The sequence below is a fragment of the Haliotis rubra genome, unplaced genomic scaffold (genome assembly GCF_003918875.1).
Source record: "Haliotis rubra isolate DU_JTF1 unplaced genomic scaffold, ASM391887v1 Scf134, whole genome shotgun sequence".
Lineage (NCBI taxonomy): Eukaryota > Metazoa > Mollusca > Gastropoda > Lepetellida > Haliotidae > Haliotis > Haliotis rubra.
This window is the reverse complement of record NW_025765270.1, coordinates 649850-794028: the sequence shown is the minus strand read 5'-3', so window position 1 is coordinate 794028 and position 144179 is coordinate 649850. Positions and strand designations below refer to the sequence as shown.

At 41.0% G+C, this 144179-nt stretch overlaps 4 protein-coding genes across 4 annotated transcripts; 2 read left to right on the top strand and 2 right to left on the bottom strand.

The window, feature by feature from the left end:
- The first annotated feature begins 66442 nt into the window (after positions 1-66442).
- On the top strand, positions 66443-72647 carry LOC124267846 (G-protein coupled receptor 161-like). Its single transcript, XM_046702837.1, is given in 3 exon segments — positions 66443-66679; positions 71192-71388; positions 71391-72647. Coding segments are annotated over 3 exon segments (1677 nt in total). The 5' UTR covers positions 66443-66456.
- Positions 72648-81520: 8873 nt separating this feature from the next.
- Positions 81521-87482, bottom strand: LOC124267810 (transcription initiation factor TFIID subunit 10-like). The gene is made up of 4 exons (XM_046702799.1): positions 87219-87482; positions 84551-84615; positions 83180-83291; positions 81521-82786 (listed from the first exon to the last, which is right to left on the bottom strand). The coding sequence occupies exons 1-4, from the start codon at positions 87348-87350 to the stop codon at positions 82697-82699; spliced, it is 399 nt and encodes a 132-aa protein (XP_046558755.1). The 5' UTR covers positions 87351-87482; the 3' UTR covers positions 81521-82696.
- A 4033-nt stretch (positions 87483-91515) lies between these two features.
- On the top strand, positions 91516-115441 carry LOC124267845 (zinc finger RNA-binding protein-like). The gene is made up of 6 exons (XM_046702836.1): positions 91516-91626; positions 102107-103509; positions 108780-108969; positions 111299-111468; positions 112693-112913; positions 113375-115441. The coding sequence occupies exons 2-6, from the start codon at positions 102740-102742 to the stop codon at positions 113629-113631; spliced, it is 1608 nt and encodes a 535-aa protein (XP_046558792.1). The 5' UTR covers positions 91516-91626; positions 102107-102739; the 3' UTR covers positions 113632-115441.
- An 18581-nt stretch (positions 115442-134022) lies between these two features.
- LOC124267844 lies at positions 134023-142988 on the bottom strand. The gene is made up of 6 exons (XM_046702834.1): positions 142949-142988; positions 141858-142086; positions 139813-141766; positions 136684-136856; positions 135031-135562; positions 134023-134322 (listed from the first exon to the last, which is right to left on the bottom strand). The coding sequence occupies exons 1-5, from the start codon at positions 142986-142988 to the stop codon at positions 135067-135069; spliced, it is 2892 nt and encodes a 963-aa protein (XP_046558790.1). The 3' UTR covers positions 134023-134322; positions 135031-135066.
- Between the last annotated feature and the right edge of the window lie 1191 nt (positions 142989-144179).

The following is a 144179-nucleotide window of genomic DNA, read 5'->3' as shown; positions in this document are numbered from 1 at the left end:
GTACGACAATGAGATAAATTAACAAGTAACAACGTTAAGTACCCAGTGAGTGACCCGTGTGTCAGGTGAGATACCCTGTAGGTATCGTTCGGTCAACACGTGGAAGGTTTAGGGCTACAAATTAATTATTCACCCCAATCTAAGGCTATTTGTTGACGCGTGATTGATTCAGCATTTTATCGCGTGAAACACCTGGATTAGTGAAGCGCACTTCTCACCTGTGCCAAGATTACAAGTGTCCTTGGCTGGTTCAGTATGTACTGGATGTTGTCAGATCGCGGACTGTCGAATAGTGGTCAGGGTTCACGGGCATGTACAGATACAATAGTGGTCAGGGTTCACGGGCATGTACAGATACAATAGTGGTCAGGGTTCACGGGCATGTACAGATACAATAGTGGTCAGGGTTCACGGGCATGTACAGATACAATAGTGGTCAGGGTTCACGGGCATGTACAGATACAATAGTGGTCAGGGTTCACGGGCATGTACAGATACAATAGTGGTCAGGGTTCACGGGCATGTACAGATACAATAGTGGTCAGGGTTCACGGGCATGTACAGATACAATAGTGGTCAGGGTTCACGGGCATGTACAGATACAATAGTGGTCAGGGTTCACGGGCATGTACAGATACAATGTCGAATAGTGGTCAGGGTTCACGGGCATGTACAGATACAATAGTGGTCCTTTTGTCTCTGTGTTCTCTGATCCAGATCCTTGTGGATATTCTTGGTCAGAGGAGGTCCGGCACCAAGTAGGTATTGGCCTAGCTTGTTCCTTTCTCTGGATTCTTTATCACGTGCAGGAGCACATCTCCGCCAATGAGCTCCGTCGGTGACTTGAACCCTGTGGACAACTGGTTCTTTTGTCTCTGGATTCTCTTATCCAGTTCCTTGTGGACCTACTCGTACCTTGGAGGTAGGGTACCTAGTACATATTGGGCTAGCTTGTTCATTTCTCTTGATTCTCTGGTGGACAGCATGTGTTTCTGTCAAGGAAGTCCATCGGTGACTTGAACCCTGCGGACAACTGGTCTTTCAGTCACTGGATTCTGTTCCATTTCCTTGTGGACCTTCTCGCGATGTGGAGGTCGAGCATAGTACATATGTGGCTAGCTTGTTCCTTTCTGATTACTGTAGATTCTGTTGGACCCGGACCAGTGCTAGGAGAGGGTGAGATATCTGGATACTGGGTTGTCTGGTGATTCTGGTTGACGTGGCTAGGTGACTAGTGTTGGAACTCCACGGGTTGTCCCCTCAACACAACACGTATATACAGAGAAACACAATTAAAGGGTCACAGGAAAATTCAAGCGTTCCTTTATTATTTTCCAGTTTTCCTCACCACAGTGCTATTCAAAGCTGGTGATGAAAACTGGAAATATTAAAGGAACACTTGAATTTTCCTGTGACCCTTTATTTGTTTCTCCCAGTATATATCAGTACCAACACAGTACTTAAAATTATATATCTGAAAAAGTGTATTTATTTTCATTTATGGAGTGTATAATCAATCTGATTGTTGCTATGAATATACGCGCGTGGACGAACGCGCACGCGCGCACACACACACACACACACACACACACACACCATACCCCCCCTGGCCCACCCCTTCTCCAAAATCTTAGATCCGACCCTGCCTCCCACACTGCACATGCTTTGGAAATAACAAATGCGCGAATAAAATATACATTTGTAAAGCCATTGCTATTCCTTTAATATCGTTGATAACCTGAGTTGATATTACATAATGTGATTCTGTACACTTACTCTGTCAACTGCACACGACCACGGGGAGCCCTGGGTAGTCTGACACACCGTGATAAAGATACATATTCCCCTCGTGGAGATACTCAACCTTATACAACACTGAGGCCGCTCACTGTCAGATACAGAGCGAAAGGTTACGTGCATCGATGTCGGCTAAACAGAGTGTATGATACAAACAGACGGCTAACCGAATATTCTTCGCATTCTTCACGATGTTTACTACTGTAGCTGTTTGAAGTGACGAGCTACTATGCTCCACTGATGTAGCGTTAACGTGGTACACTTATCAACCGAGGTAAACATCACCACCAGATTTATGACATAGGTCGGAGTTAAGTCCTGTCTAAACATCCCGTTATTATCTCAGCAAGTTTGTTTGTTCGTTCCCGGGATATGTACATCACATTTGAACACATGTAATTTTCTCCAAAACACACAGACCTTTCGTTTGTCGCAGTGCTAAGAGCTGTCATGCGGGTGTCGATGAAATACGCCAGTAAATGGCAGCTAATTAAGACAACAACGGATGTGACAATTCAGTGCTTTCCTCAGACGTTTTAGCTAATGCTCTTTAGTGCGGAGCGACATATGTATTGTTGACGTGTGATTGCTATTGTTTCACTGACATTCCTCCTCTAAAAAGCAGTTTTAATGCATGTGGAACTCTTTGAAAGTAGAATAAACGATTGATCGAGTCTCTATGTTGACCACCGCCATGAACTTATGGTATTATGTAACTTGGAGGTTTTAAATCTAGACGGTAGACCGAAAATAATATGGCTCAGGGACTTTGTGACAGATTATGGTACACAAATACACGCGAGTGAATGAGTGAGGGAGTTGATTGTAATAACACTTTATATGGTGGGTGAGCTGTGTTTTACGTTAACCACGTTGGATTCGAACCCATTTGGATCCTGGCTCGCCTTGTCCATCGACCTGAGGAGACTGGGCCACCCGTACATTCCCTTAAGAAGAACCGAGAGAGGATCAGAGGGAGGTAAGGCGATATTATTGTTAAAGGAACTTAATGACGATTACCACCAGCCTTTTCATGAGTGAGTGAGTGTGTTTAGTTTTACGCCGCACTCAGCAATATTCCAGCTATATGGCGGCGGTCTGTAAATAATCGAGTCTGGACCAGACAATCCAGTGATCAACAGCAATTGGGACCCGATGACCTGTGTCAACCAAGCCAGCGAGCCTGACGACAAGCATGGGTTACTGAAGATCAATTCTAACCCGGACCTTCACGGGTGCCTTTTCACGAACACCTGGTGTCTTCACTGTATGGTGGTGATTCATAATCACATGCTCATGATGGTCGTACAATCCACTCTGCTTTCAGGAGACGTTTCTTGTGAATGTGGAAAGGCTTTTATTTCATAACATAGGTTAACCCACTGTTGTGACGACCACCATTTCTCCACTCGACGCCGTCAGATTGAAGTCCGGTGTATTGAGAGCGAACCTTCAGACGACGTCGGCGGGCGGAACTTGACATTTGTACAGGTGTTGACGACTGTAATCAGGGTTGCGGCTGATGCAGGTGACAATGTGGTACATTATATAAGGACAGTTACGTGTAGTCAGGCCACATTCAGTCACGGCGCGTTACGTGATGCTTGGCTGCATCCCGCGTGTGGAAGATATGTTCGCCGGATCTCAGTTTCGGGTTTACTGGGTTTGAATGAATGTAGATATTTGGAGTGAGTTTGGTTTTACGCCGCTTTTGGCAATATTCTAGCAATATCACGTCGGGGGTCACCAGAAACTCTCTTCACACATTGTGCCCATGTGGGGAATCGAACCCGGATCTTTGGCGAGACGAGCGAACGCTTTAACCACTAGGCTACCCCACCGCCCCGCAGATATTTGGAGAACTTTTAGGCAAACAGAATGAAAATACAACTGCCGTCTAAAATAGCGACACTTTTGTAAATGTAAATAGTAATATTCCAGATATATGAAAATATTTTTTCAATTCTAATTCCAGCTAGTGATTGATATCATGAACAACGGTACACCGCCATGCAATCAACAAAGTCGCCGAGTCTGTCTGCCCGGTTCATATAGGACAGCTTGGTTGACACATGTCATCGTATCCCAATTGTGCAGATCGTTGATAATGCTGATGATCCAGACTCGATTATGTACAGACCATCTAAATATAGCTGGAATATTGCTGAGTGCGGAGTTAAACAGCAACCAACCAACCAACCAATCATATAAGACAGGTACAGGATCACCTGTACATACTGGGGACACAGGATCTCTTTTGGGTAATTACCACTTTAATCAAGCCACCCCCAACCATTCCCTGACACCGGCCCTCGCCTCCCATTACACGGACGGACAGTATGCGTACTCATGTCACTGGGAGTAGGTATCCCAGTTTACACAGCTTGACCCTATGACACATCTGGTCCGGCGGTCGACGTGCGCCCATCACACAGGCGGACGCCGAGTTATACTGCGGCGGTATGTACCGAAACCAGTTTAACGACATATCGGAAATCCTCGAGGAAATAGCAGGTAATTACTCAACGGCGCTACTGTGAAATAATGTCACCCAAGTGAAGTGCATCCTCTCTATTCGAGTGGACTTGACATTCTTATGGTAATGTTGCATTCAATAACTATTGCCTGTAAGACCGGAGCTACAGAAACGCCTCCTTTGATATTTCTGTGGAGGCTCTGGGAAGTAATCAAAGACTTGTTGATGGACAAGCTGGATGTTCTGTAAAATAATGCTGTGATTTTCCTAGGTTCGTCTCCACATTTCAGAAAAGAACAAATCTTTTGTCTTGAAGCGGGGTCGGAAATGTAATCTGCTTCTTACTGGTCCGTTGGTTTTGGAAATGTGCAATTGTTGAGTGAAAATAATGGGATTCCGCGTTTTTAGAAATATTCAAGTAATATCATTGCTCTGGACACCAGAAACGAGCTTCATGACGTTCCATGTGGAGAATCGAACCTGAGTTTCGGTGTAAGAAGCGAACGCTCTAACCACTTGTCTACCCGAGTGAAATCGCCATGATCACATTTCAAGTGTTTTTCCGTCGGTGCATTTTCACAGTTATTGCTGAAAAAAAGGTCAAAATGAAAATGCTTCTAAACATTCAACAATTCCCCGGTATAACTTTAACATTCTAAACACCGCAAATTTGGAATTCGAAGCCCTTACCGGAACGACCTTCCTTGAGGAGGGATCAGAAAGCTACATAAGGTAATGCCAAATGTTGGTTTCTGACCTGGATATACGTGGTATATAAGTCAGCATTGCATGTGTTACACGAACCGAGACGCGGTCCATGTGTCAGAGGCAGTTGTGGACATATGGTGATATCGGGCACTTCATGATATCATCACCACGTGGCTTTCTGGCAGCATCACGATATCGATACCACGTGTTTTCCGTGGTCAGCACCAACATAAATATTGACAGTGTTATACTGAACTATGACGCACCCTGTGGTATACGTCTGTAGGGATAGTTACCATACGAACACTCTTGGTTTCTTCTTGAAGACGTAGTGTGGTGGGTTAACGAACACTCTTGGTTTCTTCTTGAAGACGTAGTGTGGTGGGTTAACGAACACTCTTGGTTTCTTCTTGAAGACGTAGTGTGGTGGGTTAACGAACACTCTTGGTTTCTTCTTGAAGACGTAGTGTGGTGGGTTAACGAACACTCTTGGTTTCTTCTTGAAGACGTAGTGTGGTGGGTTAACGAAACGAACACTCTTTGGTTTCTTCTTGAAGACGTAGTGTGGTGGGATGGGTTAACGAACACTCTTGGTTTCTTCTTGAAGACGTAGTGTGGTGGGTTAACGAACACTCTTGGTTTCTTCTTGAAGACGTAGTGTGGTGGGTTAACGAACACTCTTGGTTTCTTCTTGAAGACGTAGTGTGGTGGGATAACGAACACTCTTGGTTTCTTCTTGAAGACGTAGTGTGGTGGGTTAACGAACACTCTTGGTTTCTTCTTGAAGACGTAGTGTGGTTTCTTCTTGAAGGTAGTTAATTCTTGGAACACTCTTGGTTTCTTCTTTGAAGTGTGTGTGGGTTAACGAACACTCTTGGTTTCTTCTTGAAGACGTAGTGTGGTGGGTTAACGAACACTCTTGGTTTCTTCTTGAAGACGTAGTGTGTTGGGTTAACGAACACTCTTGGTTTCTTCTTGAAGACGTAGTGTGGTGGGTTAACGAACACTCTTGGTTTCTTCTTGAAGACGTAGTGTGGTTAAGGGTTAACGAAAGACGTAGTTGGGTTTCTTGGTTTCTTCTTGAAGACGTGTGGTGGGTTAGTGTGTGTGGTGGGTTAACGAACACTCTTGGTTTCTTCTTGAAGACGTAGTGTGGTGGGTTAACGAACACTCTTGGTTTCTTCTTGAAGACGTAGTGTGTTGGGTTAACGAACACTCTTGGTTTCTTCTTGAACACAACGAACACTCTTGGTTTCTTCTTGAAGACGTTCTTCTTGAAGACGTAGTGTGGTGGGTTAACGAACACTCTTGGTTTCTTCTTGAAGACGTAGTGTGTGTGGGGTTAACGAACACTCTTGGTTTCTTCTTGAAGACGTTTCTTCTTGAAGTGTGTGTGGTGGGTTAACGAACACTCTTGGTTTCTTCTTGAAGACGTAGTGTGTTGGGTTAACGAACACTCTTGGTTTCTTCTTGAAGACGTAGTGTGGTTGGTGTGGTAACGAACACTCTTGGTTTCTTCTTGAAGACGTAGTGTGGTGGGTTGGTCTTGGTTTTTCTTCTTGAAGACGTAGTGTGGTGGGTTAACGAACACTCTTGGTTTCTTCTTGAAGACGTAGTGTGGTGGGTTAACGAACACTCTTGGTTTCTTCTTGAAGACGTAGTGTGGTGGGTTAACGAACACTCTTGGTTTCTTCTTGAAGACGTAGTGTGTTGGGTTAACGAACACTCTTGGTTTCTTCTTGAAGACGTAGTGTGGTGGTTTCTTTTGGACGTTAACGAACACTCTTGGTTTCTTCTTGAAGACGTAGTGTGGGTTAACGGGTTTAACGAACACTCTTGGTTTCTTCTTGAAGACGTTTCTTCTTAACGAACACTCTTGGTTTGTTCTTGAAGACGTAGTGCTGGAACAACTCTTGGTTTCTTCTTGAAGACGTAGTGTGGTGGGGGTCTACGAACACTCTTGGTTTCTTCTTGAAGACGTAGTGTGGTGGGTTAATGAACACACTGGTTTCTTCTTGAAGACGTAGTGTGAAGGGTTAACGAACACTCTTGTGGTGGGTTAAGACGAACACACTTAACGAACACTCTTGGTTTCTTTGAAGACGTAGTGGTGGGATGGGAAGGTTAAGACGTGTGATGGGTGAACGAACACTCTTGGTTTCTTCTTGAAGACGTAGTGTGGTGGGTTAACGAACACTCTTGGTTTCTTCTTGAAGACGTAGTGTGGTGGGTTAACGAACACACTGGTTTCTTGGTTTCTTTTGAAGACGTAGTGTGTTGGGTTAACGAACACTCTTGGTTTCTCTTGGTTTCTTTTGAAGACGATAGTTTTTGAAGACGTAGTGGTGGGTTAACAAACACTATGGTGGTGAAGGTTTCTTCTTGAAGACGTAGTGTGGTGGGTTAACAAACACTCCTGTGTGAAGGTTTCTTCTTGAAGACGTAGTGTGGTGGGTTAACAAACACTCCAGTGTGATGGTTTCTTCTTGAAGACGTAGTGTGGTGGGTTAACGAACACTCCTGTGTGAAGGTTTCTTCTTGAAGACATAGTGTAGTGGGATAACAAACACTCCTGTGTGAAGGTTTTTTCTTGAAGACATAGTTTGGTGGGTTAACGAACGCTCCCTGTGTGACGGTTTCTTGTATAAGACACAGTATGGTGGGTTATGGCTTTGAGCTTTGTGGATGAATTGTTCGCAGACTGCCCTGGCGTCTCTCCCACTAACGGACGCTCCGTGGTGTAACTGGAACAACGCTCTCAGTAGGGTTTAACTCACTCACGCGCTCACACACAGCACGCACCCTTTGCACTTAATATACTTTAGCGTTTCATATCATCAAAGTAACTACAAAAGTTTAAGTTAAAAGACGTTTTCAAAAGGATGAATAATTCAATTTTTGGCATTATTTTTTAGCAAATGGCGAAGAGTGTATGAAAATGAAAAATACTGAACGAGGTAGCTGAATAAATAGAAGTCTACTGCGATATCCTTTCATCTATAGCACATGGGTACTTGTTTGAAGTTATGTGATCTGAATGAATTTATTTGAATTGGACCTAACACTGATCTCTACTGTCAGTATCGGACCTCATGTTTGAGTAAATACAAGTATTCTGTTTATTCTTTCATCTTCAAATATTACTTATTAAACTTATTATAGACCCAGAGAGGGTCGGGTCACTATCTATGGAAGAGGTAATTTGATTTAACCAGATGTCGTTGTTTCTCGCAATTTCGTGTACGATCTCTGTGTATGGTAATGATATCTGCACGTCCTAATGACGAGGCCTTTATCCTATTATCACGACCTGTGCCTCGATTAGGAGAGTAGCTCTTATTTCCAAATTATATGCATTACAGAAAAAATGGTCTCACGGGTGACACAAAACAGTTCCCTAGTTCCTTGTTTAAGGCGAAGACATTTTTGACTCAGCAGGATCAGCAAAATTAATAAAGGAGCAAATAATAAATTGTTATAAAAGCTACCCCATTGAGGAGACTTAAACGTCACTTAAACATTCATGCCTGGACTTGGAACATGGACGATGAGCGAAATCACGGTGCTTTTAGAACACGACCAGCCACTAGGTTTTAGCGGTAATTAATGACAGTATCAACATGTGGTAAATCTTTGGTCAGGGACTTATGGATAGATTTTCTCAAGAAATTGAAAATAAGTGTATGTTTCGGACATTTAAAGCATCATTATGTATCGATCGTTTTCAAATTTCCTTATTTCCAAGGTTTCCGTTACTTTGAATTTGACATTTCGAGGAGGCTAATATCATGGTCTTTCATTGTCACGGGTCGTGGGTAACATGTTACCTGAACCATGCGAACGCCACATAATTGCTAATACAGGTGTATCTATCTCCTCACAATAAACGTGGGGCGGTGGGACCACACAGGTATGATGGGGTCACCAGGTAACCCATTTTGCTCACATGGGAAGACAGGTTTACAGCGTGGGGGTGGAGGGGAGGCGTTCAACAAGTTGAGGGCATCAGTTCCCCCTTGTATGAACGAAAATATTTTCAAAGAAGAGTGCCCCTTTAAGTAACTACCAAACACAACTCCAAACCACAAGAACGCATGTCCCCAGACTATTAACATAGCAAACAGGTCCCCGTCTGTGTCAATACTACAATCTAGCTCACAGACAGGCTGTTATAGCAGATATCACACACAGGATTATAACCTGGTCACGTGATACTTGAGATGTGGAACAGGGTATCATCAGACGAGTGCAGCTGATCTCTTTTCATTTTCAGTGAGTGAGTGAGTGAGTGAATAGAGCACTAATGTAGCCCGAAGTGATGCAGTTCCTGGACATTTGCCATTCTGGTACAAAACCACGAACAGTATGAAGATGACCATCCTTGGAACAGAAGCAGAGCGCCGTGATCCGAACCCACTCAGTCACTCACTCACACAGTCACGTACGCAATCACGTACTCATAACCATTCGATTATCAAGAAAACACAGATGCTCTAATAACATATTGCGTGTACACAGCCCCTTGAGTTAGGTCCACACCGAGGACACGCACCCAGCCATGGAGACATGTCAGAACAACCTCCTCGCAACCGGAACAATAAAACAAACAATATTAGACAGGCTACGAGAACTAAGTAGTACGACCCGGGGTTTACAATGACAATATACTCGTCACTTTATGACGCCTTTGCAAGCACTGCGACGGCTGTGAGTGTGCGACAGTGATCGTTTAATGTAACATGGCGCTTTGATCGCGTCATTCCCGCACAATGACAAATATGCCCTTATACTCCTAATACAGTGCAGTCGACTCGAATTCCCTACACGTGGGCGGTTTAAATATGTCGCCGATCGTCCTTAATTTGAAAAAAAGTTATGGGTGGCCCTGACATCTTTCTCATGAGAGGGTGTTCACCTTGTTAAAGGGGCCGTGCCGGGTGAATTAAAGGGTGTAGGGTTTGTGAACACGTGTAAGTCAGTCGTTGAGACGGGGGAGGGAGGGACGGGGAAGGGGGGATTAAACGATATCGCAACAAACAATGGACTGTATTTTAACTTTGATTGTTGGGAATAAAACCTGGTGTTCGGCCTGAACGGTGCCCACTATAACTACTGTGCTACCCATACTTTCATTCTTGTAGGGGCGAAGGGGCAGCCTATTGATTAAAGCGTCCGCTTGTCACGCTGAAGACCCGGGTTCGATTCCCCACAAGGGTACAATGTGGGAAGCCCATTTCTGGTGTCCCCCAAGGTGATATTGCTGGAATATTGCTAAAAGCGGCGTAAAACCATACTCACTCACTCACTTCATCCTTGCCTCTAAGAATCATGAAACAACCTGTGCCTGAAATTTGAACACTGCTGCTTGGGAGTAATGAGGGTAGCTCCGCTAGAATGACTGACGCGGAATGCTGAGATTATGTAGACACCGTGGTCCCAGATTGGACCTTCCTGACATCTGGCGAAATGTCATTATACATTTTGGGACATATGTAGTATGTCTAACTCTGGAAGTAAATTGCATACAAACCGGCGCCATATAGCTAGAATATTGCTGAGTGAGGCGTAAAACGTAATTCACTCACTCATCCTACCTATCCTTACAATATGAAATGGCTACACTAAATGATGGTTTTTACGCCGTAGTAGAAATACCCTACTCAACTTTTGACAAGGATATATATTTTCCTTGATTCCCCTCCAACAATCTAGATGTCATAGTTAGAGGTATGTCCGAATCCTCATCAAACGTTCAGTATTATATGTTCTGTTCATCACGGCCCCCCGATTTCACGAACAGTTTCGATTACACGAACACGTAGGGGTATGGCATGAAAAGGGCGAGTACGTGAGTTTCATGGCGCCTTAAACAGTGTCCGTAATATCAGTGCGTGTCAGCTGGAAGTGGTCGGTGGACGTGACGTCATCACGCTCAGTGGATCCTTCTAATCACAATACAAGGTGAAGTGGTTTCCGGCAGGAATTCCCAGACTACGGAGTCATTTCCCACGTTTAACGCATCCCAACCTAGACAGCATCCCCTCACAGACAGCCGGGCCCTGCCTCAGACATAATTCCCACAGCAGGGTGCAGACAGAGCATATCTTCAGGGTAAAGAAGTGCCAAGCATACCATGTTGGTCGTATGAGCGGATGAAATGGGATCGGTCGGTCTGATGCGGCTGTCGACGTCACTTGCCAGGCACACGTGGTTACTGCACGACACTGGCTGGTCAGACTGGTTATAGCGTGATATCGTTGACACCGGGTGTCGTTTGACGGCCACATACTATCGACATACTATCCGGAATGTGTATCTTCAGCCTTGCGATTAAGCCTGGAACACTACCTTGGGAGACCAGAAGCATACACGGACAGTGTCTACAATGACACAAACCCAGGTTATTAATAGATAGTGTGTCATAGTTCACTTGTATTTTGGGCCTGAAGCTTGCAGTGTTTCCGGCGACTGTTTTCAGCCTAGTAATGATATCATAACATTTGTCTATTGTTGGTCAGCTTGATGTGTTTGGCCCGGCAGCATGTTAATCCAGGTTGAGCAGCGGGGCAACTGTCTTTAATGACAGCCAGGTCCTCTGACATACACATGTCACAACTGCGGAATACAATTAGAATGTAAAGAACAATTTCAGTGTAATCATCTCCACTAAGTCTACTTCCGAAACTCTCTAAAGGTCGATCGAAATAAATGTTGATGTGGGAGTAAGTGATGGAGGACTGAGACGTCTACCGCGTCGTGACACCCACGATGGCGATACGTCCGTGCCAAACTTAGACAATATAATCAGGGTGAATCCGACTTCGAACCAGTGATCTTAGTTTTCTGGAACACCCAAGGGACGTCACTCTACTCTGTGATTAGCTGTACTGATGACGTGATCTCAACCCTCTAAATCAGACATATTTGTCCAGACATCACCCCTGTACAACTATGGGCAATCAGAGCTGATTCAGAAGCTACAAACTGACCCATGGATGTTACTTATGAAAACAAGAAGGGATTTCAGGGCAGGGTAGCCTAGTGCTTAAAGTGTTCGCTCGTCACGCCTAAGACCTGGGTTCAATTCCCCATATGGGTACAATGTGTGAAGCCCATTTCTGGTGTCAACCGTCGTGATATTGCTGGAATATTGCTAAAAACGGCGTTAAAATCAATGTTACTCACTCACTGAAGTACACGGAGGAGTCTACCTTTAAATGATTTGCAATCAGGTATTTGACAAACCCGATTCACACCTCGTGGAGTAAAGCGCTCCAGGTAAACTTCTGAAGACCGCGAACGAGAACACAAAACAACAGGTCTTATCAATTGCCCTCAAAATAGGAAACCAGAATATTTTCAATTGCAATTTGCAATTTGTTATTCATACAAAGAACACTTTCTTTATTCACCGATATAATAAATGCGTGTCAGTTAAAAAACAACAACAGCCAGGCCAGAGTGTCAAGTGGCTACCTGTTTTCTGGTATCTATCACGGAGTTGACGGGACAGTAGTTTGTTGTTCCAGGTAAATCTTTCTAAAGCCCCTGCTTGGCCTGAACATGATATCCAATGTTACAAGTGAGATTTACCTGGAACAAGACGCGATGCACGCATTAACGGTAAGGCCGTCTTCTAGAACTGACCTTGTCTTTCGCACGAGACATGAAATCCCTTATGGGAACGTTATACGTCACACCAGTTTTTACTGACTACAGTAATCAAGATCGCTTCTGTATCATATCCTATACACATCCCTGCTTTACAGGTACAACATCACCTGTAGCTTGAAGCCAGAGAACACACAACATTGTGGACAGTATTTCAATACATGATGTTTAAACAGTCAGTAGATATTCCATTTGGAGGTGATATTATCTTGGATTTAAGTTGTATGTTTGTTAGTCTGTCGTACAGACCCTGAAGCAAATATATCCAAGAAAGGCCACGCAAGTCTAGAAAATGTGGCAAGTCTAGATTTACTCAGCTTCAGGTCTGAAAATGAAGAAAGTCTCAGGGCTCCTTTTCATTATATTTATTTGTTTTTTACTATGAACTTTTTTCAGTAAAATATGTTCATTTCAGAGACTAGTTGTTAGTCTATATGTTTGTGTACGTATTTAGAAAATGATTATTCCATCAAAGGCGGATCCAGAAGGGGTCCGCCCCTCTCCCCCTCCCCCTTTTGTCCTGAAAGTTTATTAAATAGCCATTGAACTCTCGTGAAAACAGGTGAAAATGAACTGTGCACCACCACACACACCTCCCCTCACCCCCACACCCTTTCTCAAAAAGCTGTATCCGAAATCTGTCCATCCTCAATGTAGAAACACGCCTGCGTTTTTTATGATGTGCACATGAACATGGTCGAGGTAAATTCTAACTTTACAGTGAAACGTGTCAGTGTGTTGTTGTACATGTCAGTGATAAAACCAGATTGAAACTTGTTGTGATATTGTTTTAACGAGGTTTTACAGGCAACGTCTGTCACGTCAGGAACGGTTACCAGCATATGGCATGCTGGAAGTTGAAACAAAACGAAGTACAGTGGCACGAGCTCTTAATGTTTCAGAGACAGTAATTAGTAGATTACAATTACGACATCGACAGGCAAATAACATTGATGACAGACTTCGAGCTGGTCGACCCAGGGCGACAACTGACGCACACGAACATCTCATCAGTACGACTGTGTTACGAAACCGTGGTCAATATGCCTCTGAACATTGGAACTGAGTAAGCTTCACAGAGCTACAGGCGTTAACGTAAGTGGACAGACAATTTGAATCCGGCTACCCAGATGGAACCTGCAGCCCGACGTCCACGTGTAATCCCACTATTGACAAACCGTCATATTACTGCAGCATATCGTTGGTGTCGAGGTCGGCAGCAATGGACCAATCGTCGTTGGGCACACATGTTTTCGGAGGAATCAGGGTTTACTTTGAACTTCCTTGACAGGAGAAACAGAGTGTGGGTTACACGGTATTCCTGAACCTGTCACTGAGCAGTACTACCATGACAACACCCTGGAGGCACACGGGTTGGCATCGACATCGTTTGAGGTTTCAGGATGGCGAGAGCACACAGTGTTCGTGCTGTTACTGAGTACCTCCAACAGGAGAACGGAGCCACCTCATCATGGCCAGCACTCAGTCCAGACTTGTCACCTATCGAACATGTATGGAGTATCCTTGGGTGGCGCGCACGTGTATCACTGTCTACAACCACCGACCTCTTGGCTCTGCCCTGTAAGAAGAATGGTGTAAAATGACATTGGATCAGGAGCGTGCCTCATCGAATGCGGGATTGTTTTGAGAATATAGGCAGATTCATTCCATTCTATGAGTTTTCACGGTAAATGACGTGTTAGACAGTAGGAAGCTTCGGACAGTTAAGTAAGAAAATCTATGGTCATCTGACGTTCAAGGACAAATGCAAATCCCTGTCGGATGTCCGTGTTACTCTGTTACACTATTTATCTCATTATCGGTATGTATAGTGAATATACGCTACATTGTAATAGTATATTTCAGTTTATTCCCAGCGTGTCGGCTCTATATTGGACTGAAAGTGATGACGGTCCTAGGTGTTTACCACACCATGGGTATGACTGTCTGACTGAGTTTGGTTTTACGCCGCTTTTAGCAATATTCCAGCAATATCACGGCGGGGGACACCAGAAATGGGCTTCACTGATTGTACCCATGTGGGGATTCGAACCCGGGTCTTCGGCGTGACTAGCGAACGCTTCCATGGGTATGATGCTGACAAAGGAAACTTCAATACAAATCTGGGATTCGAACTCACAATTAGCGGATCCTGAAATCTATGTAAGGGACGCAACTCTGTATAAAAGATCAGCACATTTCACGGCTGGGCCACCCGTGTTACATTCTCTAATAACTAATCATTGAATGAATAAGTAAGCGCATGAGTGAGTGAGTTTAGTTTTACGCCCCTTTAAACAATAGTCCAGCAATATTACGGCGGGAGACACCAGAAATGGGCTTCACACATTGTACCCATGTGGGGAATCGAACCCGGGTCTTTGGTGTGACGAGCCGACGCTTTAACCACTAGGCTACTCCACCGCTCTGAATAAGTAAACTAAAAGTGATTAAACTAAATAGAATGCAGCATTGCGACAGCGATGTCAGGCCATGCAGGTCGATGTATGGGGTGGACGTGGTGTACATCACGACTCTATTGAAATATGAACGCTCTGACATGCAGGTTTTAATGTAGATATATTGAGTTTACCTTTCTAACCACTTGATAGGTTGAGAGCGGTACACACATCAGACTATACCTTCTCCTTTTATAACCATGATAGTGTTTACACATTGGGCGGTTTTAGCTGCCTTCAGACGGGATCGAGTTGGTACTGCCCCGGCTTACTATACGGGCATGCAAGGGGGATGTGTGCCGTACTAGATAACTGCCGGGCAAAAGCGTATACACTTGTACGTTGGATTTGACCAAAACGTTACTAGACTGGAAACAGTCACAAGACACTGCATATTTAAGGTCAAAACGCAACTAAGATACAAGTCAAATTTATCATTGAAGAAACATATTTCTTGTTCGCTTCATTTATAGCCAACATCAAACACTGGTGTATACTTTGTTCAATGGTTTGTATGAGTATAAGAACTGAACATGTGTGCCTGTGTAAGGAAAGATTATATGTCCTAGAGAGTATTTGTGTGATGTCAAAAATAGTATTTTGAGGGGAAATAACGTTCTATAATACAGCGTTGATTTTACGGTTTAGGCAGAGGGGGGACTTGCAGAAATGCCGGTTTGGGCCGAAGGCGGACTTGCAGAGATACCGGTCTAGACAGAAGACCGACTTGCAGAGATACCGGTCTAGATAGAAGGCCGACTTGTAGAGATACCGGTCTAGACAGAAGGCCGACTTGCAGAGATACCGGTCTAGACAGACAGCCGACTTGCTGAGATCCTGGTTTCGACAGAAGGCCGACTTGTAGAGATACCGGACTAGACAGACAGCCGACATGCAGAGATACCGGTATAGACAGACAGCCGACTTGTAGAGATACCGGTCTAGACAGACAGCCGACTTGCAGAGATACCGGTCTAGACAGACAGCCGACTTGTAGAGATACCGGTCTAGACAGAAGGCTGATTTGCAGAGATACCGGTGTAGACAGACAGCCGACTTGCTGAGAACCTGGTTTCGACAGAAGGCCGACTTGTAGAGATACCGGACTAGACAGACAGCCGACATGCAGAGATACCGGACTAGACAAAAGGCCGATTTGTAGAGATACCTGTCTAGACAGACAGCCGACATGCAGAGATACCGGTCTAGATAGAAGGCCGACTTGTAGAGATACCGGTCTAGACAGACAGCCGACATGCAGAGATACCGGACTAGACAAAAGGCCGACTTGTAGAGATACCTGTCTAGACAGACAGCCGACATGCAGAGATACCGGTCTAGACAGAAGGCCGACTTGCAGAGATACCGGTCTAGACAGAAGGCCGACTTGTAGAGATACCGGACTAGACAAAAGGCCGACTTGTAGAGATACCGGTCTAGACAGACAGCAGCCTTGCAGAGATACCGGTCTAGACAGAAGGCCATCTTGTTGATATCCAGCTTTACACAGAAGGCCGACAGAGATCCCGGTTTCGACAGAAGACTTAAGGAGAATCCGTTTAAAGCACAACGCCGACCTCAGACAATCTATGTATTATAGTCCTTTGCAGTGCACACATCTAGAGGAGCCTAACGTAAGCAAGGAAAGTTTTTTGAACGCTTGTCCTCAAACATTGACAGGACTCTTCGTATGGGAGCTCCAAGAATGTGTGTGACGTTCAGAATTAATATATCAGTCGTATTTATCATCTTATTTGTTGGATGAGCGTTGCAGATGTGGCCACATAAACTCATACATGTAGTAACAATTGGTCCAAGGGAGATAACTCTCATAGCTACAAAGCAGCATAAACAAGCGGACGTAAAATCTAACAAACTGGCCACCGCGCCAGGACTGAAACTGTATGTGTCGTGTTTAATAATGTCTTGTGTAACAGGTGTGAGTGCGTGGGTGAGTATGGTTTTACGCCGCTTTTAGCAATATTCCAGCAATATGACGGCGGGGAACACCAGAAACTGGCTTCACACATTGTACCCATGTGGGTAATCGAACCCGGGTCTTCTAAAAAGTTTGTCTTGATGTTATGTGAGATGATCGAGGCATACCCTTGCCATCTTATGTAGTCTTGGAATCACAGAACTATTTGTGACTGTCTGTCGTAAGTGTTTTATACATATTCCAGCTATCACAGATAATCGCATTTACTGATTAAACTGACGATGAAGTTACTGTTAACATACGATTATATCATTTAGATTGACAGAAGGATCGGTGATAAATGCGTCTAATCGATGAGTGCGTGAATAAGTATTGTTTTACGACGCTTTTAGCAATATTCCAGCAATATCACGGCGGGGGACACCAGAAATGGGCTTCACACATTATACCCATGTGGGGAATTGAACCCGGGTCTTCGGCATGACGAACGAACGCTTTAACCACTAGGCTACCTCACCGCCAGTGTGTAACAGGAAAAGGTATGTTTGAACAATACTTTTCGTTGACAGCACCACTCGTAATGCAGGTGATTCCATAACGGTATCTGGTAAGTGTGTCACTGTGATCATTCCAGGGTAAGCCAGGCTTGCCTTCACAGGGGTGATAACAGGGCACAATAGACTTTCTGTACCCTTACTTGTCCCCCCGGGCAGTGGGGTAGCTGAAGCGTCAAGCTAAAGGCCCTGGTTCGATTCCTCTCATGGGTACAATGTGTGAAGCATATTTCTGCTGGAATATTGCTAAAAGCGGCGTAAAACTAAACTCACTCACTCACTCACCCTCAATCAATCAATCAATCATACTTGCAGGACAAAAGTATTTCCCTGTATCCATGTTTGTCTCCCAGTGAACATCCTCCTGTTCTGATTCCGCACACCGGACAACCGATTTGCTAACAAAACGCCTTAATTAAAAGTCACATGTAGTTCACTATCTCAGTCCCACTTAGTTGACAGTCAATGAGGTTTATAGATCACGGAGAGTGACAGCTAATGATTATGTTTCTGGGAAAAATGGGTTAGTTAATTAACGCTGCGCTCTGGAATATTCAAGCTATAATTGAATGTCTGTAAATAATCAAGTCTGAATATCCAGTGACTGACATCATGAGCATCATCCCATACAATTAGGTTACGATGGCACTGTATCAACTAAATTAGCAATCCTGACGACCAGGACCCCGTTCCGCAGAACGATCGTAGCGCTAAGGTGATCGTAAGTCCCATACTTTAACATAGGCTTACGACAGTCATAGCGCTACGATCGCTTTGTGAAACAGGTCCCAGGGCCCCGTCCCTCAAAGCGATCGTAACCCTAAGGTGATCGTAGCTCCCATACTTTAAGAAACAGGTCCCTGATCCATGGAGTCGCCTACAGGTTCCTGTGACCTATATGTTTTATATCCATAGGTCCTGGAAGACGCTAGATTATAACAATTACACTGCATTACCTAGAGATAGCGTTGGAGCGGGCCGGTAGGGTAGCCCAGTGGTTAAAGCCTCCGCTCGTCACGGGATTGATTCCCCACATGGGTACAATGTGTGAAGCCAATTTCTGGTGCCCCCCGACGTGATATTGCTGGAATATTGCTAAAAGCGGCATAAAACCATGCTCACTCACTCACTCCAACGTTAGACTGAACCGGTGGCACCTATAATGGTGAGTGAGACGCCGCTTTCAGGGCAATTGCCACACTACCCGAATACGACAGACTTCAGGACACCACATTACATTCAAATGTCTCGGTGTCCATACCTAAAGACTGACATCCCTACCAAGCTCTAATCTGTGTCATAACGAATAAGTCACAATTGACGAGATTAGGTCGCATTTGGCTTAAAAATCAATCAACCTCGAGAAGGATTATGTCTTTTTTTTAAAATCCCCAGAGACACATTAAATCTACATGCGTATACACAGCGTGTTCGTACCTAATTCTCATTAAGTAAAGTCCGGCGACTAATCCCTGGCGTTAACAGAGCCGTATCACGCAGAGCCAGATCGATGGAGAGAGTTTGTCCCAGGGCATCTCCAAGACTGGATCCCAACTGGCCCTGCCACATCAATTTCCTCGCAGACGACTCTCAATTGTTGGAAGCTGGCTCACAGTTATGTGTCGGGCAGACGATACCGTTTTCTATAATGTAGACTAAATTCATCACTCCACAATATATCAGTCATTGTGCAGACAGACCAGGGCAGACAGCCTTCAAATGTCGCGAACAATGAACAGCAGTCAATATGAGATTACATTAATAATTATTCTAGTAAACGATACAATGGTCTGCAAAACCTTTTACGGGTAACATGGGATTCTACTGGACATTGCTGTTGCTGCCGCCAAAAGTGGTCACGTGTTGAACTGTATATTACAGATACAAATCAAGTCCGTCAGAGCAGACGATATCTGTTACATGGTAAATACATCACCGAGGTGAAAGCTGGATGATCGGGAGTGCGTCAACTCAACAGAGTACCATACCAGGACTTATCTTAAACTTTCAACAACAGCAGACGACATGTGAGATGACTCGTGTGTTTTATCGCGAGAGCGGAAATTGTGGGAACGAAAATATCGTTTCAACTCTTTTGAAGAATTGTCTTTTCTGATTAGACAACATTGATACAGCAGACGAACGAATTCAACTTGAACATCGTGTGAGCTGCACTCAGATGGCAGCAGATGACTGAAGACACACTGCATTAGGTAAGATCCGTTTGTTTTATCGCTTTGAATGTCAGACGTGAACCATGTGAAGGTGACGAAGCCCGATTAGAGGAAATGTCAAGATATGACACCATGTATCTCAAAGTCTTTCGTTATCTTTTACTCAAGGTGAAGCAGACGAACAATTAGTTGTATTTTCCTTGTATGTCACTTCAAAGTTTAACCCTCGAACATTTTCTGAGAGGTCCCAAGTGCATGTTTGTTGCAGGCAACCAAGGTCAAACTCGGTGACTTGGTTGAATGATTCACGGGTTTATCTGGACCTGACTTGATTATTTACAGGCCGCCGCAAATAGTATTAAACAGCGAGCAGCAGCGGTAAGACGGTTTGTACAATAGTTCAGTCATATCCAGGACCCCGTTCCACCCAGCGATCTTAGCGCTACGACCTTTTAAAGTCTGTGTTACAGTTAAGGAGTTACTATCGTCTTAGAGTTCAGATCCTGGGCTTAGATTTTCGAAACGTTCGTAGCCCTGACAATTCTTATCTTTGATCGTAGCCAACGTGTTAAGAATGGGCTTAAGATGTTCGTAGGGCTACGAACGTTTTGAAAATCTTGGCCAAGGACTCCATTCCACAAAGTGATCTTAGCGCTACGACTTTATTAAGTCTATGATAAACTACAGAGTTGCGACATGTCGTAACGTTACGAACGCTTTGTGGATCGGGACTCAGATGTCTTTACTGCTGTGCATTAGATCACTGCTTCAGGCTGGCTGAAGCAAAAGTCACCTGGCTCAATAAAACATAATCATCATGATCATGTAATTTGAAATGTAACGTGAGGTGTGTGAGACAAGAGTTGTTCCGACTGTCTTCTGGAACATTCCGTTGTGCACTAAGCTGGATGATTCCGGTATCTGTACGTGGTTGCCCTCACTTGAATAAACTCAAACTTCAGTCTTGAAAGAGAAATATGAAAGACGAAGAAAAATATTCACGAAACCATACTGAAACATTCCCTGTATAAAGTATCCATCTTCATAGATAGATTTGATAGGGTTACAGATACAACGACTTAAACTGAGACAATATAGAAGCTTGCTAAAATATTTGCACGAAAACGTTATCCAAAACTTATCAACGTAATTTCCTGTTTGAACATAAATTGTGTCGATAAATGAATAAAAAAGGCACTGAAGCTTACCTTGGTTAAAGTTATTAGTATTTACGAATGACTGAATATTAAAACACAAGATATTATGGATGTCAGCTTCTTCTTTATTGTATACACAACGTTTCTGGGCTATTGGGGGGCGGTGGGGTAGCCTAATGGTTAAAGCGTTGGCTGTTCACGCCGAAGACCCGGGTTCGAGTCCCCACATGGGCACAATGTGTGAAGCCCATTTCTGGTGTCCCCTACCGTGATGTTGCTGGAATATTGCTGAAAGCGGCGTAAAACCAAACTCAGTCAGTCAGTTGACGTCATTCACCTGACGAAGGGGAATGGAATAGCCTATAAGTTGACAGCCATAATATCTTGTGTTATACTTGAATACCAACTTCTATAAGCCTCTTAAGGACTGAGTATTACTTGTATAAACACTCTTCCAGAAACATATATCAAACGTCATGCTGATGGATATTTATTCATTTATACATATCATGGTCACACACTCACAATAACTCATATTAGTTATGCAATATAATATTCAGTATTAAAATCAGCAAAATTTCTCTCTTTCTACACAGCTGCACAGGCAATGTCACGACGAATCCACTGGTTTGTTTTTATATTAAATTTGGCTAAAGCTTTACAGTGAGTCCTTCGATTTAACCTCAATATTTAACCTCCTCGAGATACTTGGTCAAATGCTGGAAAACATTTTCAAATTTCACGCATCAGACACAAATATTATATCTTCCTTACTGCTCCAACTTCTATATGCCTCTCAAAGAAGTTAACACTATATCTGATGCGATTCCATATTTTTTTGTACCATTGGTTCCCGTGCTTTTTAAGGTGAACAATTGGCTAGCCTTTACATTTGTTTATGATGGGGTGCCACCTTTTGCGAACATATTGGATAGTGATTCATGAACACATGCTCATGATGGATGTAATCGGAACTGATTAAGATGAGCATTCTTATGGATGTGGAAAGAGTCATGTCGCTATATTTGGTCTATATGTCCTTGCTAACAAACCGCCAGCATGCGTATCAGGACTGTTTCCTAGCAAAGACTGCCATCACAGATAGAGCGACAAAGGAGTATATCAGGACTAAACACAAGTCAAGGCTTCCAGCACTTGCTAGAGGAAGGAATCTTGACGTCCCGTCTGCAAACCATGCTCTTGTTACCTACGACGACATGGCTGTTTTCACTACTTGAAGAACATACCCAGTAACTTCCCCAGATTTGCCATAAAAGCTTCGATATATTTTGGTGTGCAGTTCAAAAAACATGCTAACTCTGGTGAAGTAGTCATAGTCATGAGAAGACAAGGGAAGCCATGTTGGGAGAAACTTAGTCTCTGAATATATATAATTTTGATAGTAACAAACAAGCCCATTTATATTGAAAAGGAGCCCTAGGGAGACCAGAGATTCAGAACCTGAGGAAATCTAGACTTGCTTTATTTAGGGCTTTAGCACTACAGAGAGGGCTTGGCAGTAGGGAAATTGATGTGGTTCAGGGACTGTGAGACAGACTAAGAGAAACTCAGTGTCGAGGGAGAAATTTCAAAGAAACCTGGTGACTGAACAGTATTGTTATGAACAAGCAGCAGTTTGTTGTTTTACGTACTCGACACTATAGCCAAGGTACATATGGCTACAACTCCAAGACAAGAGATAGTCATGGATGATGGTCTGATGGTGATCTGCCAGCACAGAGTACAGAAGTACCAATCCTCCCCGTAGGGCACAGATTCCAGGATAATGAGAGTACACCAGGGACCTGGGCTACATGTAGGACAGGGTGATAACACAGATACTGACATTTATGCACTCAAATTTGAGAACATCAACATTCTCACTTACAGTGCTACTGGTAACAGGAAATGGTTGATAGATGTCCCCAGAGACCCATACTCGGTAACACTGCTGCGTTGATGGCAATACATGTATACACGGGTTGCGATGCTTAGAGTGCGTTCAAGGGGCAATTGAAGGTCAAATCATTGAAAGATCGTGTCATGGATGCCCACATTCGTGTCAGTTCTTGTCAGGTTGGGGAATAGATGACATATCAACTCATGGATGAACTTGATGAGTTCGCATTTGTTTTGTTTTGGAGACCAGGATGAATGAGCTGTGTGGAATGGAAATTCTACCTCTCTGCCGAAAGTGTTTTGATCACTACTTCAAGAGCATCACTTATAAGGCTTGCATGAGGACTGACTGACTGACTGACTGAGTTTGGTTTTACGCCGCTTTTAGCAATATTCCAGCAACATCACGGTGGGGGACACCAGAAATGGGCTTCACACATTGTACCTATGAGGGGGCTTGCATGAGGAAGAGGGCACACTCTGCCCAGCATGATGTCACAGCTTCTATTGACGGCCACAGTGGTTGATAGGTTATAGTCTTCTTATTATATACATCTTTTTTTATTGTTGTCATGAATTGCTTAACTCTGTAAAATATTTTATCAGAGGATTCTCTCCACTGCCGTGGCTGAAAAAGGAAATACATGTTAATGTGGACATGTACAACATTACAGCAGGTATTGTCATGCATGATACTATGGGCAGTTTAAAATCCTATCACCCCATTAATTGAAATATTCTTAATTGTTGTGGCAAAGCAAAGTTAAATAGAACTATACTCTCCCAAAAAAGAAACGCATATAGGAATTCCAACTGTATTTGTATGATGCGTTTCGTTTTTTGGGAGAGTATAGATTGTTGCCGTAATTGTTTGTGTGAATATCTCCCATTTGTATTTGCATTAAATGAAAATTATAGGAAATTAGAATGATCCGCGGGGAGCGAATATTGAAAATTATGTTACCTTACTAAACGTTTAATAATTTCAAACGGGAATAGTAAACATGTAGTGCGTCCGTATATGTAACGTTGGTAACATTCGGTTTCATGTTTAAAGCATGCATGGACTTCGGGACATGTCGGTTTTGTTTGGAGATATAGTGGACTTCAGTAGTCTGTGGACGCCTATTGCTTTGAACACCATCTATAATTCCTCATTAATCGACACTTTGTAATGAGCATACCCGTGAATAAATAAATAACAACGCCTTCATCAGTCCTACCAAGTAAAGTACATAATGATCTCTGTATATTTATATCCCTCGTCTCTTAGCCATGGTTTCCGTTGGTGCAAGTGTATCCAGAAAGGCTAAAGGGATTGGGCACCACCGATTGTCGTCTTCTCCCTATATACAAGGAAGAATTAATACAAAATGGCATCTTGTAATCATAACATTATGTTGCGTTACAGACCGGGACTGAATAATGGAAGCATTTGGAAATATATATGATAAGGAAGTGTTGATGTAAAGGTAAATGGAAGGTAAAGATTGATCACCTCTTCATGTAGACTAATGACATGTGCCAATTTCTACTGGTGTGTTTAAGCCACATGGAACAAGAAACAAGATGGAGTGGTTATACAATGTAAATGTATATTCTAATAGGTTATGGTTAATGTTCCAGTGGGTGATGAACCACTAGCTTTGTCTAATACTAGTATAATGATTTTACAGTTGCGGATCCAGAGGGGGTAGCGGGGGTGCCCCTCCCTCCCCCCACCCCCGTCTCCTCCGAGGAGCAATTCCCCTTAACCTTTATGTGCACATCCCCTTCTCCAAAATCCTGTATGGAGTGCTTCAGAGTTGTCCGAATCGGTTTACCTATATGTGTTGCAGTACCAGAATCCTTCCAAATATACCTAAATAATAGTTTGAATTATTTTCTTTAGATACGGTTGATAAAATGGGTTCAATAGAAGTCTTCATTTCGTTGCTTTAGGAGATGGTTAACAGTATTCCATTGGTGTTTGTATTTTATACTAAAGTCGTTTGGATTCTTGGATAATTTGGCCCTGTGACAGTGAACAAGTTGCATATGAATACAAATACAAGGCGTATACATCTGTGCATCTCGGAGTCATGGTATATAGTAACCGCCGAGAACACTGTCCGAGCATGTTTGGTGTTCACTTGTTGACGAGGTTCACGAGTCCGTTTCCACTCGTTCTCAGTTAACTGGGACCATTGGAGTCTACAACTGTGAAAAAATAAAGTCAATAAAATCCTCTACGCGGTCTTATTTTCAGTTAGTACCATATCTGAATTAATTGTCTGCAAAATATTCACACTCAGGCACGACCAGATTTCTCACTGTGTGTCCACAAATATATGACCAACAATTGCGGGTTGTATTTTACGTTACAGAATCCCTATATGTTTACCATCTGTTTATTCCAATTGAATTGCGTGATATGCTCAGGAGTTCGTAATTCAAAATTGTACATAAATCCATCGAACTATGGAAGAGAATTAATTTGCTTCAAATCTAATATATAAATAGAGTAATTAACATTGTGAACTGCTTATTTAGCTGTGTAATGATATCAGTAAAAGATTTAACCAACAACACGAATGAAAAATGGAAATATCAGTTGATAGTTTTCTGCCCGAGAGCGAAACTGCAAAGCTTGTTGATGACAAACGATCGACAACAGTACAAATATTTCTGTTGGTTGTTCAGGAAAATGATTTTATTGGTCTGTAACGTAAATTACTACTGTTAATATATTTCAATGATGACAATCACTTTTGATAACAATTAAACTTTATTTCAGCAAGAAAACTTATAATCAGTCTGTAACAATTTCATTTAATGAAAACGACACAAAATCGTCAACCATCACAACTATATCTCCATTTTGAGATACAAATGTATGCTACTCTCAGTTTTGCTTTATTATCTCTTTGCAATCATGTTACTTTTGGGCAGCAGTTTTAGCCATCGTATCTGAAATGAAATCCACTTGACATTGTTACATCAATGGTATGACAACGTTTTTACCATTGTAATTCAACCATTCTGGAAACGCCTGAATATCTCGGGGGTAATGAAGTACTTTACGTTATTTACCATTTACAAACACTCGTGAATGCACACAATTGAATTAATTAATAATTACGATGGATTATTTCAGCTACAAACGCCTTCACACAAGAATTTCAAATAAACCTCAAACATATTGATACTGTCTGAAACTGATTCATACTTTTGTTTATTTACATCTCATCAATTAGAAGTTTGTTTCAACATTCATTAATATAATCCTATCACAATCCATTCAATAAATGGAATATTTAGATGCCTAATTACATTTCCTAACACTAAAAGAATTGAAAATATCGTGCACAGAAAACTAACATCGTTAAGCATTCATCGACGTAATTTACGTTACCGCAGTGTAATTTACGTTACTTATACATAAAGGGCGATAACTACCTAAACCTACATTCACTTGTCAAAGTTTGATTCACATTGTTGATATTTCGGCCATACCAGACAACCAAACACAATAGTTTCGCGAAACTTTCCAAATTTCCAAATATGGCGGTAACTTAAATTACAGTACCATAAATTAGTTCTGGTAATGAATGCTATGGCAAGATGAATAAATGCAGAATGCTTAGTTGGGGCACATGTATAACAGACCACCGGGCCCCAAATGTACAGTGAAGAAGACTATTACTGGGATGCTAGATTTTGAGTTATAACGGTAACGTATGATTACTTGCTTAAAAAATCTGTACTGATGTCGAGCATATATTTCCATATTGTAAGAAAAATCAATGTCCACGAAACTATATGTTTCTACATATCGAGAATCGATGAACAGGCCAATCAAGAAAAGTTATCGTGTGGGTCTGTGTGATGATTTACCACAAGAAAAGCTGTAAACAAACACAAAGTAAACTCAATTACTCTACCGACATAATCTAAACGTGAGTTTTGTGTTTTGCTTGGTGAACTATTGACATGCTAACATGGGCAAATTAACCCGTATGTATGTTGGTTCATCCATGACACTAAATATAACAAAACTTCCGTTGGATAACATTTTGCAGCAAGCTAAAATGCAAAGAATACGCACTACCGACATAGCAAATATGCCGACATAGAACCAGATGTTTGCTTCGGACGCTGCAATATGACTTAGTGCAATCATTTTGAAGGTTGATACTTATTGTAAACAGTATTATTTCGAATATCTGCACAGATACACCTCGATTTGATATCAAATTTGAAAAGCCGACAGCCAAAAAGTCGGCGACAGCAATGGTCCCAGTTAACTGAGAACGAGTGTTCGTGTTTGAAGTCAAAACAATGTGCACTGTTGTTACAAACATCTTTCCATCTAGAGTCCAGTATGGATGTATCTTGGTAGATAGGCTTCCCATTTGATGTTGTGATCCTTGTTCTTGAGGATATGTTCCGATATGGCAGACTGGTCGAGCTTGTTGACGGAGGCTTGGTGTTCCTTGAGTCTTGTGTTGATGGGTCGCAGGCTTTACCCGTGTACAGTTGTCCACAACTACACGGAATCTGATAGATGCATTAACTTGGGGCTTGGAGGGCTGGATCCTCTGCCGTTGGCTCTGAGAAGATTCTTGAGGGTCTTGCCACTAGAAAATGTAACGTCAATGCTGGCTTTATTCTTGATGAGGCGGGAGATCTTGTGGCCTATACGTCCCGGATGTTCTGTCCGGATTGGACTGTAACTTTCTAGTTTCCATGAATACGTGTGACTGGGTATTGTGAGATACAAACTGAACGATTATTTGTGCTCTGCATCTTCTATGTCGCCAAAGGGATAACTCCTGTTGATATCACACTTACTGATAGACACTCCGGATGTCGACGACTTTCCATCAGTGGGCGTCTTGTTTTCGGGCATTTTAACATTCATTAACATTAGGGGGGTTCCTCTTGCGTTCAGGTGATTCATAGTCAGTCATTTATCAAGTATATTTTTACACAGGGGCTTGTATTGCTGAAAATAATACGTCCTAGGTCCAACAGTCATTCACTGATAGCCATCTACATATAAAATGTTGACAAACACCCCTCTCTCATTTCTGGGCGAATTCCGGGTGGAGAATTATAGAATACACAGCCCGGATTCGTACAGAATTAATGCGAAAGAATTACCTTTCGATTAAATCCAAAATTATCAGAATCGGTTCATTATTTACCCAGTAACTTTGCTTGGAACTCGGGAAAAGACAACATTTTCATTTGAACGCCAAAAACCTGCCTCATTGCCTCTCGGCGAAGAAATACTAAATATTTCAATTGAAAACACGCAATCGGCGAAAAATACATAACCGTTTCGTAATCGCTCGATCTTCTGCTTTCGTATTTTAACTTCTCATATGAAATACGTTATTGATTTTACCTGCCACACACGACTTTATTAGAAAAATAGCAGTATCGAGTGATCAATTCTGCAATGTTTGTCCTTCACCTTAAATAGGCTCGCACCAATGACGAGCTGTTCTCTGATTGGCTAAAAATAAAATACCTGTATTTTGTATACACAGGTATTTTATGAGTTTGTCACAGTTTCGTTTGTTAAGATCTGAGTAGGTTCTTCAGAGGCCTCCTCTTCGAGTAGAGAGTCAACATCACTGGATAATAGTCGGTCCTTTAGGGCTATGTTTAAGTATTATGTCCCCATTGGTGCAGTCCTCCAAGGTACCCTTTGATGAATTGTTGGTGTCTGATGCATGCAGTGAAACACTGAACGTAATGGCCACTGAGCTGTCGTCTGCCACTTTCCAGCATGACACTAGCCCGTCGTACATAAACGCTCGTTAACAAACATTGAATAAAATAAATCAAAACTGTATGAGAAGCAAAATCAACAGGATTGACAAAAATAATAGTCCACAAAGATAAATCGAGCTTTCCTGAACGTGAAATCAGCTTTCCAGAAATCAGAAATGACGCCTTACATCGCTAGTGCGTGGGGCACGTGTAAACTATTGGATGTGGTTCTGTGTTACGTTTTATAATGTTCTTGCAAGGAACGTTTGTCCTGAAAACTTATCTTTGTTCTGTTGTTCAGTGTTAACACTCAGGTTCATGTTTAGCCCAGTGTTTACAGCGTTCATTCTTCATTCGGAAGGCCCTGGTAGATTCCCCACATTGATACAATGTGTGAGACCCATTCTTGGTGTCCCTGGCCGTGACATTGATTGAATATTGCTGAAAGCGGCGTAAAACCATACTTCCTAGCTCAATACAGTGATCACGTTCCGTAGAAACAATCTCTCGTTAGATGATTGTGAAACCCTTTAAGTTAATTGTTCTAAGCAATTTCTTCTTGTTATTCGCCACCGCCAGTCCGTGCCGACTGGACACAGACGACAGACCAGGAGTCGAGCCAGGAGCCAAGTCAACACGTTACACCACCACAGCCTTCAAGATCGTGGTCACGGAAAATACAAACAACTGTTGTGTCGATCATACGGTTGTTTCCAAGTGAAAGCTTGGTCGCTGTTTATTCCTTATTAATCATCACTTTGCGGTTGACTCGAGATAACTCGAAGTATTTACGTAGGTGCTTTCAACTTCGACTCAACCGTGTTTGACTGTAATAAACCGAGGAGCAGGCGACCTCTCTACTGGCCAATGTGACATCGTCCTCTGCTGGTTGCCGGGTCACGTCGGCATAGCAGGTAACACAAAAGCCGATGCTGCAGCAAAAGCAGCTCTTGACAAGCCCTTATCTCCACTGCTGATCCCGTACTGTGATTTCAAACCCACTATCAAAAGCTATACTCGGGACCTCATGCAAAAACAGTGGGCCACTCAAGTAGGAAGAAATAAACTGTATGAATTGAAGCCAACAATTGGTTATACCTACTTGGGTTGTCAGTCAAGACGCGATGAGGTAATTTTACGACGATGTCGTATTGGCCACAGTCGGTTTACTCATGACTATCTGCTGAAAACGGATGGGGATGAACCCCCCATGTGTGTCTCTGGCGATGAGGTTTTCACCATCAAGCATATTCTGCTTGACTGTGTGGACTTATCGTCTGCAAGGGACTCACATGATGAAGCAACAAATCCGAAAAATCTGTTCTCCCGCGTGAGCGCTCATCTGATAGTGAACTACCAGAGGGAAGTTGATCTGTATCATAAATTGTAACTGTGTAATGTAACTAACAAATTGCCTGCCTTTAATTTTAGTGCTATGACTTTTTCTGTTTATAAATGACAATGTAATGAATATATGTTTTTCGAATAAAACTCATTTTGACTCTGTACTTACAATGTTTATTAATGCAGACATGTTTTCGTCACTATATGGCTGGAATAATGCCATGTGACGTAAAGCCAAACTCAACTCAAGTAAGTAGCTTTACCTCTCAGCCGGTTTAATCACGGTTGATTTTAGCTTGACAATGTCTTGTGTCACTGATATCCCAAAAATGATGTACTGGCGCTTAGTCAGCACTCAAAGAGTATTTACAATTATTGCTCTTTTTGAAAATATAAATTTGTTTAAACCTTTTTTTAAAAACACTTTAAAAACCGCATAATACCCAAATGCTGAAGCATATTTCAGATTCCTTATCTTACTTTTTGCCACACATTTACACCCATCCAAACGTGGTTGGGGTCACGTGGTTGCAAATTCATTTCGTAACCCATTCCCCATTCAAACAATTTCTGTTAACACTAAATTACTTCGTAAAATTAATTTCGGAGGTGTCAATCAATAGCTGGTGTGTCCACTTTGTTGGGTGCACCTGTACGACACCTTGAGGGCATACTGTTGAGTACTGGCGTATGGTTGCACTTGGTACTCCCCGCCATTCCTCCCGATGTGCTACCCGAGGCTGGGCCATGTTGGCGTCTCTCCGCGCCAGAACATCCAACAAATGAAATTCGTCAAAGGCATTTGGAACTTCGTGTAATAATACAAGACATATCTTAGGAATAACAACTTCCTTATGGGCATCACTTTTTTATGTGTTTCACGTAGCCACCAAATTCTGAACATGGGTCGGTCGGTCGGGGAAAACTAAAAAACAAATTAATAAAGACAAAAAAAATTGAATAGTGCTCTTGATACTCATTTGTTGTACTTGTTATTACAATTCCTCGCGTTCTCTGGACTTCAAACTTGTGGCTAAGAGGAAGGAAAACAGTTTGTTAATGATAAACCCACCGGAAATATCTCAGATAACGCCTATTAATCTATTACTAAAATAATAAATAATGAAATCTGTAGAGAGAGAGAGAGAGAGAGAGGGAGAGATCAATCGAGAGAGAGAGAGAGAGAGAGAGAGAGAGAGAGAGAGAGAGAGAGAGAGAGAGAGAGAGAGAGAGAGAGAGAGAGAGGAGAGAGAGAGAGAGAGAGAGAGAGAGAGAGAGAGAGAGAGAGAGAGAGAGAGAGAGAGAGAGAGAGAGAGAGAGAGAGAGAGAGAGAGAGAGAGAGAGAGAGAGAGAGAGAGAGAGAGAGAGAGAGAGAGAGAGAGAGAGAGAGAGAGAGAGAGAGAGAGAGAGAGAGAGAGAGAGAGAGAGAGAGAGAGAGAGAGAGAGAGAGAGAGAGAGAGAGAGAGAGATCGAGAGAGAGAGAGATCGAGAGAGAGAGAGAGAGAGAGAGAGAGAGAGAGAGAGAGAGAGAGAGAGAGAGAGAGAGAGAGACAGAGAGAGAGAGAGAGAGAGAGAGAGAGAGGAGAGAGAGAGAGAGAGAGAGAGAGAGAGAGAGAGAGAGAGAGAGAGAGAGAGATGTATGCACCATGTATAGAGGGTGCCATTCATATTCTTCTTTACAATTGCAACTGATTATTTCATTTTTTTTTCATGGCAAAAAATACATACTTTGCTTGACAATTAATAACATCTGGGGTTTAGGATGATAATAGCTGATAAAATGTAGGATATGTTGGATTTACATATAAGACTCGGTGACAATTTTATCAAATCTGACAAAAGGGCATATTAAGCAGAAATGGTACTGTTTAGATACAGGGAACAATGCTCAGATGACAAAATCATTGATCTTTAGCAACATGAAGGTTTCTATCTTCTTCAATCATTAATCTGTGATTTGTACACCTAAATTTAGTAAGGGCTATTCTATATGAAGTACAATCCACAACAGACAAATATTCTTCACAACATTATTCCTTCTTTAGAGACTGATATACAATACGTTTGGGAAACGAACATATTAATTCACACGATGTCTGTTGATCTATTGACATATATCTTTGTTTAAAATCACTAAACTAAAACCATATTTATTTAACAATTGTTTTACATTATGGGCTCAACATTGTCTACCAACTTCTGCTAATTCATATTGATAACGGTATGTGGTATAACATTCCATTATCCTTTTGATATAAAGTTCGGTGCATTTCTACCAAGAAAAAGAATTTGCTTTAAGAAATTACTGTACACTCTGTCTGCATCCAGTGAGCGATGAAATCCCCATATTTCTGAGCCGCAAACTAAAGTTGGGAATACTTTGTGGTCAAAGATATTAAGAAGAACAGATAATGTAAATTTTCTGAAAATTGATAGCTGGGAACGAAATATATTTAACACTTTCTGGATATGACAAATATTCTGCCCTATTTGTTTCTCACGACGTTTCTGGGCTAGTTCTTGTCCCTTCTTCATGAACTCCTTACATAGTTACAGTCATATTATTAGTTCCCTTATGTGAGTGAGTGAGTGAGTGAGTGAATGAGTGAGTGAGTGAGTGAGTGAGTGAGTGAGTGAGTGAGTGAGTGAGTGAGTGAGTGAGTGAGTGAGTGAGTGAGTGAGTGAGTGAGTGAGTGAGTGAGTGAGTTTAGTTTTACGTCGCCCTCAGCAATATACCCTCTAAACAGACCCCGAATCCCACGTAACTTGCGGCGTCTCGGAAACCTTGTAGGCTTTATGAATGAGACCTGACTATAATGTGTCCACACAAAAGACAGACTAGTTTACGCTGCTGAACAAACGGATTGTTTATGGAAGGTGGTGTCTAAACATACACACTGATTACAAAATCACAGGTTACGGATTAGGCAGAATTCAGTGTTGTAACCTTGACATTCATCTGGTGTCCCTCGTAAATATATCGGGATTTTCTATATTGGTTTCAAGGGTGGTCATCTTGTAATCTTCAGTGATGCTACAGTTTCGATTTCAGGACAGAATATGAGGATGGTAAATCATTGAGATCGATATGTCAGCCATCGTAATAACATGTGTTACTGCTGGGTATACCTTCTGTGGGATGTATATGGATTTAAAAACAGATTTGGTTTTGTAATTACAAATGTTGACTGAATAATGCTTTTAAAAGAAGCCATTGAAACTGTTTATGACAGACACCTTTCATAAAGTTTTGTAGCTTCTCTTATTTTTTATTTGTATCAACTGGCCACGAAACAAAACCAAGATAAATTGTTGATATCCATGATTGTTATTATTCAGAGATAACTTGTTATAACCACTATAAATATCTACAACATTATGCACAAATGTGAACCTTCACATGTATTATGGAGCGGCATTAATATAAGCCATTTAGGCTTGTTTGCCAATCCTTTTCTTTCTTCTTGAATAGAATAAAATATGTTTAAACCAAACACCTTTTTAACAATCTGAAGCATATTTTTAAAGTATTTTCTGTTCAATATATTATTGTCAATCTAATTCCAGTAAACACCCAGTGAAACGATATATAGTCTGTGATCACATGGTATTGGAGTATTTCCTCCCCGCAGTAAGCTGGTCTTGTATGTCTAGCAGGTAAAGGATACTTTTCCTTTCATTTCCTATTTTTGTGTTTTGTTCTATGACTGAGTATCAGTCAAGGTCGCGTTCACCCCAGGGCAATCCCACAGACAAAACAGCTGACAATAACAAGACGCTATTAGGTCTACGTTTTGTTAACGAGGTGCCCAGCGTAATTAGCATCTACTGACAATCACGAACAGAGTCGCTCAAACTGTTCCTTTGATCATTGTCATTTCAGGAAGAAGGGTTACTCTATTTATATTAGGGCATAAAATCAATTGATAAATAAAACATTTATAAACTGGGTAGGTGCCTTGATGTCAATAATGGTAATGTGTAAATCCATTTGCTTCCTACGTTGCCAGAGCAACATGTTTGTGTTTGAAAAGTTTTTTGTGTCTACAATTTCCTGGGTAATAATAACATTAATATAAGGAAAAGAGACATGTTGTAAAAGGAAATGGTTGTAATACAACACATGCAGCTACCGACATGCTATTTATTTGGGACGTTTTTGTAGGGGCCGCGGGGTAGCCTAGTGGTTAAAGCGTTCGCTTGTCACTCTGATGACCCGGGTTCGATTTCCCCACATGGGTACAATGTGTGAAGCCCATTTCTGGTGACCCTGCCGTGATATTGCTGGAATATTGCTGAAAGCTCACTAACTGACTATGGGACGTTTTGTCTCTATGGAAAGAGTGATGACATTATGTAAGTTTAGGTTATTGCTTTGTCTGAATAGGCAGAGACAGTACATATGTTAGAACTATGTATAGGTACGACTGATTGCTACTCCAACAGGTTGATAGAAACATGCATGACAGTAGCACTACAGTGTTAGACATAAGTATGATTACGACTAGAAGCTTCTCCCACAGACTGATAATGATGATCAGTGGAATTTCAAACTTATTGACAGTGCAAAACGAAAGTCCACGCAGACAGGTACGACTAATGGCGTTCAGGGAGAGATCCGGATCCTGCTCAAGCATGGATACCGTATCCATGGCAACCAGTCAGGTCAGTGAAGGCCACTGCTTATGTGAATAGCCTAGTGGTTAAGACGTTCGCTCGTCACGCCGAAGACCCGGCTTCGATTCCCGACATGCGCACAATGTGTGGCGCTCATTTCTGGTGTCCCCCGACGTGAAATTACTGGAATATGGCTAAAGCGGCCTAAAATCTGACTCACTCACTCACTCTTGCATCACCCACAGCTTGTATTTCTTGTCGACTCGATGTCGTGGTAAGTACTGAATCCACATATCCAAGATAGGATAGACTGTCCCTGTCATACAAGTACTGAATAGCATGTCTACATATCCAAGAAAGACAGAGTGTCAATTCCAAATCCACAGTACCGCCAGTGCATTAATGACAACATCCGCCATATGAAGGTTACCTTGCACAGAGCGACTAGCAACGACGACCCCAACTCCCCTTACTTTAGCCCAGGCTTATAATCGTCGTAGCTGAGATCGCCGTGTGCAAGTGGATCCACCAAATCGTCGATGTCAACCCCAAACAACATCACTATCACCGTCGTGGACGTCGTATGTAACGTTGTCATGTCGTGGCGGTGACCAAAGCAAAGTTAACACCTGTGGTTTCCCATTACCGACATAATGGATACCAATTATCCAGTTTCCCCTGGCATTTTGAGCCAGGAAAACCATGTGAATGCATTGCATAAGATCGTGTTTCTACCAAGGCAGCGGTGTTTGTATTGATCAACGTTTGGAAATACGAGGAAGGAAACACATTAAAGGGATTCCTTAATTTCGGAGAAGTAGCTGAAACCCCATACGATTCTCTTAATTAAAACTTAATTGGGTCCTTGGACTTCAAGCATGATCGTAATTGGCTATCAAATCCCCCAGAAACCTATACCCAGTAGTTGAGGATGTCGTACGTCTGGAACTACACAGGGACGTTACTGATGGAAATAACCAACTCAACAGGCCCTGTCGTGCTGCGTACTACTTAGACTGTATGTAGAAACCCCCAACTGGGCCGCGCTTGTAAACGAAACTATTTAACAAACATTAGGACTTCCATCAGTTCGGAGGGATCCATTAACAAGAGAATGAAAGCAAAGCTCCGGTCTCATTATCCGCATCCAGTTTACGTTCTGTTGCTGGTAGCTGTTAATGTTAGTACAGACCTCCGTTCTCCAACATATTACCGTTAATGGTAAAGTAATGTATTACGTACGGGAAAGCCAGCAGTTGATTGGAATGGACTTCATCAGGGCTCTGATTCCTTTGGGTAATGGGGAAAGTATACTTCATTGATGACAGTTGTAATATACTGGACATTGCCAACGGGATTATTTTCATATTGTCAAATTGCAGTTTTCACTGAAAAAAGCAAGACATATCGTCAGAAGTTATGTCTCAGCAAAACCCTGAATATTATGCCATACTTGTCATACTTGACTCCTAAGTTCCGACTCTATCGTGTGTTCATGAATCACTATCAAATACTGACGACACCGGGTGTTAGAGTATCCTGTCTATTGCTAACTAAGGGCGGTGGGGTAGCCTAGTGGTTAAAGTGTTCGGTCGCCACGCCAAAGACCCGGGTTCGATTCCCCACATGGGTACAATGTGTGAAGCCCATTCGGGTGTCCCCCGCTGTGATATTGCTGGAACATTGCTAAAAGCGGCGTAAAAACATACTCAATCACTCATTATTCGACATTTCACACAGATTGTATCAATTAGAATTTCAACACTGTTTTTACAAATAAAATCTGACTGAATTTTTGACACATTGTTTGAATCTCTGAAGATAGATATGTAACTGCATCTATGGTCGGGATAATATGTAGCCCCACTATCAAGGAATGGAGTTCCCTCTCGTCGGTCGTGTTGGACAAAGTTGAAAAATCACATGTTTTGACATAACTGAACTTTGTACCTTTCGAGACTAAAAAAATCAGTCACATATTTTTAGTTTGTTGTAATCCACGTGGTATTAATTCCGCTTGCCTCAAATACTTTCAGTGAATAAAAAAGGCCTTCCTTGATAATGGATTATACTCAGTCTTTGAGACAGGGTTTTGTTGGTACATATCCACAGGTTGTATAATCAATGCGTTGTTAGTAGTCATACAGACTCTGAAACAAATACATTGAAGTCCCCGGGCTCATTTCATTATCTTTTATTTTTTTCTAAAATGTGTACATTTCAGAGACTAGTTGTTAGTCTATGAAATGTGGACTAGGTTGATTTGTTCCTCATAATTGGCTCCTAGGTGGCAGTATCCGGTATGTTATTTCTACCAAGCTATGCCTTCACCCAAGTACTGCAATGGCCGTTACAAGCACTGGTTATGTTACTTGAGGCTTGGTCAGTGGGAACGACTGTAATGCAGCCAGACTTTGGATGTCAAGCAGCTTGGACATAACGGATTTATTCCACTCCTATCACAAGATCACGCACTGACTTCAAGTCAGCACACATTCAAAAAGTCCGTCTTCTGTTTTGGTCCGTTTGGGGCATATTATTTGACAGCACCGACAATGTGACCACAATATGTAAGCTGCTCTTATTGGGGCCATATTTGAATAACTGACGAAGCATCAATAGAGAAACGACGTGTAATGATCTGACGTACAGGTTGGTAGTGTGAGTCGTGTCAGCCACACCTAGTGGAACTGACGTCATAAACTTCCATGTCCGCGTGCTGCAACACTATTCGGACACCTTGACGTTTGTGTAGGAAAATGAAGTTATTTTTTTTAATACAGTGCAACCTTAAAGAAACTGGGACTTTATAAGTGAGAATGTTACTATTAAGCATCAGTATCCGTGCTTGCAAATTTAAATTTTAGGAACATGCGGTCTTATTTTATTTAGTGGAGTCTTTTTTCTAGTTTTGCTAAACTTTTCAAACCGTTTCAAAGAAATATCAAGTACGGTATTGTCTGGTATACCAGGGTTGTAACCGCAGATATGACAAAAGGTAATCCATTGAAAACGGAGTTGGAGTTGGACATTAGACAACATAGGGTTAAGGTCATTTCGGAAAGTGATAATAGAATTATTTGCGGGCAATCAACCCGTACGTCGAACACCGTCCAATCTGATCGTTATTTAGCGACTGTCTATTGTTATGTTTAGATCTTCTGTTGTTCCTGTCGCAGGTTTTCGTTTATGCTCCTTCCAATAATCCGCCAATTGACCATTACTTCCGTACTGTGTAAACAGACACGTGTGTCACATACTGTAAACGCTATAACCAATGACAGGTCTAGTGTCAACTGTAGAAAAGCGCTGACCACACGATAGCAGCGGGACATTGACTCAAGTAAAACATTACTCACAGAAACATAATTATTACAAATACCTTTTAGGCAGAACCCGTTTTTCGAGGCCTACTTTATAATGAGTGTGTTTATGAATCAATATATGATGATACGTGATGTTCACGAAGAAGGTAGAGTAATTAAACAGTTCATAAACCCTTTAAATGATGCAATAGATATTATACAGTGGACTTTGTATAATCCGACATCTGAATTATCCGACAATTTGTGAATTACTTCTTTGATTGGCATTCTAGAAGTTGGATAGATGAAGAATGAGGACTATTTTATGGATATACACTTCTTTATTCTATATAGGCGACGTTTCGACATAGATTCTAATGTCGTTGTCAAGCGACTAACTAACATCCTGTTACTGGTAATCTCTTTGGTCCCAGCACTTGCTAATTGGGAGGTAATTGGGAGCTAATTGGTGTCCTCCCATTACGCAGACAGCCAGTTCGCAGACACCTCAAAACAACAACATTTACGGTTCAGTGAACAGATTATCTATTACCTGTTACCTACACATTATTATGGAATAGTCCAAATAAAACCACAGGAACAAACTGAAGCTAAATTCTTCAAAGTCATTTAGAAGTTGGTGAAGTAATACAAGACAAATCTTATGGATAACATAAATCAAGACGTTGTTATCCATAAAATTTGTCTTGTATTAAAACTGAAGCTATATTATTTATTTTGAAAGATGGACGAAAAGACAGTAATTTAAATTTTTATTGCTGCAATATGAAAACAGTTTTTCACAAACATTTCGGTTTAACCTTCTAGTCTAACGGGAGTCGACATCATTATATTGAAAACATTAGCTTATCTATTAGAAATTGCGACACTGATGCATCATATAAATCAAATAAAGACAAATGTGAACCTAAATATTATTCATAACGCATCATGTCAACGTGGCCATGGATGTGAGAATGTTTTTCATTACTTCCTTGAATGTCCATTGTATACTACTGAAAGACATAAACTGTTACAATCTTTAGAAAGTATTGTTGAAATTAGAACACTGATTTGTATTAATCGTATCTTACATGGCAATGCATGTGTCTCATTTACTGCAAATCAGAATGTTTTCAAATATGTACATATCTATATCTCTCCAACAAAACGTTTTCTCAGTTAACTTCTGTTGTACATATGCTATTATTGGTAGGGGTCTTTTCTGTCAATAAACACAATCAAACCTCTCAGTGACAAACCTGTTTTTATATTCGATAGTAATTGATAGTAAAAACAATTTTGAGAAGAGAAATCATTTATCATTTAAACACAACAAAGTTCTATTTACCTACAATCAAACTTCTCAGTAACGAACCTGTTTCAGGCTCACCCTACTCTACTCACTGGACAGTGGACTGTTCCATTATACCCTAATTAACCTTCTAGTTCAGTGTCTGTCAAATGTGTGTCTGCCAAATGGGAGATAACCTATCCCACCGCCCCTGTCAACAATAACATGGAGGTGTTCGAAATATTATTCCTCAGAACAAACCAGAAACTGTACGACAATCGTCAGGTCCACTACATTGCCTACCATCAAAGGAAACACCCAATCTGATTGGTTTTTAAAAGTTGTTAAATATTGGTGTAAAATATACAAAATGCCCGATTCCAGATATGTAAAGAAATGTTATAGCATGTTAGTTTTAGACTCTGTAAATGGTACAACAAACTGGGCATCAACAATTAAGAATATTCTTTACTCTTTTGGATTTGGCTTTATGTGGGAACAGCAGCCAAAGTTCGTCGATAAATTCATATCACAATTTGTTTTTAGATTAGGAGCAAGTTATGAGCAAGAATGGCACACATCGCTTGTAAAAAGTCCTAAATTTTCACTTTATTCTTGTTTTAAAATCTCATTTAATGTTGAATTTTACATAAAAGATTTATCAATTTCAAAATTCCGATCGGCCCTTGCTAAATTCAGATGTTCTTCACACCGTCTCCAAATTGAAACCGGCCGATATATTAATCAACCCATATCAAATAGATTATGTTTTGTATGTAAAGATAACTTTATTGAAAATTAATTTCATTTTATTTTGGTATGTAAATGTTATCAAAATCTGAGATGTTTGTATTTACCACATAACTTTTATTCGAATCCCACTATTCATAAGTTTAATATGCTCATGTCAACTGGCAATCCATATATTGTAAAAAACCTAGCTATTTATATACACAATGCAATGAAACTTAGAGATTCACTTCTATGCCAATAATATCATATTTCCTTTTGTATACTTTGTAAATGAACTAATTGTCTTCTAAACTATATATGCACATATGTACCGCTCTGAAATCCTGAAGTGTAGCCTGGGCCTATGGCCTCCACTACAAAGAAAATAAAGATTGATTGATTGACTTGGGACGTCGACTCATTGTCGCTGTGTATTGGACAATGCTTAACCCCTATTGTGTGTGTTGCAAGTCTGGTAAACTGTGCATGTTCTGTGATGACCTTGTGTTGTATGTGAGCCAAACTATGCATTCATATATCATGAATGGAACATGAAGTGTTTCTTGTATATTTGATAAATAATTAGTTGTTTCATGACCACCAGTTAGGTCAACAGGCATCGGCTTGACCGTCTGTCCAAATCTACATGTATATACAGACATAAGACCATTGGGATGGGACCATAAAGTTTGAACCGTAAGGTTGGGACCACGAGGTTGGGGCCATAAGGTTTGGATCATAAGGCTAGGGCAGTGAGGATCGGATCGTAAGGTTGGTATCATAGGGCTGGGACCGTAAGGTTGGGACCATGAGGTTGGGATCGTACAGTTTGAACCGTCAGGGTTGGATCATGCGGTTGGGACCATGAGGTTTGGGCCGTAAGTTTTGGATCATAAGGCTAGGGCAGTGAGGATCGGATCGTAAGGTTGGTATCATAGGGCTGGGACTGTAAGGTTGGGACCATGAGGTTGGGATCGTACAGTTTGAACCGTCAGGGTTGGATCATGCGGTTGGGACCATGAGGTTTGGACCACAAGGTTTTGACCATGAGGTTGGGACCACACGGTTTTGACCATGAGGTTGGGACCACAAGGTTTTGACCATGAGGTTGGGACCATGCGGTATTGGCCATTAGATTGGGACCATAAGGTGTGGACCTTGAGTATGGGACCATAAGGTTGGGACCATGATGTTTGGACCACTTGGTTTTGACCATGAGGTTGTGACCATGAGGCTGAGATAGTAAGGTTGGGACCATGAGGGTGCAGATAGTGGGGTCGATGACGTGTCCGAATGTGGAAACTGTGGAATGATCACAGTGCCGCTTACCAGCAGGATCAGGAAGAGACTGTTGAGAGACTCCGAGCTGATACGGAAGCCACTCGCATTGTCAAGTTCACACAAACTGCGCGCTCCTGCCTTGCGCTGGGTGTCGATATCAAAATTGAATCAATTAGTTCACCGAGAAATTTATACGCAAAGGAATTCAGTGTGAAACCTACAAAGTCAAAGCAATGTAATACAATTAACAGTTGTGTTATGAACAAGGTTTACAAATCAATACAGTGCCATGTCATTACAATGGCTGTATACAATAGGGTTATAGTACAATGGCTGTAAACAATAGAGTTATAGTACAATGGCTGTAAACAATAGAGTTATGGTACAATGGCTGTGAACAATAGAGTTATAGTAAAATTGCTGTAAACAATAGAGTTATAGTACAATGGCTGTAAACAATAGAGCTATGGTACAATGGCTGTACACAATATAGTTATAGTACAATGACTGTAAACAATAGAGTTATGGTACAATGGCTGTAAACAATAGAGTTATAGTACAACGTCTGTAAACAATAGGTTATAGTACAATGTAAACAATAGAGTTATAGTACAATGGCTGTAAACAATAGAGTTATAGTTATAGAGTTACAATGGCTGTAAACAATAGAGTTATGGTACAATGGCTGTAAACAATAGAGTTATAGTACAATGGCTGTAAACAATAGAGTTATGGTACAATGGCTGTAAACAATAGAGTTATAGTACAATGGCTGTAAACAATAGAGTTATAGTACAATGGCTGTAAACAATAGAGTTATAGTACAATGGCTGTAAACAATAGAGTTATAGTACAATGGCTGTAAACAATAGAGTTATAGTACAATGGCTGTAAACAATAGAGTTATAGTACAATGGCTGTAAACAATAGAGTTATAGTACAATGGTTGTAAACAATAGAGTTATAGTACAATGACCGTGCAACATAAGAGAAGCAGTGGCATATGAAGACAGGGATAATTACGCTCACTTAGCGATGACAGTGGTGAAGCTTCCATTGAAAATGTTATCTTCACCAACCTGGTCCTAGGAAGCTGACCATTGTGTACAGCGAGGTGAGTATTAACATCGCTGTCTTTATTGCTATAATCACGGCTTTATGTTGTACCATCTTCGTAGTGATGTGTATTCATCGGTAAACTTAGTAATTTGAGAATACATTTGTTAATTACATCCAATTTCTTCGTCTTTTGTTGGTTTCACATATAATTCATTTACAGTCTGATTTCCGGTTAACTTATATTTTTTTTAAACTTGGGACTCAATAATAATTAGTGTACAGTTGTTCGAGAAGATTCCAGATTACAACGACTCCAAGCATCTAAAAATAGATGGTTTGCTTACATTGAATAGTTATATTTTCCCGAAAACTAATTCTCTTTAAACACAGTACTAAAAACTTCTAACGAATATTAAGTAACCAATTTAAGGCAATTACATTACAACAGACCAACAAATTGTCGTTAGACCCAGTATCCTTGTTAGTCTCTCTGTTTAACAAACGGGACAGAGTTTCGAAGGTTCAAATATCTATATTTACAAGGAAAAGGTTTCAAATAATTTTGTGTAATTTCACAAGTCGAAAGAGGCGTAAAGTAGTTGACTGAATGTTGTCTGGGACGTAAACAACATTCTACCATAAATTTGGAAAATAGTCGAATTCTGATTGGTCAATCAGATGGTTCTAAGATGACAAAACCTCTTTTTATTGAAACAGGTTAGGACCGCTTCACCGCGAGAGCTAATGTTTATAGAAAAGAACTTCTTTCTCAAGCATTATCGGTTAATGCAATGCATCGTTTCGGTTTTAGCAGCATCAGATGTATGTATGGCAGTGGATTAAACCCTAGAAATCCAGCATTCAGGACAACAGTGAGACTGAACTTTGGTGCATTTCTATCCCAGACTGTATACCCTATGTATGAACGGTGGGCCTGCAAGTTTCTTTACTGGAGCCACCCTTCTTTACTGGAGCCACCCTTTGTATGAACGGTGGGCCTGCAAGTTTCTTTACTGGAGCCACCCTTTGTATGAACGGTGGGCCTGCAAGTTTCTTTACTGGAGCCACCTTTCTTTACTGGAGCCACCCTTTGTATGAACGGTGGGCCTGCAAGTTTCTTTACTGGAGCCACCCTTCTTTACTGGAGCCACCCTTTGTATGAACGGTGGGCCTGCAAGTTTCTTTACTGGAGCCACCCTTCTTTACTGGAGCCACCCTTTGTATGAACGGTGGGCCTGCAAGTTTCTTTACTGGAGCCACCCTTTGTATGAACGGTGGGCCTGCAAGTTTCTTTACTGGAGCCACCCTTTGTATGAACGGTGGGCCTGCAAGTTTCTTTACTGGAGCCACCCTTTGTATGAACGGTGGGCCTGCAAGTTTCTTTACTGGAGCCACCCTTTGTATGAACGGTGGGCCTGCAAGTTTCTTTACTGGAGCCACCCTTTGTATGAACGGTGGGCCTGCAAGTTTCTTTACTGGAGCCACCCTTTGTATGAACGGTGGGCCTGCAAGTTTCTTTACTGGAGCCACCCTTTGAATGAACGGTGGGCCTGCAAGTTTCTTTACTGGAGCCACCCTTTGTATGAACGGTGGGCCTGCAAGTTTCTTTACTGGAGCCACCCTTTGTATGAACGGTGGGCCTGCAAGTTTCTTTACTGGAGCCACCCTTTGTATGAACGGTGGGCCTGCAAGTTTCTTTACTGGAGCCACCCTTCTTTACTGGAGCCACCCTTTGTATGAACGGTGGGCCTGCAAGTTTCTTTACTGGAACCACCCTTTGAATGAACGGTGGGCCTGCAAGTTTCTTTACTGGAGCCAACCAGATGTTAGCTTAAGTGAGTGAGTAAGTATATTTTTACACCGCTTTAAGCAATATTGCAGCAATATCACCTTGGGGGACACCAGAAATGGGCTTCACACATTGCATCCATGCTTGTGGGGAATTGAACCCGGGTCTTCAGCGTGACGAGCGGACGCTTTAACCATTAGGCTACCCCACCACCCCTGTTACCTTAAGAAACACATATGCTACACACGGTTAATGCATGAAATGTAAACGAGTCAAGTATGATGATGTAAAGGAAGAGTGTTTGAGCGAGTAGAGCGCCTTACTTTGTTAATAGAATCAGTGTTTCCTGACTTCAGATGGACTAAGGTATCGAACTAAGGTCTGTTTAATTCAAGGTTAATGTGCAGTAGATAATATCCTTTACCACTGCGTATTGAACAGTGGGCATCGCTTTACTTTTGATGACGTAGGTGATCGTATTTTCAGTTGTAGGTACTATTTTGAGACGACTAATAGTTTGTATTTTAGACAGATATATTTTGGTCTTAAACATTGGGCGACAGAAATGTCACCCTGATTTATACATTACATGTGGATCTCTAACCATCTGATTGAGCGACAGCTGGGCCGGATTATGGCCTCTATTGCTAGTGGCAGCATCTGATCGCCTTAATGCTTGCCATAGTTTCCGTCTCGTTTAAGCTATCGAGATTGGACCTTCCTGTAATTACACGGGAGACTATTGTATAACTGACTCGATAACTGAACCATAGGTAATAAACATGATATAATGCTCTGATGTGTAGCTTTGGTCTATTAACAATTCAATTTATACTCTCCTCAGCACATTAACATATTACTGACAAACACTCTTTAGTCAGCTGTTCGACAATTCTAGTGATCAAGTGAAAAGCCAATGTCATTTCCGTGAAGACAATAATCAGATTTCCTTTGGCTTCTGTTTGTGACCATAATTAGAAAGAACGTGCCATGTCATGATGGTTCACTCACAGACTAAACAGGTCATACAGCAGTGGTTAGGCGAAACGGTACTGTCGTCACAGACGGCCGTGGATCATCGCAAAGTCATGTCACACAGCAATGTCAGAGTGTCATGGCACACAGCATTGTCACAGTGTCATGTCACACAACAATGTCATAGTGTCATGACACAGGAATGTCACAGTGTCATGTCACACATCAATGTCACAGTGTTATGTCACACAACAATGCCACAGTGTCACGGCACAGAGCAGTGTCATATGGCACAGCAGTGTCACGGTGTCACGGCACACAAACATATCTCAGTGTCATATCACAGCGTCATATCATAGTGTCACGTCACAGACCCCATGGCAAAGTTTGCTGCCACAGTGTCATCTCACGAGGTTATATCACATCGTCATATCACAAGGAATAAGGTCCATTTAGCCCTTTCCAGATCATGCTATTATATTCTGAGTCTAGAAGTCTAAATATATCCCACCTCTGTCCCTGGCTGACTCTACAGGTACAATGTACAACAATAGGAACATCCCAGAAAAAGTCACGAAAATTCCATAATATTCTCTGAATCAGAAGAGGGTTCTACCAAAGAAACCTTTCCCACTGTGCAGAAAAACGCAGTAAAGCCCACATTAATCGTGGAAATACCAACATAAACATATTACCTCACTACTGAAACTGAAAAAACGGCAACGAAAGACTATGAAATTGCAACATTTTTATATCAGTGAACTTTGATCTCTACTGCGCGTGTGCATTACAACCCGCGCTTCATTCAAATTTCCGAGCAACCGTGAATCGTCTCGCATAGAAAAAGTATTAAATATGTCGAAATAATTGCTGTCAATCATTTCATACGAATGGAAAGTAACCTAAACAAGTGTGCACACAAATAACAAAACAGAAATACTTTAAAGAGGGAATGTAACATTTGTCCTCGCTAGAAAATATCAACACGGTGTCGAGACTTCCTCTTTGGAAGCTCTTCGTTTTTTAATTCAGTTTTAGCGATTTAAAGGCGATTTACTAGGCTGTAGGGAAAATAATGTGGTTCAGGAACTGTGAGACAGTCTAGGGGGATCACTTGTGTTATTTTCTCACAGGTGTTCGCATCACGAAGTCCGCATTGTTGGCACGTTTGTAGGAAAAAAAGTTATCGGCAAAAAAAGTCCACTGTAATGTTTGAATCAGGATGGTGTTTCAGAAGCTGATAATGAATATCATCAGCTCCTGCTGTAGTGTCGTAAGCCTGCCCCAGGGCAGTACGTAGTTCATGGAGAGAAAACGTTTCATTGTAATCCTCACCATTATCAGTGTAAATAGTGTAAACCCTATGTTCAGAGTCATGCGGAAAGCAACAGTTTGTAGGTTGGTGTTAAGTGGAAACCCATGTAAGATATTACATCATATTGCTCTAGATCTTGCACAGCTGGATACCTTAAATATCGTACAATATGACAGTCAATTTATATCTAAGTCAACAGGTCCAGTTACAAGTAGCTTACCATTATTAAAGATGACGTTGACATAAAAAAGAAAGGTAATTCAGAGAGACGAACGTGGTTATTTGAACATCATTTCAGAAGCTAATTGAACCCATTTTTAGTTTCATTCTCCACAGTCACGAAACAAAATCACGCCTGGATGTCAAGTGAAGAAATATCAATTTGTTATCTGCCGACAACCATTTAGAAAAATGTCGATTTCACACCACTGTAAGACGAATGTCTCTGATGGTCTATGCTTTCAGGGGTGGTTTCTTTTAATGGAGGTATCCCTTGAGATACAGGTGCATATCGGAAAGAAAACAATGTAATAGCTGTTACATACATTACATGTATATATTTAGTCCAACAAATGTAACAAAAGGGACTTTGCAAGTATGTTATTTACACGTGTTAATCTGAAATAATATATTTTATGCATGAACATAGAATGCAACTTGGTACGTACTCTTTGACATCGTATCAGTTCAATATACCCGGACACTCATAGTGATGGTAAATAAGGGCCTATACCGATATGAATTATATATCACCCTGGAGATCCGAAGTCGATCAACATTAGCGTATATCACCTCATCATATACACTAATGTCACCCGCATTAATGTGGCAACAACGCTACCCATATGGGTTGTGGAAGGGTGGTTCGTGAGGGTAGAAGTGGGGTTGTTGATAGGGGGGGGGTGGGTAGTGATGGATAGGAGTTGTGGAAGGGTGGCCTGGGAGTGAATTCCGTGGGGTAGGGTGGGGAATATGATAGGTGGGGTACAACTGGTGATGGGTGGTGGTAGAGGTGGTGATTGGTTCGTCATTTAGTCAGTCCAGGCCACATTATCCACAAACCAGAAGTCATCTAGCCCAAGCCAAGGGCGTGGCACAAAGAAGTAATATTCCTGATTTCTTACGCAAAGCCTAAGTACCAGTTAATACAGGCTCATCCAATATTCACTTACGGCTATTTCTGTAGCTCGCAATTTTACCTCTGTGGCAGTGATCCGCATATATGACTATCGATCGCATCTAGGTGTGGCCAGTTTATAAGAGTGGCATGAAAGTTTCATAAAACAAACAGCTCTTTTAATCAGAACAAAATTTATGTTACTGCAGGAGCATGTAAAGATCCTGAATGATGTTCAAGTTAAGATCGTTGACTGACCACTTCCTCACTATGTTACTTAAAGGGGCACTATGTTACTTAAAGGGGCACTATGTTACTTAAAGGGGCACTGATCTGGGGAAATTCTCCGGGGATGGATGCTGATTTATTATTATTTTTTCTCGTGGGTACCCGGATGATATTCCAAAATTGACTGGTTGGCGACTTCTGCTGCGTCATTTGCGCAATTGGACGTGTCCTCATGTTGATGAACAAAAATGAAACACAGTCTCGTCTTGGAAGTAATCAAGATATGTAGTTATCTTTGCGACAGCCTAATAGTTATGTTATGTTACAAACGGGAAGGGCAGTGGGGTAGCCTAGTGGTTAAAGCGTTCGCTCGTCACGCCGAAGGCCCGGGTTCAATTCCCTACATGGGTACAATGTGTGAAGCCCATTAGTGGTGTCCCAGCCGTGATATTGCTGGAGTATTGCTAAAAGCGGCGTAAAACTAAACTCATTCACGACAAACTGGATGCAAAATATTTCCATCAAGTATATTATGATAACAAGTCAAAATATTTTGTAGTGTAATTTCATCTCAAAGTGTCTAAAAAATGCTCGGAATGAAGGAAAACAAAGTCAATGCACCTCTTTATATTAATTATCCCGCAAAGTTAATCTATTATTACGGTTTTATGCACTTTGGAATTTCATAAAATTTATAAAATATCTGTAATATTTAGATATATATAAATTGCCTAGGCGAATTATATTTTACTCACACACGCCTACAACGAAAAGACTTGTGAAAAGCAGAGACTAAGTGGATGCTCGCATCCAAGAACTTAAATAAAGCGGAATGATTCTGTACAACAAATAAATGAAAACAATGAATGAAAACAAAATGCGAATGTCAAAATTACATCCGCCAAACGTTTTATGAGGTAGTTATCTTGTTTTAACAATATTTCCATCACTATTCACATAAAATAACAATATTCCGTACATCTGCTGCTGACAAAGAAACGTGTTCCATTAACAATCTAATATTTGAAAATATATACAACGTTTCGGTATATCATAACTCGTGATGGTTTCTCAACTTGCAACGTAACTTTCAGGTTTTTCACATGACGTCACATTGATCAGCCATTTACAACTATCAGCGTGATCAATACACAATGCCTGTTAGAAAGTGGTAATATGTAACATGACGTATATTTGTGATTACACTTGTTCAGTGGAGTACAGATTCAAGTACTTTTGTTAGATTCAGCCTAATTAATCAACGTATTATCGCTCAACCTTTTGTTTATGTTTGGTGTTTATTTAAAACTAAAACTGATAATTACGCTTGCCTCCACGTGCAGATTATAAAACATGTAATGCATAAGCCCAGACGCGAGAAATGCCAAATGTGAACCTTTGTCAGGTAATCTAACGGATATTACCTGTAATGATATCTGGTATAAATTCATTAACTGAGCGTGACCTAAATAATGACAAATAAACAGGTGTTGGTTTATACAACCAAATATGGATTACAAGGGAGTACTAATCGTTGTATTGTATACAATCATTAGTACTTGTTTAAAACAACCGAAGGTTCGTTGCTGTAGCAAGATGTACGTCTACTTGCGGTGTACTAAAGTTAATAATTGTATTAACATCTACCAGAGTGGATTTGTTTATTATGGCAATGTAAAATAGGTTTTCGGATTCAAACATATCAAATGTGTGTTTTAATATCATAGGTCAATGATTAACCTGACCTGTGATTAAATATTAAGGTACAAATCACATCATACATCCACGAAATCCGAAAAGCTGCCCCCGTTGGGATACTGTATAAAATCACACTAAAACTATCACAGGTATTTCCAAATAACGGCATCTGATGGGCATCGCCCGGTCTTATTATCTGCTTGTTTAGGTTGAAGAAATCAATTAACAGGTATACGTATATATACGTGTAAACATTGTCTAAGAGGAAGACTGTGGGCCAGTCGCGGACAGACAGACAGACAGACAGACAGAGAGACAGACAGAGAGATGTGTGTCACTGTCAGTGACGTCCGCCGGTAAATCCTCTCGCGACACCTATCGAAGCCATGGTGACTGTGCTAGACAGCTGGCTGAAGCCATAGATCAGTTCCCCTCCAAAAGGTGGTAAAACGTCAGCTTTCTGACAGACAATTATATAAGAGATTAATAAAAAGACCTGAATGTATAGACTGGATGTTGTGACCAACACAACTTCCATATGGATCGATAATGTCGATGTAAGAAGAGCCGACTTCCAATCACCTAAAATTCTACTGTGTTGCTAGGCTACCGGAAGTTCCTGAACACGCTTCGTCAAAAGACTCACCGCAGCGCAGTTAGTAGAATGTAGAGTTCAGAGCTGACTTCAATGAGGTAAGTTGTAACTAACAGGTTCCTAAGTTGCCATATATAGTAGAATGTCTTCTCTATGTACACTGTGTTGGAGAGGTCTATGTACAGTTGATTAATGTGTGGTTACTTACATGTGGGTACGTATAGTAAACTTATCAAAATTACTTAAACTAGTTGAAATTCATAGTTTTAACATTTCCATTCATAGGATGAATGTCAATATGTATTATACGATAAATGTCCATATCTCCTATACGAGGAATGTCAATATGTATTATACGATAAATGTCCATATCTCCTATACGAGGAATGTCAATATGTATTATACGATAAATGTCCATATCTCCTATACGAGGAATGTCAATATGTCCTATACGATAAATGTCCATATCTCCTATACGAGGAATGTCAATATGTATTATACGATAAATGTCCATATCTCCTATACGAGGAATGTCAATATGTATTATACGATAAATGTCCATATCTCCTATACGAGGAATGTCAATATGTATTATACGATAAATGTCCATATCTCCTATACGAGGAATGTCAATATGTATTATACGATATATCTCCTATACGATAAATGTCCATATCTCCTATACGAGGAATGTCAATATGTATTATACGATAAATGTCCATATCTCCTATACGAGGAATGTCAATATGTATTATACGATAAATGTCCATATCTCCTATACGAGGAATGTCAATATGTATGTATTATATCGATGTCAAATGTCCTATACGATATCTATCTCCTATACGAGGAATGTCAATATGTATTATACGATAAATGTCCATATCTCCTATAGGAGGAATGTCAATATGTCCTATACGATAAATGTCCATATCTCCTACACGAGGAATGTCAATATTTCCTATACGATGAATGTCAATATGTCCTACACGAGGAATGTCAATATGTCCTATACGATAAATGTCCATATCTCCTACACGATGAATGTCAATATGTCCTATATGATGAATGTCAATATGTCCTATACGATGAATGTCAATATATCATTTACGCTGATTGTCAATGTTTCCCACTCGCCGAATGTCAATATGTCCTATGACGAATGTCCATATATCCTATACGAGGAATGTCAATATGTCCTATACGATAAATGTCTATATCGCCTATACGAGGAATGTCAATATGTCCTCCGATGAATGTCAATGTATTAAATACGCTGAATGTCAATATGTCCGACGAATGTCAATATCTCCTGTACAATAAATGTCCATATCTCCTATACGAGGAACGTCAATATGTCCTATACGATAAATGTCCATATCTCCTATACAAGGAATATCAATATGTCCTATACAAGGAATGTCAATATGTCCTATACAAGGAATGTCAATATGTCCTTTAAGAGGAATGTCAATATCTCCTATACAAGAAATGTCAATATGTCCTACACAAGGAATGACAATATGTCCTTTACAAGGAATGTCAATATGTCCTTTACGAGGAATGTCAATATGTCCTATACGATGAATGTCCATATCTCTTATACCAGGAATGACAATATGTCTTATACGATAAATGTCCATATCTCCTATACAAGGAATGTCAATATGTCCTATACGATAAATGTCTATATCGCCTATACGAGGAATGTCAATATCTCCTGTACGATAAATGTCAATATGTCCTTTACGAGGAATGTCAATATTTCCTATACGATGAATGTCAATATGTCCTATACGATGAATGTCAATATGTCCTATACGATAAATGTCAATATGTCCTATACGATGAATGTCAATATGTCCTATACGATGAATGTCAATATGTCCTATACGATGAATGTCAATATGTCCTATACGATGAATGTCAATATGTCCTATACGATAAATGTCAATATATCATTTACGCTGATTGTCAACGTTTCCCACTCGCCGAATGTCAATATGTCCTCCGATGAATGTCCATATATCCTATACGATGAATGCCAATATGTCCTCCGATGAATGTCAATGTATCCTGTACGATGAATGCCAATATGTCCTCCGATGAATATCAATGTATCCTGTACGATGAATGTCAATATGTCCTCCGATGAATGTCAATATATCCTATACCCTGAATGTCAATATTACCTACACAGTGAATGTCATTATCTCCTTACGCTAAATGCACATCGGTATGTATTGTATATATATCATGTTTACAAGACATGATCGTGATTCAAATGCCCAATGTCCCGTCCTCAGTGTCTCCTGGCTGACAGACACAACAATGTTACAAAACTAGACTCTTGTAAAAATTCTTCAAAGGCATTTAGAAGTTGGTGTAGTAATACAAGACAAATCTTATGGAGAACAACTTCTTGGTTTATTTTTCCACAACGTTTCTGGGCTAGTTCTTGCCCCTTCTTCAGGTGAATAATGGTGATAGTGAACAGTACAGTATATATATAGATGTACAGGAAGCCAGATATGTAAATTGAGTATATACAAGGCTGACTAACTGACTGAGTTTGGTTTTACGCCGCTTTGAGCAATATTCCAGCAACATCACGGCGGGTTATACAAGGGAAAAGGGAAGTATAATTAAGTACGTACAAACAATGCAGTGAGATCAAAGAGCAGAATACAATGATAGGGTATCAACAAAATAAAAAATAAACCAAGAAGTTGTTATCCATAAGATTTGTCTTGTAATAATAGACTCTTGTAACAGTGATATGTAAAAAAAAATAATGATGTTTTCCAAACGTAATATCGCCATCCGCGTCCAAGTGATGATGGAACATAACGTGACAATTAATACCAGTTAACTCTACTTTCCAATTACACCTTGGCCAGAACAATGGATTTATTTATCATTAATTAATGTAACAGAAATCGCTAGTTCGCTAGTGTCTGTGAGGCATTATCTTCATTTACCTCATCTATACTGCTCAACTGCTGATAAGGATACCGAGTCGTGTACCAAGACACGTATCTGATGTGTAGAATACCAGGAACACTCGTACTAAACGCTGAGTATTAATGAATGAGTGAGTTTGGTTTTACGCCGCTGTTAACAATATTCCAGCAACATCACGGCGGGGGACACCAGAAATGGGCTTTACACATTGTACCCATGTTGGGAATCGAACCCGGGTCTTCGGCGTGACGAGCGAACGCTTTAACCACCAGGCTACCCCACCGCCCTGAGTATTAAAGAAGATACATCACAGCATGTGATATTTTATTACAAGAGCCCTCCTTGGCACAAGTGAAATGCATACTTTCAGAAATTACAAAACTTTGCCAATTTATCATGAAGGTAGGTCCCCACTCACAGTGTTAAAAAATATAACTAGGTTTTGATCATTTCAACAATTGAATGTTTTGCCTCAGAATTCCTGCACTTGTCCCCAGCAGATGCAGTGAGACTCAACCTGTCGTTATATTCAACAAATCAGTAAAAGCTCTACTGTGTCACTGTACATATGGTGCATCAGTCACCTGATTGTCTGGTTTGGTTAGCTCCGTCAGTGGCATGGCGGGAGTACTGCGCAGTCAGGCATTAAATATTTATCTTTTAAGCAAATTGTGCAATTGTGGCGGGGACACCCAGTCCAGCCTGTCGTCATTGCTCATGGTCCGTGGTTCATTCAACTAATTTTCACATCTATTTTGGTCTTTGCGTGATTGGTCTTCAGTTTTCCATGCTTGTCGTAAGACTGACGGGATCGGGTGGTCAGGCTCGCTGACTTGGTTGACACATGTCAACGTATCCCTATTGCGTAGATCGATGCTCATGCTGTTTGATCACTGAATTGTCTGGTCCTGACTCGATTATTTACAGACCGCCGCCATATAACTGGAATATTTGACTAAACTAACTCACTCACTCGCAGCTTTATGGTCACGGCTTGGAGGCTCAGGAGAAGCATTGTTTTCATCCAGTTGTACCCCTTGCCTCCATCCACCTAAGATGAGTCTGTGATTTTCATCCTCATGGTCACCCTCTGTGTTCATGATGTCTGGGTACCTGCACCTCAGGTGGTCGTGATCTACTATACAGCACTCATGGTCACCCTCTGTGTTCATGATGTCTGGGTACCTGCACTTTAGGAGGTCGTGATCTACTATACAGCACTCATGGTCACCTACTGTATACTGATGTTAACTCTGCCATTTCTGAAATTACATCCCTACTTCAATTATCAGGCGTTAGAGCTGGAGCCATCAGACTCATTTCACCCTATCACCGTCAATCGCGCCAACCTCCTTGGTTTGATCAAGAATGCGGCAAACTTAAGTCCGAAAAATACAGACTTTTAAACTATTTCAGAAAGCATAAGTGCGATTCTAACCTCGATTCTTATTTGAATGCAAAACACAATTTTAAAAATGTTGCCAATTAAAAAGATAATTATTTAGCCAAGCTGCAGATGATATTAAAATAGCAGCAAGAAATCCTGACTGTAAGATATTTTGGAGCACGTTAAAACGCCATCTTCAGAAAACGGTTCTCACAGATAATATTTCTCCGTACCAATGGTATCATTACTTCAAAGGTCTCCTTTCCTGTAGAGATACGAAACTGCTTTCAGATTTTGATAAATCAGTGTATGATTTTGTCTCAACGCATAACTGTGATGAGTGTGAAGAGCTTTCATTCTCGCATGATGTTTTGTCAACTCCAATTACCGAAGATGAGGTAATAAAATCTATAAATGAATTGAAATGGAATAAGGCAGCGGGGCATGACGGTATCCCTCCCTCATTTTACAAATCTACTTTTACTTCTTTAGTGTCATATTTGAAAGATTTATTTAATGTAGTTCTTGATAGTGGTAAATTCCCATCGGTATGGAATATAGGTATGATTGTCCCTTTATTCAAGTCTGGGAGTGTATCAGAACCATGCAACTATCGTGGAATATCTCTTCTAAACATTTCTGGAAAATTATTTGCTAATATATTAGAAAAGCGTTTACGCGCCTGGGTTGATCTAAACGAGCTACTTGACGAGGCTCAAGCTGGTTTTAGATCCGATTATAGTACAACTGATAATTTATTTATATTACAGTCATTATGTACAAAGTACCTCTGCAGACCAAAAGGGAGATTCTATTGCGCTTTCATCGACTTTAAGAAAGCCTTTGATTTTGTTGACCGTAAGAAATTGCTATTTATGTTACATACCAAAGGATGCCATGGCAAAATGTATAATATTTTAAGAAGCATGTATGACTCTGTTGCAGCCTGTGTTAGAACTAATTCTGGCAACACTGAATCGTTTAACACTTTCGTTGGTGTGCGACAAGGTTGTGTAATAAGCCCCGTACTCTTCATCTTCTTTATTAATGAACTTGTAGATGATATGTATAAATCGTGTAATAATGGAATATTTGTTACTCCCCAAATCAAAGATTTACTTTTTGCTTCTCTTTGCAGATGATATTGTTACGTTTTCATTCATGGTAAACGGACTGCAGAGACAGATAAATATTCTTCAAGCATTTTGTGACACATGGGGACTAGAGTTGAATATGGAAAAATCTAACATAGTTGTCTTTAGAAATGGGGGTATAGTGGCACATTCTGAAAAATGGTTATTCCGTGGCAAAAGTATTAATGTTGTTTCATATTATAAATATTTGGGTCTTCTATTTTCCAGCCGATTAAATTGGTCCATGGCATCTAAAACCCTTGCAGCACAAGCTAAGAAGGCACTATTTCCTATTTTTAAACTGTTTAAGGCTAATAAGTTTATTTCATTTGACTCAGCTTGCTTACTTTTTGACACTAAAATAGCACCAATATTGTTATATGGATCTGAAATTTGGGGAGTAAACTATTTCGAAGCTATAGAAAATGTGCATGCATCATATTTTAAAAGATTTCTTACTGTAGGTAAATTTGCTTCCAACAAAGCCGTACTTGGCGATACAGGCCGCTATAGCATGCATATTGAGAGTCAAATGAGAGCTATCAGATACTGGATTAAACTTATAAGAATGCCTGATTATCGCTACCCCTATCAAAGCTATCAATTATTATTATCCCTAGACAAACGTGGAAAGTATTCTTGGGGCTTCTGGTGTCCGAAATGTGTTATTTTCAAGCGGGTTTTCTTATGTTTGGTTTTAAGCAAGATGTTGGTGATATAAAAATGTTTTGTTAACTTTTAAGCAACGAATAAAAGATATATATATTCAGAATTGGCACGCATCAGTAAATTCATCGAGTTTTCTAAGTCATTATTCACAATGTAAATCGATGTTCGGACCTGAAAAATATATTAGGTCCTTAATGATAAGTCCCTTTTAAGAAATTTTTGTAAATTTAGAATCTCTCTACATGCCTTAAAAATACAGCGTTATAGAAAAGATAAAAATACATTGGAAGATTTATCATGTTCTCATTGTTCTTCTGGTAAAACTGAAGACGAACGTCACTCATTATTAGACTGTGAGGCATTCTCTGCTGGCCGAAAAGTCATCTTAAAATGCTTTAATGATGCCCCACAAACGATATATAAAATACTTAATTCTAATAACGATGACACTATTAAATCAGCTGCCATTTTCATAAAACATTTGATGTCCATCCTTAAATCACATGTAAAACCATAATTTCGTGTCACGTGACCAATATTTGTTAAAATGAAAATTCAACTGTACTATGGGCCACTGTGCCTACATTACTGAATAAAACCTGTCTGTCTGTCTGTCTGTCTGTCTGTCCTCATGGTCACCCTCTGTGTGATCTCTGGGTACCTGCACCTCAGGCTGTCGGATCTACCCTATACAGCACTCATGGTCACCCTCTGTGTTCCTGATGCACCTCAGGGAGGTTGTGATCTACTATACAGCACTCATGGTCACCCTCTGTGTTCATGATGTCTGGGTACGTTGACCTCAGGAGGTCGTCATCTCCTATACAGCACTCATGGTCACCCTCTGTGTTCATGATGTCTGGGTACGTTGACCTCAGGAGGTTGTGATCTACTATACAGCACTCATGGTCACCCTCTGTGTTCATGATGTCTGGGTACCTTGACCTCAGGTGATCGTGATCTACTATACAGCACTCATGGTCACCCTCTGTGTTCATGATGTCTGGGTACCTGCACCTCAGGAGGTCGTGATCTACTATACAGCACTCATGCTCACCCTCTGTGTTCATGATGTCTGGGTACCTTTACCTCAGGAGGTCGTGATCTACTATACAGCACTCATGGTCACCCTCTGTGTTCATGATGTCTGGGTACGTTGACCTCAGGTGGTCGTGATCTACTATACAGCACTCATGGTCACCCTCTGTGTTCATGATGTCTGGGTACCTGCACCTCAGGCTGTCGTGATCTACTATACAGCACTCATGGTCACCCTCTGTGTTCATGATGTCTGGGTACCTGCACCTCAGGTGGTCGTGATCTACTATACAGCACTCATGGTCACCCTCTGTGTTCATGATGTCTGGGTACCTGCACCTCAGGAGGTCGTGATCTACTATACAGCACTCATGGTCACCCTCTGTGTTCATGATGTCTGGGTACCTGCACCTCAGGCTGTCGTGATCTACTATACAGCACTCATGGTCACCCTCTGTGTTCATGATGTCTGGGTACGTTGACCTCAGGTGGTCGTGATCTACTATACAGCACTCATGGTCACCCTCTGTGTTCATGATGTCTGGGTACCTGCACCTCAGGTGGTCGTGATCTACTATACAGCACTCATGGTCACCCTCTGTGTTCATGATGTCTGGGTACCTGCACCTCAGGTGGTCGTGATCTACTATACAGCACTCATGGTCACCCTCTGTGTTCATGATGTCTGGGTACCTGCACCTCAGGAGGTCGTGATCTACTATACAGCACTCATGGTCACCCTCTGTGTTCATGATGTCTGGGTACGTTGACCTCAGGAGGTCGTGATCTACTATACAGCACTCATGGTCACCCTCTGTGTTCATGATGTCTGGGTACGTTGACCTCAGGAGGTCGTGATCTACTATACAGCACTCATGGTCACCCTCTGTGTTCATGATGTCTGGGTACCTGCACCTCAGGTGGTCGTGATCTACTATACAGCACTCATGGTCACCCTCTGTGTTCATGATGTCTGGGTACCTGCACCTCAGGAGGTCGTGATCTACTATACAGCACTCATGGTCACCCTCTGTGTTCATGATGTCTGGGTACCTGCACCTCAGGAGGTCGTGATCTACTATACAGCACTCATGGTCACCCTCTGTGTTCATGATGTCTGGGTACGTTGACCTCAGGTGGTCGTGATCTACTATACAGCACTCATGGTCACCCTCTGTGTTCATGATGTCTGGGTACCTGGACCTCAGGAGGTCGTGATCTACTATACAGCACTCATGGTCACCCTCTGTGTTCATGATGTCTGGGTACCTGCACCTCAGGCTGTCGTGATCTACTATACAGCACTCATGGTCACCCTCTGTGTTCATGATGTCTGGGTACCTGCACCTCAGGAGGTCGTGATCTACTATACAGCACTCATGGTCACCCTCTGTGTTCATGATGTCTGGGTACGTTGACCTCAGGAGGTCGTGATCTACTATACAGCACTCATGGTCACCCTCTGTGTTCATGATGTCTGGGTACCTGCACCTCCTCAGGTGGTCGTGATCTACTATACAGCACTCATGGTCACCCTCTGTGTTCATGATGTCTGGGGTACCTGCACCTCAGGAGGTCGTGATCTACTATACAGCACTCATGGTCACCCTCTGTGTTCATGATGTCTGGGTACGTTGACCTCAGGAGGTCGTGATCTACTATACAGCACTCATGGTCACCCTCTGTGTTCATGATGTCTGGGTACCTGCACCTCAGGTGGTCGTGATCTACTATACAGCACTCATGGTCACCCTCTGTGTTCATGATGTCTGGGTACCTGCACCTCAGGTGGTCGTGATCTACTATACAGCACTCATGGTCACCCTCTGTGTTCATGATGTCTGGGTACCTGCACCTCAGGAGGTCGTGATCTACTATACAGCACTCATGGTCACCCTCTGTGTTCATGATGTCTGGGTACCTGGACCTCAGGAGGTCGTGATCTACTATACAGCACTCATGGTCACCCTCTGTGTTCATGATGTCTGGGTACGTTGACCTCAGGAGGTCGTGATCTACTATACAGCACACTCATGGTCACCCTCTGTGTTCATGATGTCTGGGTACCTGCACCTCAGGAGGTCGTGATCTACTATACAGCACTCATGGTCACCCTCTGTGTTCATGATGTCTGGGTACCTGCGCCTCAGGCTGTCGTGATCTACTATACAGCACTCATGGTCACCCTCTGTGTTCATGATGTCTGGGTACGTTGACCTCAGGTGGTCGTGATCTACTATACAGCACTCATGGTCACCCTCTGTGTTCATGATGTCTGGGTACCTGCACCTCAGGTGGTCGTGATCTACTATACAGCACTCATGGTCACCCTCTGTGTTCATGATGTCTGGGTACCTGCACCTCAGGAGGTCGTGATCTACTATACAGCACTCATGGTCACCCTCTGTGTTCATGATGTCTGGGTACGTTGACCCTCAGGTGGTCGTGATCTACTATACAGCACTCATGGTCACCCTCTGTGTTCATGATGTCTGGGTCCCTGCACCTCAGGCTGGTCGTGATCTACTATACAGCACTCATGGTCACCCTCTGTGTTCATGATGTCTGGGTACCTGCACCTCAGGAGGTCGTGATCTACTATACAGCACTCATGGTCACCCTCTGTGTTCATGATGTCTGGGTACGTTGACCTCAGGTGGTCGTGATCTACTATACAGCACTCATGGTCACCCTCTGTGTTCATGATGTCTGGGTACCTGCACCTCAGGAGGTCGTGATCTACTATACAGCACTCATGGTCACCCTCTGTGTTCATGATGTCTGGGTACCTGACCTCAGGAGGTCGTGATCTACTATACAGCACTCATGGTCACCCTCTGTGTTCATGATGTCTGGGTACCTGCACCTCAGGTGGTCGTGATCTACTATACAGCACTCATGGTCACCCTCTGTGTTCATGATGTCTGGGTACCTGCACCTCAGGAGGTCGTGATCTACTATACAGCACTCATGGTCACCCTCTGTGTTCATGATGTCTGGGTACCTGCACCTCAGGAGGTCGTGATCTACTATACAGCACTCATGGTCACCCTCTGTGTTCATGATGTCTGGGTACCTGCACCTCAGGTGGTCGTGATCTACTATACAGCACTCATGGTCACCCTCTGTGTTCATGATGTCTGGGTACGTGCACCTCAGGAGGTCGGATCTATCTATACAGCACTCATGGTCACCCTCTGTGTTCATGATGTCTGGGTACCTGCACCTCAGGAGGTCGTGATCTACTATACAGCACTCATGGTCACCCTCTGTGTTCATGATGTCTGGGTACCTGCACCTCAGGTGGTCGTGATCTACTATACAGCACTCATGGTCACCCTCTGTGTTCATGATGTCTGGGTACCTGCACCTCAGGAGGTCGTGATCTACTATACAGCACTCATGGTCACCCTCTGTGTTCATGATGTCTGGGTACCTGTTGACCTCAGGTGGTCGTGATCTACTATACAGCACTCATGGTCACCCTCTGTGTTCATGATGTCTGGGTACCTGCACCTCAGGTGGTCGTGATCTACTATACAGCACTCATGGTCACCCTCTGTGTTCATGATGTCTGGGTACCTGCACCTCAGGTGGTCGTGATCTACTATACAGCACTCATGGTCACCCTCTCTGTGTTCATGATGTCTGGGTACCTTCACCTCAGGCTGTCGTGATCTACTATACAGCACTCATGGTCACCCTCTGTGTTCATGATGTCTGGGTACCTGACCTCAGGAGGTCGTGATCTACTATACAGCACTCATGGTCACCCTCTGTGTTCATGATGTCTGGGTACCTGCACCTCAGGTGGTCGTGATCTACTATACAGCACTCATGGTCACCCTCTGTGTTCATGATGTCTGGGTACCTGCACCTCAGGTGGTCGTGATCTCACTATGCAGCACTCATGGATGTCACCCCTCTGTGGTCGTGATCTACTATACAGCACTCATGGTCACCCTCTGTGTTCATGATGTCTGGGTACCTGCACCTCAGGAGGTCGTGATCTACTATACAGCACTCATGGTCACCCTCTGTGTTCATGATGTCTGGGTACCTGGACCTCAGGAGGTCGTGATCTGCTATACAGCACTCATGGTCACCCTCTGTGTTCATGATGTCTGAGTTCCTGCACCTCAGGAGGTCGTGATCTACTATACAGCACTCATGGTCACCCTCTGTGTTCATGATGTCTGGGGCGGTGGGGTAGCCTAGTGGTTAAAGCGTTGGCTCATCACGCCGAAGACCCGGGTTCGAATCCCCACTTGGGTACAATGTGTGACGCCCATTTCTGGTCTCTCCCGCCGTGATGTTGCTGGAATATTGCTAAAAGCGGCGTAAAACCAAACTCAGTCAGTCAGTCATGATGTCTTGGTACCTGGACCTCAGGTGGTTTTGAACTACTATATATACAGCACTTATGGTCCAGTCATCTGGACTATTTCGGGGGCTTGATGTAACAGTCTTCAGACACCTCCATCTGTAAGCCAGGATACCGAAAGCATTCTCGACCACACGTCTTCCTCTATTGTATATACGGTAGGTGTATATCAATGCCTCCTTGGTCATGTTCCTCTTGGCCCATGGTTTCATTAGATATGTGCAAAAGTATCATCGAAGTATGCCAGGTTCTTTAGCGGCGTAAAGCTAGACTCACTCACTCACTTTGCGTATGAACGCAGTGCCAGGGTGAATAGAATCTGCTAAACAATAGTTGTTCTCTTGCTCTGACGTCATATTGTGTTTGTAAAACGTTATTAAGTAATGCAATACTTCATATGTGGGTATAACATGTTTAGTGAGTTTAAACATTTTAGGGAAAATATTTCTTCTCATGTTTAGTGAGTGTAAACATTATTGAGGACAATATTGCTTCACACGTGTGCCCAAACTGTTTAGTGAGTGGAACCATTTTTTCCAGACTGATATGCTTTATATTTGTGTGCTTATTGCAATTACCTTATACGGCTTTAAAACCCTTTTCAATAACATGATAAACCTTGTTTGCGCTACATGCTTTATAAGCAAGCTATCGGAATAAACATTTCGTTCACAGCTGTTCAGACAGCGCCTGTCATGGGCATTCGCGACTATCAAAACAGACAATGTGTCATAACAGACAATGTATCAAAACAAACAATGTGCCATAACAGACAATGTGCCATAACAGACAATGTACCATAACAGAAAACGTGCCATAACAGACAATGTATCAAAACAGACAATGTATCAAAACAGACAATGTGTCAAAACAGACAATGTGCCATAACAGACGATGTGCCATAACAGAAAACGTGCCATAACAGACAATGTATCACAACAGACTATGTGTCAAAACAGACTATGTGTCAAAACAGACAATGTATCAAAACAATGTGCCATAACAGACAATGTATCACAACAGACTATGTGTCAAAACAGACTATGTGTCAAAACAGACAATGTGCCATAACAGACAATGTATCAAAACAATGTGCCATAACAGACAATGTACCACAGCAGACAGTGTATCAAAACAGACAATGTACCACAACAGACAGTATATCAAAACAGACAATGTATCATAACAGACAACGTATCAAAACAGACAATGTGTCTTAATAGACAATGTATCAAAACAGACAATGTGTCATAACAGACAATGTATCAAAACATACAATGTGTCATAACAGACAATGTGTCATAACAGACAATGTGTCATAACAGGCAGTGTGTCAGCGTGCCATAATAGACAATGTGTCATGACAAACAATATGTTAATGAGTCATAATAGACAACGTGTCATGACAGACAATATGTTAATGAGTCATAATAGACAACGTGTCATGACAGACAATATGTTAATGAGTCATAATAGACAACGTGTAATGACAGACAATATGTTAATGAGTCATAATAGACAACGTGCCATAACAGACAGCGTGCCATAACACGTTTCATAACAATGTATCATAACGGAAAGCGTGTGAAAATAGACAATGTGTCATAACATACAATGTATCAAAATAGACAATGTGTCATAACAGGCAATATGTCAAAACCGACAATGTGCTATAACAGGCAATGTGTCAGTGTGCCATAATAGACAACGTTTCATAACACGCCTGTTGTTAATTCCGGTAGGAAACACCAGCGGTAAGAGATTATGTTCCACTGTTTTCTATATTCTGTATTTTGAGCAACCGTTATTAATTGCACATCCAGGAATATAGGGTCAGTTGGGCCGCCTACACATCTAAAACAATGTTAATACTCCAACAGCAGCGTGTGGCAAGTACTGTCCTTGGCTTACTCTAGAAGCCTGTGGTACATCGCTGATCGTTTCCATAGTGACATCAGATTTAATATTCTCAGCACTTTAAATAAGCACAGTTGTATTGTCACAGAGTATGGATGTTGAAGAGATACATCTTAGTATTTGCTGTGCAAATATAAATTATAAAGCATGGCTGTTTCTTGACAATGTTTGTTTGCTTGTTTGTTTGTTCAAGTCGGGTCTGGACCAGACAATCCGGTGGTTGACATTATGGGCATCGATCTGCGCAATAAAGATACGAAGGCGTGGGTCAACCAGGGTGCCGTTAGTGAGTGAGTGAGTGGGTGGGTTGGTGGGTGAGTGAGTCAGTGAGTGAGTAGTTGAGTGGGTGAGTGAGTGATATTAGCAAGGGGGCGTCACGCATGCTGTTCCCGTGTGACGAATCAAACAATGGTCTTACGCGTGAAACGAAAACGGTTTATCACTAGACTTTCTTGACACCAAGCGTAGGGACAGTATCCGCCTACTTAGCCAGTCTAAGTACAAATTCAACACGATTCTATTCGCTTTCAGGGTTACAGTGGTGACAGCATGACGGAGTCGCCATGTAACGTGAGTAACACATGTGACGGGGAGCTCCATGTCGACGACGTCATCAGCACAGCGGGGCTCGGTGCAGCGGTGACCTACTTCACGTTGGTGTTTCTAATGTCCCTCCTCTGTAACGGTACAATCTGCGTGGTGTTCTACAAGAGGCCACAGCTCCTGACAGTGTCCAACAGCTTTGTCCTGAACCTCACCTGCTGTGAACTTGGTAAGATCTATCAGAAAAATATTCGTTGTATGGTCGCTTATTTCATCATTTCAATAAGACAGAATTCAGAACATAATATGTTTTGGTGTTCCTGAGTTCCTTAGTATCTTCACCCAAAAGACATATCGAAACTAAACTCACTCACTCATTATGCATATGAGCGTGTTTCAGGAGAGTAAGCCCCCTGAGGTTCGAACCTTGTGAATCGGACGTTAGCAAACGCTACGCCCGCTAGCCGACTGTTTTCAGCCATCGTCTGTCAGCACAGTCCACATGCTTGTGGAATTCTTCAAAATTGCGGATCGCTTAGCCCACGTTTTCAGAAGTGCCAGAAACGTATCGCAGGTTAGGTGATCGTAATTCCTATTGATTAACACAAACGTACGGCAGTCGTAGCTACGGTTGTTTTGTAATAGGGCGGTGAGTAGGGCAGTCTGATTTATGTTGGTCAGACGGTTCAAATACGTCGGACTCACATCACTGCCAGGCTTCCTCCCTGTACTATAACAAAGTGGCGATAAACTCACTCACTCACCCGTGGCAAATAAACGCCAAGGCATGGATCTGACTCTCTGTGACGTAAATGAAATATGTTTTTAAATGGTATTAAATTAAGTGTCACTAGAAGTCACTCAAAATGTCAACCATGAACGCATCCGTGAACACAGCCTTTTCGAAAAGTTGAGCACGTGAAGCATTTCAAAGGTTCCATTTTTCATCAAAGCTGATATTACATGAATTTTTAAATTCAAACCATTTCATAATTAACTTGTGTGTACTTTACGCAAACAGATGATCAAAAACGGGAACCAGTCGTCACTGCTCCCATACCAATTTCAATTTTTTTTCAATTTCTTTATTCTCATAAACCACCTTGGTGGTACAAGAGCATATATTGTAAACATATATACAAATACAAATCAAATTCAAGATGGCAGTTAACAACATTTTTTTCTGACAAGAGATGATAGATGTAGGATATATTTTGATAGATTTACTATGTCTCGAGATGTTTTTACAGATAATATTTTCGTGAACTTTGTTTCATTGGGAAAAGAGGTCAAGTGGGAGGGTAAATATTCTTTCCTCAAAGTATCTAATGCTTTGCAATGAAAAATATAGTGGTATTCATCTGCGATGCTTTAGAAGTACATAGTTGACACGTTCTCTCGTCCCTTGGAATATTTTTCCAGCGGCCTGTCTCAATAGGTAAACTATGGTTACATGTTCTAAATCTCAATAATGGCAAAGAAATGCGTTTTGGAAGGAGGAGATATACATCAAAATTGGGAAATGGCTTTAGGTGCTGATAGTGTATACCCTTAGGACTAGAAATAATGTCATTGTGCCAGTTTTGGATAAATTGATCTTTAAGAATATGTTCAACTTTTGAGACCAGCCACTGGGTAGTACAAATTGAGGGATTATCAAAAACATACGAGAGTCCAGTATTGTCTAATATATTTTTAACGTGCGAGAGCCAGGGATTATGTTTTTTATCTAATGATCTTTGAAGTGATAAATACCTGTAAATTAAGTTCGTAAGCTTAAAACACCTTTGTATTTTGAGCAACCGTTATTAATTGCACATCCAGGAATATAAGGTCAGTTGGGCCGCCTACACATCTAAAACAATGTTAATACTCTGACTCAAACAGCAGCGTGTGGCAAGTACTGTCCTTGGCTTACTCTAGAAGCCTGTGGTACATCGCTGATCGTTTCCATAGTGACATCAGATTTAATATTCTCAGCACTTTAAATAAGCACAGTTGTATTGTCACAGAGTATGGATGTTGAAGAGATACATCTTAGTATTTGCTGTGCAAATATAAATTATAAAGCATGGCTGTTTCTTGACAATGTTTGTTTTACTTGTTTGTTTGTTCAAGTCGGGTCTGACCAGACAATCCGGTAGTTGACATTATGGGCATCGATCTGCGCAATAAAGATACGAAGGCGTGGGTCAACCTGGGTGCCGTTAGTGAGTGAGTGAATGGGTGGGTTGGTGGGTGAGTGAGTCAGTGAGTGAGTAGTTGAGTGGGTGAGTGGAGTGATATTAGCAAAGGGGCGTCACGCATGCTGTTTCCCGTGTGACGAATCAAACAATGGTCTTACGCGTGAAACGAAAACGGTTTATCACTAGACTTTCTTGACACCAAGCGTAGGGACAGTATCCGCCTACTTAGCCAGTCTAGGTACAAATTCAACACGATTCTATTCGCTTTCAGGGTTACAGTGGTGACAACATGACGGAGTCGCCATGTAACGTCAGTAACACATGTGACGGGGAGCTCCATGTCGACGACGTCATCAGCACAGCGGGGCTCGGTGCAGCGGTGACCTACTTCACGTTGGTGTTTCTAATGTCCCTCCTCTGTAACGGTACAATCTGCGTGGTGTTCTACAAGAGGCCACAGCTCCTGACAGTGTCCAACAGCTTTGTCCTGAACCTCACCTGCTGTGAACTTGGTAAGATCTATCAGAAAAATATTCGTTGTATGGTCGCTTATTTCATCATTTCAATAAGACAGAATTCAGAACAGCACGTTTGATTTCTGACTAAAGAAAATGAACGTCAGAGGGCAGTTTCAAATGAAAGTAATATAAGGACATTCCATAATATGTTTTGGTGTTCCTGAGTTCCTTAGTATCTTCACCAAAAAGGCATATCGAAACTAAACTCACTCACTCATTATGCATATGAGCGTGTTTCAGGAGAGTAAGCCCCCTGAGGTTCGAACCTTGTGAATCGGACGTTAGCAAACGCTACGCCCGCTAGCCGACTGTTTTCAGCCATCGTCTGTCAGCACAGTCCACATGCTTGTGGAATTCTTCAAAATTGCGGATCGCTTAGCCCACGTTTTCAGAAGTGCCAGAAACGTATCGCAGGTTAGGTGATCGTAATTCCTATTGATTAACACAAACGTACGGCAGTCGTAGCTACGGTTGTTTTGTAATAGGGCGGTGAGTAGGGCAGTCTGATTTATGTTGGTCAGACGGTTCAAATACGTCGGACTCACATCACTGCCAGGCTTCCCCTGTACTATAACAAAGTGGCGATAAACTCACTCACTCACCCGTGGCAAATAAACGCCAAGGCATGGATCTGACTCTCTGTGACGTAAATGAAATATGTTTTTAAATGGTATTAAATTAAGTGTCACTAGAAGTCATTCAAAATGTCAACCATGAACGCATCCGTGATCACAGCCTTTTCGAAAAGTTGAGCACGTGAAGCATTTCAAAGGTTCCATTTTTCATCAAAGCTGATATTACATGAATTTTTAAATTCAAACCATTTCATAATTAACTTGTGTGTACTTTACGCTAACAGATGATCAAAATCGGGAACCAGTCGTCACTGCTCCCATACCACTGATGCCTATTAACGTGCGATAACTGCTATATACTAAACGACCGTGCGATAACTGCTATATACTAAACGACCGGGCAATAACTGCTATATACTAAACGACCGGGCAATAACTGCTATATACTAAACGACCGGGCGATTACTGCTATATACTAAACGACCGGGCGATAACTGCTATATACTAAACGACCGGGCGATAACTGCTATATACTAAACGACCGGGCGATAACTGCAATATACTAAACGACCGGGCGATAACTGCTATATACTTAACGACCGTGCGATAACTGCTATATACTAAACGACCGGGCAATAACTGCTATATACTAAACGACCGTGCGATAACTGCTATATACTAAACGACCGGGCAATAACTGCTATATACTAAACGACCGGGCGATAACTGCTATATACTAAACGACCGTAACTGCGATAACTGCAATACTAAACAACTGGGCGATACTAAACGACCGGGCGATAACTGCTATATACTAAACGACCGGGCGATAACTGCTATATACTAAACGACCGGGCGATAACTGCTATATACTAAAACGGGCGATAACTGCTATATACTAAACGACCGGCGATAACTGCTATATACTAAACGACCGGGCGATAACTGCTATATACTAAACGACCGGGATAACTGATAGTAGTGCTATATACTAAACGACCGGGCGATGCGATAACTGCTATATACTAAACGACCGGGCGATAACTGCTAGTAGTATATACTAAACGACCGGGCGATAACTGCTATATAATCAAACGACCGGGCGATTACTGCTATATACTAAACGACCGGGCGATGACTGCTATATACTAAACGGCCGGGCGATGACTGCTATATACTAAACGACCGGGCGATAACTGCTATATATTCAACGACCGGGCGATAACTGCTATATACTAAACGACCGGGCGATAACTGCTATATACTAAACGACCGGGCAATAACTGCTATATACTAAACAACCGGGCGATAACTGCTATATACTAAACGACCAGGCAATAACTGCTATATACTAAACGACCGGGCAATAACTGCTATATACTAAACGTCCTCACTAACTGGTCGTGCTCCTGTACACCAAACTCCGACAAGCAAGCTGTCGCTGTACAAGTACTAGTTGACGAGTATCAAGGCATTTTGTGGGTTTCCGGAAACATGACATGACTGGGATTGCTGGAACACACATCAATAAGAAATGAGCTGTGTGATGAGGCGGATGCGGCGCGCACGAATATGTGGTCCTACTTTCCTACAATCCACGCTGCCTGTACTGTATCGTAGCACAAGAAATGGGTCTATTATTAAAACATAATTATTTCATTACTACCGACATGAGATAAAAGAGATAACAACCCGCAGACAGATTTAATTACGGCTGTCAACGAGGGTCCCACCGTAACATCCGTGCAGTCACTTTGGTGGAGTTAATACTGTCTCCTAGACAAATAACATTGCGTCCGAAGTGGACAGTTCTTCGTGGAAATCAATCAAGGAGCTCTGTCTGAACCAGTAGAAGCCGTCATGTCCATCCACATGAAGGGATGGTCGAACCACGCTTCATACTGTATTTCATTTATACTAGGTCTACTGGGTGGGCTGGGTCCAACCACACTTCATACCGCATTTCTAGGTATAAATCTATTTTAACTAGGTCTAAGACATTTCAAACTTACCCGTGAAGATCCATCTTCAGCAACCCATGCTTGTATTGTTGTAAAAGGCGACTAACGGGATCGGGTGGTCAGGCTCGCTGACTTGGTTGGCACATGTCATCGTATCCCAATTGTGTGAGGTGAGGTGAGGTGAGGTGAGGTGAAATTGGGTTTTACGTCGTGCTTGAGAATATTTCGCTCATATGACGACGTGCATGCGTGTGTATGTGTATGTGCGGCCGCTTGTACTAGCCCAGACTTAAGCTGGTTTTATAGTGCTAGCCCACTGAGATACCATGCCGCAGTGAAGCATGAATACCCCACTCAGACACATTATACTGACTCCAAGCCGACCAGTCCTTGTTGTACCCATTAATGCCGAGCGCCAGGCAGGGAACAAGTGCCATATTTTAACGTCTTTTGGTATGACGCGACCGGGGATCAAACCCGCGACCTTCCGCTCTCCGGGCGGACGCTCTAACCACTACACCACGGAGGCGGTCCCCAATTGTGTAGATCGATGCTCATGTTGTTTATCACTGGATTGTCTGGTTCAGACTCGCCGCCATATAGCTGTAATATTGCCGAGTACGGCGTTAAACAAAAAAACAAAAAAACAACCAGCATTTCAAACCTGAGGGGGCGGCCATGGTGCTGACAAATCATAACATAATCGAATCGGGATTCGAACCAACAATAATGGTTTTCTAGCACATCCAAGGGACATAACTCAGCACAGGGAAACGGGCCACAAGAAACAATCGCTTCCTATAAATAATCGTCTAGAACATGCAGAGACTGCACTGATTGGGTTCACTGTGCAGGGAATTGAATCTGCGTTATTTTAACTTGATTCAGATGCGGTAATTGGTAGTGGTATTTCCGTCAGGATTATGTGTTCAGCGTCTCTGTGGCATCCGGTATTGTTTGTCTGAAGAAGAACATATTTATAGTTCAGCTGGAGAGTGCATTAGTTATGGCGCTTGTTTCGGTGTACACAGTGTTGACGAGAGTCCACCGTGTTTATCAACTGGCGACATGTTGCTAACACCAGTGTTTACACTTTCCTAAGTGAATATTTAACTCATGTCGATTATGCATTGGACGTTATCGATATCCGTTCATCCTTTACTAATCGATCAATCAAATTGTCACCTCATTATTATCCCAGTCAAAAATGGCCAAAATTTACTGCATCAAAAGTACAACCTTCTATGAAATTTTATCGAATGTTTTTGATGTTATCGTTGTACTGAAACTTCTGTTATACTTATACTCATAAAAAACGCAACAGATCCAAGTGATCATGCTACTTGTTGTTTGCGTAAACAATAAGCCTTAGGTGTGTTGTGGCTTAAACTGTAAGTGTGAGTGAGTGAGTGGGTTTGGTTAAGGCTTCTTTCAGTAATATTTCAGTTATAAAAAATATTACTGAAAGGAGCCTCAACCACGGTCTAAGTAAACTTAGGCTCAGTATTATTCGTAACACTGCTATACTACTATAACGGATAATACTAAGTTTACTAATACCGAATATAGCAGTGTAACGAATAATACTGAGCCTAAGTTTACTTAGATTGCCTCAACCCAACCCAGGGTGTGCCAAATTAATAAGGTAACAGAATATCAAGTCTTAGACGTACACTAATGTGATGAAACAGGTGCTCCCAAAACTAAAATAATAATCAGGACGAACTTGGATTTGAACTCACGATATGGTGATATCTTATTACCTCATGAAGGCGACTGAGCACATGGAATTACAACGCCTTAGACCGCTGTCATATAGCTGGAATATTGCTGAGTGCGGCGATATACAACCAACCAACCAACCCTAGACCTGTGGGTCACCTGTCCCCCTTTTGTATTGTAAGGATTGAATGTATCTATTTAAATATATATTCAACTATACTATTATGTTATTTTGCTTTTTTCTTCAGGTCTGTCCATTTTAATCATGCCGTTCCTGATGCTGTCCCTTGTGTCCCAAGAGTGGGTCATGGGCGACCTCTGGTGTCGAATTCAGGCGTATCTTCTGACGGTGCTCGTCATCGCCCTGCAGTACTCCCTCCTCATCATCTCCGTGGACCGCAACTACGCCATCGTCAACTCCCTCCGCTACCCCTACGTCTTCTCCCCCCCCGTCTCGGCAATCTCCTCATCGCCCTCACCTGGCTACTAGGCTTTGCATTTGGCATGCCGCCATTGTTTACATACGGGGAACTCTCCTATCAGCGTACCCAGTTCGTGTGTGGAAATACTTGGGAGGCTGAGAGCAAATACAGTATATTCTTTATTCTTGCTGCTTTCCTGTTACCGTTTATTGTTCAGACGTGCTGCTATTTGAGCATTTTCAAAGCAGCAATCAAACACACAAAAGCAGCTAACAGGATATATCCATCTGTTGGAAGCACTAGCACCACCCAGGATATCTCCATCGTGGCCACCATTGAAATTGACGATGTCACATCTCGTGTGCCGAGATCTCGGAGGACAGAGTGTAAGGCGGTGAAAACAATTCTGATCATTTACGGATCTTATGTTATTTCATGGACGTTTTTCATCATAGCCGGCCTCATGAAAGCATTTGGCGCGGAAACGTCTGCCTATATGGATATGACCGGAATTTGTCTCGTGTTCCTGTCATGCGCAATTAATCCTGTTATTTATGCCTTCATGAACAGACTTACTCGTTATGAGATTTGGAAATACTTACGTTCAGGACAGAGGTTCGCGGGTCGAGAAGCAACTGTGCTGGAAAGCGAGGAATTTTACTCGACGACACTCACCACAAACTTCTCATCAAGTCGACATACATCCGGGACGTTTGTACCCGTCGCCAGAGGGCGCTCTAACAGCATCAAAGTTGCATGTGCCAGACACGGAGACATGCTTACGATTCACGAAGTCTCCGAAACAGACGATGAACTAATAACAAATTGTGCTTTAAACGAAACCTCACAAATACAACCCAAATCGACCGCCACTCGATTAGGCACACACAACACTAACGAAGTGATACTTCGACCACCCAAGTTCAGAAAAATGTCTTTCAGACGTTGCCATAGCAATGGTGATATGTCAAAAACTGTTTACAAAAATGTCAATGGGAAACTAGTTCCAACATTGAAAAGACAAAATAATAACATTCCGAAGGCTTCTCACCCAAATGACCAACGAAAGTTTTTAGTGAGATCTCAATCATTTGTTAGTGGTCTTTCAGGCAGCAGTTTGCAGGATGCTCTCAAGAAGACGATTAGACTGCAGGCGGCTTTAGCAATAGGTACTGGCGACAATGTGTTAACCAATGGTAAGAAGAGACCTGGGGAGGGCTTCACAGGTCGCCGACAGCGAAATATGATATCGTCACTGGCGTCAGTTGACGATCTCTTGTGATGTCAATATATTCGTGTTTTGTCCTTGAAATTATTAAAATATGTAAGTAAAGATTAGTACTTTCACTTATTTATGAAAACTGAAATCGTTTTCAAATGAAGTCACCTTTGTTTTCGTTTTCAAACATTAGTCTGTTTTCACCCGTGAAGATCCGGGGAAGAATTGTTTGGTAGCGGTAGATCGTGCTATATACTGACGGGTTTGGTTATTTCTAGCTAACCATGCAGTCAGTGTATCTCTGTGGTGTTTCTGTTCTCGTTCTTTCATAGTTTAAATGGGCTGGGTTTATTAAGAGTGTGTTTCTTTAAATATATATTCAGTGCATGCTCCCTTGATGTAGTGGATAGAGCATCTGCCAAAAAGAACAGAAGGTCCAAACTACAAACAAGTATTTATTGTTTCCCTCCTGTCTTGAGATAATACAAGGACTGTTAGCTCAGCTGGAGTCTCCCCATAAAAATGGAATTTGTCAGAACAGGCATGAGCAGTAACATTCGCGAACACACGTGCACTACAACGACGCCACAAAGCAGCAATTGTCTTGAACGCGACGTTAAACTCTATCTCACCTCACCTCCCTCCCTCCCCCACACCCGGTAAGAATTGGCCTTGAGATTTTGTTATACTCCCCATGAAACAAAAGGATTTTTTGTCTTGAACGCGACGTTATACTCTGAAGGATTACAAAAAACACACTGCTCAGGTGTTAATTTTGAAGTTACTGGTGTTACCTTACCACAGAAGGGTGTCTCCGGACAGATGCTCTACCCACTACACCACGGAGGCGGTCTCCACGAAGTAGAAAAGGGCACCTGTTTACACTGGTTGTGTACGAGTATTACCTCAGACATTGGATCTATTCCAATATTTATTCTCAATAAATTAATGGTGTGTCGGACGGCTGTAAAAGACCGTCGGTTGGGGAGTTTTACAAACAACAGGAATGGAATGGTGTCCTGAGGCGACATACACGTCAATCTGCAACAGCAGGGGCGTACGTAACGTCATTTACACAGACGGGGACGCTGACGGAGTGCAGTACATTGTTTAGTTAGACTTGACTGCAATGGAAAGAGAACTCTTTGATTCGTTAACGCAAGTTGCCAGATCAATATTATAATAACTAGACAAGAGAGTGATGTCCAGTTTCAGCTGTATTACCATATACCACTGAACGTGTTGAGTTTATAACTGTACTTGTAGACTCACTCTCTCTCACTCTTTCACACACTCACTCACACACTCACTCACTCCCCGTTGTTTTCCCAAAGATTATTTCACTGTTGGTACAATCACTGCATGTTTCTAGGACCACAAGTCCAGGGTGTTTCAGCTGACCTTCATTACAACATTATGACGTACTACTCGCTCGCTCAATTCCTGGACTGGGTAGAGTATCCCTAGTGGTGAAAGCGTTCGCTCATCACGCCGAAGACCCTAAGTTCGATTTGCCCACTATGGATACAATGTGTGAAGACCATTCCTGATGTCCCCGCCGTGTTCCATGTATTGCTGGAATATTGCTAAAAGCGGCGTAAACCATAAACTCACTCACTCGCTCAAGGATTCGTTTTTCACTTTAAACATTATTTACTCCACCAGTCACGTACCTTGATACACTGTCACTGTAAACATCAGCGACAGGTTTCTGTAGATATGTTATGTTCAGCACAATAATTTGATGTGGATTTGATGCATCCATATTTTTCCGAATGTACAGTTTTGCAATCTAATTATATTCGGATCTTTACTCTAATTTCATACACTCTCTTGACGGAGACGGCGTCCCGGTTGGCCTAGTATAGTTTAAAGGCGGCAATTATAGCTGTGCATAGGTGGGTCCATGGTAACGCCCGAAACCTACGACCGCGGGTTCGGATCCCTGTTATTTCGAGGATTTTCAGCTACGCAACTCTTAGGTTTCACCAACTGCAAAAGGTCTGACGCCTGCATGACTTTGGGCGTTCCTCCAACATAATGAGTGTGAGTGAGTGAGTTTAGTTTTACGCCGCTTTTGTAATATTCTAGCAATATCACGGCGAGTGACACCAGAAATGGGCTTCACACATTGTACACATCTGGGGAATCGAACCCGGGTCTTCGGCGTGACGAGCCAACGCTTTAACCACTAGGCTACCCCACCGCCCCACAACATGAGGCTGACACGCAGCAGTATACATGTAACTGTAATAGTGTTCAAAGCTGCGTTAAAGTAACTCACTCACTCTTAACTGAAACGGTCTGCATCAAGTAGCTCTGCCCATGCAGGAGAGTGAGTGAGTGAGTGACTACGTTCACGCGCCGATTAAAGTGAGTGAGTGAGTTTAGTTTTACGCTGCACTCAGCAATATTCCAGGTATATGGTCTGTAAATAATCGAGTCTGGACCAGACAATCCAGTGATCCGCAGATTAAAGCTTCCTACTAGCAGCCCTATCACATGGAACACGGTGAACATGCTCTACATATGCGTATCTTGGAACTACAATATTTTCAGGGAATAACATTTGTAGTGTTTTCTTCAAGGTGAGAGAGTGACTTCAAGAATATTACCACATGTCAGAGTAAGGCGAGGAAGGGGGAAGGGGGGGATTTTGTGATGATGATGATTTTCATGGAGAGGCATGTACAATGTGAATGACCTCCCTAACATGTATGTACAAAATAAGTGACCCATCCTTCCTTCCCAAAATTTTTAAGCACAATAAATTAATATTACTATGTACAAAATTGCTGACCCCCCTTAGTACATTACATTAGTAGTTGTGTACAAAACTGATGACCCATATGCCACCCCAGAACAAAATGGGCGACACACACACACACACACACACACACACACACACACACCGCTTAAAATCGCCATCATCACCTCCACTAGCCATAAATCATGAACGTCCCTTAATGGGGTATGATAGTGTGCCAACTGACAAAACACTGATAAGCATTAGGGGAGACTTTGGATCCAAACCCTACCAGTTGAGGATCCGGGCACCCATAAGGGACACTACTCTGAGGGGGGTAACTGCCGAGCTGCACATGACTCAGCTACTTCACCCTTCGATTTGTTTCTTTGATAATACATATATGCAGTACTTGGCAATGTTCCAACTGTATGAGGGCCGTATGTAAATAATCGGGTATTGATCATACCACCCGGTGACTGATAGTACCCAATCACAGTGCTAGGAACCTACTTGAACCCGAAATCCCAACAGGGTGCCTTGCAAAACAACCTGATCTTTTGTAAATGCCAATAACTGCTTTCAAGGACAACCATTTTGAGAATAATTACTGTCACATAAATACTGATCAGCACAAACAAACATCCGATATGATTACAGGAAACAGTTTATTCAACACAATGATGACATCCAAGTTCCTGAAAATAACAGACAAATCATTTCCATAAATAACAAATATCTGCTAACATTACTTGCAGGCTCTTTCAGTGTTGTCACAACCCCTAGTGTGCAGTACACAACCCTGTGCACTTACAAGAACCCACTCATCCAATGGTAGGTGACCAGATGGTGGACACACGAACACGTGCAGACACCTAGTTGCGGGTATAGTAACGTGCAGTAAACTTGGACAAAATACTGTGACTATGTGTCCAATTTCACCCAGCTGCAAATGGGTACCTTGTGAGGATGAGGCTGTGTGATAACTCGCTGCGCCTAACAGGCTGCATGAGTTGAATACTCCCCAGGGAGTTGAGTTGGTTAAAAAAGAACGGTTTAAAAGCAAGACATCTGTTGATCAAGGGAACAGTCCAGCGCCTTGAGCATGTACTAGTTGTGTGGATATGTGCACTATATAAATATCCTATAAAAGCAGTGTCTACGATTCCGACATTACGTTAAGCATGTGTTTATGAACTGAGGGATGATACCACGTGTCCGCCTCAAAAGTGGGCGTGTCCTGCCTCACCGGTGTTAACCGTCAAACACATACAGAGGGAAGTGAGTTGTTCGCCAAAACAAAACACGTGTACAAGTTAAAATATGAAATTGTTTCGGACATCATTTTATGTTCTGGTGAATCAGATCTTGACATGTCCTCCTCACCGCTACCACAAAATGGTAGGAATGAGGGGGAACCTTGATCCAACAACTTTTGGGCAAGAGAACAAGACTCCAGCCTGGTTCCCTGGGTCTGTTGCGCCTGCGCTAACGCTCCGACACTAGCGCAGGCGCAACAGACCCAGGGAACCAGGCTGACAAGACTTCCTCTTTAAATCCCAATTCGCTTCCAGTCAAAAAAGACATGATAGTGACACCGATGTAAGGGACCGTTCATAATTTATGGTTAGGGGGTGTGATGATGATTTTAAGGGCGGTTCACCCATTTTGTTCTGGCGAGCTAGGGGGGGGGTCATCAATTTTGTACATAAAAATATGCTTAAAATTGGGCTTAGAAATTATGGGTAGAGGAGGGGGGTCATTGATTTTGTACATGACATGCAGGGGGGTCACTTATTATGCACATAAACTTTAGGGGGTGTCATTCACATTGTACAAGCTTCTCCATAAAAATCATTATCACCCCCACCCCAGCCCTAGCCATAAATTATGAACGGTCCCTAAACGTACTTGCGATTGTTCCATGTCGTGTCTGTAATTGAAGTGGTGTGCGTGCTTACAATGATTCACCTTGTAACTTACATATAATCAAGCGCATTGTAATGAATCATTATTGGTTTAATTTCCGTTCTGGAACACATGCTATAAGACATCAACATCCTGCAACTCTCTAAATACATATTCACAAAGTTAACAGGTTATTTGCTCATGCGTGCTTGTATGCGCCCGTGCGTGCATGTGAGTGTCAACTTCAAGTATGTCTTCAGCAACCCATGCTTGCCACAAATGGCGACTATGCTTGTGGTAAGAGGCGACTAACGGATCGGGTGGTCAGGCTCACTGACTTGGTTGACACATGTCATCGGTTCCCAATTGCGCAGATCGATGCTCATGCTGTTGATCACTGGATTGTCTGGTCCAAATTCGATTATTTTCAGACCATCGCCATATAGCTGGAATATTGCTGAGTGCGGCGTTAAACTAAACTCACTCACTCTAGTATGACCTGCCTGGGCATCAAACCACCTTCTGCTCTCCAGGCAGACTCTTTATCCACTGTACCGTGAAGTCTGTCAGACTGATTCACATAATCCACACATCACACTGCTCTACCCTGCAGCCCAGATCTTTTCAACAAAGTCAAACCTGGACATGAGTGAGTGTAAGTCTTGACCCTGCAGCCTGGGTTCTGTTGTACAAAACAACCTTAGCGCTAAGGCTACCTTAAGCCTATGTTAGGTATGGGAGTTGCGTCACCTTAGCGCTAAGATCACTTTGTACAACGGTACCCAGGACAGATACATGTAATCCACAGGTTGATGTTGTGACCAAAGATCCATGGGTTGGTGTGGTATAACAAGCTGTCATAATGCCCAGACCAAACACACACAATCCTTATCAATGGTTTATCATGTTTTATTTCTCAGTATTACATAAGTAGCAAATAACAATTATACATAACATGCAGTATGGCTATGTACAAAGGATGAAGTGATAGATGAAGAAATCATATGAAAATAAGCAAATGATACTCTACAATTGCCAGCTGTTTCATTAACGACAGAAAACCTATGGACAAAGTCGGAACTGGGAGGATGGATAACCGTATAATATGCTCATCACCTGTTTAGACAACACACTGAGTTCCTTGAAACACTAGTTCCTGGAGCTACCAGACTACCTGCTGAATGTTTCTAAACAAATGTCAAAAATAGATTTAACTTTATATCCATTGAAGGATTCAAACCCAGACTGTGTCAACAACAAGTTGACACACAGCCATCATCTCACCAACTTCAAATCCGAGAAGATGGCTATATGATTGGGCAGGTTTCAGTACCAGGATGTTTCACCCATTTACTTATTTATGGTAAAGACTGATCTTGTCCATTTCTTGAGGTCAGTCAACAGTCACTATATTTCACAGTCTTATTAAATCTGATCTTATACGTCTACATGATACCCATCTGCATGAAGATCTCAACCAAATCCATATCAGGTCATGTCTGGTGAACCATTTATCAGCCTTCATGCTATCAGAGGGACACATCCGATTTCTTTAACTCAAGAATGAAGAATGAGGACTATTTTAAGGATATACAACTTCCTTATTCTATAAAGGCGACGTTTCAACATAGATTCTAATGTCATTGGGCCTAAAAAAAAAAAAGCTTGTGGTTCCGATTTCCCGACCGACCCTAAATATTCCCGCCGAGCCTTACTTTTACTCACCACATATCAAATTAAATTTATTTTCTGACACATGTGTAGTGTAAAATATTTTGCAAAAACCAAAAACCTACCTACCTACCCTAGTTCTGAAATGTAGGAAATCGGAACCACAACATTTAATTTTTTTTGGCCTTGTCAAGCAAGTGATTTTAACTCAAAACTGACTTAACCTAAGATATCATATTGTGGATGAGTAATACACTTATCAACACAAATAGGATGTAACGACAAGGGTACGTTCGTGTTCAGGTTAGGATTTTCAACCGGCTAATTTTAAAACCAGGATGGAACTGGTTAAAGGCCATCCACTACCTTCACTTTGATTGGGTGACCCATGTTCCCCTAAGGTTCATCTGCAATTCCAATGGAAATATCAGGTCTTCATGCAGAAATATCAGAGTAAAATATGCGATTTCAAATGAGACTGGCTTCAATTCTGAGTAAGGAGAATCCTGATTGTATAAAGCATGATCACTACCATCACTAAGGTCACTGAACTTTCAGTGTATTGCAATGTGCTGCAACATGTGTATAACATCAGTCAGTCAAGTATTCAGACAAAATATACAGGAGATATAAAATGCAAACAAAAATTGTAAAATACTATCTTCTGCTTTCATGTGAAGAGGTAATGTGTCAGTGTTTAATTAATTGACTAAAATCTTCTAAATGTGTCTTATTTGGGGTTGCAATAGTTACAAATGGCAGAAAACAGCCAAAAAACAATAACCTGTAATCAGGAAATGCACAGAGGTAGCCACCATGTAATCAGAATCAGTGACAGATAGACACAGTCATTACCAGATCCATGTTAGATGGTGAGATATGGAATAACACCATCTCACAGATCAGTGATGTCATTTGATTGTGAGGTAATCATAACCCATGACATCACAATGGTCTACAAAGGATTCATCTCAAATGATGTGATATATTTGTGAGAGCCAGCCTAGGATGATAAATAGGGAATCTCACCCAAGTGTCTACTGATATCAATTATATCAACACGAGTTGAAAAAGTTACAAATATCTGAGGCTTGCCCAGGATATTTTCACTTTTATCAACGAGGGTTGATATAATTGATATCAGTAGACACGAGGGTGAGATTCTATTTATCATAAAAAAATCACTCTTCATTAGTTTTCAATGAAAAATGTGCATCTCTGAACACAGTACTGCAATTTGAATTGCAGTGCAGCGATGTCATAGCATTGTGACATCATCAAGTTCATGATGTCATAGCATTGTCAGGGCATTGTACAAAATCTACTGTCACAACGATATCTCCTAGGAGATATCATATGATCTCACACATGTGATATCTCCTGTGGAACACAGTTTTGGATGATAAATAAAGTTATCAAACAAGACATCAAAGTCCAACTTGACCCAACTTGCCAATGAGTTCACATTCTCTGAAACACAGAACCAGCTTCACACTCTGAATCCTTGTGATAGGCTTTACCACCTGGCTAGCCCAGCCAGCTGTTCTTGTACTGCATCTACATAAACTGGAAATCTACACAAACATGACAACTGAGGCATTTCCATGGAAAACAAAGCGAAAGCAAACATGCGACACTGATACACCATGAAAACATAAGTCGGCAGGTTACTCTGGTCTTGATCCGCCATCAACATCCTCACAAGGACATTAGTACCTGAAGAGTTACCTCCCTCTACTTGCCCTCATGCCCAGCGTTTCAAGAAAAAAAAAAGGTTCATATTTGTAAAACAGCTGAGCTGAACAACTGGCAAAATTCATAGAAATGACCGGCTGGCTCAACTCCGAGACTGACTATCATTCCTCCTGTTAATTTATGATATGGATATAGCAATAACACTCTATGTAACACAGTTCACTCTGATTTTGTTTCAGGACGACGAGACATACTTATTTTGTCAAGCAGCCGCAGGCCTGGCTTGGTGGTACTGGTCAACTCCTGGTCAACTCGCATGACTTAAAGGACATGAACAAGGAGACTGCGTGTTCCTTCAAGGAACAATATTACATTCAGCACCTCTGTGCACTTTGATAGCGTGCAAGGCATTTGCCTTGTTGGGGCAGTGTTGCTGGGAGCTGTTTTGACAACATAGGTAGATATCCCCAGAAATCTCAGGTATAGCTATGTCCAGTGAGTGAGTGAGTGGTTTAATGCTGCCTTTAGCAGTACTCCAGTAACATCGCACTGTGTCAGCTTCATGTGGGAGGACAACCTGAAGTGCTGCAGGTCTAAAACATTCTCCATATTGGTGAAGCCACAGGCAAGGGTATGGTTCTGACACATCCAGAAACAAAATCAAGGCAAACCCATGATGATAGGTTTCGCGCCTGCCTCTGAACAGCAACTGGAGACTAAGCAGTGCCACTAAGCCAACCGGCCACGTCTAGTCCAACAGCTGTACCTCGAGTTATCTGCAGCTGCACTGTGTTAACAGATGCCTTAAACCTGGGTTTATACAACCGACCATCATAAAACTGCTGTTTACATCTCTGCATGTGTTAACAGATGCCTAAATTCCACATGACTGATGAATCTCGATGAACATTAAATTCCACATGACAGATGAACTTACGACTAATGTGTATCCAGTTGCCACAGTAACAGTTACCATGGAAACAAAGATACAACCATCATGATGTTACATTTTACAAGAGCAACTAGTTAAGAACCAGCATGGACTAAACTACTCCAAATAAAGTTTACAAGTGCCCAATTGTTTCATATTACTAAAGTTGATATGTCATGGTAGTCATATGAAAGAATCCAGTGCTTCTAAACTATTTTTGAGAAGTTTAACATGCAAGATGACATGATAGTAACAGAAATATGGCCCAATAAATACTATGGCTTAGATTCCCAGTTCCTGTGTATAGTCCCATCCTCGATAATCTCCAGGGTATACATTCCAATAAATCTCCACTACCTGAATGCATGTACGGCTCGGCTCGATAATTGTATTACCTCCCTTTGCTGGCTCTGCCTTCTCACTGTAGCCAATCAGATAAACCGTTACAACTGAGCTTGCCAGTGTCAACAAAGATGGCGGCCGTAGCCGCGAAGGTTTGCTAGCTATGTGACAGAGATATAGGGAAGTGAGTTATGATGATAGCCTTGTGATTGGTACGCTCAATTTCCCAGCGTAAACACCTTATTGGATAAAAACACAGCAAAGGGAGGTAATACAATTATCAGGCCGAGCCGTAGATGCATCCAGGGTACTAGTGGAGATTTATCGGAACGTATACCCTGGAGATTTTCGAGGATGGTATAGCCCCAGCTGAATATGTACCGTGGATGATGCAATGGTATTTCCCTGAACATAGACTAGTGGATACTCGTATGTCACTTAACATATGATGGCACCAAACCCTTAATATATACAATCTGTCCAGGTTAATACAGAGACCTAATTCACTGTTTAAACTGTCAGTTATCCACTTCATGAATCATAACTCCTTACCATCTGGATTCAAACAAGTACACAATGCTGGTACTCATATTACCTCTAAAAATTATCTTCAAAGTAAGGTATCATCAGTATTATAAATTAGTTTGAAATAAAAATCTTCTTTCAAATTACTCTAAAAGAGTAACTTAGATTCACCAAGTTAGTTTCTTAAAGATCCCTGTTAGTAAATTGATCAGCACCTGGAAGAACCCGAAACATTTCAGAAAGTTCCCCGAGCAATGACAGAACGACACCAAGCATGAGTGTGGCTGTTGGTCTTCAGTAGAAGTAACATGGCTTCTTTACATTAATACCATACTCTGAAAGTGCAGGTGTCAGGTCTTCCATTGTCAAAATATGCTTCTTGTCCTGTGAAGAAAATGAAAATTGTTGTCACAAGGGCAATCACCATAAAAGGCAACATTCTGTAATCAGTATACAGATAAATCATAATGCTGCTCAGAATAGTATTTCAGTGATATTGCAGTGTCAGATTTACACACTGGATAGCCCAAAGTGACTCAAATATTTAGCATTTACAAACTTGATGAAACCTATCAATATTGGTTTGAGGCTGATAAATCAACATTTGGATGAATCTGATATTTTCCCCCATGATCATATGATCCTTGCACCCTTATAAAGGAAGCAAGCCTATATTTCAGACATCTGAGCCACCTTCATCCTAATGTACAGGAGTTTAGTCCAGCATTATATATGGGATCACAGCATAATCAAAGAGAGAGGAGACAAGTGACGCACCTTCCCTTGTTTCTTCGAACTCTGGCCTGAAGCCCGCATCTTGCAGTGTTGTAGAGCATCATTCGCGATGTCAGAGATGAACTTCTGTGCAGCCAATGAGATGAGGCGAATTCTGGAACAAAAGGGAAGGAATCTCTATGTTTATACATCAGGACAAGTGGATTTCTTTTAGTTTGATTGTTTGTTTGTTGTATATCACCACAAGCAGTAACGTTCCATCCATAAGCCTGCAGTCTGTAAATAACTGCATCTGGACAAGACAATCCAGTGATCAACATCATAAGCATTGATCTATACTGACTGACTGAGTTTGGTTTTACGCTGCTTTTAGCAATATTCCAGCAACATCACGGCAGGGGACACCAAAATGGGCTTCACACATTGTACCCATGTGGGGATTCGAACCTGGGTCTTGGCGTGACGAGCCAATGCTTTAACCACTAGGCTACCCCACTGCCCCATTGATCTATACAATTGGGATACAATGACATTTGTCAACAAAGTCAACTGCCCACCTGATCAAGTTAGTCGCCTCTTTAGCGACAAGCATGGGTTGATGAAGACCAATTCTAACCCGGATTTACAAGACAAGGTTTCCATGGGGCATGTACAAGTTATTTCAACAGTTAGCATAGATGTTATTACAACTTTACAGTAACCCATAATTGTTCAAAATATTACTTTTCTCTTATATGTTCAGAGATGCTTGCAGTGTACATGCTGACACGGACAGAGACAACATTTATCTAAATCAGCAGGGATTGGGATAGAGAACTTCGACAATGGGTCATTTTCAGGATTATCAGCCATTTTCTGAATTTAGAATATGCCACTGCCCATGTATCAATAGTAAACCTCAAAATTTTATTTGGCCATTTTTTTATTCTAATGTGCAAAATGGCCCATGGCTCCTGCCTTTCCCAATCCCTGATTAGGAACAGTTTCTTATTGTTAGCGTGTATTTGTATCTTTTGCGTTTTTCTAATCCATCAAAGTGAAGTCATTCAAATTTGTCAAATGAAAAACTGAAAACATCCTGACACAACTGCCAGTGTCTGTTTGATTTCACTTTGATGGACTTATGGAGTCAGCAATGTTCCAGCTATATGATAACAGTCTATAAACATGGTTAACCAACCTAGCAGAGAGACAAGCATTTGTTGCAGAAGATTCATTCTCTGTGACATTGGCCTGTAAATCATGGAGTCTGGACCAGACAATCTAGTGATTCATACAGTCACCAATGACCCATGTCGTCAGGGACAACCCAGTTCACCTAGTCACCTCTGACAAATAGTCTAGGTTGCTGGGTACAACCAACCAGAATCCCCTTGACATGTAAACAATTTTTGATGTCCACTGAGTACTCACATCCGTGGATCTGATGCCTCAAAACCTGCTCTGCCTAGATAGAACCCGGTAACAGAGTCTGGTATCTGAAAGCAAATGACCAACAACGAAGTAATGACATGAAACACAAATGAACCAACGATTGAACTCATAAATATATATAAGGGAGACAACTATCAGTGAGTACAAGTGAGTTTAGCTTTATGCCGCTTTTAGCAATATTCCAGCAATATCACAGCGGGGGAAACCAGAAGTGGGCTTCACACATTATACCCATGTGGGGAATCGAACCCGGTCTTCAGAATGATGAGTGAATGCTCTAACCACTAGGCTACCCCACCACCCGAGACAACTGTGTACAGCATGCTGCAGTGTCTACAGCTGACTGGTCAGTCTGTTCTGAAACATGATCAACCCAAAGTCGATTTGACTTTTTGTTTGGACAACATCTACTAGCTTTTGTTAATATACTAAACCAAAACTTACAGCTATCCATAGTGATGATAAATATTGATATGAGTTTTAACTGGTACCAAATGATTATCTCCATAAACATATTTAATAACATGACAGATATTTTTCTGAATATCTAAATCACAAATATGCATCAGTCTAGCATGTTTATTAACAACCAACTTCACAACCAGTCGGTTGGAGTTGGAGCCCAGTATGCAGGGTAGTCTGAGGTGCCACAAATCACTGTGCAAAGTTGCCTCCCTTATCATGCTTATTTTTGATCAAGTTAGTATTGAATTCCTGAATCATCCTAAATTATATGATACAAATCCTCATAGCCTGTTAGAGCTATTACCATTCTGTCCTCATGGGTTTCGTCAATGTGTCTATCAGTACCAAAATGTCTACAAAGTGTGTTTCATTAATCATGCCTTCATTAAGCATGTTCTATCATTCAGTAATGCTTCTACACGAGATGACTCTTGAGTGAGATCTGTTTGCAGCGCAAACCATTCCACTTCCAGATCGATATAAAGTCATTGCTTGCAGTGATGTCACAATCAAACATCATCATATACCTCTTAACCACAGAGGATGGTTAGCTGTCCTTCAACCCTCAACACAATTATATAGGTTTACAAACTGAACAAATTTAATTTTAAAAACTTGGGATGAAAATAGAGACTCTAACCTTTGACTACAGTTTGAGTCTTTGTGTATCGACAAAAGTTTTTGAAAAGTCTCAGAGTTGTATGACTCCTGTTGACATGTTCAATCCCGAAATTTATGAGGGTGAGATTCTCTTAATATGACAGAAATGAAATGCACTTGTAGAACTACTGAAAGAGAACAAAGAATAAAACTATACCAATTATAACTCAGATCAAGTTTGCATTAATAGTGGAAAGTTTGCATTACAGTGGAAGCGTGTTCAAGCATGAAACTGAATACATGCACAAGATATTTTGTCAGCATGTTTTGGGGATGTAGAATGTGGGCGAATACGTATTATTAGCAGCAAGCATACATTTAATCCCAACAAGTGAACAAACAGATCATAACAACCTTTCTTAATCAAAATGAGAAATTGTGATCAAACATCACTAAACATGATTTAATATGTCAATTGTATTTTCGGTTATGCTGGACATTAGGTTTTATCACGCACACTGAATGATCACCAGCGTATTTTCTTGTAAACAGGAAGTCCACTGTACACATATTTCTATCTCATATCTATGTGTGATTCCCTTAAAAACTTCACAATAACACATAAATAGAATATGATATAATGATCAGAAGAAACAATCTGATATGGTTATTGTACAATATCAGGTTCTTCTAGCTGCAACTCTGACCAAAATCACTGTATCTATTTACAATAATGATAACATCCAGGATAATACCTAAGCACTCAGAGAATATTTACATACCTATTTAATTCTTGTTGCTGGATATTGGTTTAAATATAATTTATATGTTCTGAAATTTTTATCACCAATACATAATACTGACATATAACAGTCAAAACCAGACATTCTAAAGGCATGATTAAAATAATACATAGATCTTAAGACATGGTATTTCACGTGGAGTGCCCAAGATAAACAGGGTTTTTGTATGTGAGTACTATGTACAACCTGTCCTCTACTCAGTTTATTATAATAACTATACACAAATAATATGTCACACCATTATCTAAGTCTCAGGATGAAAAAATACTCCTGTACAAGCCACAACTTTACTAGTGACAACAATCTACATACAAGATGTTATCTGTACTGTATACTTTAACTTTGCATGCTAAGGCATGAAACTCAATGCTGTGAATGCTACACAAAACCATTTACTGATTAAAAGGTGATTCAATTACATAGAAAACAGTTCATGTGTAGACTGCAATCAATCAGTTCAACTTGTCATAATCTGCATGTGTTCTCACATACCACAGTGAATCTTTAAATCTCATTCAGTCAACGTCCATTATGACAGTTGCGCGTTGAAAAAAAGTCGACATGAAATATCAAATAGCCAAATATGAGGAATGAATGTTGTATATTTCAAACTCTTGGCAATGTTCCGAGGGTCATGGTGATGAGACATTGCACTTTATCGAAGTTGCATAAACCAGAGGTTTATTTTGAAATGTTAGTTAAACATATCACGGGGACCGGCTATTTGATCAGGCGAAAACAGTCTACCGCAATTATTATAAGATACAATTATATCTTACAGTTGGCGCATAATCTTCCAGTTGAAGTACAAAATCACTTAGCGGAATTCCTGCCGTTTTAACCTCCGGCGGAGGGGCCCCAGATCCCGGTTGAGACTGAGAACTCGTAGCTGAATTTTCATCGGTAGACATTTTGGATCAAGATAGATAACTCTGTCCAAAGTTTAAGAGATCGGATAATCTCGGGCAGTTACGTAGAAATCAACTTTGGCGGTCTTTCCGAAGGAGAACAAGGTTGTCGAGCGATGTTCCGATAGTGATATGGGGGTTACCTTCCTTCGTTTCTTTACCGAAAGAGGGCGTACTGGCGGCGCAAACGTAAAATATACCCCGTGCAATTCGCTTCCAATAATTGAGTTAAAAAAGCAAGTCAAAGTACATAACAATGAGTTACAGTGATATAATTAACGGAGTAAAATAAGTAGATGTCACGAAATACACAAGATAGTTTGGCTTATTTCCTTGTGAATAATCGCGCATTTTATCAAATATTATTTGAGTGGTGTTGGTATCAGGCGAATTCATGAAGATCAGACCCTTCTTAGAGAATCTACTGAAACCCCCCTCTACCAACCTCTCTGTTCTCTGCCACCAGTCCCTTTCTCTACCAAAGTTACTCTCTACCAACCCTCTCTACCAGCCACTCTCTAAACGCCAGTGGGTTGAAACATGTAACATTTCAAAATTCACGCGATCTCTACCAGCCCCAATCTCTACCAGCCCTTCTCTATGGGAATATTACTTAGAGCTATCTTTTTTCACCAAACCCCTCTCTACCAGACCTGCTCTCTACCAACCCCTCTCTACCATGCCCTGCATGCTAGACTTGTTTTACATGTATTTGTATATATAGGGTTTGTGTTGTATTTTTATCTTTCAGTGATACGAAAATATTGCCCCCTCTGTGACCCCTCTCTCTCTACCAGCCACTCTTCATCATTCTCTACCAACGTCTACGAATTCACTGCCAACCCTCTCTACGAACCAACTCTTTCCACCCTCTCTGCTCTCTACCAACCCCTCTCTACCAGCCCCTCTCTACCAACCCTCTCTCTACCAGCCCCTCTCTACCAGCCCCTCTCTACCAACCCCTCTACCAGCCCTCTCTCTCTCTACCCCCTCTCTACCAGCCCTCTCTACCAACCCTTCTCTCAACCCTCTCTACCAACCCTCTCTACCAGCCACTCTCTACCAGCCCCTCTCTACCAGCCCCTCTCTACCAGCCCTTCTCTACCAACCAACCCCTCTCTACCAACCCCTCTCTACCAGCCCCTCTCTACCAACCCTTCTCTACCAGCCCCTATCTACCAACCCCTCTCTACCAACCCCTCTCTACCAACCCCTCTCTACCAGCCCCTCTCTACCAACCCCTCTCTACCAGCCCCTCTCTACCTACCCTTCTCTACCAGCCCCTATCTACCAACCCCTCTCTACCAACCCTTCTCAACCAAACCCTCTCCACCAACTCTTTTCTAGCAGCCCCTTTCTACCAACCCCTCTCAACTAACTCCGCTAAACCAAACCCTCTCCCCAACCCTTTCCTAGCAGCCCCTCTCTACCAGATGACATATAGTAGATGGTAATGAACGGATATATCGCATCATTCACTTGGGTTGGAAGATAAAGTACGGCTTCATTATTATTCATGTACAGCGATTCAGCGACAATGTGATACACACTCTAAAGTGACCACCATATAGCATAGGTGGATCGAGAGGGGGGTGCGCACTACCCCCTTTTGTCCTGAAAGTATATTAAATGGCCATTGAAACTCTCGTGAAACTGAGTGTGCACCCCACCCACCCCCTTCTAAAAAAGCTGCATTCGCCCCTGACATAGCGCCCGACATCGATATTACAGAAATTGTTGTGAATGTACTGAAATATGAAGTGGCAAGATGTCTGAGATCAAATCAAGATAATCATAAGCGGGTAAGTAAGTGACGAATTAATCCAGTTTGTGACCGTTCATTATTTATGGCTAAGGGGTTGGGGGGTGATGATGATTTTTATGGAGAAGCTTGTACAATGTGAATGACCCCCCTAAAATGTATGTACAAAATAAGTGACCCCCCTGCATGTTATGTACAAAATCAATGACCCCCCTCCCCTACCCATAATTTCTAAGCATAATTTTAAGCATAGTTTTGTGTACACACACACACCGGTCCCTTATATTGCAGTTTTACTCATTGTGTAACAGCGGTAGCGTTTCAAGTGTAATGCCAGTGTATGTAATAAGCCAAAAGTCCAGCCAGACATCAGGGCCGGTAACTGCAAAAATGTTACCAGCCCAAAATGGATTTAACCAGACCAAATATGGTGAATTTACTCAGATGTATGGAACATTTAAAACATTTACCAGACCATCGGGCTGGCTAGCTGTAAATTTAGACCGTCCGTCAGAAATCTAGACCGTCTCGGTCGGTCGGACGGACCTTATTTCATACACTGGTAATACATCGTGTAGTCGGTGAGGTAGACTAACAACTAGTCTCTGAAATGAACATAATTTACTGAAAAAAGTTCATAGTAAAAAAAATATAATGAAAAGGAGCCCTGAGACTTTCTTCATTTTCTGAAGCTGAGGAAATCTAGACTTGCCACATTTTCTAGACTTGTGTGGGCTTTCTTGGATATATTTGCTTCAGGGTCTGTACGACAGACTATCGGTGAGGGGACAGAGTTCTGGAGTGAGTGAGTTTAGTTTTACGCCGCACTCAGCAATATTCCAGCTATATGGCGGCGGTCTGTAAATAATCGAGTCTCGACCAGACAATCCAGTGATCAACAGCATGAGCATAGATCTGCGCAATTTGGAACCGATGACATGTGTCAACCGAGTCAGCGAGCCTGACCACCCGATCCCGTTAGACGCCTCTTACGACAAGCATGGGACAGAGTTCTGGAAGGTACAATAGGTTACTACAACCCTATGGGTTTTATCGATTGTTTGATTGGCATTTCAGGTGTTATTGAGTCACTATGAAGCATACGGATAACAACGTCTTGTTTATTGGATAGAGCGGCGTTTCGATGTTAATGTTTACAATGTTATCAAGCTAAAAATATGGACCTTTGCACTATATTCTGGCCTAGGGAGTTGGAGACTCTTGAAGAGTCATTTTTTTATGTACTCGTGTTAATTATATGACATTGCCTTGAATATTGTTGGTTTCACAACGATGTGTTTACTGACTGATTCAACAAACAACTAGATCTGTTACTGTTCACTCACATATTCGGTGAGCCGAATATTATCGCTTTCTGAATTTAATTCATATTCGTGGTCACTAGGTTTAAGGGTGTTTATACTCACTAGTTTTACTGTTGTACTTTATAAACTAGTAAAGTTAATTAAATGCAAAATTGAATATATCCAAGCCAAGAGGGGCGTATCGTTTTAATTTGTGTTATTTTGAAATATTCCTGATGTATTCCTCTTTTTGTTTTATTGAAAATATTGTTTAAATGTTTCAACTTAAGCAATAGCATGGCATGTTTGTTATTCTAATGCGCAGATATTTTAAACATAAAGTATTCATGAATGTGTGTTCGCTACTTTATATTCGTAAAAATATCTTATTCGTATCCCAGGGTGTTCGTGGCAGCCCGAGTAACACATATATGTACAGTAGGCTAGTCTCCTCAACAGTAGTCCAACGAATCCGAGATGTGTAGGGAGTACGAGGATCGACATATCACCAAATGCTGAAATTTTACTGTTTTTTTATTTGTATATTGGCCTTATCAAAGTTACTAAAGAATTAGGCAGCTTACAAACATCCATGGCTTATTTTGAACAAACTTATATCCAGAACAAGGACAATTTTATGGATATACAACTTCTTTATTCTGTATAGGCGACGTTTCGTAGATTCTAATCATAGGCCCTTACTGCGGGTCAGAAAATCGATACACTAGGCCCCGGTTTGGTATTCACACCCCCTACTATATACATATTATATAGTAGGGGTCTAGTTTATCGATTTTCTGACCCGCAGTAGGGGCCTATGATTCTAATTTCGTTGTCAAGCAAGTGGTACATCAATCGACTATACTATATTTCATGAGTAACATAAAAGTATAACACCGGTACATAAAGTAGGTCACGGGTTGAACACCCAGACAGAAAAATTACTACAAATTCAGAACACATCTAATTTTAGCGTCGTTATATAATCAAATTTAACATTTAGAAGGTAGTTGCACTTATGAGTTAAAACAAATGATTGAGCCTTTTTTTTCAAATCATGAGCTGTGCCTGCATTCACTCCTTAGTAGTTGGTATGGCGGATCACTTTGACATTCACGCTTGCGATAAACAGCAGAAGATTCTACAATTTGTGCAGCCTGTGGTTTCCTTTTGCAATTAGTTTTATTACTGACAATGAGTTCAGGATATCAAGGTCTGTATGCTCGCCAAATATACGTGGCTTATGTTTGGAAATTGTTTGTTTTGACCAGAAACATGAACGTGACGCCGGCACATGTCCCGTGTTTATTCACAAAAAAGTGGAATTTTCCGTCTGCTACTAGGCTCAAACATTGGCTTTGTTAAACGTTGTCAGTTTCAGTAATCGATATAAATGTTTCGCTCTGATTGATGTTTGCATTTAGGTGTAAAATGTGTTAATTTATGCAAATTCCAATATATGTCAATTTGTTCTGAAAATAGACGAGCTTGTTTAGAAACAATAGACTTGATTTCAGTCTCCTTTCGCTTTCAGACAGTCTCCGCAATATATAGGACTTCCAATAACGGTTGATTCTAATATTGTGTAGTGTATTGAGAGAGGTTTTGTGTGGTCATCAATAAACATATCCTTTGCACATGTAGTCACAGAGTTGAAGTAGTGTTAACAAGGGCTAACTCAAAATGCCTCTCTCACATTTCCCAGTTCCCTAATTTGTCACACTTGTCAAAGGTATGGTTATATGTAAAGTTTTATATATTTAGTAATATTAGTTCCAATATTCCTAAATCAAGATTAGGTTGTCGTAATTCTTATCAACAATGAGACAGCCTTTTGTTTTATAAATTAGGTGTGTTAATCTTGTTTTGAGAAAAGTCTTTTGCCATAATCTAGTATGATAATACTGAGTTGTAAATTAAATCAATTACACACTGAGCAAAAGACTAGAACAGAAATATGACCATATAGCTCTGCTTGCAAATAGTCAAGCAAGCGCTTATAAAGTGTTCGCAAATGGGCCAGGTTTTAGAGTTTTTGTGATGTTTGTGGTGTTGATCCCAGCAAGTGACTTCCTATATTTTATCCCCACCAAAAGGAGAGAATCCGTATCATTTTCAGCTCAGTTTCTTCTAGCATCAGCATCACAGCCTATTCTGAGTTCATACTGCCATGCTTTTCAACAAAAAATTGATTAAGCTGTTTATGGTCACTGCTCAAAAGACAATGTGATGCGTTTACATTTTCTTAAAATGTGTTTTCCTCTCTGTAAACAAGCTGTGTAAGGAAGCTGAATTTTAAGATGCATGTTTGTCAACATGATGCCATGTTTTAAATACCTTAATTTAGTGAAGCAGTTGCAAACAAATTGCCGAGAATTTGAAAATGTTTAACTATTAGTAACCTTAGAAGTTATATAAGGTTCATAGCTTTGTATAAAGTAAAATCAACTGCTGTTTTTCAACTTGTTAAAAGTAGTACAATAGTTCTTGAAAAGAACACTCATCACGCCGAAGACACTGGTTAGATTCGAACATGGGTACAGTGTGTGAAGCCCATTTCTGCTGTCCCCCACCGTGATATTCCTGGAATATTACTGAAAGTGGCGCAAAACTGAACTCACTCGTTGCAAAGTAAGGAAATTAGTTACTTGTTTGATATTTGTCAATATTGTTTTCCTAAGTATCAGTGTAAAAAAACTGTAAATACCAATGCTGACATGAATTCTGTGTTACTCAGTAGTCTGTTTTGACATTTTGACTGTTGACTACATATCTGGGTGAGGTACAGTTCTGTGACTATATCTTTAATCATTTCAACAATGATACAGAAAGGGCAATAGTGTTGGGAATCGGTTGAAATCTCACAATTGATGATTGGGGCGGTGGGGTATCCTAATGGTTAAAGTGTTGGCTCGTCACGCGAAGACCCGGGTTCGAATCCCCACATGGGCACAATGTGTGAAGCCCATTTCTGGTGTCCCCCGCCGTGATGTTGCTGGAATATTGCTAAAAGCGGAGTAAAAACCAAACTCAGTCAGTCAGTCAGTCACAATTGATGATTGGTTTATTACCAACGAGCAATCATCGAAAAAAATTGGTTAGCATCATTTTTAAGATTTTCCTGTTCAGGTTGTTATTGCAGATAAGTATAAGATGTTTCTCTGTTGCTTTTTGTCTTACTTAGATATTGCGCAAATTGCATTTGCGACTTTCACATCCAAAGTAAAATGATGCAACTTGCTACTTTAAAGTGATGACTAATATTACGTTAACATATAAACCTCCCAGAGAAATAATCAGTTATGACTTTTCAGTAAATGAAGTGACGTTTGTAAGAATTAAACCTGCTTTAAGACCCTGACAACTTTTAAGATATGATCCACCTTCAAGTAGGTCCAAAATCGTTTGTGTTCGATTATGAGAAAATGTGATCGATTGTTTGGTCAATGCGACCAATCTTTGATTATTTCAATTAATGGGACCACCACTAAAGGGCAATAGTGAAAATTTGCGAAGTTGAAGTGGAAACCAGAATGGTCTTTTGTACTGATGCCTCTTTTCCCGGTATCAAAGGTACCACCCATTTGCAAGATATTGCCTTCCAGTACTACCAAATTTGTTATATGTGTCAATTTTTACACTGCTGTCAAGGCAACAGCTGATCATATTGAAACTGTTTTTTGCATTAAAACATACCTGTTTCTATTAAGATATTCATGTTTCTGCAGTCATGTTAATTCCAGTCTTTATACTGAATCAAGGTAATTTGTAAATTTTCCAGAAACATTCAGGTGAGCTACAGAGCCTTTTGAGTCAGTGTTTTACAACATGTGTGAGGATTTGTGCACAGTGAGAGGCGTGATCGTGTGGAGCCTTGGGGTAATGCATGTAGGAGGGGCAGTAGGTGAACCTGGTGGTCAAAGTGTTCACTCATCACGACGATAGCCCGGGTTCAATTTCCCACATGGGTACAATGTGTGATGCCCATTTCTGATGTCTCCTGCCGTGATATTGCTGGAATATTGCTAAAAGCGGCATAAAACCCAACTCACTCACTCACTCACTCTCTTGCGCATGTTGGAGACACTCCATGAATCAGGATTGATATTAACTCTGGACCAGCAGGTGGATGTCAACTGATGATTGATCATAATACTTCATTTGACATTTTATCACAAGCTGTTTTTTTAAATATTACGATAAACAATGAACAAAACTTTCTTGTGTTAGTTATATGGTCATATAAGATTCATTTTGAAATCCTTATCAATTAATTGATCTGTTTAGTCCCCACAATGATATAGATTAATCAGAACACCTGATAAATTAATTATTAGATTTGTATCCCACTGGCTTCAGTACCTAACACTTCATCTCCTTAAGTACCTTCAACTGTACACAACAGCTGTTTGTTCCCATCCATCATTACTGTTGCCATGATTACCTTGACTTACTTCTTTAAACAGTGGAGACCAATATATATTCATTGTGTACCTACTTGCTAGAATACACTATATCTATACCAACTGTTTATGCTTTATGTGAGTCACATTTGCCTTGAACTGTTCTTTTGAGGAGATTGAAATATTATGTAATAAACACTCTCATATGAAGTTATTAAGTGGACTAATTACAGAATGGTCATTTAGAAGTTGATTAGAGGGTACTAAGTTTAGTGGGGTGTTTAATACAGTATGTTGTAATAATAACCCTGCAGGCTCACATTTTCTGACAAATGTGGAAGAATCATGCTATGGACATTATAGAGATATTATGAAATTATCATGCTAGTGGTAACAAGAAAGCTTGAAAGCTCCAAACAAATGATGTTCCGATTCCCTGAAAAACACTAAATAGCATGTTGAGTGAGCCAACCCTTAAGGGTACTCAAGATACTCATTGTTTATTGCAAAACATGGAGCATGCGTGAAAATACAAAAACACTGCTCTATATTATGCAGTATATCTGCCAGATTTTTAAGAAAAAGATAGAAAAATCCTATTTTGAACATGTTGAAATGTAATCCGAAACCTGTATTTTTCTGTTGTAGCCTAGCATCGTCCTATTTTTATGTCAGTATGATTATTCTCTTTAAGTTCCAAAAGTATTTAGGGGCGGTGGGGTAGCCTAGTGGTTAAGGCGTTCGCTCGTCAGTCACGCCGAAGACCCGGGTTCGATTCCCCACATGGGTACAATGTGTTAAGCCCATTTCTGGTGTCCCCTGCCGTGATATTGCTGGAATATTGCTAAAAGCGGCGTATAACCAAACTCACTCACTCACTCACTCCAAAAATATTTTGTTGCAAGACACTGCACCAATAGGTTTACTCATTACTCAATAAGAATATTATCCAGCTTGATTGGATAATCACCGCCACCTAATACAAATACTAGTTGGTTACAGTTGGTTGCTTGTTGGTTACAGTCAGTACAGACATTATATACGTATCTCATAATTTTTTCTTATCCTGACTCATGATCTTTTGCTTACCTCCCTTTCTCTTGCGAATGGTAGTGGAACACTTGAATCCCTTGAAGTTCCCGACGCGGACGTAAAAATTCACTCATCCACGAGTTACCTCCCTTTTGCACTTTCTCGCACAAACAGTCATGTGACCAGCCTTACTTGTCACTCTCTCCCTTTTCGCCCAAGTGGATGGTTGGGCGAGCATTGGAGTCCCGTATACGGCATTATATCCTTTTTATTTAGGTCCTATTCTTCAAAATTACGCTGTGTATGGATTTGGATATAACTATATTGTATTATATGTAAAACAATTTGTAAAAATTATTGTATTTGTGTCATAATTTCATCGTGATGTAACTTGTTTACATTTATGAAATCTTGCTGTGTTTGCAGGCACAGGTTATCCTAGGCTGATCCTCACCCCCAATGCCCTTCGTGCATCAAACCATGTTCTTCCAGCTTGTGCTGTACTTATTGTGTTGATTTATCCAACCTACAATTTAAACAATATTTGTCTTATATCTATAGACGTGCCATGGATCGGGTGAGGAAGTCATCTCAAGTCATGGCTGATAAATAAGGAGATCAGCCTGCAAATTGTATGTTGCTTGCTACTGCAGAAGTTCATAATACTGGTGCTATGTTCAGTACGTTGCAGGGCAGTCTGCTGGTACGGGGGCCAAGAAGAGATCGGCTACAACGCAGTTGACTCTGACTCAAGCTAAGAAAAAGACGTCATCTTCTGCTACGTCGCAGAAGAAAGCATCTGTTACCAGATCGGAGGGTAAATCTACGCGGGCTAGTAAGTCAACACATCAGACCCTCCAACAAAGAGATATTACCTCCACATGAAGTAGATGTTTTTGATGATCCCCCATTACTTCTACCCGAAGTACCTACGAGATCAGCGACTCAATCGACTTCTACGACTACTAGATCGTCTCCTGCAACGGTCACAGCAGGCCAGCTGTTTAACGAACTACCACCTACTTCTCAACGCAGTGAAGACCGCCTCCGTGGTGTAGTTGTTAGAGCGTCCATACCAAAAGACGTTAAAGTATGGTACTTGTTGGTCCCTGCCTGGCGCTCAGCATTAATGGGTACAACAAGGACTGGTCGGCTCGGAGTCAGTATAATGTGTCTGAGTGGGGTATTCATGCTTCACTGCGGCATGGTATCTCAGTGGGCTAGCACTATAAAACCAGCTTAAGTCTGGGCTAGTACAAGCATCCGCACATACACATACACACGCATGCACGTCGTCATATGAGCGAAATATTCTCCAGCGCAACGTTAAACCAAATTTCACCTCACCTCAACGCACCTCGAGGCACAGAACTCATAAGCGTTCGCGAACGCTTCTTCTACACCGCAGCAGCTTCAACCAACACACAACTTTGATCCGGGTGAATTTATGAGACAATTCACCAACCAGATGATGGCCATGATGGAACGTAGGTTTGAGGAAGAAGCAAAGGCTCGGCAAAGCCTCTCATCTACCGGCATCGTGCGCAAACCTACAGATCTGCGCGAACCTACTCCTCATAGAACTACGTCTCAAGACTACGTTGGCGAACGTACACCTTTGCGAAGGTCTCCAGTCGGACGACTCTGTCATCTTGGAAGAGGATAGAAGAGATGAGATGCCTACTCACCGTTCTACATCTGCAAACCCTCAACGTTCGAGAACATCGAAGGATCCATCTCCTACACCTAGCCGCTCTAGATCGAGATCTCATATCTCTCACAGACGTTCGCGAAGTCACTCATCACAAGACAGAGGTTCGCGAAGAGAAGGCTCGCATCACAGAAGTTCGCGAAGGGATACATCTAGCGACAGACGTTTGCGAAGAGAAAGCTCACATCACAGAGGTTCGCGAAGAGATGAATCTACAGATAGAGGTTCGCGAAGAGAGGACTCTCAAGATAGACGTTCACGTAGGGAGGAATCTGCAGACAGAGGATCGCGAAAGGATGATGAAGGTTCAAGAAGGGATACAGGTTCGCAGATGGATGATATGCGGAGGCCTAGCTCTAATAATCAGGAGATACTGGATGAGCAAGCAGACTTCGTCTTCCCAGACGCAGAGGCTTCAGCTTGGATTGCCAACGGGTTGAACATGGAGTCTCCTAAGGATAAAGATGAAGTCTACACTTATGTGATGCGTAACGACGACTTTGACTCCGTCACTATCCCTCCAATTGAAGCTATATCCAAGGTACCCTCTAACCTACGCACAGCTTTCGCGAAAGCATCCAAGTACCAGAGTCAGCATCTGCCATCATTTAATGTGAAGAGATTCCCCTTACATCATATGGATCCATTTATAAAGGCGCCTGAATGGGATGATAACATGAAGTTAGTCAACGACTCCAGGAACAAGATGTATAAAGTGGAAGATAAAAAGTTATCTCAACTTGATACTGCTACAAGGAGATCCTTCTTCGGGTTGGCCAGGTCCAGAGCTATCAATGAAGCATTGATCAATAAATTCCAGAACCCAAGTTCGGAAGAGTATAGAATATATGATATATTCAGCGGTCATAACTCAGAAGGACCAATACTTTTTATCGGACCATCTGGCATCTATATCTGCAGGTCTCACTTTGCTACGCAGACAAGGGCTACTTGCATCCTGTTCTTGGGAGTGACAAATTCACCCAACCACTACTTAGAGCTCCATGGGAGTCGCCTACTATCTTTGGAGGACAAATAGACGATGCAGCTAAGGAAGCTACACACGACTCTAGATAAGTCATGATGATAAAATCCATAGATACTCTGGCCAACGTCATCCGTCATACTTCGCCAAAGTATAACGGCAAGTCCAAATATTCCGGCATACAGAAGGCAGAGGTGGCAAAGGGTCTTTTCGTCGCCCATCCGGAAATTACAGAGGTAACTCTCCCAAGGATCTGGAGGAACTAGCAGTGTTCACGAATGGTGTTTCAAAGTCACAGGACATTGGGTCTTGTAAGTTTCAGATGTCTGTCTGACCCATTGAAAATGCACAGGACCCATGGAATAAAATTAAACACACATTTCAGATTTAATATTTCTTATAATTGACATTGAAATTATTAACAAACATAAGATTTATAAACAGCAAACAAGTGTCACATGTCACATAAAACAACTTCAGTCAAAGTCATTGTGAAATATACAGACAGACACTGGGGCCGGCGGGTTGTAGACTTCTGTCTGACCGTTGGCGAATCTGCCAGATTTGTCAGAGGGTCAGGCGCTATTCGTGAACACTGAACTAGACCTTGATATCGGGGTTCGGAACGATTGGAGTCTTCCACCCCCAGCCGTTCCTGTAAAACCATCGACAGTGGGTGGACATCTACAAAGGTACTGGAAAAATAGGGGAATACTAGAGGATGACTACGTCTCCCAAGTACTGCGAGAAGGATACAGAGTACAACTCAAGCCCACACCTCCGCTAACCCTCAACCCGATGGTCTTCGACTATGCAGAGGAGCAGGCAGACAAACTACAAGAAGCCATCAACTCACTACTTATGAAGGAGGCGGTAGAGATAATAGATCAGCATCATCTCACTCCAGGCTTCTACTCCCCAATTTTTCTAATACCCAAGAAGAACTGCAAGGAGAAGTTCAGACTGATTTACAACATGCTCAAATTCAACAAAGACTATCTACTGAAACCAGACAGGTTCAGAATGATCCACCTACCTCAACTCAGACTACTCGTCCGTCCAGCAGATTACATGGCCAGCATAGACCTGCAGGATGCGTATCTACACATCCCCATACATCCGAAATCAAGAAGGTTCAACAAGCAACTACAGACGTTTGTCTCACCAGTTCCAGATCCTCAAGTCTTGGCAACAGATGCACTGAGCACATCTTGGGAAGGACTAAAGGCTTACGCGTTTCCACCCCCGATATTACTACCGAAGGTACTGTTGAAGATCAAACAGACACAGGCGCTACAACTGACTTTGGTCGCGCCATACTGGCCAGCAGGTATGGTTCCTAGACCTAATAGAAGATCTCGGAAGTCCAACAATCAAGTTACCAGATTGGCCGAACCTACTCATACATCCGCACATCAAGCAAGTCCACGGAAACCGACACTGTTCCAGCTACACGTGTGGACCGTATCAAAACATGTAACGCTAACGTAACGCAGATCTACTCGTAACCTGTATGATGACTAGTGGTTGAATATTGAGATTTATGCAAGGTGGAAAGGCTTCATTGCGATGAAAGCTACTCATCCTCAAGTGGCAGAATACCTGTGTCATCTTAGACAGACTAGATATCTGAAAGGTTAGACATTATCTACATACCTCGCTGCCATCAGTACAGTGATTACTATGAAAACAGGCATCAAGTTGACGAAAGTACCAGAATTACTTGCTCTGCTGAGATCTTTTAAACTGGACGACCAGCAAAAAAAAAAAGAAGTTCAGAGCTCCGGCCTGGGATCTGAATGTAATTCTACATCATCTTACGAGTGATGCCTACGAACCTCTAGACCAGACTACCTTCGAGTTGCTGACACAGAAGACTCTGTTCCTGCTTGCGCTAGCCACGGCAGCTCGAATATCAGAGATACATGCGCTGGACTTTGGTCGAACCAGATTCGACACGGGGCAACATGCTGCAGTTCATCTTGGACTTAGATGGGACTTCATTGCCAAGAACCAACTACCTTGTCAGCCAGATAGACAGTTCCACGTACCAGCGCTATCTACAATCCTTGGACCAGAGGAAAAAGAAGACCTATCCTTGTGTCCGGTCAGAGCCCTGAAGATATATCTTCAAAAGACTGAGACAAGTAGACGAAAATCCAAGCGCCTGTTCATCCCATTATCAACAGAGACATCAGCAGAAGTCTCAAGAACGATGATATCGTTCTGGATGAGAGCCGTCATATTGAGAGCCTATAAAGCAGCAGGACTAGAACCTCCTAGAGCTTCCAACCCACACGAAGTCAGAGCACTGGCGTCAACACAGGCTCTGCACGGAAATTGCTCTATACCAGCAATTATGGAGGGCTGCTTTTGGAAGTCGGACACAGTGTTTGCCAACCACTACCTCCGAGACATAGCCACTGAAGACGTCTCAGGCATTCACCAATTTGGGCCTCTCGTTGTAGCACAGCAACTGACGGTTCCTCAAAGGCGCTGAGTTGGAAAATCTCACCCTTTATCACGTTGACTTGTTGATAACTTTTACTAAGGAAAAGCATTAGTTTGAAAGTCCATGCGCACAGTCTAGGACAGGCTAGCATGAGTGATTAAAGATCCTGTACGGGTAAAGATCTTACCTGTACGTGAAGGGGTCGCAACTCATTTATGATAAAGATCTTATCATAATCTATGGGTTGTTATAAGATGTCTAGTAATAAGAAGATACTAGTTTATCTGAAGCCACATGAATCAACATGATTCAACTTGTCTGGGACTGAAGTAAGACAAGAAAGTGGTCCCCCCAAGTTATAACAGAAGTTGGAAGAATAGGATCAAGGAAATGCCATTTCGCAGTTCCCATGGGGGGGATACAGGACGTATCTAAGGACAGCTGATGAATCAAGGAAGTGGCCTGACCAACCACCAATCCGCAGGATTCTATAAGCAAAAGATCATGAGTCAGGATAAGAAAATATACGTAATTTTTAAAATAAAATTGATATTTTTATACTTATCCTGACTCATGAGGTCAAGCCCTCCCAACCTCCCCTCTGGAAACACTTTGGGTTGCACAGCAGATTCAAGTGCCTGGGCAGAAAAATCAGGAGAGAGTGACAAGTAAGGCTGGTCACATGACTGTTTACGCGGGCAAAGGGAGGTAACTCGTGGGTGAGTGTATTTTTACATCCGCTTCGGGAACTTCAAGGGATTCAAATGTTCCACTACCATTCATAAAGAAAAGGGAGATAAGCAAAAGATCATGAGTCAGGATAAGTATAAAAATATCAATTTTACTTGAAAAATTACATTTTTCTCTTAAGACATCATGTCATTTGACCATGTCAACATTTGCTGGCTAGTCCTGGCTGTCATTGTGGAAGCTGCTGTAGCTAAGCGGGATAGGTGTCTGACTCTGAGGGTGTGGGTTCGAATCCCAGATGGGACTCAACCCAACAAAAGTACTAGAATCTATACTTTATAAGAAAGTGTAATCCCAAATATAACATATGTTACATCATGGAGGCTGCTGTATATCAGATGTTTACTGCTTGCATTGTAGGTTACTATGACAGCTTCCAGTACAACCAGAACTATGACTACAACCAGCAGGGCTACACACAGGGGACTCAGTACCAAGAACAGTGTAACAACAACCAGTATGGACAATCATATGACCAAAACAGTCAGTACCAAAGTTATGGACAGAACAGTGATTTCAACTCAAGTACTCAGTACACACCGGGATATAATCAAAATAACAACCAGTTCACTGGTCAATATAGTGCTCAAAATGCTAATGATAACCAATATGGACAGAGCTCAACTACAGGCAGTAGCTATGGGCAGTATGTGAGTAATGGGACTGAGTCTTCAGGTTCTGCATATAGTCCCAGTTTCACACAGAACAGCTTCCCTGCAGATAACTCAGCAAGGTACTCACAGACTGCTGGGAGTTACAGCTCATATTCACCAGCCACCAAGGACTTTAACCAGAATAGTGTTAGCAGCTATGGACAGAGTAGTACTACAAACCCTGGGTTCAGTCAGGGACAGAAGTCTGCTGGATATAATGGCAACGCTGCATATGGACAGACAAGTAGCTATCAAAATTCAGGCAGTTATCAGACATCTGTTGCTTCTAATTCTGTTTCTGGCTCTGCCTATAGTCAGAATTCTGGCATAAGTAATAATTATGGACAGAACGGGGGTCAATATGGGAACCAGTTTGGACAGAACCAGTTCAACCAGAGGAAACAAAATGGCCCACCGAGTAGCACGGGGAGATTACTCCAGTTACAAGTTTGACACACAGCCCCCTCCTCCTCCGCCTCCATCCCATGTGCAACATACACAAAGAACAGGGAATTACGGGAGCAATAACACACCTTCCCGTTTCCCTGACACTACAGGTAGGGGTCAGTCATATGACAGAACTGTGCGAGGGAGATCCAGTATGGACCAGTATTCAACACGTGGTCAGGGTCCAACACGAGGAGGAAGAGGGGGATCAGGATTCAGTGCCTCGTTTTCGCAAGGTCAAGGTCAGTCTGAACCGCCCAGAGTATTCGGTGGTCGTGGGAATAGAGGAGGGAGATTGGTGAACCAGGTGTGTGTGAGCAGCCATGGAGGATATTCCCATTCTCAGACCCGGGAGAAGAATATTCAACAGAACTCTGAGGAAGTTATGGCAAAGTATTCTGATTTGAAGCCCAAATCAATCCTGCCAGTGGGAAAGGAAAATGTTCCTAAGTTTGTGAAAGAAGAACAGCAACCTGTTGTGTCAGGTGATGATATGGGGCCGGCTGAGGTTGAGGTTGCTGGAAAGACAGTGTCAGACCTACTGGGTACTACTGCATCAACGTATGTGATTCCAACATCGGCAGTGACAGGTGTCGGAGATCAGATTCTGAATCCAGAGGTGGAGGCCAAATTACGGGATCTCATGCAGCCTCTTTATTGCAGGTAAGCGACTTGACACTTTAGAATGTGAGTGTGTAGTTTAGTGTCACATGATTAGTTTACAGTATAAACATTTGTAGCATTTTACATTCTGAGGATGTCGGTTGGTATTTGTATTCTCAACACAGCTGAAACTGTCATGGGGCAGGAGTCCTTTCCTTGTTTACCTTTTGGACAAAATATAGAAAACACAAGCGAAAATCAGAGATTCAGATTCGAAACCTTTGAGACAGTGTTATGTGTCAAACAAATTTAATTTATGGCACATTATAGGTCAGTGTGTAGCTTTGTAGCAGATTTCTTTGTATTTAGTTGATAGTGCATAGGTTTATAGCACATGGCAGTTGCATTTCAATGAGGGTGACAGTATGTAGTTTTTTAGCAAAATACTGTTTAGAGAGTTTACAGTGTGTAGCTTTGTAGCAAATTACAGTTTAGAGAGTTCACAGTGTGTAGCTTTGTAGCATATCAAAGTTTACAGAGTTCACAATGTGTAGCTTTGTAGCATATCAAAGTTTACAGAGTTCACAGTGTGTAGCTTTGTAGCATATCAGAGTTTACAGTGTGTAGCTTTGTAACATATCAAAGTTTACAGAGTTCACAATGTGTAGCTTTGTAGCATATCAAAGTTTACAGAGTTCACAGTGTGTAGCTTTGTAGCATATCAAAGTTTACAGAGTTCACAGTGTGTAGCTTTGTAGCATATCAAAGTTTACAGAGTTCACAATGTGTAGCTTTGTAGCATATCAAAGTTTACAGAGTTCACAATGTGTAGCTTTGTAGCATATCAAAGTTTACAGAGTTCACAATGTGTAGCTTTGTAGCATATCAAAGTTTACAGAGTTCACAATGTGTAGCTTTGTAGCATATCAAAGTTTACAGAGTTCACAATGTGTAGCTTTGTAGCATATCAAAGTTTACAGAGTTCACAGTGTGTAGCTTTGTAACATATCAAAGTTTACAGAGTTCACAGTGTGTAGCTTTGTAGCATATCAAAGTTTACAGAGTTCACAGTGTGTAGCTTTGTAGCATATCAAAGTTTACAGAGTTCACAATGTGTAGCTTTGTAGCATATCAAAGTTTACAGAGTTCACAGTGTGTAGCTTTGTAGCATATCAAAGTTTACAGAGTTCACAATGTGTAGCTTTGTAGCATATCAAAGTTTACAGAGTTCACAATGTGTAGCTTTGTAGCATATCAAAGTTTACAGAGTTTACAATGTGTAGTTTTGTAGCATATCAAAGTTGACAGAGTTAACAATGTGTAGCTTTGTAGCATATCAAAGTTTACAGAGTTTACAGTGTGTAGCTTTGTAGCATATCAAAGTTTACAGAGTTCACAATGTGTAGCTTTGTAGCATATCAAAGTTTACAGGGTTTACAGTGTGTAGCTTTGTAGCATATCAAAGTTTACAGAGTTCACAGTGTGTAGCTTTGTAGCATATCAAAGTTTACAGAGTTCACAGTGTGTGGCACATTACAATTTAGTGAGTGGACACTTTGTAGCGCAGATTACCGGTAAGCTATCGCTTTGTATTGACAGTGTGCAGCTTTGTAGCATTTTACAGTTAGTGAGTTAATAGTGTGGAGCCTCTTCACAAATTACAAAATAATTCATGAATGGGCCTGTTGGTATATGCAAGAATTTAGTTAACATGGATAGCTATTGATCCAAATGGTATACTGACAGAGATGTAAGTGTTATATATTGTAGGGTGCAATAGTCAAGGTAATGTTTTCAGGCTTTGCAAGTAAATCAAACCTTTAAGTACTTTGCCTAGTGATTTCCTGTTATAGACAGCTTTTCGAAATAACCGAGTCCCATCTTCCAGTCTGGTGAAGAAGCTTGGTTTTCATCACCATACTTCATTGTGTTACTGCAATCTTGGCTGCTTCCATCAAAGTGGTCATGATAGTTCTGCGGCCTGTGTCTCATTCATCTTCCCAGTTAACTCTTTAAACACATGTCAAGTTGACACTGTCATGGAACCTGACATATTGTTGAAGTCAACACTGACCATCTCACTCATAGTGTTGACCAAGAGTTAAACATGTTAAAACATCACATTAATTCTCTTGATCCTGCAGAGGCAGTGGGGTAGCCCAGTGGTTAAAGTGTTCACTCGTCCTGCTGAAGACCCGGGTTCAATGCCCCACATGGGAACATTGTGTGAAGCTCATTTCTGGTGTCTCCCGCCATGATATTGCTAGAATATTGCTAAAAGCAACGTAAAACCCAACTCACTCACTCACTTGATCTTGCAGCTCCGTTTCATTCATTTACCATTGTAACATTTTCAGATAACATGCCAATTGAATCACCAATAATATACAGTGATATATTTACATGTCGTTGCCATGGTTATATAGGCTTATGCCTCGATCATATTGAGCAAAATACTCCTTTACATACATGTTTGATTGGTATCCAGTCAAGATTGTAACTACACCGTAATCCTCTCTGTACATGACCTTATCCAGTTATCTGTTTGCTATTTGTTGTCCACTCTCTGTGTGCTGGTGGTATCAGTTGCATATAAATGTTAACTGCCGTAAATGTTAATCCTCATTTTGTTACACCCATTCCATCTCTGTAATGGTGTAAGGATCTACTTTGAAACGTCTCAAATGCAATAAACCAGAAGCTGTTATCTGCAAACCTGTATGTTTTCTTAGGATTGGTTAAATTTACAATGTTGTTTACTCTTAGTAATGTTTATCATGTTGTCATGGTGAGCCGCTGTATTAAATAACATAAAGTTTCAACAAGAGCACTTGGCTCCCACCAGTTTATTACCCCAGAGACCTGATAGTGTGTATTAATATTGGTGGTGTTTGATGATTGATCAGAGGATCCTACCGACCAAGCTGCCCCCCCTCTTCCTCCTCCAAAAAATATATATAAAAAACACATTACAAATGATGTAGCCCCTCTCTCAACCCTGAGATGTTACTCTTCTGCGAAGGTTTACTCATCACTAGTTACTACGTATGGTAATATCAGAGAAAAAGGGGCGGTGGGGTAGCCTAGTGGTTAAAGCGTTGGCTTGTCACGCCGAGGACCTGGGTTCGAATCCCCACATGGGTACAATGTGTGAAGCCCATTTCTGGTGTCCCCCGCCATTATGTTGCTGGAATATTGCTAAAAGCGGCGTAAAACCAAACTCAGTCAGTCAGTCAGTCAGTCAGAGAAAACAAGAAAGTGGTACCAGTGGGTCTTTTTTCTGTTTGGTTTTTTAAAATAAAAAACTATCATGCTGAAGTAAGGATTCATAGTGTGATATGATTTACTTTCACTGAACATTGAAAAACGGCAAATGGTTTTAACCAGTTAATTTCAGTGATAACTCACTACCAAGGAACCAAAATAGAAAACATGTTATGTTGTACCAGATTGACTTTTTTTTGTCCCCCGCAACATGGAACGGGGACTATGTCTTCAGTAGCGTCCGTCCGTACGTCTGTACGTCCCGTTTCTTGTTAACATGATATCTCCTGAAGTATCGCACCCAATGTCTTCAAATTTGGTGACAGCCTAGATTGGGGGATTACACAGACACCAGTCGATTCAGGTGACCTTGACCTTATTTTCAAGGTCACCACGACACTTTTACCACTTTTCTAACTCTTGTTAACACGATATCTCATGAACTATTTTACTTAATGTCTTCAAATTTGGTGACAGCCTACATTGGGAATTACAGAGACACCAGTCGATTCGGGTGACCTTGACATAATTTTTCAGGTCACCACGACAGTTTGACCACTTTTCTAAATCTTGTTAATGCGATATCTCAAGCGCCCAATGTCTTCAAATTTGGTGACAGCCTACATTGTGGGATTGTGCAGACATGGGTCGATTTGGGTGACCTTGAAAACAAAGTCAAGGTCACCAAAATCGACTGGTGGACATTTTGACCACTTTTCAAACTTGCGTAAATGCGATATGTCTTAAAACCTTGCACCCAATGTCTTTAATTATGTTGACAGCCTTCATTGGGGATTATGCAGACAATAGGGTTTTTTTTTCAGGGTGACCTTGACCTTATTTTCAAGGTCACGTGACACTTTTCAAAATCTCACATCGCAATACCCGGACCCATTATGATCTTTCATGAGTAAAAGGTTGTATGGGCTTTGAAGATTTAGACATAATTTAAAGTCACCTGTTTTGAATATAATACATGGTAAAGATATTCAGAAATTTTAGCCTCTGAGCTGAAAAATATTTTGCCATTTCTTACAAATTTGAAGTCAGGGTAGGGTAGGGTAAAATGTGGACCCATCCCATTCCTAATACACACTGATACTGACAGTGAATATGTGCATCTCCATCTATATGTCACTTCTGCTTAGAATGTAATTTTTATAATAATCTTCGTCAGGCCCTGCTCCCAAAGTATTATTACACTTCTCCATCTCTCCATAAATTTGTACAATTGTTGTCATCTTTGTTGTTTGCCACAGATCAATCAGAGTTTCTACCATTTGAATTGGAAATGGTAATGGTAGAATCTCCGATCGTACCAGTAGAGACTCCAATTGCAATCTCTACTAGTAGGATCGGAGATTCTACCAGTAGAGACTCCGATTGCAATCTCTACTGGTAGAGACTCCGATCACAATCTCAGATTCTACCAGATCGCAATCTCTACCCTGACATATACATTCAAATCTACTATATTCCTGAAATATTAGTTAGGAGAACATTCTGAGAAGTGACCATGACTAAAAGCAACATCACACAAAAGGTAATCTTCTTTGTGACCAAAAGATAAAAACTAGTAAATATGTTATATTTCATTCTTCTTTAGCGGTGGGGGACATTGTTGCTTTACATGCCTTTACTTTACTGGTCCTCTTACCAATGAAATACAAATCACCTTGACCAAACCATCACATGAACATAAGTTATTATGACTGTTTAGCAACTGGGAATTATTCATGTCTAAACTGGGAATATTTCCTGACATTTGCTGCAGATTTGGAGCCGAATATCGGCCTGTGAGCAAGTACAATGTAGACAAACTTTATGGATAACAACTTCTTTATTTCATGAGTGAGACATTTCGATACAGATTCTTGTACTGTTGTCAAGCAGGAAAGCATTAAAGTTTGTCTGTATTGTCATCTATGGCATTGTGTAATCATATATTGTACTTCCCAGCTTCTAAAATGCCACTGAAAGAAGCTGTGAGCAAATGTAGATAATTCCCTGGTTGTTCTGATGACCCTGTGGTCAATGCCAAGGTCATCACTCCATGTTTGTTTCAGACTGTGCAGCGTCAACCTGAATGCCACGTCTCAGGCCCAGCAGCATTACGAGGGAAAGAACCATGCCAAGAAGCTGCGAATGTTTCTCGCATCCTCCTCAACGTCAGCAACAACGTCCGATACGTCAGCAGGGGGCACAGCGACTGGAACGTCAGACAGTCCTGCTGGTGGCAAGGATAAGGAGAAAGAGGTTGATATTTTAATAAAATTGGGGGATGTCTGAGCGTTAGGCAGAAAGGTTTTGATGACACTGAAAGATATCGTAGGGGGAAATAGTTAAGTGGAGTTCACATATTACATTATCAAATTCCATACGTCATGTGATGCCCGTTATGTATTGTGCCCCAACTCTTCTAAACATGCTCATAATTCTCTCCATCATCTGAAAACACAAGACGGTTTGGAAACTAGAACTTTGGACAGTACTATCTAGAGTGCATTGTCTTAGCATTGCCTGGATTGCTGGCTCTGATAAGGAAATACCCGGGTTAGAATTGGCCTTCAGCAACCCATGCTTGTCGTAAGAGGTGACTAATGTGATCAGGTGGTCAGGCTCGCTGACTTGGTTGACACATGTCATCGGTTCCCATTTTTTATAGATCGATGCTCATGCTGTTGATCAGCGGATTGTCTGGTCCAGACTCGGTTATTTACAGACCATCGCGATATAGCTGGAATATTGCTGTGTGCAGCGTTAAACAACAAACTGGTATTAAACTGTGTGTGGATTAGGAAAATGACCAAAATGGCATGGCCACAAAAACAGCCATATCCTTCATGTCAGTTAGGTTGGCAGGAGACTCTTATTTACCGAGTACCAATATGGGAAACCTGTGAAAATCTCTGTTAGAACTGATCATCAGCAACTCATGATTTTTTGTTAGAGGTGACTGACAGGATCGATTGGTCAGGCTCGTTGACATGTCATCATATCCCACTTGTGCAGGTCTATGCTCATGATGTCGATCACTGAATTGTCTATTCCAGACTCGACTGTTGACAAACTGCTTTCACATACCTGAAATGTTGTTGAATGCAGTTTTAAGCAACAATTAAACCAATATGTGAAATACATTGCTGTGAATGTTTCATATGCTGTTGTTGCCATATCGCCAAAATCCAGTCTATGGGAATACTTCCTGCTTGTGTCTGTTATTCACTACTTGGTGTTTATCGACCATATTATCAGGTTTACAATAGACCAAGAAGTTATAATACACACCTTTATATATTCTGGCCGGCTAAGTTATGTATAAGTTGTTGTTTATGACTATGAGTCAGTGGATATTGATTATCACTGCATCAGTAATTTAGTAGCTATGGTTAACTCAGCGTTTCATATTACAGGACAGAGTAGGCCTGATGTAAATACTAGTAGTATGTTGTATACAGCAGATTTTTGTTGTCACCTTGAAACATTCACTGTACCTTAACATTGGGATTGCAAGCTTGAATGGCGTTGAATGGCATTGAATGGTGTTGAATGGCATTGAATGGTGTTGAATGATTGCATGAATAATGTGTGCATCACTTGACCTACCTGTGTTGCTGGTGTCTGGTTTGAATTGTTTGAAATAATAGATGACGGTACGGAAGCAATGAAGAGAAATCAAGGAAGTTATCAAACAACATTTTCTGTTATCGATACAACATGATACTCCATATTATCATATTATGATACAAATGTCAGACCTGAGAATGAAACTTTTATTGCTTTATTATCTGCTGTGAACTTCCAAAATAAATGGAAAGAAAACCTATTTCAGTATAAGGTATTTCTCAGAAAGGCCATGCAGATAGATACGAACAGTATCAGTCAGGGTCAGGTATGGATAAATATGCAAATATTACAGGTCATGTAGTATTTTCAGTGTTTTCAAGACAACATCCCCCTTGTCTATCTGTAATCCAGTGAGAAATAAACTACATGGATGATGGATCTGGAGAAGTTACTAAGATAATTGTTATCAGTATGTTAACAATAGTTTGTGATACCAAGCATATAACAAACAAGCTTTTGACACAGCCTGTTGTGACATGATATATTAATGCACACATTCCAGGAAAACTTGAAAGGTTTAGATACCATTTGGGACACATTCGAATAATATTTTTCCAATGACCAAATTTGGGATTGCTGTTTATACAATAAAGAGATTATGTTGCTTGTGTGTTTTCAGGTGGTATGTTGCCTGTAGTACATTAAAAATATCAATGAAATATTAATAAAATTGACTGTAGGCTTTAAATGAACACCTGAATAGTTTTGATACTTTTTTTTATAATATCTTGTGTATATATCCTTACTCATATGTTACTTTTTGTTGAGTGAAATGAGGAATGCAAGGGGTACTGCCATCTGCTTTTGAGAGTTACTTCCCTTTGCTGTCCCAGGATCTGATACATGTCCTCTACTACATACACATAGTGATATAACAAGAATACTGTTAGAAGCAGCGTTCAAGGTGATTGTTTCCTTTTATGTTAAATGTGTGTGTAATTCCTGTCCCTGTCTACAGAAGAGTGAAAGTACGCCCCTGGATGAGGAAGTGTATTGCAAGATCTGTGACGTGTCCTTCACCTCCGTGAAGCAGTCAACCCAGCATTATCAAGGCAAGAATCATGCCAAGAAAGTGAGACTTGCCTCAGCAACCACTATCTCCATGCCTAGCGACACAGTTGTCAAGGGGTAGGCACCATAACTGCTCTTATTTTCGGGTTTCCAGTTACCATCATGGCATGCTTGATGAAACAGGGAACTAAGAGGATTGTGGTGGTCAGACTTGCTGACTTTGTTGAAACATGTCATGGTATCCCACTTGTGTAGATTGATGCTCATCATGCCCATGTCAAGCACTGGTTTCTGTGGTAGTGTTGGGGCGGTGGGATAGCCTCGTGATTAAAGCGTTCTCTCATCATGCTGAAGACCTTGGTTCAATTCCCAACAGGGGTACAATGTGTGAAGCTCATTTCTGGTGTCCCACGCCGTGTTATTGCTGGAATATTGCTAAAAGTGGCGTAACACTAAACTCACTAACTCACTCACTCTCTTAATCACACACTCACTCACGCACTCAATCACACACTCACTCACGCACTCAATCACACACTCACGCACTCAATCACACACTCACTCACTCACTCACTCACTCTTAATCACACTCACTCACTCAATCACACTCACTCACTCACTCACTCAATCACACTCACTCACTCAATCAATCACACACTCAATCACACTCACTCAATCACACACTCACTCACTCAATCACACACTCACTCACTCAATCACACACACTCAATCAACCACACACTCACTCAATCACACACTCACTCACTCAATCACACACACTCATTCAACCACACACTCACTCAATCACACACTCACTGTGTGGTGGAGTCAACTGCCATCATATAACTGGAATATTGCTCAGTGTGGCATCACTCACTCACTCACTCACTCACTCACTCACTCACTCCATCATATACTCACTCACTCACTCACACTCACTCACTCACTCACTCACTCACTCTGTGGTGGAGTCAACTGCCATCATATAGCTGGAATATTGCTCAGTGTGGCATTAAACAAGAATCAAATTTCTAGAAAAGTTGGCGTGAAATGTTACCAAAAATTCAAAGTTATTATCTTTAACAATTTCAGCCCTTAAATTGGTTAAATTGGGCCAGTGGGGTAGCCTAATGGTTAAAGCATCCACTTGTCACACAGAAGGCCTGGGTTTGATTCTCCAATAGGAACAATGTGTGAAGCCCATTTCTCGAATCCCTCTCTGTTTGAGTATGCTGCTAGAATTTTGCTAAAGGCAGCGTAAAACCATACTCACTCACTCACTATATTGGTTGCGTTGGTTTATGTTTACATGTTTTACAACCCTGATGTTGTTTGTTTCAGTGAGGGTACACAATTTGAGTGTGTGATGTGCTCTGTCCATGTCACGTCACAGGATCAGCTCAACATGCACCTAAATGGGGCCAAACACAAACACAAGCTTCGCCTACAGCAACGGACAGGGGGTGCACCGAGGGGGCGGTGGACGGCTGGAGACTGGAGTGGTGGTGGTGGGAGGGGCAGGGGGATGGAATTCTCCAACACGGGGGAACGAGGAGGTGGGGGTATGTCATCATCTATCTTGTTTAATTGGTGGTGTGTGGTCCTGTGCATAGAGCTCAGGTCACGAATCAGTTGAAGTTAAGCAACGTTAAGCATGTAAAGTGCTTGAATGGGTGACCGTGTGTGTCCGCTTGACTCCTGAGAGTTTCTAGGACTTCAGTCCTGCCCCCACAACAAAGCACATGTGATACATGTGGTCTCACCTTAGGCAAGTGAGTTTGTTCAAAATTGCCTCTGTTCACCAAGCAGAAAATGGGAACCCGGTGGGATGCCTTTTGACTATTAACCTTCTAGCACCTCACAGGCAGCTTGGGTTATCCAGGGTTTATTAATGTTTATATGTTTATGAAGCTTTACAGTGTTTTGTTCAATAAAAGGGAAAGGTAATCAAAAAGCAACCAAAATAAAATATATGGCTGAATATCAGAGCATTGGGCAGTGCAATTGAAACTTACTTTTTCAGCGTTCAAGAGGCCATTTGGCAGGGGAGGCAACTGGCAAGGATGTGAAGACAGTGCAAGGAGTTTTCAGCCATCGGGACCAAAGCGTCCCCGTCAAGACTTCTCAAATTACCGCACACCAAGTGGAAAATTCTACTGTTCGTGTTGTAATGTCACCTTGAATGTGGAGAGTCAGTTTGCACAGCACGTGGCCAGCAAACGGCACAAAACAAACCATGCAATGCAACGCAACTCCTCGGACAATGCAGACACCTACTAGCATGCTGGGTGGATATTTGAGTTGTACGTCTGTGTGATAGATACGCCTGGTCAGTAGTGCTTTCATTTGTGGTTGAAACTAACTAATCCATACTCTGAACCAGGGTGAAGGTCAAGGCTTGCCGACGATTCAGACTTCAATACTGAAGAGTTCATAGATCACCTGGAGATGTTCCCCTAACTATATTAACAGATCAGAATCTGGCCGAGTTTTGATGAAATCAAAATATGTACAGTCAGCTATAATTCTAAATCCATGTGTTTTAAATTGGCGCCATAAACATCTCCGTAATGTATTTCAGTTGTGTCAGTACTGTTTCTTCATTTCAAACAATATTGTTTGTTTCTGTGATCTTCTCGTGGTAATAGTACATTAGCTGAGAACAAACAGTGAGAACATTGCCATTAGAGAATGTCATTCCATTTCCACTGAGAAGTGAAGGTTCTTCAGAAATGATCATTTGCCCATCAGTGTAACTGTTGGTTGAAAGTGAAGAAGGAAATGTTAGAAATTGCAACCAACCAAGAATAATAACTGACTTTGTGCAAAATAATTGTCTAAATTCAGTTTTTTGTATGATGTATTGATGTACAATTTTCTGTTGATGTGGTTTACATGAATGTTTAATTTTTTTACAGTTTTACTTGTATGTTTGTGATAAGTAGTGAGTAGGAAAATATTATGTATGGTTATTTGTGAGTTACCTGTTCTTTCTTATCACTGTTTTTTTTACAATCTAGATAAGAATGAATCTGTTTCTCTGTTAAAACTTCTGTCTCCACACAAACTTGTCCTTACTTCATGATAAACACAGCAGACAGAACAGTTTCCTCTTAGGTGATCTACCTGTACGAAAGTTAGATACTTTATGGATAACAACTTCTTTATTATATGTGATGCGACGTTTCGGTATTGATTCTTATACTGTTGTCAAACAATCATATATAACAAAGAAGTTGTTATCCATAAAGTATCTTTACATTTTTATTAATCCCCAACTTCTATAATGCCAATCAAACAGATGATCTACCTGTGTTTCATAAAAAGTAGTTGTATCTATAACAGTATTTTTTTCTCCTGCATTTACATCATTGGCGGATCCAGAGGGGGGTTCGAAACACACACACACACCCCTTTTTGAAAATGACTTAAGACCACATTGAAGATTTTTTTTTTGCGTTGGCAGAGCCAATGGGGGGTTCAGTGGGTTTGAAACCCCTGACCCCCCCGACCCCCCCTTCAAAATTCCTGGATCCGCCCATGTACATTGTTGACACAGTGTAGTAAAACCTTATTCATGAACATCGTTTTCACTCCAAGCAGAAAGCAATAGGAATATTCACTATTTATGATCCTACCATTCATATGTGTGAGCTCTGATAGGCTTCTAGCACATTTTATCAGTTAATACTCCAAATGCTTATTGTTTTAAATATTGTAGCAGCATATCTTGTATAAGAAACGAAGCATTCTCAAGGGACAGTCATTAGTCTGTGCTGCAGTATGAGAATCACTAGTGGCATAAATCTAGGCTTAAGTATGAGAGTTACGGCTGTCATAAGCTAAAGTATTAGAATTACCACTGTCACTGACAAAACTTGAGGGATGAGGCTCTAAATTCTTCCAGTTTGTTTCTCAGTGCTAACGATGTTGTAAAAGTCTCATTTATTGCTTATCATGCACATTTTGTGATCAGATATGTGTACATGTTGTGATCAGATGCCTGTGAACATGTTGTGATCAGATGTCTGTGTGATGCACATGTTGTGATCAGATGCCTGTGGACGTGCACATGTTGTGATCAGATGTGGACATGTGCTGTTGTGATCAGACATGTGCACATGTTGTGATCAGAAGCCCGTGATGGTGCACATGTTGTGATCAGACAGCCTGTTGGACAGATGCCTGTGGACATGTGCACATGTGATCAGATAGGTGTGGACATGTGCACATGTTGTGATCAGATGCCTGTGGACATGTGCACATGTTGTGATCAGATGCCTGTGGACATGTGCACATGTTGTGATCAGATGCCTGTGGACATGTGCACATGTTGTGATCAGATAGCTGTGTGCATGTTGTGATCAGAAGCCTGTGGACATGTGCACATGTTGTGATCAGATAGCTGTGGACATCAGATGTACATGTGATCAGATAGCTGTGGACATGTGCATGTTGATCAGATAGCTGTGGAAATATGTGTACATGTTCAGATAGCTTGTGCACTGTTTTGCATATAGAAATATGTGTACATGTTGACATATTTACTGTTTTATTTTTACTGAATCTGAATGTGGACTTCGCTGCCCTTGTTTCTTGTACTGTATGAATGCTTCAAAAATGTTCAGTAAGATTTAAAAGAATTTGGACAAACTACACCTGAACATGCTATTTTTAGGTTTGGAAATTATCAGTTGTCAAAGGACATATCATTTATTTAGCAAACTAACATTTCAAGGAAAATTTGCACTAATTGCTTTAACATTCTCCAAACCTGAATTGTTGATTAGCGATGGATTGACAAGGTGTCAGTGCTTGTATTGCAACTACACTAATGTACCGAGGGGAGATCAGCATTCTTGTGTTGCCTTTGTATGTTGTGTGAAATACTCTTCTTTTCATGTTGTTAGTGGGTAAAGCATTTACCTGTCCCGCCGAAGACCCAGGTTTGATTCTCCACTTGGGTGCAGTTTGTGACACCATTTGCTGGTGCACACATCTGTGATATTGCCAGAGTATTGCTTCAACTGGCATAAAAGCCAGCTCCATACATTACACGAAGTGACTCTTAGTAACAGTAACAAGTGTTGTCAGCAAAGGCATGGGAGAATATTTTCCTGTCTTTTCTAATAATAATAAAATATCTTTTTGATAGATATTAATATATCATGTGAACTTTTCAGCTCCTGTCTGTATTGTCAATTTTGTCAGAATACTATGTATAATTTCTGGGCATGTCATTTTGATCATTTTTAACAAAATGTCCACTACAGTTAGATATGGTTTAACAACAGGATAATGTAGTTTGTTAATGAGTATCTACGCAATTAAATTACATCTCTGAAACTAAAAATGACGGTGAGGTAGCCTAGTGGTTAAAGCGTTCACCCGTCTCACTGAAGACCCGGGTTGGATTCCTCACATGGGTACAATGTGTGAAGCCCATTTCTAGTGTCCCCTGCCATGATATTTCTGGAGTATGGCTAAAAGCAATGTAAAACTAAACTCACTCACTCTGAAACTAAAGTATTCTTAAGTAAAGCTGGACAAGGCTCAGAATCATAGTCCCAGCATCTTTAATTCAAGTTATATCAGAAATTCAATTTGTGTGCTTGACAAGTCACTGTAGCTGTCATTACACAAACAGTATTTTCTTAGCTTAACATGAGGCTCAGTCATGTTTGGATTTGGCTGCATAGATATTTCATGATGATGAATTTTAGGAGCAGCCGATATTATACTTTCCATTTTATAAAAATCATCATTTGGATCTATTTGAATGATTTAGTCAATTTCATCAGTATTTTCACATTCAGACTGAAAATAGAAGCCTCCTTCAAATTATATTTATCTTTGAAAATGTATATATAATCTTTAGTGCCAGAACATTTGATGTACTGTTTTTCAATACAGATTCAGATAGACTAGTTCTCTATCAGTACTTTACCAAAGATTGTCACATGACTGTCATGTGATGTCAGTATTATTTCATCATTAGGGGTAATCTTAGTGTACAGTGTCTTTAATTTGCTCATTAACTTTGTACCCATTTTACAGATTTTGAAGACTTCATCTGGTTATCCCCTTGAGTTGCTGTACAATGGACTCCTGTACCATAGTATTTCCCACCATGTCACGATACATGCATGAGTTCTTTAGAGATATAGAAGATCAGACATTTACCCCATTCCACACATTTCTTTTGGTTACCACAGAACAATTAAATTCCTTGAGGAGCGGTGGGGTAGCCTACTGGTTAAAGCGTTCGCTCGTCACACTGAAGACCGATGTTCGATTCCCCACATGGAAACAATGTGTGAAGTCCATTAATGGTGTCCCCTGCCGTGATATTACTAGAATATTGCTAAAAGCGGCATAAAACCCAACTCACTCACTCACTCAAATTTCTTGGTTGTACCATGTGATTTGTTTGAGTGGGATTCCATGTGTACCATGTGACCCCTTTCAGCCATGTCCCAGGCTCCAGCTTCACTCCATGTGTGAAGAGTCAGGCCCAAGTCTATAATAGCTACTTCCTCTCTTGTCCCTTGTGGTGCTAGTGCTCTAGTGTGCTGTCTTACCCTAAAGGGGACACAGGTGGCCCAGTAGCCACTGTGCAGAGTTGCATTAGTCTAACCCGATTATGTTTATGGTTTTGTCATCACTACTCCCTTGCTTGTGGGTTTCACCAAGGTGGAATACATCTAAAACAGGGCCGGTGGGGTAGCCTAGTGGTTAAAGCGTCTGCTTGTCACTCCAAAGACCCGGGTTCGATCCCCACATGGGTACAATGTGTGAAGCCCATTTCTGGTGTCCCCACCGATATTGCTGGAATATTGCTAAAAGCGGCGTAAAACCATACTCACTCACTCACTCACATCTATAACATGATCAATTTGGCGTTTCCTCTCGTATCAACTGACTTGTCATGATATAACTGAATGTAGTTGGAAGCAGCATTAAATCTAACTCACTCATTCACACAGTCACTCACTATTTCAAGAGAGAGTCTCGTAAACTCCTCACACTACCAGCTTTCAGTTTTCTTTCAGCTTAGAATTGGTCTTCAGTAACCCATGCTTGTCATAAGAGGCGACTAACGGTATCAGGTGGTCAGGCTCGCTGACTTGGTTGACACATGTCATCGTATCCCAACTGCGTAGATTGATGCTGATGCTGCTGATCACTGGATTGTCTGGTCCAGACTTGATTATTTACAGACCGCCGCCATATAGCTGGGCTTAAACAACAGCTAACCAACCTAAGTACCCCATTACATTACTACAACAATTGTCTGATAGCACTAATATGTGCAACACTGTTTTCAGGAGTCCATTGTATCCATTTGGCTTTTGTTCTTGATGCTGGACAATAGAGCAGTTGGTATTTCTTCTAAATTTGTATAGCGGCTTAGATAATTACTCATTTGAAAACTCATAATATTTAAGCTTTTCGCATACTGTTGTTACCTGTGAAATATTCAAATATTGGACGCCTTTGTAAAAATATTTCTGTCATCTTTGTTCGATGAGAATATGGTTATATTGGGTTCGATTTTTTACTTGTGTTTTGCTCTCGTTTCTGAATTGTTGATGTTATTCCGTAGCTTATGATGTTGCCTTGAGTTTGCCCAGTATTTCATTCATTCAGTATCCCAACCTTTTCATCACGTGGCTGACGTTTACCGTTATCTTAGCAGCCAATCATTGGAGAGCTTGTCATTTTCAACATGTTCTTAGGGGTGTAACAATATGTATTGTGATATACTACTCAACTTTTGTTGGGGATTACTCGTTTGACTAATGACTATTTTGTCCCTTAGCAAATGTTGAAACATATACTTGAAAGGAAACTTTGAGAAAATCTGTCAGATTATGAAAAATAATTCAGTAAGTGTCTATCCTAGTGTTGGTGATGTTGTCAACTGGTAGAGGGAGGAGAGAGAGCTGATTCAAGGATGCTGGTAGGATCCATTGATTTGTAAATGCAGCCCTCGGTATTATTTTATTTTAAAGAAACTTTGCAGATAAAGCTAAAAATTGTGACAGATCTGAGAAGAAAAAGACTCACTACTTAGCAACATTCAGGTTGATTGGCTGTAATCTTTCCTCTCACTTCGACCTGATACTCCACAATCTGAGTCAAATACTACTGAAAGCAGCATTATACTGAACTCACTCACTCACTCACTCACTCTTTTACAGATTGTGGGATGATGCCATGGATGATTGCCCACAAAGTCCGAAGCCAATTGCTGGTCATTGAATATTGGTAGATCTGGAGTTAAATGTTGCTTGCTCGCTCGCTCTCTCACTCAATCACTCACGAAAAGAAGGAACATTATTTTGAAAAGCATCATGTCCTACACCGACCATTTCTGACCATCTGACAATTATAGTACATTGTCTTTGAATGTTTTACTTTTTATTCCTTGGTATATGGATTCACCACTAGCGAGGAAAGACTTTCCAGTTCAAGAGTATTTACTTCTGATTATCATGAATATGATTATATATTACTGATCATTTCCCTGCTTGACTGAATCAAGTTATACATTCTCACTGTGCTTGTAATTTCACCAGTATCGCAGACTTTGTTCCCTTATAAATGCTATAAAATTGTTATTACCCGCTCTCCCATTTCAGAAAATGGCAGGTTATAAGAGAAATTGAAATTATATGTATTATTATTTATCATCTAACCAACTCTTAGTGCTTACAAAATCAGAACAATAATTCCAAAGTCTAATGATATTTTTATTTCAATTTTTTTTTTTTTTTATTAAATAGCCGTAAACCAGCAAATAAGAAGAGAAAGTCCTTTTCCTCTCTTGTCAGAAGCAGTGTTTATCAATAGCTATGTCATGCTGAAACCCATTTCTGGTGTCCCCCACCGTGATATTGCTGGAATATTGCTAAAAGCGGCGTAAAACCATACTCACTCACTCACTCACTATATCATGCAGTCAGTGTGTATCGTAGTGTTATACCATATCATCATATCGTTCCACCCCTGATGAATTACATGGAATTTTCAACATTGTATTATTACCAGTAACACATAATTTTGATAAAACTCATATCTGGCAAGATATATTTTAATAGTAACTTTTTTTTTGTATGTTTCAATAACATTTTCTATTAGAAGTAGATTATTCTACACTTTTAAATGGGTATTTTGTATGTTCTCTCCGTGGTGGTGTTCCTAACTGATGTTTACAAGATGTGACAAGACATCAGAAATATCACACTACCAAAATATGACCAAAGACTTGCACTTTTTTTGCAGTTAAATCTTGTTAAAAATGTTTCCAAAAATGGCAAGTCCTCTCATTATTTATCATTTTCTTGTCGTTGAAGAGGACAGTGTTTGTGTCAGGTCGACCATGTGGTTGTGTAGCCCAGCAGTTAGTTTGTTTCTCTGGTCACCCACAACTGGGTTTGAATCCCACATCAGAACCATTTTTGGTCTCCACCGCTGGGAACACCATTGTTAACTTCATTGCTAATTTCACCCTATGTAATCTCTTTAGTGTTAAGTGTGCGATAATGACAATAACTCCATAGGTTAGCACCAAAACTGTCTGGAAGTGTCAGGATCCTGAAGCCATTTCCCATCTTTCACAGGAACATGGTATCTTTGTTTGTGAATTGATGAAAGTGCCGTATGGTGTTGCCTTAGCAGATGTAAACTACATTTGTAGGTAGTCCCAGATTCGCCTTGATTCTGTTTCTGAATTTGTCTGGGTTTTGCTTGTGGTTGGTTTTGCAAAGTGGTATTTAAAAGTCTCATACATGCATCACTTAAGATGTCCTCCAACATCAAGTGGTGCGGTGGGGTGACCTAATGGTTAAAGCGTTGGCTCCTCACGCTGACGACGCTTTAACCATTAGATCACCCCACCGCACCACTCACTCGCTGAAGGACATCTTCAAGTTGAGATGCATCCAGGGGCAGTGGGTGTTTTAGGCGTTTACTTGTCATGCCGAAGGCTGGGTTCAGTTAACCTCACTGGTATAAAGTATGAAGCCTGTCTCTTATGTCCACCGCCATGATGGAATATTGGTAAAAGTAGTATAAAACATGATTCACATTACACTGACATACCATACTGTTAGTGACTTGCTGTTCACTATACAGCAGTGTGGGCCAGGTCATCTAACACTAACAACTTGTTGTGCAGTGTTGTAGTGTCCCATCACCACACCAGAAACTCTTATCCTGGGTTTGAATCCCAGTTTGCTATTCCATGTATTACCTTTTTAGGTTTGTCACCTCCATTACCATGCTTGTGGGGTTCCTATTGTGGGTAAATGCCTGGACTTATGTCATTTAGGGTTTCCTCACTCAGTATGCCAAAATTTTGTAATGTAACTGGACTATTTTGTCAAAGCAGCATTATGACTCACTCACTCACACACCCACAAACCCACTCACTCATGTACCAACCCTCATAAACATTTGATACTTTGGTATAGTGACCATGGAGGCAGTTCTGAAAATTTCTTTATTGGTACCAAAAGATTACCTTTTTTTATAGGCTTTGCAATACTATCACATATGTCATTGAATTATTTCCTTTGGTTGGTTCCAAAAAGATTACCTTCACATGTTTTTCGCCATTTCACCCACAATGGCTGGATTTATCCGGACTTCCAAACTCAGTCTCAGTGTTTGAAGAATGAGGTTATCAGAGTGTACATGGTAGACAAGTTGTAATATTTGTGTGTTTTATGTTGGATCTAAACTCACTCATTTTTATACAATGCCAAAATGAACCAAATCATTGATAGAATATCTAGATTTGTAAGTCTTGTAGTTTGATGTCATTGTAGTAATGTTCTGTTATTGCATCTTCTCATCCACACGTCCTGAACCAATAGCAGGTGTGTAGAAAGTAGTTCATATTCCCTATTTATAAGGATGTACAGTATGTGCATAACAATGCAATAAATTCCTGTATGAGTCAGACTGGAAACATAGGTGGAACTGTGCTGATGCTACACAATTAGATAGAAGGCAATATGATGTTTATCAAACAGGGCAGTATGATATGTGTCATATGATGCTATTTGGTATATGTCATACAATGTTGTATGTAACGACATACTTGGTGATATAGGAATCTTGCAGGTCAATATGATATTTGTGATACCAGGCAATATTATACGTATCCTACAGCAGATTCTGTCAAACCCAGTCATTATTCAGGATTTCTGTCTATACCAGATCAAACTTTCGCTGCCAATTTTACGTTAATTGATCATCAAGCAATATTTGGCTAATGGGGACTGCTTCACTACAGACTGCAGACTGAAGTTTTGGGACAAAAGATCAAATTTATCATGTAATAATGTACACTTGCTCATTCAGTTTGCAGGAAACAGCTCATGACAAGCTGACATATGCTAGGTGGTATTGATCATACAACATTGTACAGACACATGTAAAAAACTTAATGATCTGCAATAAATTTTACATTGTTTGAGTGGAGCTTTATATGACAGGAAAGTTATTTGAAATTCAGTCGTTTTTACCTCTTTCTGACTAAACGTTTGGTGTGTAGAATGCTGTTGAATTGTTCTTTTACGAAGGCACTAGAAGGGCAAACCCAAACTGGTTTGGAAAACTTGTTAATCAAGTTAGATAGGATTCCACACAAATGTCTCATCTGTGATGTTGCTGAAATATTACTAAAAGCGAAGTAAAACTAAACTCACTCTCTTTAAGACTGGTTAGCACTCTCAGGCACTCCACTTGGTTTGCCTCTCTTCCATTTTACTATTCCTTTAAAACAAGAATCCATTTCTTTGCCATTTTGATTTTCTATTTCAGGTTTGATCTGAGTCATTTGAAATCCACTGTGGTTGTCTGATAACCCTAATTACATAAAGACCATGTCCCAGTTACATGGTTTCATGGCAGGGTATGAACACAAACTAGGTTAGGAGCTATCCATGAAGTACCTTGTCCATGTGTGGGTAAAGTTACATTTGAAACTTCATCAACTTATGACATTAATCCTTATTTTAATAGTTTAGATGGGGTAGTATAGTGGTTAAAGCGTTGGCTCGTCACGCCGAAGACGCAGGTTTGATTCCCCATTTGGGTACAATGTGTGAAGCCCATTTCTGGTGTCCCCTGCCGTGATATTGCTGGAATATTTCTAAAAGCGGTGTAAAACTAAACTCACTCACTCACTCACTAATAGTTTAGAGGGATGTTTAAAGGTTTTAGTCATACTAATTAAATCCGTTTGATTTTATGTTAATGCTGAGTGCAAGAATCCCAGATTTATCAGCACCATCCCCCATTGGTATATCCATGTGTGATGCATCAGACTGGGGAAATCCTCCCACTTAGGGATGACAGATCATGATAGTACTGGTCCAAGAGGTGGTAGACCAAGCTGACTCACTCATGTTAGTTTTACTGAAATAAGTTGCTGTCTGCTGTCTGACTCCACTGTCGTGGTAGACATGCATCTTTTATAGAGCTTTGTCTTTACTTGTATATTTGTTTGGCTGTGATAGTAGATAGGAGGGCAGCTCTTGCTTAGACAGTGTCTCCCTGAAGGTGGTTTCTGTATAGCTTCCATTAGTATTTAATCATGTTCCTGTAGGCTCATTCCAGAATGTTGCGGATGCAGTGGTTAAAACTCGTGACTTTGTTCGCTGAAAGCACTTGTGATGAAATGTACAAAGGTTCTGCTCCAACACCTTTAAATCAGAGCAGTGCCCACACGCACAAAGGGATCTTAATCCTTCAGCTATCGCAAGTCCATGTGAAAGTATGGAAGTTATTTATTATAATCACACTTTTGTTACGGTGGATAAAGGAACTGGAGAAGACTATGGCCATTGGTGTTGGATAAAACTTGAATGAACATCACTGATGGTATCTCAACCGTTACCCTGAAGAATTGTCATTTTCCTCTAATGTTCTGTATTAAGGCTTATACTATCAACCTGCCCAGCACAGTGAAAGACTTTGTCTTTGAACCTTTTCATGTCGCTCCACTATAGGAGTTACCAGTGCCATGACCTCTAGCTTTAAGGACAGAGGGGTAGCCTAATAGTTAATGCGTCCGCTCCTCACACTGAAGGCCTGGGTTCGATTCCTTACATGGGTGCAATGTGTGGAGCCCATTTCTCACTCACTCACTCCAGCTTTAAGTCTCAGCATGTACTCAAAAGATGTTCGAGGACGCCTAATTGTTTGTGTTACTGTAGTTCATCATTGTCAGGCCGTGACAGATTAACTTCAGAAATATCAACAACTAGGATCTGCTTCAACCCCTTCTGAGTGGTATGTATGAATATGTTCATATTTGTTTAGGTAAGTAACATTGATGGTTCGTTTCATCGTGTGATTTCTGTCAGTGTTTTGTTTTGAGGTCTACACACATACATTACAAACATTTACAGCGAAAACGTTAGTCCCAGGTGAATCTTGCTCATGTTCAAGTTGATACTACAACAGACATTGTTTTATTAATTGTCGTATTTTATATCTTCCGTAATCAAAAGATACAACCAAAGACCTATAGTCACTTTTTGTAAGCTTTATCTGGTATTATTTAAGATGATATTGTATCTGGTACCTGATCTGTCTATTAGATGGCTTTGATTTTTGGATTTCCAGCCTATATAACACCAACAATGAGATTATTTGACAAATTTATGATATTGGCATTCATCTTAAACTGAATAATCTCATAATCACTCATAACCTAAGCGGTAAGACACACATAATGTTAACATATTGCAACATGTACGAAAAATGTATACATATGGTAGAGCTTTGTCTGTAAGAACAGGACCCGTGAAGATCCGGGTTAGAATATTGATCTTCGGTAACCCATGCTTGTCATAAGAGGTGACTAACGGGATCGGGTCGTCAGGCCCACTGACTTGGTTGACACACACTTGGTTGCGCAGATCGATGCTGTTGATCACTGGATTGTCTGGTCCAGGCTTGATTATTTACAGACCGCCGCCATATAGCTGGAATATTGCTGAGTGCAGCATAAAACTAAACTAACTCACTCACTGTAACAGACTGTCAGACATTTCATCATTGAGTCAATGCCTCTATGGCACTTTAAGCATTGAGTTGTCTCCCTTCCTAACCAAGCTTGTCAAAATACAGCTAAACTATACAACAGATTCCTGATGGGCACTTTCTAGCAGGAAATGATTTGTGTGTTTTTCAGAATGTTGTTTTATATAGTACCCTGCCATCGTTCAGACTGTTTCAGTAACAGTATATATTGTCATTCAGAATTGGGGCACCGCCATATAGCTGGAATATTGCTGAGTGCAGTGTAAAACTAAACTCACTCACTCACTCACTCACTCACTCACTCACTCACTCACTCAAAATTGGGGTGCTGGGGTAGCTTGTCAAGCCAAAGACCAGGTGTCACACCTTGGTACTTTGTGAGAAGGCCATTTCTGGTGTCCCCCGCTGTGATATTGCTTGAATATTGCTAAAAGCGGCATAAAACTAAACTCACTCACATTCACTTTTACTTGATCAGTGTAAACTGCGAACATTTTACCTTGTAAATGACAGATCATTGGTGAAAGAAAATAACGCTGTCAGTATACAACCTATGCCATCCATGCTAGCCACAGTAGATGCCAAATTGTAGATCAGTCTATAGTTTTAGCAAACATCAATTAGAAATGGTAAATTCTTATCAATGGCCAAAGTATCTTTTGACAAGCTTCAATGAAGTGAACTAGTCCACATTATCAGGTGTGAGTATTACATGTCTCTGACGAAGGTGAATCCTTTTTCACAAGTGTACTTCCTATGTCTCACGAGCACAGTAGAATGTGTATGCTCAAAGGGATTTTGTAACCATGGTGATTCCAGGTAACCACGGTTACATGGGGTGATGTCATACTGTGATCAGTCTCTGAGGTGCCTATTTTGGTCACCCCCATGTGTTTAAACCACTTAGTTCCATCTAGTCAGGTACAATCTCTTTGTGGCAATAGTTGTTGCTGACAAACATATCTTCAACTTTGTGTTTTGTTAGCGTAACTTTTTGTAAGTGTAACTCTGACAGGTCTTGTTCCACTGAGCACTAATGCAGCGGAGTCATCCACTACCCTACAGAGGGGTTTTAACAAACACACGTTTTTTGTAAGACTTAGTGGTCAAATTTCATGTTTATTGCTGACTATATTATAACTCTCCTGTAGAGGCATTTCTGTCTGTTTTACGGTCCATGCTGTGGCACATCTGTTGATAACAGACCATGTGGTTGTAGCCGGGCCACCATTATCTAACTGAGAATAGGCAATCGACTGTCAACCCGTGAAGATCCAGGTTAGAATTGATCTTCAGTAACCCATGCTTGTCATAAGAGGCAACTGTTGGGATCGGGTGATCAGGCTCGCTGACTGGGTTGATATATGCCAGTTGCGTAGACTGATGCTTAGGCTGTTGATCACTGGATTGTCTGGTCCAGACTAAATTATTTACAGACTGCCACCATATAGCTGGAATATTGCTGAGCGTGGCATAAAATTAAACTCGCTTGCAAACTCACTCAATGAACTGTCCCTCAAAATTAAAGACAGTAGTTGCATAAAGCTTAGTGGAGCAAGGCCCAGTCAATGTAAGTTCCTGTGAACATGTGTTGGGTTCAAATACCTGTCAACACAGTGTAGTACTTCTTTGGAGGACAGTTCATGTCTCGTGCTATGTTCAACTAGGCCATGTTTTGAAAACCTGGAATCCGTATACTGTACTTGACATATTCCTTCAATATAAGATTCTCAAGCTATTTAACAAAGTACTATAACATTCTAATTAAACTACAACAGTGTGTTATTTAATATGAACATATGCTATTTAATTTAATAGTTAATTCCAAAAAGGGATTTATCTCCGATTCCAAATTGTGTATCCTAGGCATGCAAGCTTTGAAATAACATTCTTATTTTCCCAAATTCAGAGGTTTTTATGATTTTAAAATAAATGTAATTATCTGAAAAATGTAATCTTGAAGCCATCGTTATAAGTGAAATACACTTTTATGAACCTATAACATTGGTTATAGTGACAATCTGTACCATTGGCTTGGTCCTCTTAGCAGTCGAGATAAATCCCTGACAGCATCCGAACATCCTATTAAACAAGCATTATTTATTGAAAATAAGTATTAATTCATCAGAATTTCACATTTGAAAATATTTAACCCTATTCCATATTGTTATGGCAAATTTTCTTGACAGTCTATAGAACAGGGAATGAAATTGGTCTCGCCAAATTAGAATTAAGTTTTTCAGCCGGAAAGTGAACCCACAATGTTTATGCTTAGACCATGAATAATAATGAAGAAAAATGACAATTATTATGGATATACAACTTCTTTTATTCTGTGGAGGACGTTTTAGACATAGATTCTAATATCGTTGTCAAGCAATGGAATCCATTGCTGACAATTGAAGAATCTATGTCAAACGTCGCCTCCACAGAATAAAAGAAGTTGTATATCCATAATAATTGTCATTATTCTTCATCAACTCAACTTCTAAAATGCCCATCAAAGAAGTCATGAATAATAATGAGAAGAATTTGTTTATTTAGTAGAAGAATTTGATTCTTGTGACCTAGTGTTTGAGGATACATCGATATGTGTCAGTTATTCTCTTATTTTTACATTCCAGTGATAACCTGTAACAGTACTTGGATGTATTTCTCTGCCGACAGTTAGTTTGGCTGTTCAGTTTGTTTGGGAAGTAATCAAAAGCCTGGCTTGTTTTGTGATAATTCTCTCACTTGTGGTGTTTAGGTCCGAATAGGGCCTCAGAGGTGGACAAGCACTCACAACTAACCAGAGTATCTAATTTTAGAATCTTTACATTTTCATGTGTGTGTTGTTTTTTCTAATGTAACAATTGCGTAAATATTGTTCATATCATATCGAAGATGGATCACATAATTCATGTCTGTGGTCGATGCAGCTGTTGGCTGTCAGCTGCACATGTTATAAAGCTACAGGTTTTACTGTAGGCAACCATGTGATCAGTGCTGTTTCAACTATATGCTTGGTGTAGACTGGGGATCATATGATCCCTGTCCGTGTGTTACTCATGTACTGTAGGGTATCATGTGATCAGATGCTGCGGTTGTCTGTTGGATATCACGTGATCCTGTCTGTATAAGTATTACCTGTTGAAGTAAGTTAGTGCTCTGAAGGCATCACATGATCTATAACTGTGAGGTATCACATGAGCCATCACTGTGAGGTATCACATGATCCATCTCTGTGAGGTATCGCATGATCCATCACTTTGAGCTATCCAATTTGTGATCCAATGTGATATTGCAGATGTTAATACCATTTCAAGCTTGTGGATCATGTGATCCAGTTTGATATTGCAAATGTTGATACCTTTTCACGTTGGTGGATCATGTGATCCAACTGCATGGTCACCTAAGTTTCATTTCACATTATGAGATCATATTACTTGTGGCCACGATTACTTGTGAATACTACGATTGCAGGCACAGGTTTCGGTGTGGAGGATCACGTGATCCCAGGTTGCAGCTTCAGATACTGCTGTATATACAATTGCCAGAATTTCATTCCATGTCTTGACAGTTAGGCAGTCAGCGGTTCAAGCAGACACACTGCCCTAGCTCTGTTACCATAGTAACTAACACTCCATTGTCGATGTTTGGTTGTTAAAACTCATATCTCATTCTTTGTTTCAAGCAACAACAGTACCTATTTACAATAATGATGCTTATTGACATTAAAGGTGATAAATAGAACTAATACAGTATGTTATACATACTGAAGTCGTTGGATACAAACAATATATGTAACTCGTAGCATGTTGTGTTTATATGTGCTGTTCCTTGAGCTGGTATTTTTCAACTATTTAATATGAGTGTAAGATATCTATCAACAAGTCAGTTGATCATTAGGAAAAGAGGTGGTTGAAGAATTGGACAAAAGTACTGCCAAACCCATCTCACTCATCCTTTAAGACCGAAATATGAACAATAGGACCCCTTTTAAGCACCTTCATGAAATATGTTTATGACTTGCTGCCTGCAAGTACCTGTCTTTCACAGTCAGTGCCTAATAATCAAATGTTTGAATTCAGCAGGCTCATATTTTCCCTAAACATAGTCCGCATTGTATGCAGTTTTTTGAAATGCAAAATGAGATATGGTTTTTGACAGAAGTGTACATAGTTACAATGCTATTAAATTATAGATCTACATTGCATCAATGATTAACATTATATGCCAAATCGCGTCATCCATTTTGTATTTCATGTCCTCCATTTGGTATTGTATATCTCACATAATGAAATACTTCACTTGGTGTGAAATAGAGTGAAATGAAACATATTTGATGTCAAACATTTTCTAATAATTCTGTTGTGATTTGTTGCTGTTGGGTTATTTGCACCCATGTTTTTGTTTGAAGTTTCATATTTTCACTTGTGAAATCATTTACTGTTAGTAATACCTGATATTTATTTTCATGAGCTGAGACTACAATCAATGAAATACATCAGATGTCTTAATGATTAAGTGCTTAAATTATTCCCAAAACAGCCAACAGTTTACATACGATCTTCTCATGATAACTTTGAAAGGAATTAAATTCATTTTTAAATATTAAAAAATTTAAACCTTTCTTTGTTTTTAACATAACAAGAGTAATATTGGACCAGACTAAACCTTTTTGTATGATAATAGTGTGTTTATCTGTACGATATTGATTTGGTTAAAACTTGTGTATTGTTCATTACGATTGACGTTTATTTGGGCATCCTTGACAATCACCGCAAGATTTAGTATTTTCAAAAGTGTGTAGGAGGATAAGGTATAAACTGTTGGTCAGTTACATCGACATCTAGCTGTAAATTATTGTGGTCTTGGCTCGCTGCTTCTGTTGGTATGGACGGTTTTGGTTGCAACTGATTATGTCATTAACCTGAGTGCGTATCATTGAAGGAATTACACGAGTACTCAGCATTGCTGTTTATGCTATAGCCACTACCCAGCATGCACTTCTGTATATGTAATGCCGTTATCAGTGTTGTGAACTCTCACACTGTTGGGGAAAACGGAATTACAATTACCTGTCATAACTGAAAATACTGTGGAATCATCTGATGGTCAACTATTTTCTACTGTCATGGACTCAAGGCATAGAGTATTTTGTACTGAATGTTTTTCATATTTTGTATTAAATTTGGAATTTTTTCAACACTTACTGTTGAATAAATAAACAATGAATTTCAAACTGTTTAGTGCTACATTTCTTTGCTTTTTGACATTAAGGTGTGTTTTTTTAAAGTATGTGGTGCTACATTTTGTGTAAGATTACTCTGTATATGCACTGAAGTCTGTTTTGAATGACCATGCTTTAGTTCACGTACCTTCATGTTAATCCTGTCACAGATCAATCACTTTGTAAAGTTATTTTCATACATTTAGCCTTAGGTCATGTACTTTCGAGGTGTAACATTAATAACGGCCAGGAGAAGAATATGGTGTTCTATTTTTGATCATGCGTCTTGTTTTCTATTTGGAGTCGGAAAATATTATGCTGTAGAAGGAGCTGAAATTTCATAAGAGAAAAAAATCAGTGAATTTTGTACAATTTGTGCGTTATTCGACAATCATCGATATGGCACAGTTTTTGGGGTCCATGATGTCTTTCCCATACGGCAGTGTGTGCACTGCTGCACATACATGGAGGATGCAGGCGGCCCTGCCTTATATTCAAAAGAGTTAGTGAGAACTTTTCAAATCAATTTCAACTTTACAAGTATAATCTTACTATCCCTTTTTAACCCAAACAGATGTGTATTACATCAATGCAGACAACTGACAAAATAGTACACTGTTGATAATGATTGCAAATTTATTCCAAATTATTGTAAAAAGAGGCCAAAATGAAATGTGGCTGGACATGTTTTTGGGGATCGTTGTGTACTATCATACAATACTATTCCTGCATTGAAAACAGCCACGCCAGATTCCAAAAATCACCAAAATATAAATTCAGCTTCCTTTTGTAAGTGTGGCTGTATTTGTAAGCCTGTAAGCCATTTCCAATATCTTGAGGTGAACCATAAGGACGGAGGTACTACTTCCATGTGAGGAGCATCAGTGCTATCAATACAGGACTGTGAGCATTAGTAATCTGCATATTGCAGTGTGTATCAACAGTATTATATACACTTGGAAATGTTACTTGAATAAATAAACATAGCAAGGCTAACTTGTCTCGTCTTAACTTCTTTTTTTATATGCAGGCGTAGCCTGATGTTTTTTGTTGCAATGGAGTATTTTTCATGAGAGTTGCTGAATATTCTAAAACCTGGGATTCCATAACCTGCAGGAGATGCAGATCAAGTCGCGTCCCCGAGGTGAAACCTTTGATGGAAGGGTCAAACCTCTTGATTCCATTGTTTACTGGTTTGTCAGCTTGTGGGTTTCCCCAAAGTTGTCGACACCAGACTCACGCCCCAGACCATCTTCATACAACCATGTGTGACATGACGGGACGTGTAAAACATGTACATGAAAATTAACGTCTCCATAATTGTCTACAAAAATCTACATAACAGTAATATCTGATAACATGTACACAACGTGTAGAACACATACATAAAGTATATACTGTCAACTTTACATGTATATGAATTGTACAAGTATATAATGTCAGATAATGTATAAGATTCAAACAGGTGAATCTTAACAATTTCATCAGTTCCACTAAGCATTGTTTCTTTTGCTGCTGGTAGCTTGTGTTTTTTCCTACGGCAAAGGAATAAGCTGACTGAAGATGTCCAGTTTCAATGCTCGCCCCAACCACCATTGGCTGTTATGAGATATATTCCCTCTATGTCACTGTTATTTACCAGTCATCTATTGACAGGTGATGGTATTGTAGTGTAGTATCACTGGTCAGGCCTGTTAACCAGTGACTGTTACGAGATATATTCCCTCTATGTCCCTGTTATCTACCAGTCAGGTATTAACAAGTGATGGTATTGTAGTGTAGTATCACTGGTCAGGCCTGTTAACCAGTGACTGTTATGATATATATTCCCTCTATGTCACTGTTATTTACCAGTCATCTATTGACAGGTGATGGTATTGTAGTGTAGTATCACTGGTCAGGCCTGTTAACCAGTGACTGTTACGAGATATATTCCCTCTATGTCACTGTTATCTACCAGACATCTATTGACAGGTGATGGTATTGTAGTGTAGTATCACTGGTCAGGCCTGTTAACCAGTGGCTGTTACAAGATATATTCCCTCTATGTCCCTGTTATCTACCAGTCATCTATTGACAGGTGATGGTATTGTAGTGTAGTATCACTGGTCAGGCCTGTTAACCAGTGACTGTTACAAGATATATTCCCTCTATGTCCCTGTTATCTACCAGTCAGGTATTAACAAGTGATGGTATTGTGGAGTAATATCGATGGTGAGGCCTGTTATCCCAATAACCAAAAGTAAAAATACAAACAAGGTATGTTGTATATATCTGTTTTTACTGATTCACAAATGCATGCCTGACAAGAACACAATGTCTAAGAAGTATTCATCCTGAAAAAAGCACTGAAGCAGAATGATTTCCACAGTATTTGACTATTACCTTTTCCAAATATATACAAAATTCAAAAAAAATATATAACAGCATACAGTGTGAATCGGGAAGCCATTGAACACAGATGAAGGTCTTTCTGTAATACCATCAGCCATGATCAGGTGGCAAACACTGCTGTTACCTCTTTACTATTTTAAAAAGTTGAAATGAAAACATAACAGATGCAATAGAAACACTGCTTGAAAAAGTAATATTACCACACCTGGTTAATTTGTAAGGTAAACTTAACAAGGAAGGTTATTTTAGTACCTCGAATCTGAATTGAGTGAGTTTGGTTTTACGCCACACTCAGCAATATTCCAGCTATATGGCAGCGGTCTATAAAAAATTATCTGGACCAGACAATCCAGTGATCAACAACATGAGCATCGATATACACAATTGGGATACGATGACATGTGTCAGCCAAGTCAGCGAGCCTGACCACCCAATCCCATTAGTCGCCTCTTACGACAAGCGTGAGTTACTGAAGACCAATTCTAACCCGGATGTTCACTGGTCTGAACCTATACTCACAAGTCATATTGCCATGATCAATATTTGCCTTTCAAACATACTGATATATATGACTTCAAACAAAAGCACACATTTCTTATGGATAAGGAATAGAAATTTTGTTCACACAAAACAGGCATGACATCAAATAATTTTTCAGAAAAATGTGAAGAAACAGAAAAATGATAACATAAGTAAACAATAAATATAGCGTGTGAACAAAGTACAAATGTGTACCAGTACACAACAATTCTGTCTCTGAGTGTGGTAAGTGAGGTCTTACATCACCTTCAGCATATTTAGCAGTATTCCAGCAATATCACAGCAAGGTATACCAGAAATTGGCTTGACATTCATGTGTTCAAACTCCCTCATGCACAAGGAGACGCCTACATCCATACATGTTCAAATTAAATCACGCACAAGGAAAAGCATCCATCCATATGTTCAAATTCCCTTATGTTCAAATACATCCGAAAGTCAAATTCCCTCACGCACAAGGAAAAGTATCCATCCATAATTGTTCAAATCTCTTTCCCCCCTAAACACACACACACAAGGAGGAGAGGCATCCTTCCCTAAGTGTTTAATTTCCCTCATGTACCAGGAGAGTCCTCCCAGGAGATTCTAAGGTCAGTACCCCAGGTCCATGAAGGCCTGCCCCTGAGGCCCTGTCACGATGAGCCCTTCCTGAGTCTGGAACTTCTTGCTGGCTGGCTGGAACTGGACAAACTGAGGGTATGGGTTGCAGGTGCTTGCTGGATTCTGTGGCTGGCTCTGGCCCCAGGGGCGCTTTACACCTACAACCAATCAGCAGACTTTACACCTACAACCAATCAGCAGACTTTACACCTACAACCAATCAGCAGACTTTACACCTACAACCAATCAGCAGACATTTGACCCAATGCTCAAATGAATATCTGAGAGTGCCACCAATTGCTTAGGACACCATGAATCATGTCGATGTATGTATGTAGAAATTTACAAAAAAGAAAGGGACAGTGAGAGACAGAGGGAAAAAGTGAGTACTGACATTTTTGTTTGAATGTAAGTACTGATGCTATGGTGTATAACAGCAAGTTACCTCTCACAAGCCCAGTTGCACAGTGAGTGAGTGAGTTTAGTCTTACGCCGCTTTTAGCAATATTCCACCAATATCACGGCTAGGGATACCAGAAATGGGCTTCACATATTTCACCCATTAGGGGAATTGAACCCGGGTCTTCAGCGTGACAAACGAACGCTTTAACCACTTGGCTACCCCACCGGCCCTACATTGCACAGTGACATGTAACTAGTGACATTAATCAAACTAATGTTGTCTACAGTAGTCTCAAGTTTATGTTAAAATAGCAGTCTGCAATGCTGTTATTGTTAATATGTTTACACAAAACTGACTTGAATGTGTTTTTAAAAATTTATAAACATAAAACAACATTGTGCAGACTCCATTAACAAAAACGTAATGAAATCAATTCTGATTTGAACAGTTTCATTGACCATACCTTTATTAATAGCATTTCCAGAGCCGTGTGCTTGAGTCATCTGGAGGCCTCCATTGTAGACACCTCCTGCCTGTTGTCTTGCTGCCGGGTACCCACCATTGTACCCACCCTGATTTCCCATCTGGAACCCACCCTGATTGCCTGCCTGGTACCCACCCTGGAAGCCACCTTGATTTCCCACCTGGTACCCAGCCTGATGACCTGTTTGGTAGACTGGTTGATGTCCATAGTTACCTCTGCCCCTGCCCCGCCCCCTTGCCCCCTATCTGCAGGGCGTGGTTGGATGATTCCTGCTTTACCTCGTGAAAGGTAACTTGAAGTTTTCGGTCCGCCACCTCGGCCACTCACAGCCCCACCCCTCCCTCCACCTCTCATCCCTCCCCTCGTGCCAGGTTTTCCTGCCCCTTTCGTAAAGACTTGTCGAGACTTGAGTTTGCTCTGATGCTTGTAGCCACAGATGTGTTCGTTGAGGCTCTCCCTGGAGTTAAGGCTTACACTGCACACTATACATTCATACTTCACCTCATCAGCTCTGGAATTAAAAAATGTTTTTAGATTCCAAAACCATACAGAAAACTTCAACAGTAACATTATTTTACATCTACATTGAGTGAGTGAGTTAGTTTTACACTGCTTTTAACAATACTCCAGCAATACTACAGCTGGGGACACCAGAAATTAGCTTCATACATGTCGGGAATCAAACCTGGGTCTTCGGTGTGACAAGAGAACGATTTAACGACTAGGCTACCCTACAAACATATACAAGGAACTTTATAATGTCAAAGACTTTATCATCTAATGGAGGGCGTTATCAGTGCAATAAAGCAATAAACTTGGTATCATAATCTGACAACTATGCAAATTACGTCAATGCACAAACTACTTTCTCAAACTCCATACATGCCATGTGAATCCTAAAACGTTTAACATTTCATTGATGACATAGTCGCGAGTTTATGTTGCGTCAACGAGTTTGTAAACAAACATGGCTGCCCCCGTTATCAAAATTGGTGATTCTGTAGAATTGATGACAGAGGTTCTGGAGTCGTTACTGCAGTAATTGACTTTGGAAAACATGAAACGGAGAACTTCGTTCAACTTGAAGGTACAGATTATGAGACATGAGTGACAGGCTATCGTTTAAGAAAGGTAACAACCAAAGATTTCGATCTATCGATCACAACGACGAATCGATTCCTTCAGGTATCAGAAACTGATATTGATGAGGTGATTACCTGCAATGAAAATAGAAACACTACCAAGAAAACCCTGCCTGATTTTGTTGTTCTTTTTTGACAGAAAGATCATATTTTAAGCATGAGTTGTTTGCACTGTATTAGCGACTAGTCACAACCATATGCAGCCGTCATGAATAACCTTCCCCTTGGTGTGCCGCTAAGTATTCTTACGCGAATGCTCGATTCTCTTCATATATAAATTCACGTACAATTTGCTTCTTTTTTTAGAGTAATTTTAAGAATGACATTATATGATAAAGAGATTATTAACTTTGTGTGTCTCCAAAGGCTCGCATAATACAATTTTTTATTCCTAATATATGATATTAATGATACTGAAACACACCCGGTTAATAATCTCTATGTATCATATTCTGACAGGTTACACGTGTCAAATGTTTTCTGTACCTACCCCATTATGATGATGTCATCAACAGTCAGTTTGCGTTGAGCGGCAGCACCATTAAGCCGTTTGTCATGCAGCTTGCCGTGGTAATGCTGGAGGGCAGAGTACACTGATGAAAAGCCCACCTTGCAGATTGGACACATCCGTTCTGTGGAGTTGATGGTTGTCATGTCCCAGGCCTGCAAGGAGAAATATGAATAGTGCATACAGTACACATTTGAGTACAACGCAGGAACCACATCTTGGGTGATGGTTTCGGGAAAATTGTGTAATGTGTGCACTCGAATACTACATCAGGCTCCGATTTCTCGAAACAAACTTAAGTTTTTACTCAAATTTCGAACTGAGTTTGACAATTTGAAACAGCTGAATTTTTAACTCAACTGCATTTTTATAATAAAAAAAAGCCCAAAGAACTTTAGTAATCTATCCACCAAACTCAAATTGTTTACTATGTTTGAGTTTAATATCGATTACAGTTTATTCTGGGAAATGCATTATCCTGCATTTTTCTAAAAATTTGAGTAAAAACTCTAACTTAAGTCAAAACTCAGACTTAAGTTTGTTTCTAGAAATCGGGGCCAGACCTTTTTTAGATGAACGAAACAGGCGACAACATGAAAATGTGAAGTTTGTAGTAAAACCTCACTGGACATGATCATTTACCACTATATACCCTACTGTGGTGAGATAAAGAACACTGAGTGGATTCGTCTGAAACAGCAATCAGCTGCTTAGAGTTTCTCCCAGATTTACTGGTGATTCACCCAGTAGAGCTCAAATGAATTTTGAGTCAATGATTCAAAGAAATGGAATAGCAAAAACCATGTTGACATATACTAGGCACAAAAAATAAAGGAACCCCTCAACTTTGTGAAGCATGTATAATTTAATCAGCACAACCGTACGGTAAGTATGTCAGATATACTTAATAACGAGCGTGTCCACCATGAGCAGCAATACATGCACGACACCTTGCAGGCATGCTGGACACCAACCGCTGAATTGTCGCCCTTGGAATCAAGTGCCACTCTTGCTGCAGTGCTCTACCTAACACATCAAGATTTGCTGGTGCAGGCTCCCTGAGAGGCACTCGACACCCTAACACATCCCACAGATGTTTGATAGGGGATAGATCTGGTGTTTTAGCTGGCCAGGCTAAAGTTGTAACACCTTGTTGTTGCAAGAAGTTCACGGCAACACGAGCTCTGTGAAGACGTGCATTATCGTCCTGAAACACAAAACTTCGACCTGCCCTGTGAGCCATTGGAACCACGCGTGGCTGTAAGATCTCATCCATATACCGCTGGCCAGTCGCATTACCCAGTACAAGAATCAAATCAGTCCTCCTATTGAAGGAAATTCCTCCCCAGACCATGATAGAGCAGCCCCTATAAGAATCGTGTTCCTGTACCGTGGGTCTCCCATAATGCTCTCCTCGGCGTCGCCATCCCTGAATCGCAAACAAAAGCGGGATTCATCACTAAACATCACATGTCGCCATTGCCGGTTCCCCCACATCTGACGTTGCTGAGCCCACTGATAACGAAGACGTCTGTGGTTAGCTGTCCTCGTCACACCTTTGAATGGACGTCTTGACATAAGACCTCTGCTACGGAGCCTGTTTCGTACAGTAGAGTTCAAAATCCGTGTTCCTATGGCTCCTATTCCATCTTCAAATCCGGGGCTGTGACAAATCGATTCTTCAGAGCTATAGTTATCAGGAAGTTGTCTTGTCTGGGGGGTGTTTTTAGGGCGTCTTCCTCGACCGGTCCTCATTTTAACACCCCATGTCTGACGGTAGAGGTTGATGAGACGGAAATGACGCTTTTGGACTTCCTGAAGAACCCGGCAACACTATGCTGAGATTGTCCACCCTCTATCATGCCAATGGCCTGCCATTTCTGTGCCTTTGTCAGGTACTGTCGAGGTGGTATTTTCACAAGAGATAGTGGGACACGCTTACTGTCAGTTTTATAGGCTAGAATGCAAGTGTGGTAATGGTAACATGGTGCTGACTGTGGTGTCAGCCATAAGTGATTTCCGATCTGGGTTCGAATGCAATCAGCTTGCAACTTTTATGTAGCATTGTTTCAACTACAAATTCCATTTGGGGGTTCCCTTATTTCTTGTGCCTAGTATATAAACTAAATGTTGTAACTCAACAAATACAAGTGAGTGAGTTTTAGAAATGGAACATTTCTTCAGGTACTGCTTGAAGCCCAACATCATGTAGACTTTTGTCTTTTCGCGGAGCGTTACTGGAGTTACTGGAGTAACCAATTCTCAATATTTCTGTTTTGCTACAAACTGGAACTGAGAGAAAATGTGAATATTCACAACATTTTGTTCATTTTCAAGGCTTCTGATCCATAATACATATTCTTCAAGACTTTTCCCCTAAAATTTCCAACCTCGTCTTCCACCCTATCAAATGTTAGATTAGTCTGTCTCAAGTCCCTGAACCACATTATTTTCCCTACTGCCAAGCCCTCTCTGCAGTGCTAAAGCCATGTTAATGAAGCAAGTCTAGATTTCCCCAGGTTCAGAATCTCTCATCTCACTGGGGCTTCTTTTCAATGTAAATGGGTTTATTTGTTACTACCGTATATGACCGTCTATAAGACGACCCCATGGATAAGACGACCCCCAAACTTGACCCTTAAAATCAGTGTCAAAATGGTATGTTTCGTGCATAAGTCGATCCCCTGCGATGGGGTCCTAATCGCGGCAAACACAGACCACAGACAACTGGCAGTTACCAATAATTATAACTTTGGTCCACATTATTCAAAGAATTCACAGTCATATATATTGTGTCTACTCACGGAAGTGTAGTTGACAGAAAATGCATAATATATTTTGCTTCTCTAAATATCATATTTATTGTAGCAACAAACTGGCTTGCTTATTTTACCCCATTCAACAATCATGAACTGATCACAATCATGAAAGCATAACCCATGGATAAGACGACCCCCTTCTACAGACTGCTTTTTTTCGGTCCTCAAAATTCAGCTTATAGACGGTCATATACGGTATTAATATTATATATGTTCAGGAACTAAGCGTTAGTCTAATGTTAGGTCTATGATACTATAGCAGCTTCATGCACACTCAAGCACAACATCTTACCTGGGCATCCCCCAAGGTAATCTCATCTTCATCGTCACTCTCGTCCTTGAATGCAGGGCCCTTCACCATAGGGTCATTTAATGGGGCATCAAAAGGAATGATGCCTTTCTGCTTGAGAGTCAAAACTCTCTTGGCATGAGGCTTCCCATTGACATGCACTTCCTTGTGGTGTTCATCCGAGTATATGACATTACATACTTTACAACACATGGGATTCCCGTCATCGTCCTTGCGTTCACTGCTCAGAATGTACGTACGTAGCTTGATGTAATGCTTCTTTCCCTCATAGTGTTGTTTCGCAGAAAAAGTATTGGGAAACACAATACTGCACAACTTGCAGTAACGCAGTCTTACTAGTGTTTCCAAACGAACAGCTTTCTTTTTGGAAACACCACGTAGTTCTTCTGGGCATGAATAAGCTTCTTTGGGAACTTTATAAAAGAAATTAAACTCACTCTTGTCTTTACCACTGGCAGTGAGGCCTGGGACTTGTGAGCCATAGCTATGTGGATTACCTCCCCCTTGTCCTGTCATGTGGGCAGCTTCCATCTTCTTTCCATGGGCATTACGGATTCCTAACCAATTCCAGGGAGTGCTAGTCTGTTTTTCTTTTTCAACTTTGTTTTCTTTAACTTGTTTGACTTTCTTCTGCTGAAACGATTGCATGGCCTGTGTTGATAGAGCAATGGGGTTAGAGGAACTCCCCTGTCCTTCGCCAGAACTTACAGGACACATGAAGGGTGGTGGGGTCATATCTGGAACTACCTCTGGGCCCTTGGAGGGCTTGGGGTATTTCTTTACAGGGGGACCAGTTGTCAAGGCTGTAGGCTCAACACCTTCTTTTTCTTGAACCATATCCAAAAAGGCAGCCAAAGAACTTGCTCGTTTTTCTTCAAATGTCACAACATTATTATTTCTGGGCTTTGCTACGTCTTCCTCTTCCTCTTCTTCTTCTTCATCCTCCTCTGGTTCCTGCGGAGGCTGGTTGCCTGCACCTTCAAAGTGACACAGCAGTGCTGACAGCGAACACATACGCTTTTCTTGGAATGTCAGTTTTCTGCTCTGTCCTCTCCTTGAAGTATCCTCTTCTTCATCATCTTCCTCGCTTTCCTCTTTCTCCTCTTGAACAGGCTGTTTAGCTGGTACAAACGTTTTACCTGGTATTGGTTTCTTAGACGGTATCATCATTCTGGATGGCAAAGTCAGTGTAGGTGTTTCAACCACTTTTGTAGGTTCAGTCACTTTAGGTGGTTCAACCACTTTAGATTGTTCAGACACTGTGCATGCTTCAACAGCTTGAGGTGGTTCAGCAACTGTTGATAGTCCAGCTACTGTAGGTGATTCTCCCACCTTTATAGGTTCAGTCACTTGAGGTGGTTCAACACCTTTTAATGGTTCAGCCATTTTAGACGGTTCAGGATCTTTAAGTGGTCCAGCCTCTTGAGATGATCCAGCCATTTTAGATGGTCCTGGATCTTTAGATGCTACATCAGATGATCCAGCTACATTAGATGATCCAGCTACATTAGACTGTCCAGACACTTTACATGGTCCAGCTACATTAGATGGACCAGCCACCTTAGACGCTCCATTCACATTAGATGATCCAGCCACTTCAGATGGTCCAGGATCTTTAGCTGGTGGGGACTTTTGTAGTGGAGGTTTCTCATTTGTTTTTGAAGTTGATTGCACTGATCCTGAAGACACTGACTGGATTTTGGATGTTAAAGCCTTGGAGAATGAAGACGATATGTTGATGGAAACCTTATTCAGGCTGGGTTTCTGTCTTGGTTTGGGAGGGGTGGAGGTGATACTTCCTGAGGGGTGGGGGTGGGGACTCTGCTGGAGGGGTGGGGAGCGATTCTTCAGGTTTATTGGAAGACTTTGCAACAGTGGCAGTTTCTGCAGTTGCCTTACTTGTATTCGGCCCTGGGTAACAGCCTGGGGCATTAGTCTTGGCAGAGGAATACGGGGCAACTGTTCCTGTTTTCTGTTTAGGCTTCACTGGCACTGCCCCTGAATTCTGAGTGTTGAAGGGCATGTACATATTATTAACCTGTGGGTTGCCATAGCCTTGGAAGGTTTCGAACTGTTGTACGTTGCCATAGGCATCGTATTGGCCTGCAACGTATTGACCCGCGGTATACTGGTCCGTGGTATATTGTGCAGCAGCATACTGCCCTGTCATGTCGTACCCCTGCTGCTGCATGAAGGCTATCTGTGAGGGATCATACTGGTAGTTGGTCACAAACCCCTGGCCATATCCATAGTTGGCTGCAACAAAACAGTGTTACCAAGGTTACGGAGGTATTAAATGTTATAAAATATTGCAACACATTTCCAAACAAAGTATGACACTTTAAAGTATTATCCAAACTATTTCAATGGAAAATGGAATTTGTCTAAGACATTAAGATGACATTCACTGTTAATACTCATATATTACAGCAACATGCTTGAGAACTTTTGACAAAATTGTCTTCAACAGGTAAATGGCTGTGGCGCTCACTTCACTTTACTATTTTGGAGGGGGTGCTCGTGCGTGCGTGCATGAAAACTGATGTAGAAACAGAGTTTAAACAGAGGTGGTGGCACAAAATTAAGGTTCAGAAAAGGTTTGCTATCGAATAATTCTATCTGCTATGTAATCAATCCATATTCAAGTCTATTTCCCCATCTTATTTGTTTTGTCAGGTTTGGAAACGGCTACAAATTTCCCATAGCTATCAATTCGTTTGGTTACGTTACCTTCAGCCTCCACGCAACCTAAACCTTTCGATGTGACCCATGTAATCAAGCACTCTTGTAAAATAATTAGGGTTAGGTAATCCTTTCCGATCGAACACCCTTTCACTATCGTTAGGTTCATGCCCTGCCCCTTAAATCAAACCTATTTACTACTGGAAATCTGGGTGAGGTGCCGATTTGCGGTTTATACGGGAAGGGACCGTTCATAATTTATGGCTAAGGGGGTGATGATGATTTTAAGGGGGTTCACACATGTTGTTCTGGGTAGGGTGGGTCATCAATTTTGTACACATGTACTCGGGGGAGGTCAGCAATTTTGTACATAAAAATATTCAAAGGGGCAGGGGGGTCATTGAGTTTGTACATGACATGCAGGGGGGGCACTTACTTTCTACATAAATGTTAGGGGGGTCATGCACATTGTACATGCTTCTCCATAACAATCATCATCACCCCTCTAGCCATAAATTATCAACGGTCTCAAAGTGATAACAGGGAAGGGGTCGGTAACCAGACAAAATCCCCCCCAAAAGTGCATCGTAGGACAAAATCACCCCCTGACGAAACACACACACACCAAAGGAAAAACAGTCAAGAGTTAAAGATATCCATTTATTTATTTGTCGTTATTTCAACATTCAACAAGGTCAAAGATCACATAGCACATATTTATACAATGTCTTCATCCATTATAACCAGTACCCCCCGAAGTTAGTCAACAATGTCATCAGAACCACCCTCAACCCAAGTCATAAACCACCCCGCCGGCAATCAGCACCCTTTGTAATAAGTATCCCGTATGTCCCAGCAGTCAGCCACCAGATAAGACGACTACATCAGCAGCAAGCAGGCATAGACGTTCTGTTCCAGAAAGGCAAGTCCATCCAGTACCTCCTCCAAGCCACAGGCAAACCACCGACAACAACAAAGATGACCGCTCGGGAGTAGTCTACCAGATTCGATAGATTACTGACTTCGTTAATTAGTGATGTAATTGGCGGACGCTCTACCTCGGGACCACAAGCACATCACAGTTAATGAGTTCTCGTTTAACGGGTCATTTGCACAGAAGTGAGGAGGAGGCGCGAGAAATGAAAACCCCTAACCCTAAGTATCGTAAAGGGTGCCTAACAAAGAGTAGGGGTGGGTATTGCAGAGAATTTTCATATTGCGATATATTGCGATGCGAAAGCATATATTGCGATATGTATTGCAATACATTGCAAGAAGTTAATGCTTGATTTATAAAGCAAAAACACAACAAAAGCACTATTCTTGATTAAGCTTTATTAAAAACCTTTATTTTACTTTACGATTGCATATTTTACATACCGCGTAACTCTTATCAACAGTTCCATCTACCGTGAACTTTTTCAACCCAAACGCATGACTTCCGGTGTGACAAACAAAAATATCCGAAGATTTCCGAATGTATGTCAAAATACCAGTTTTCGATCAACATATCGCAATACGTATCGTTTTCATGTCTGAACCGGTATATACCGGTAAATCGGTTATATTGCGCAGCCCTAGTAAAGGGTGCCTAACCCTAACCCTAAGGATCGCAAGAGTGCCATACCCTAACCTTAAACCCTAACCCTAAGGATCGTAAAGGGTTG

What these genes read in the sequence shown, in the direction of transcription:
- LOC124267810 (XM_046702799.1), bottom strand. Translation starts at nt 87,350, where the DNA reads ATGTCTACCGATGAAAATTCAGCTACGAGTTCTCAGTCTCAACCGGGA. An exon ending in TGGAAGATTATGCGCCAACT is followed by an intron (nt 84,616 to 87,218) that starts GTAAGATATAAT and finishes ATTTGCTTTCAG; the next exon opens with ATACCAGACTCTGTTACCGG. An exon ending in GTTCGAAGAAACAAGGGAAG is followed by an intron (nt 82,787 to 83,179) that starts GTGCGTCACTTG and finishes TTTTCTTCACAG; the next exon opens with GACAAGAAGCATATTTTGAC.
- LOC124267845 (XM_046702836.1), top strand. Translation starts at nt 102,740, where the DNA reads ATGGACAGAACGGGGGTCAATATGGGAACCAGTTTGGACAGAACCAGT. An exon ending in AGCGACACAGTTGTCAAGGG is followed by an intron (nt 111,469 to 112,692) that starts GTAGGCACCATA and finishes TGTTTGTTTCAG; the next exon opens with TGAGGGTACACAATTTGAGT. An exon ending in GGGGGAACGAGGAGGTGGGG is followed by an intron (nt 112,914 to 113,374) that starts GTATGTCATCAT and finishes TTACTTTTTCAG; the next exon opens with CGTTCAAGAGGCCATTTGGC.
- LOC124267844 (XM_046702834.1), bottom strand. Translation starts at nt 142,988, where the DNA reads ATGTACAATGTGCATGACCCCCCTAACATTTATGTAGAAA. An exon ending in CCCTAACATTTATGTAGAAA is followed by an intron (nt 142,087 to 142,948) that starts GTAAGTGCCCCC and finishes GTTTTGTTGCAG; the next exon opens with CCAACTATGGATATGGCCAG. An exon ending in TTACCTTGGGGGATGCCCAG is followed by an intron (nt 136,857 to 139,812) that starts GTAAGATGTTGT and finishes TTCTCCTTGCAG; the next exon opens with GCCTGGGACATGACAACCAT.